Here is a 121,896-nt window from a genome sequence, read left to right as displayed (position 1 = left end):
AGTCAGTGAAGCCTCCAACTCTTCATTTCCGCTCAGGCCAGCACCTCAGGGTCGCGATACTGAGGCACAGTGTCAGTCAGATTCTGTGCTGCGTGCGGAGTCAGCTTGGCCCTCTCCTTGTGCCCCTCCCACTGTTTTCACTCTCTCTATCTGTAAAACAAACAAATAAAATTCTTTTAAAAAATAATAATCAAATAATATCTTTAAAAAAAAAAAAAGACATTGGGGGATTGTCCATTGGGTGGCTAGGGATCTCGGGTGAGGTTACTGTTGGAATGGCAGCTGGGACTATGGTCATCTGAAGATGACAGGGGACAGGATCCACTTACGAGCCGGCTCACTCACATGGCCGGCCAGTCAGTGCTGAGTGTCCTTACAACACACCAACCGATTCCCCCACACCGAGTTGTTCAAGAGAGAGCAAGATGGGGCCTCTACGCCTTCTATGTCCTCCGTCAGCTGTGCCCCACTGTCGTTTCCACAGAATTGCCATTGGTGACCCAGGTCCTCTCTGTCCAGCGTGCGAGGCGATCACCCAGTGCGATGACGGGGAAACCACACACTTGGTGATGGAGATCCCTGGAGGGCTTCCTGCAGGCCGAGTACTCGACCCCGCAAACATTTTTCCTTTGAAAGAGGTATCAAGCCAGAAAGTCCCCAAAGCCTGACACTTGCTGCTTTGTGAACCACTCCAGTGTGCTGAGTAAAGAGCAGAGACTACGCTTTTAGGTTTCCTGTGCGGAACAAGATGATTTCACATTTTTGCAAGAAATCTCATAGCTCTGGGGCTTATCAGCTTATATCTTTTTTGAGATTCCAAAAGTGAAATTACAGTTCACGATTAAAGAGTGCAGAGCAGCGCGGCGGAGAGAAACCCTAGGATCCTGGCAGAGAGCTGTTGTTCAAACGTTCCCAATATTCCTCCTCAGAGCCTTTTGGTTCAGTCATTTCCCACGGAATAATAAGCTTCATTCAGTGAAAAATATTCTTGCCTTCTCCTTCTGACAGTAACTGTCATCATAGAATAATGGTAGACTACACTTTGTTTTGTTCCGTTCTGCTCTCTGGAATGCTTGATATGATAGCACCCACAGAGCTTCTGGAATTTCCTCACAATCTTCTAAGGCAGTAGAAAGCCATAAGTCTAATTATAAAACAAGGTTAGCCTTGTCACTGCTCGGTTAGCAAGCCAGAAAGCTGAGACGCTCCACAAAGCAGTGGCTTGAAGAGATTTATATAAAACTTTGTTTAGCTGCCCACCCCTGGAGAAGAAAGTTCTTCAAGGTGCATCAGCATCACCAAGGAATGTTACCTAAGCTCTCTCCTCCTCCTAAGTAATCAAATTCAAGAGACACTTAGGAAAGAATCTACCACCAGAATATGCCAGTTGTTTTTCTGGACGTCCAGGAGCTATCGAGAAAGCGAAGACTCTGCCCTCCCAGAGCTCACAGATCTCTGGGCGGTGTGGAACCTCTTACGCCCGTTGTGAAACCTCTTACACCCGGTGTGGATTTTCATGACCATTCTCCTCTTTATCAACTTGTGATAAGACACAAAATCCAGTGATACAGGGATTTGGTTTGGAGACGTCTTCTTTACACTTTCTCTTCTACCTCACCTGCAGCCCCCACTTTCCGGGGAACAGCACACCTGGGGGGGGGGGCAAACCCCTGGCTCTAGGAGTGTTTCTCCCTCCAAATCTGATACGTTGGACATCTCATTCGGTCTATCCCAGCCCCCCGTGATTTACACAGAAGGAGTGTGTCCAGGGCTCCCCTGAAGCCTTGAAATCCAAAAATGCCTGTCCTGGTGACAGAGGATGACCGCCTTCCAGGAAAGCTGCATGGCAGTGGGAGAAGCCACGGCTTTTTCCAACAGACTCTCTGAGATTCTATCCAGCCTAGCAACTTTCTTCTTTTTCCCAGAGGAAGAAAAAAGTAATTCTGCTCCATCCAAACTAAAGACTCACTCAATTTTTTTTTCTATTTATGTGTATCAACTTCCTTTCTCCCTCTCTTATCTATCCCTCCAATTACTGAGAATTCTTTGGAAAGGCACGATACAAAAGCAGCTAGGTTTATGAAGTGGAGCCCTTAATCTGTTCTGCCTCGAAATATCTAAATTTCTTAAAGACAGCCTTTTTCTTTTAATTGGGGATAATTAATGTATAACATTATATTCATTTCAGGCTTATAACATAATGATTCATGTGTATATATTATGAAATTGTCACCATAGTAAGTCTAGTTAACATTCATTACCATCCCCAGTTACACATTTTTTCCTGTAATGAAAACTTTTAAGATCTACTCACTTAGCAATGTGCAAGTATGCAAATACAGTATTATTAGCGATGGGTGCCCTGTTGTAGACTCCATCCCCAGGACTGGTTTATTTTATAACTGGAAGTTTGCATTGTCTGACCCTCTTCATCCATCCCGCTCACCCCCAGCTCCTGCCTCTGGCAACCACTCTGTTCTCTGTATCTGTGAGCCCGTATTTTGCCTTGATTTTTTTTCTTTTTCTAAGATGCCACGCATAAGTGAGGTCATGTGGTAGTAGCTAAAGATAGCTTTCTACATTACAGATTAACAACCTTAAAGCCTTCCATTAAAAAGCAATTTCAAAGCACTTATGGATTACATAATACCCAGATTCATACACAATTATTAGCATTCTGCCTTCCTAACAAGGAGGGCACAATTCCTCCTCCACCCTTCCACCTGTCAGTCTCTAGAATCAAAAATGACAGCAGTCCCCTGAAATCCAAAGACAAGCGTCCCCTGTGTACCTTCTCATTTGCGAAATGGGACTGAGTTATCAAAACCTACAATGTTAAAGGGAAAAAGGAAAAAAACTTAGAATAGGGCAATTATCAAAACATGAAGGGGAAAGTATTTTGTGCCATTTGAAAAGAATTAATAAAAATACATCCACCACTGTGGCAACTGTCTCGTAAGTGTGCCCGATGTTTTCTGATTTTCATTTCAGATCTACTCTTCACTCCCCCAAAACTTCCTGGCACCATAACCCCTGCTTTGGGCCACAGGAAGCTGCCCTCTGTGGACCCCTTCATCCACCAGGCTTTCCTGCCCTCTGTCTTCTGGTTGTGTCCTGACAATGGTGGTAGACAGTGACAGAAGGAGAGGAAGGTCAGGACACGTTCTCTTCTCTCTCTCTCTCTCTTCTGCATTGGCAGTGAACTTCTAGGGAAGATCAAGGCTTCCAGTGGGCATCCCTCCCTCTCTCCTCCTGCTGCATTCTCCCTGGGTTCCAGGGACCTCTTCCTCCCCTAATTTGTGGTCCTTCCTGCTGAATATGAGGGGCTTCGCTGTCCCTTAGGAGATCTCTGCATCTGACAACACTTCTGTAAATAACCCATTCAGGAGACTCTCATCAATGACCCCCTTGGAGGGTGCCATCTGTTTCCTGCAGTGACCATGACCAGCACTGTGCATGACTGATCTTTTAGCCTTCATATCAATACATCAAGCATTTCAGTCTTTTCCAAATGAAAAGTAAATTACAAAAGAAAAGAATAAGCCAACCACAGGGTGCCCAACTTTGCATAACTAATAAAATAATTTAGGCGTTGCTGAAAAGAAAATTAAAGAAAGATGTTTTATGGTGTACATTATTTAATTGAGGCAATAGGAAAGGAATGTTAAGGAAAGCAGGAATGTTTGTCGAGTTCAGGGTCCGTGAGAACTGCCGATCTCTCCATGTTGCAGCCACATGAGTCATTCACGATGGGTCTGAACATGCATATGTAACGGTTCTTCTACTTTAGTGAAATGTAAGAAACTGGCCAGCCTTGGAAATTAGAAACATACATGTTCAATTATTTTATTAGGCCTTATTTAAAAAGAAAAATTTTCTATAATCAAATGTATTGTGCATTGTTTGCTGACATCTGAAACAATGGTTTATTAATAAAACTAATCGGACTTAAGAGTTGAATTTTTACAGGAGATTTGATTCTTTTTCTTCCCAAAGTAGGTTTACATTAGCTTTGCAAAAAGAGTCAGCTGATTTCCTGGATGTAAGGAAGAGTAAGGTTCTCAGAATTGAAAAGCAACCTGCTTTTCTCTTTTGTGTAGAAAAACAAACACAGGAACACAGAATTGAATTGTTCATAATTTGATCTGGGATTCTTTATGCTACATCATCAACATCGCCCCCTCTTTGTACTTCTCTTACTTTTTAAATTTCATTCTTAAAATGATAAAATGAATTCCTACGTACCCACTATGCTAACCAGAAACGGGAATATTACTGACCAGCCACAAACCCATGCGCCCCCCGCCCCCCATCCTCTCAGGACCACCCGGGCTCAGGCCCCGCCCACATCTAACCAGTTTGCTGGGGCACAGGGTTCCCCACCTAGGGGTGCTCAGGGCGGGGCATCCCCTTGACCCTCACCAGGACCCTCCCCACAAAGCACACCCAGGTTTCTAGTTCTTCCTTTATGATGAAAGGCCACACAGCGTGGCATGGGCTCTGGCTTCCTGAGCAGCCACTAAACAGGCTGGAGGACACCAGGCGAAAGAAAGTAGAGGGACTTTAACTTCCTCGGGCAGACCCTGACCGATGGGAGACGGGAGCGGGCAGGGAGGCACCGGAAGATAAACCCCTTCTTCATCCTGCCTCCTCACAGCGCTCCAGAGAAGCCGCAATGAGCAGGACACAATCCCGAGTGACCCACGGTGCCTCTTCGTGACTCATCCCGACAGGGAAGGCGATACCTCCGTGCATCACTGTGGTCTAGTCTACTCAGGTGTCCACGACAAAGGACCACAGACGGGGTGTGAACAGCAGAAATGTATTGTCTCATATCCCTGGACGTCAAAAGGCTGCTATCAAGGTGTTAGCAGGGTTGGTTTTTCCCAAGGCCTCTCTCTCTGGCTTGTGGAGGTCAACTTCTCCCTGTGCCTTCCCATGGCCCTTCCTCTGGGCACACATGCGTGTCCAAATTGTGTCCAAATTTCCTCTTAGAAAGACACTGGGCATACTGAATTAGAGTCCATCTTAAAGACCTCATTAATTCGTTCACTTAATTCTTATCTCCAAATATGGTGGCATTGTGAGGGCCAGGGATTTAGGACTTCAACATATGAATGGGAGCGGGGGTGGGGGAAGAGAGGACATTGGGGGCTGTGAGGTGTTGTGGGGGGCACTGTTCAACCCATTACACTTTGCACTCTTTCGCCTCCCTTTTTTCTCACTCTAGTTGCCCTGGGTCTTTACTTCGCATGTAAAGCATCAATCCGTGAATCCCCGACCCCAGCGAGGACTGGGCTTCTACAGCAATCACGCACACCCCCACCTGTGGGTGCTTGCTTTTCCTGAGCTCTTACCACCCCAGCACAGCTAACATCCTGAGCTCGGTGTTTCTCATTCGCTTTCTTTTCACTTTCCACTTAGAGGCTACACCTCCATAGTATCTTCTCCAGTTTTACCTCTTTTGGAAGGTAATGGAGTGTTACCCTGTGGGTTGAATGCTGGCACTTCCTCGTTCCACTCAACATCGTGTTCCTAGATTTCGTCTTGGATATGAAGAGCTGGGATTCATTCGTGTTCTCTCGCTGCAGAGCCTTCCATTGGAAGAATAAAGCACCGCGCAAACGTTGTTGTGCCGAAGCAAAGGACTAAGAGCACCAATAGGGCCCTCGAGACCATGTGCCGGCGACACTCAGAAAAGCACGGAAGGAGTGTGGGTCCCCTATTGCCGATGTCATCTAGGGCAATAAACATGAGTCTAACAGAGCCCACCCTCAGAGCCCAGGACAGAGTGCCTAAACCTTATGGGGATTTTATTTTAACCCACATGACAGAAGATGCCCTAGGCCCTCCCCGGCATGACTGGGGGCTGTGCTGGCCGCTGACATACTACCAGCTAGCCCTAGGATCCGCTTTATGAGCGCTCATGGTGAGAACAACCAGCTCTTCCTTGCCCTTGGAGTACCAGGAAAATAGGATCTAAGCCTTGCATCAGATCAGATTTTATTGCCCTCAATAACAGATTGCAGGCAATTTCCATGGAACTCTGTAGAAGTCCAACTCCTTTTTTTCATAGGGAGGAGATCAGTCTTTGACATGTTAGCATTTACTGCACAGGTAATTACCATGTCGTTCTCCAGAATACATGTCCAGGCTTGAAATTGCTGGGGCACAGGACATATGAATATTAAATGGTAATTTAACTTCTCCCCAGCTACGCACTGGTGCTCCTACTGTATTCTCCTGGTATTTTCTAGTTAGTTCATTTTTGCCAACCAATGAGGTTAAAAGGGTAGCTCCCTGTAGTTTTGACTTAGATTTCCCTGATGACTCCTGAGTATCTTTTCATGTGCATATGGGCCATTTGCATTCCCTTTTGTGAAACACTTTTTGCTCATTTTTATACTGATTTGTCTTTCTCTAATCAACTTGTGAAAAGTATTTACATATTCTTAATTAATTCATAGAATGTATCTTCTCCCAATTTGTGGCTTCTATCTTTCCTTTCTTTTTCTTTTAAGATTTTATTTATTTATTTGACAGAGAGAGAGAGACAGCGAGAGAGGGAACACAAGCAGAGGGAGTGGGAGAGGGAGAAGCAGGCTTCCCACCCCACAGAGCAGGAAGCCCAATGTGGGGCTCAATTCCAGGACCCCAGGATCATGACCTGAGCCAAAGGCAGACACTTAACCGACTGAGCCATCCAGGTGCCCCTTGTGGCTTCTTTGTATTTCATTATAGTGTCTTTTGATAAACAAAAGTTCTGGGGGTGCCTGGGTGGTTCAATCAGTTAAGCCTCTGACTCTTGACTTTGGCTCAGGTCATGATCTCAGGATGGTGAGACTGAGCCCTGCATCAGGCTCCCTGCTGGGCATGGAGCCTGCTTAAGAGTCTCTCTTCTTATCCCTGAGCCCCTCTTCACCCTCATTCTTCACCCTCACTGCGTAGGCATACTTGCATACTCTCTCTCTCTCTAAAAAACAAACAATAACAACAACAAAAACAAACAAACAAAAAACTCACAGCAGTTCTTAACTTCAGTGTAGTTGGATCTATCAACATTTTCTCTTATAGTTTCCCCTTTTGTTGTCTTGTATAAAAGATTCCTCGCCATCCCAAAGCCATGAAAATATATAAACTTCAAAGTAATGCATGGACCAAAAATTAAATCATAATGGCAATTAAAAACTGGTTGGAACCGAATGATAATGAAAATACCACGTACCAAACCTTGTAAAATACAACAAAAGTCATGCTTGAAAGGAAACCTACGGTCTTAAGCGTTCGTATTTTAGAAGTTGTATATGAACGAGCTAAGTATCCAACTCAAGAAACATGGCAGAAACCACAAGTCCTCCCCAAGATCCCTTTCCCATCTGCCCTTGCAGTGAGGGGGGCGTGGTCATCATTTCTAGGCTAAGTTGGTTTATGCACCTTTGCTTCTGTATGTCCCACACCCCCATCTACTGGACAGACAATGCCAGGGTGAGCCCCAAGTTGCAGAAACCATCAAACGGGAATCACCTGAGTCCCTGAGCCGCTGGCTGGAGGAGAGCTGGTATGGAGAGTTGCCCAGCCAGCACACCCGCAGAGGAGTGCGCGTGAAGAACATGTAAACTCTTGTGTGTTGAGTCACTGAGCTATGTCGGTTGTTTCGGCGTGAACCTAAAATAAGAAGTTAAAACACAACACAAGAATAAACCCAAAGGATATAGAATGAAGGAGAAGGTAAAAGAGCAGAAATCGCCGAAATGGAAAACAAAGATGCAGCAGAAAGTCTCAACAGCGGGACAGCTGTTCTTCCCAGAGCTCTGGAAAAGCCATCAGGTAACTGCTCTACTCCGCACTGACTCTCCTCGCCGAAAGTGTTTTCCTCTCCCCACACTGCACAGAAGAAGCACGCACTGACCCCCCCAACACACACACATATTCGAAGCCACATGGGCTGGACTGTTTGTCACCTGCTTCTCCAAGTGCCAAATCAATGGTCTGTATTTCCCCCATGGCAGCTGCAGCAGGAGAACCATGAGAGCGCGGAGCAAGAGACCGAGACTGAGAGGAAAGGTAAAAAGGGCACGAGGAAGAAAGAAAGGCCTGCAGGGCACAGGGTTGGGTTTCCTGGGCCGCTCAGGGCAAGTCCTCCCCCTCCAAGGGAAAAAAGACAAAAGCAGAGTATTGCCATCTGTGTGCCCCAAATATTTTCCGTTGCCCACAATAGAAGTCAATCCTTTTCCCGTGTCCTAACTGTAGTCTACAAGTTCAGTGAATTCTATACGAGTTCTTTGGATAAAAGTTCCCAGGTGGATTCATCCAGAAAAAGCAGCCAAAGGGAGGTCCAGTATTCCTCATCATTAACTGTGATTTGCAAAGAAGGGTTTTTTAATTTAATCATCTGGTATTTCTTCCTTTTAATCTTTTTTGTTCTTGTTGTCGAATGGCGTCATCGCTGAACGTCTCCTGCTACAGGTCATCTTTCCAGCGCGGGTTCCTGGGGAGCAGAATCCCTGCTTGTTTCCATCCATCAGAAAGGAGAACCCCACGGATTCAGGTGAGCCCAGCGTCGCCACAGGCAAAGGACGATGTTATTGTAAAACCAGGCATCTACGACCTCCGCTGGTAGCAACAGAAATAGTCTCCAAAGTGCAGGTCACTCACCCCCCTCGGGATAAAGGCTCTTAGGAATGTAGACTCGACAGCCTTCCTGTTGACACCCTTGGCTTTCTCAGGCCAGAATTACTCGCCTTCAGTGAAACGTCAGAAAACTGGAAAGGTCCTCCATCTTGCCTAAATTTATGGGAATGTTGCTTCACCCCTACACTCCAACTGTTAATTTTTCTCCACTTCATTTGAAACTGCCTATGTGAAGGAGTCTTAAAGGAGTCCCCTGTAGACTCCTTAAAGAGCTTAGGTTCTCAGCAGTTCCTGTAATTCTGTAACCAAAGAAGCTGTTGTTGATGCCTGGGTGTATTCTTCCTATAAATACGAGTGAGTTCTGACACCTGATATCATGTTTTTCTTTAGAACCAGAGCCAATGTAATGAAATTCTCTATGCGGTAGTCTACAAAAAACCTTAATAGAAGTTTGGTTTTTTTTTTACAGAAAACTTTAATAATTTTCTCTAGTCTTTTTTCTGACTGTACAGTCGTTACTTTTTCCATTTAGTTACTTCAATAATATTTGCTCTACTGCCTACCATGGGAGTTACCCAAACTCTGATTTAGAACGGCTCCCAATCCAAGCTAGAGAGCCAAACATCGACCAGGATGAGTCAATGTTATAGAAAAACAGAAGAGACCAGTTAATGATGTCCAGAATAGGATCAAAGAGAGCCCCAGAGGATGACCAGGGGACGCACCCCAGCGACTGCATCTGGAAGGGTGACTCCTTCCTCAGGATTTAAGAATCCAGAACCAAGTGCTAAGTAAGGGTTGTGAGAAGAGCATTAGCTAAAATTAAATAGTTAATTAGTTAAAACTAACATACGAACCAAATCTTACACCCTGGCATTTGTATTTTATCTTCTCCAAAGGGTTTAATTCAATTATCATCATCAAATACCCTCAAAGGGGGCACTATAGTGGCACCCCTTCACTGAAGGAAAATCTGAAAAAGGTACTTCCAAGTAAAACACGCTGCCCTAAACAAGGTTAGCCCAAAAGTTCTTCCATTAATGTAAATGCCCTAAGAGTAAAAGGAGAAGCAAATCCTGAAAGCTCTTAGTTTGATTCTTTTCTTCTCCAAAGATCAGGTTCTAGTTGGTTTTCTTTTTTCTTTTTTTTTTTGGTTTGGTTTTTTTGTTTTGTTTTGTTTTGCTGTTGTTTGCTTTTTTTTTTCTTTTGTTTTTGCTGTTGTTTGTTTCGTTGTTGCTAACTGTTCATCTGATCTGAAAGCCCACGGCCCTCATCTATCCTTAACACTGCCCTGAGCACAAGTAACACAAAATGCCAATTTTGTGAATCCACCACAGTTGTCTTCCATTTTTTCTAGGAATTAGACAGATTATTTCCTAGGAAATAAACAGATGAGTAAAATCACATTTGGGGGTCATTGTTAGGCGTTTGGGGGTAGCGAGAGATACACGGAGGCAGACAATTCGTACAAAATCCGTCTGTGACACAGGGTACAGAACAGAATTGAGTTTTGCTAGAAAGAGAAGGAAGGAAATACGATTACGTTGAATTGTGTGGACTGCTGACTATGTAGGTTTTTAGTGCATAGGGCCAAATTCACACATCCACATGGTTCCCCTCACAGAGGAGGGACACAAACACAAGAGCCCAAGCCCTTTCACAAGGGGCAGGGAAAGTCGCTGTAAAAAGTGTAGCTACAGCCCCACCCCAGTCCCACATCACACACAGATAAACTGAGACTCGTGGGCTGGGCTATCAGATTTCCATTCACAAAAGTTCTTCCAGAAACAATATTCAGGACCAGTATTCACTCTGTATTTGCTAAGCATCTGTCAGTCTGTGTGCTCGGTCTGGCGGGTACGTTGCACATCCCCAGATGGGCAAAACTCAAGCACAGCCCCGTAAAGCAAATGAAAGCCAAGCCCCAAGATCACCGTCCAGCCCCCTTTCCTTCTCAGAGGTTCTTCCCCTAATTACCGCCAGTCGACCACAGCATTAGTTGGAAAAGGCATCCAAGGACGGGCCTTTTCAGCTTCTGCAAAGGCAATACACAATCTATTCTCATGAACATTTTCAAAATGGGTACCATTCTACAAGATTCCTACACTACCAATCCCATGAAACACAGAAATAAGTTTGGGGTGGGGGACATTCCAAAGTGGGTATGGGAGGCAAAAGTCATTCGGCCAAACAGGAGCAAACAGGAGATGGGCAAACGCTCAGATTTTGTTTTCCTCTATCATTTTGCTAAAGCAAGCTGGTGAGCAGTTGGCAGTAAGTCGGTGCTGTGATACTGTGATTCTGGCTGGATGTGTCCGCTCAGGCTTTTATCGCTGGAGCTCTGACTCAGCTAACACTTCAGAGCAACTGAGATTGTCCCAGCAAAAACCACACTTCCGGGTCACACACAGCTCAGCAGCCCTCTGCCAGGGCAACCGAGGCATTATTTTGCTGCTTATGGAAAAAGAATGAGCAATTGTCTGTAGACCAGCTCTGAATGTCTTATTTACTAGAGGTTAAGATTGTGTAAACACCACTACTAGAGTATTTCAACAAAAGTCAGTATCTATTAAGTGCTGTGTGGTAGACTGTCCTAAGGGCCTTACAAACATTATCTCCTTTAATCCCCATAAGCCTATGAAGTCGATTCTATTATTACCCTCATTTTGCAGATAACTAGGGAGCAGAGAGATAAGTGACTTGCTTCAAGTCACAGAGCCTGTAAGTGGTCAAGTGGGACACCCGATTACCTGACTTCAAAAGCTGAGCCCCCCCAGCTGCTTCTAACCACTGCCAATTTCCAAAAGTCAAAGACTTCTAAATTAGTACTAATTCCTGAAATCTCTCCACTCTTATCCTGGCCCAGCCTCAGCTGGAATGACAGAGAGGTGTTCATACGTGGGAAAACAGAACTCGACACCCACAACATTAAAAGACAATTTCTTAACTTCAGAAACAGTATTGCTTTGTATCAAACTTCATTTTTAAAGTTCCGTCATGTTTCTCTAAAATAATTGAAAGGGTCAGACCGAGATACATCAAAATGTTGAAGGAAAGTATTAAAAATCTGGTCTCTGTCACCCTAACATTAAAATTACAAGGTAAGTTCCTTAAAATGAGTCTAGTCTATGGAAGAACAGGAAAAAAAATAGTAATTTGTTTCCTGATTTTTTTTTTGTCTCCTTTTAATCATTCCTTCAAGAACAGCTGAGGGGGAGAGAAAATGATGAGACCATCCCTGGATCCCGGATTTCAGGAGTGATGTAGCTCCTTTGAGGATGTAGCTCCTTTGAGTGATGTAGCTCCTTAAATGCCTTTGAGGTTTATTTTTTTAATTTTCTCCTGCAGCTTCAGTTTCACAACTTCTCAGGGAGACAAGAAACTCTGTAAGGAAGAGCGAGTGTAATAGCTGGTTGCAAGCATGGCATGAGCGCTCAGACTGGGCCCGTCGTCCCAGGAGCAGGGACTGCAGCGCGGTAGGTAGGAGCTGGGAGAGAACGCAGGAGGAAACCCCATGATCGTGGCTTTAGCCTCATCACGTGTTTTAATCCCTGAGGTCTGTCGTAGGTTGGCAGCACGTGAACACTTGACCAATCAGAAGATGAACTTCACAAACGCTGCCATAGAATTTTTGAGTATCTCCAAGGATGGTCGGCATACGCCCAGACTCTTGTCCTTAATAACCCCACACCATGTGCCTTTCTATGTTGAGGGGAGAAGGGGAGGTGTCCAGGGGTTCTCAAAGACTGTGCAACAGGCTCCTGGCTGACTGATGTTATTTTGTTCATTGTGGACAAAATCTCGCCTCTTCTCTTTCCCATCAGTAAGCTACAGGCCATTACTGTAGAAGGACTTTTTGAAGAGGACAAAATTCTCTTCCACATATATACACAGGGTTTGGGACAGATCTCACATGCCTAAAACTGGAGAAAAACATGGCCATCTAGAAAATTTGAATTTGATATAATCTCTTTGTCCTTTACTTACATTAAACCTTACATTTGTCAAAACTTTTGTCAGACCAGCACATGGCTAGCAGTAAGTTTAATGGCCAAAAATAAAACCTCTAGGGCAAAACTTAGCAGTTAAGAAATCTCCAGAAAATTATAAGGTAAATTTTATTAAAAGATCACTGTTTTTTTTTTCTAATCCCATAGGTCATAAAATCTTTTTTTCAATCCCTCGAGGTACCCCTAACCACATTCTATGATCCCACTAGGTTTGATTCATCATGAAGATCTTCCACCCATTTGAAGAAACATCAGAAAAGGTCAGTTTGTGTATACTATTTAAGTCAGCTTTTAATCGACAGATTTTTAAATACTCACTTTCAACTGATTAGCATGAACATGTAAAAAGAAAAAAAAATCCACCTTCCACATAATCTCCAAGGTAGGGAGTTTGTGGTAGTCTCCTCCCAAAGGAAACGATGCAGGGATTCTATCATGAGGGCGGGAGGGAGATGGGAACCCCTTGTCCATAAAAACGAGTCCCAGACACATGGAGACCTTCAAATGAGGCTGTCCCATTTATGCCTTCAGTGGCAAAAAAAAAAAAAAAAAAAAACCTGTCTGCCTTTTATTCTTTGCTAATAATATTCAGATGTCAAACAAGTTTACGTAAGCTCTTTAAAGGGTAAAACTACGTGTAAATACCTTAGTGTTTTCTGAAGGCCAACACTCTGAAACTCAGTAACATTCATGGTCTTTGGGCCAAAAGCAGCAACAACTGCTTGGCTTTGGGGAGAGGAAAAGAAAAAACAAAACAAAAACACAGTAAAACTGATTCTAGAACCTCAGGTTTGGTGGGTAGAGAAGCAAGGAGAAAGAACCAGAGATAGACGATGGACAAGAACACAGCATGAAGACTGACTCACACTCGATGATGATGGTGGTGATGGGGTTTCTTTTAAATCACTTGTTCTCCAAGGATGGTGTCTCCTCCTAGAGCCAGTTTTGGAAATGTGAGGTGCCAGTGATGGGGAGGGCCACTCCTGGTGAACAGATGGGGTCTGGGCGCTACGTGAGCTCCACTGGTTAGATCCCTTACAACCAAAAACTGCCCTCCATCGGTACAGCATCTGACTGCGCCACCAAGTACTCATGTGGATGGAAACCCAGCTCAGCACTGAGTATGCAATCTCATTCTATCCCTAAACACACAGGGCATTTTTAGCCCAGTTTTAAGACGTGTTGGAATTTTCAGGAATGCAATCACTCCCCAAACTGAGAGAAGCCAATACGTAAAGCAATAATGAACAAGGAGGCAGAGTCAAATCACTTCGATCTGTTATCAGCTGTCTACCCTTGGATGACTCCCTCACTTGTAAAATGGGAAGAACCGGGACACTCATCTCACAGTTGTTGGGTAAATATTTAGAACAATGGCAGGCACCCAGTAAGCACTACGTAGGTGTAGCTCTCATAGATTTTTGTTTTATCTACAACCTGATCAACAATTGGCCACATTTTAGAAAATCTTGTTACTGACATCCATCTATTCCTGGCATTGCATTGCCAGAACACACCTGTGCTAGTGTCCGTTTTGTAGCTGTCACACGCGTGGTGATTTTCTCTACAGGTTCAAGTATGTGCCTTGTCTCAATATTTCAATACATCTTGTACTATAACCGTGCTAGAATATTTACATAAGAAAATAATTATTTCACTAGAAAACACTTATACATTTGTTTATATTTCATTTAGGACATTAAGTTAATGCATGTGGTTGTATTTACTATTAATTTCATTTTGGAATCGTAAAAGTATATGCGGGTGATGCTTTTACATGTGAGGATAGGTTTAATCATCCATGGCTTTTAGTTGATTGTAGCTGTATTGTAAAATATTTATGATAAAAAGGGATGGGTGTTGGGGCACCTGGGTGGCTCAGTGGTTTGGGCTGCTGCCTTCGGCTCGGGTCATGATCTCAGGGTCCTGGGATCGAGCCCCGCATCGGGCTCTCTGCTCCGCAGGAAGCCTGCTTCCCTCTCTCTCTCTCTCTGCCTGCCTCTCTGTCTACTTGTGATCTCTGTCTGTCAAATAAATAAATAAAATCTTTAAAAAAAAAAAAAAAGGGATGGGTGTTGAGTTGGTCTGGTAGGGTTAAAGAAAAAATCACTTTTAAAGTTTCAAGTGTCATTCCACACATCCACCATTAAACCTCGACTGTTACGGAGGCAAGTCGCTTCCTTTAATGGCTAAGAAATTAGTATTAAACTATTGTTTATGTATCTCAATGGTAGAGATATACACAAACTTTTTTTTTTTCCCTTAAAGCAGGGATCTATTTCCCAAATGCAATTCAGGAGAAAACCCCAGGTAAAAATACAGATGAAGCTGTGGCATCTGACAGAATAAAGGCAGAGGACCCAGAAGCTTCTCTGGTCTTCTATTAGGGCTTGAGGGAACAAAGTCACAGAAACACCCATGTGGTGCAGGAACTGAAGCTGGGCACCGTCTGTAGTTCAGACAGACTCCTGAAAATGCATTTTTGAGGATGGTCATCCGATCGCAAGTGGCATTTTCTCCACAGAAAAGGGGCCAACTTCCAGCTAAGACCTCCAAAGCTACTTAACTCATTACTCAGCTGAAGAGCACTAAGAATCCTCCTAAATCCAGGGAGTGAGAGGAAGTGTTGCCGCCCCCTTTTCTGGGCATAAAGCCAGCTCAAGCTAACAGTAAAATAGGCCAAGGCTGGTGCCCTTCCTTTTCCATAGCTTCCACACTAGTCTCCAGAGCCTTATTACCAGACCTCCCCACCAAGCTCTGCCCTTACATTGTGTTTAAAGCACCCAATGAATCATGCATTCCAAGCCTCTTCTGTCCTTCAGCGGCAGCTCCCTCGGAGGCTGACAGGAGGAGCCCAACTGCCTTCAATCCCTTCAGCCTCACCAGAGGCACTCAAAAAGGAAGATGTTGACTAACTGCAGGGAAGCTCTAATTCGTTGAATTTCAGGCACTTGAGCAAAAAGTAAACAATTCCAGAGGTGTTGGTGTTGGGGGGGGGGGGTTGTTTTTGAGCAGGGAATACCAGCTCGGCCTAGGAATATACCTCAGAAAATTCCCCGGATGTAACTGTCACTATACGATGCTTCCTCAACACCCCCACTTCTAAACCATAAAAATCCCAAAATGCTTGGGAGGGTTTATTTTGTTTTCTAACAATAGAGCCCACAGAGGCAGCAGCCTGGGGGGTCACTTGTAAATCGGAAAGCACCCTGAACCCTCGTTTTCATTAGCTTCACACAGGATGCAAAGCAGAAATACTTCAATTACACGTGACTAAGAGTAAGAAAAATATACAACTATATTTAAAACACTTAAATTAACAAGATAGGACTTTTCTGTTCTAACAAAATATCATACATTCAGTTTAAACAAGAGTTAATATCTTGACACACTTTTCCAAAATACCTGATGCTAGTTGAAAATTAGTGACCATGAGACTTTCCAAGAGATTTCTATTTTGCAAAATATGTACAATTTTGAAGAACTGCCTGTTTGTTTGTTTTTCCTGGAAGACAGAATTTACACAGTCAAAATGCAAACTGCTGTATCTCTCATAAACCTAAATATTGTTGCTTCATTTTTCTGAAATGATCCTTTGGCTGTCAGCACATCTTATAGCTTCTTTTCCCTTAAAGACAATAATATATAACAACAACGACACCCCTCACGAATAATCATAAACTTCTTTGTGTGTAGTAATCCCTACCTAAATGTGTTCATGTGTTTCTGTGTTAACTGACCTACATACTGAGATTGTTACGAAAAGGGAATAACCAAGTGCAACAGGCCTACACTGACTGAAACCACTTCTTTGAAACAGCAGGAAATGCATGCCACATGTTATTTCAAAGTCAAAGCCGCTACACTTACAAACAGGGTATGTAGCTTGAAAAATCAAAACAAAAATGTTTTCTCCACTGGCTTTTTCAGGTGAAGAAGATGGACCACAAACCAAGGCCTCCGTGTGACAGGGCCACCAACTTCAGCCCCGCCCCCAACACCACCATGGCCCAGTTCCTCATCACGACCAAAACCTTCCGGGCACAGGCCCCAGTGTACAGTGTGTGTCTTCGTGTTCCCGCCCTAAGGAAGCCAAGAGGAGCAGACTCGACTCATTTCTCTCCTTCGGCCTCCACAAGGCAACGACTAAGATCCTCCGTGATCTGTCCCCATCCAATCACTTCCAAAGTCCGAGAAGGGCAGTATACAACTTCCAAAAGAAACAAACAATGAAATCGCGAAAGGTCACGACGTAATACTGTGGATGGAAACCGGAACAGGTTGTCAACGGAAAAAGCAAGGCACTTGGGAGCGGGGGGCCAGGGACGAGTCCGAGGAGGGCGGAGCTCAGTGAGTCAAGAGTTTCAGGCGAGTAAACCAGCTGACCAGCAGCGACGGCTCCGTGGAGGAGGCCTTGGCCGCCGAGGAGACCGGCTTCTTTCGGGTCCCCTCCTCCTGGAACGGGATGGTGGCGCTGCCGTGGAGATCCGAACCGAGGTAGCCCCTGCTCCCCCGGACGTAGTCCGCGCCGCGGACCAGCTGCCTCTCCGCTGGGGGCCTGGAGAAGCGGTACGGGGGCGAGGGGCGCTCTTCGAGGATGGGGGGGATCCGCTCGTTACTGAAATAGCGGCACAGGGCGTCCTCACCTGTTTGCAGACAAAGCCCACGAGTCCGTTAAAATCCACAGCACCGTCCAGCTCAGCCAGGCGGGCAGCGTGCTGAGACCCGGTGCCCTCGGGGTGCGTCCCAGACCCCGCCCTCCCCCCACCCAGCCAGGCGCACCCCACTGGATGTTTAGAAAGTAGAAGTGGAAGGAGTCCATCTAAGTCTGCTGCTACAACCCGAGAGGCAACACAAGGGCAGGGCAGAATCGGAGGGCCCACACTTCTTTACCCGTGTAAGAATTTTCGTAACATTTCACTCGAAATTGAAGGGGGAAAAAAAGCGAAAAGGTTGTCTCAGCCTGCACTCCTTAAGGCCCGATCTATTCTTGTTCAATGCCTGTGCGCACCGGGACAGCGGTTCTGATCCCCAAGTCTCCCCTAACGAGCAATCTGGAAGGTGGCGGTGCCTTGGGCTGACACCCTCAGTACAGGGCAGGCACTGTCATTCACCTTTAACAGACAGGGTTCAGCCATGCTTAAGACAGTTCCAAACAAGGAAGAATGGTCCCAGCCTAAATGCCAGTACACCGCTCTTGGGGGGGGGGGGGGGCGGTTGGGGGTAGGAGTGGGGGTGAGGGGTGCGGGATAGTTAGGAAACTGAAGAGAAACCTAAAATGCGGGGCAGTCTGGCCACGTGTAACATTCTTTTGACCCAGAAATTATGACGATCTAGGGACAAGATGCTTAGTGCAGCGTGGGTGCTCACCGTGGGGGAGGGGGGGGCACACACCGGGCGGAGGTGTCCAGCAGCAGCAGCCTGGGTGAGTACATGCTAGAGCCCTGACAAAGATGTTAGGATGTCATGCAGTTGCTACAGAAAGCATACATGTGTTGAGTAAGTCACTGTCAAAAATCTATTTCTTCCATTTTGCACATTTTTTCTAAGTGTATAACATCAGAAAACATTCAGACTGATTATGTCTAGTTTGGGGAAGCAGAAGCCAGTGGAGTTTTATTTTCTCCTGTCTTCTAGATGTTTCTCAGTGTGCCTGTTTCGCTTTTGTTAACCAAAGGGGTAGTTGCTTTGAAGAAGTGCCCATTGTCAAAGAGCCACATAATGCAGGAGTCTACTCAAGAGTACAAAAATCCAGAGAGACAGAAAGTAGATTAGTGGCTGCCAGGAGCGGAGGGAGGAGGGCATGAGGAGTGACTGCCTCAGGGGCTTCTTTCTGAAGTGATAAAATATGCTGGAATTAGACAGTGCTGATGGACACACGGCTCCATGAATGCATTAAAAACCTCTGAATTGTACACTTTAACAGGGTGAGCAGATTTATGGTATGTGAGTCCTCTCTCAAGAAAGCTGCTTTTTTTTTTTTAAGTGCCCATCACGCGGACAGACATCTTTTCATTCTAAAACGATCCTCCGACAGAACTATGGAAGGTGAAACAGGAGGTCAAGTATGTCTCCACTTTCAGACTTAACACTCCCCACCACCTCTCTCATTTCTAAAAGGAAGTAAAAGGCTAAATCAGGGATTAAAAGCCCAAGAGAACAGCAATGAAGATGTTGACATTTCTAAATCTAAACAAAGGACAGCCCTGCCACCTGCTGACTGCTCCACAGACTTTCATATGCCAGCTAAGGGTATCCTGGACCTTACTCCACAGACATCTTCTCCCTTTCCTGCTTTATTATGCTCCAGGTGATTCAGGTTCGTGAGGGAGGAACTTTACCAAGGCCCGGGGAGCTGTGAGGGGTTGTTCACTGTGGAAGTTGAGCCTCCAGAACTTTTTTCTTCTTCCTTTTATTTATTTATTTTTCTAAGATTTTATTTATTTGTTGGAGGGAGAAAGAGCACAGAAGGAGAGTCAGAGAGAAGCAGACTCCCCACTGAGCAGAAAGCCTGAGGTGGGGCTCGATCCCAGAACCCTGAAATCATGGCCTGAGCTGAACTCAGGAGTCAGAGGCTTAACCCACTGAGCCACCCAGGCGCCCCCACAACCTTTTTAGAGCACACGATGCTAATGAGAAGATTCACAGTCACTAACTAGGGTAATATAATTCTGCCATTCCAGGAACAGGTAGGGCCTCAGAGACGTTTTATATGAAGGGACAGGACTCAGGCTGGGATCCTCTATCTGGTTATTATAGCACAACTAGGAACAGGGCTGAAGTGAGGGCCATGGCCCTTTTGATTCCGGTTTGGTGTATTTCGGGTTTGTTTCAACTTACCCTTCCTCCCATGACCTCGAGGTCTGGCAAAAGGGTCCACGATCCCCATCCAGCTCCCATCCGCGGGCATGGACAAAGGTCGGGGCTTGCCTTCAAAGGGAAGGGAAGGACACGACAAGTTGACAGAGTCTGTGGACCTTAAAGCATCTTTCCTTTTATTTATAACTTAAGACTCCCCCATATCACACTCACTTAAACCTAAGTGATAACATTATTGTAAACTAAGAAAAGTACCGCCAGGCCTCCCATTTCCGTGGCAAGCAGTGAGAACACAGGCCGGCTGAACTCAAGCCTGTGTTGTCTACCGAGCAAAGCCGTTCCACGCTAAAAACCAGGCCCTGCAAGTTAAAACCGTAACATGATCTCACTCCACTGGGCTTTGATGCCAGGCAGCGAGTAATGATTCAACAAGACTTCGCTTTGGAGAGATGAATAAAGGTCTCATACTTAGAATTTCATTGAGGTTTATGTTTTCCTCAGATTACCCTGCAAGTCTGCCAAATCCATCCAACAGTTCCAAATAAGGAAGGGGGGTAGGGGAGGGAGGAAAAACAAACAGCAGAACAAAACAAACAGGCAGAAATGTACCATGAGATGGAGTTTTCTCTCTCATTTTTGTGGGCAGAATATTGGTTTCCACCGAATACCCAGGCAACTGATCAGAATCAGCAATGGTAAATCTCCGTCTTCGGCTCTCCTGGTCCAGGAAGGAATTTGGCGACTCGGAACCCTTAGGACCAGGCAATGGCTGTTTACACTTACTGAAGCCTCCATAAAGAAAACTCCCGTTTTCATCCCTGGAAGACAGTGGGCAATAATTAAGTCACTTACAAAGATCCTCCCCTACAGAAGAATTACAGCACATACTTCCTCCAGCACACACACGTAAGAAAATTTTAATCTTCCTTTCCACTGCAGGAAGCAGCATTCCTTTTTCGTTCTGTTACCCTCCAATACACAGAAATCCTATTACATAAGAGTAAATAGCATGGTCCTACTAAATAAAGGAAAATCACTTTTTTTTTCCCCCAGATATGTGTAAAGAGTATAAATACAGCTTTGAAAAGACAGCTCTGGTTTCCTATACTTCTTATCTGAATCTCCTATTTATTATAGAAATCACAAGTGAAGGTATGATTGAGCCATTTTTCTGATGCCCAAAGTAGTATCTTTGCCAAGATCTAGCAGAGAAGACACTGGATGTATAATGGAGTTGTTAGGTTTGAAAATTATGTCAAAAAATACAAAGGCGCCTTTATCATACCCAGTGGAGAGTGTCTGTTTTCTGAACTCCCTACAGAAACTGGAAAGTGTGGCTTAAGGACTCCAACTTAATTCTTTGTACATGTCAGCTTTCCTAAAACTTAATTCTAGTTGAATCCAAGTTACCAGCTAGTTACATTTTTTTGAACCTAGAAAATTCTCTTAGGTGATCATTGCAAAAACTACGAGACAAATTACAACATCAACTGAGTCCAAAAATAATTTAAAGATCAGCTTTGCCTGCTTGGTATTCCCAGTGAACCTCCTGCCTGTGCACCCCCCTTTCCCTTCTACAAATCCATCTCCTTCTATACTTTTAACCCTGGCCTATAACTGCCCCAGTCACAAAGCTCTCAAGACTCACCTCTCATTCTCCATAGCCATGTGCATGTTTCATTCCTCTGCAGGTATCCTTCATTAACGGTGTGTAAGTGAATGTGTGTATGCACGTGTACCTATGTATCATGTGTGCATGTGGGTCTCCCCTGGGCTTAAAAGCTCCAGTTCGCTTTCCCCTTTACTATGCACGTACCCTTTTCCCTGCCACTGCTCTGTGACCCTTCACGGACACCCAGACAAGGACATTCAGAGTTCAGGGTTAGGGAGTGGCCTCCTGGTTTCTTATAAAACCACCCACACACAGATCATCAGTGAAACTGTGCTCTCCGTGTGCAAAGGCAACTACCTGTCACTTGAAACGCATTGAAGATCCTATGACCACAGGACTCTGGTCTGTGAAGACAGGGAACGGTCCCATCTACCAACTAGGATGCCTCTGATCAGCTAAGGTTCTCTATGCGCTGTACTAAGTTCTGGGTGGCCCAAAGCCAGGGAGAGGAAAACAATGTTCATTTTTCCTTGTGCCCAGGGAAGAAACAGGACAGATTCAAACACTCAGCTTAAAACAAAAACAAAACAACAAAACACTTCCAATATCAAGTAACATATCACTGTAAGATTCAGCCTGAACTTTTTCTTATGAAATATGATACCATAATTATGTATTTCTCCATTTATTCTTGAACAGCTGACTAAGACATTGGCAGTTCTCCGGGGGTAAGAACCGCATCTGTTTTGTGTAAGATGCTGATGCAGGCCTCCCACTCACTACACTTCTGTTGAATAAATGAGTTAAATTCTCCGTAAATAGGTAAACTGATACAAATAAGCCTGTATTTCACACCTAAATAATCCCCCAAGGAACAGCTAATATGGCTAGCCTCGTTATTCCATGTGCCAATTAAGAATGTCTTCTAGGAGAAGTTCGAAGAGACACACAAACACACGCAACCACAAGTACCACATCTCCATCCACATTTCTTAAGTCCTAAGAAGAACACAAATTCACCGCCAACTACAGCTTACCTTTAACTTGCCGCACAAAAACATGTATTATCTTCCTCCCTAGAGATGATCTGACCTTATACCTAATGAAACTTCAGCTTCAGGGACCCCCCAACAGCCCTTTCTGGTGTTCCAGAAGGAGCTAAAACAATGCATTCCCAAGAAGGCTGCTTTCTCTACCTAGAGAGTCTCCTCTCCATCAAACTATACAGTTTCAAAACCCATGAAACCTGGATCCATCCCTATATTTCTCCCTAAACGATCACACATCCCCCTCCCTGTTCTATTGAGAAATAACTAGCATAGAATGTTGGGCTCATGTTCGGTGTATGACATAATGACTTGATTCATGTACCTATTGTGAAATGATCACTACAAAAAGTTAACACCCATCACCTCACACAGTCACAAATGCTTCGATTCTTGTGATGCGAACTTTTAAAATCTCTCTCAGCAACTTGGAGGTATAAAGTACAATACTGTTAACTCTAATCGCCGTGCTGTTCGTGACATCCCACAACTTCCTTATCTTGTAACTGGAAGTCTGGACCTTGTGACCCGCCCCCTTCACCCATTCCTCCCAGCCCTACTCCCAGGACCACACTCTATAGAACAACTGCCATTTCAAGACTTAGCCTTGTCACCCTGGAGTGCATCAGCTTCTGCCCTTGAAATCCTCATGGCCTTCATACCGCCACTCAAATCTCCACACACAGGAGACGGGCATGCACACCGCCAACGGACGCTGACATACCGGGGAGAGTAGGGCACGGCCGGCGGAGGAGGGATATAAAGATCCAAGATGGCTGGCTTCTCCTTCTTCAGCGAGGTATCCATAGTGCTTTCAGGGGACTGGGTTGTCGTGGGTGGAGGAGAGGCCTGAAATAGAGGCCGTGCACAGGGCAGAGGTGAGATTATTCTTGGGTAACTCTCCTTCCCCAAAGCCAACACCGAGGGCCAGCGTCATTCGTGTGTTTACAACTATTAGCAACACTCAATGTGTAGTCTTTGAGACCCTCAGAATCAACTGGGCATTTTGAAAGACGAGATGTGTAGGAAGAAGTAGAGGCTTGGGGGTAGAGGGAAGAGGGTGCCTGGGTGGCTCAGTTAGTTGGGCAACTGACTCTTGGTTTTGGCTCAGGTCACAAAGGCACCGGTCGTGGGATCGAGCCCCTCATCGGGCTCTGTGCTCAGCATGGAGTCTGCTTGAAAGATTCTCTCCCTCTGCCCCTCCTCCCCACTCACCCATCTGCATGCCTGCGCACTCTCTCTCTCTCTCTCTCTCGCAAATAAGTAAATAAATCTTTAAAAAAAAAGTAGAGGCTTGGAAGCCAGGTTACGATTCTATCTCTGAGCAAATCGCTTAAATACCCTTGTCTGTTTCCTCCTCAAAAAACAGCCATCCTGACAGCAGCTCCTGCACTGGGCTGTGGCCCACCCTGGTCGCGTGAGTTCATACAAATTAGGAGCGATGCTACCATGCATAGGAGCCTCCGTTCAGGAGCTATCCTGGCTACAGCTCTCACTAGCTGTGTATCTCTGGGCAAACTGCTCACCTTCTCTGTGCCTCATCTATAAGACGGGAATAAACGAGACAAGAATAGCACCCACAAAAGGCGAATTAAGTGACACGATACACGTCATAGGCTTAGCACACTGCATGTCACACGGTAAGTGCACAACCTTATGCGCTTTTTGTCACACATCCATACAAGTTAATTTTAGAACTTTAAAATCCTTACAGCTTAATTTTAATTATGTTATTAGGCTCAAAAGGACCTATTTTTTAAAATCTTATGTGAGACCTTCAAGTCTTATTTCTTCTATAGACTAACAATGATGACCCACTTTCTGGCGGGTAAAGGAAGGCTTCCAAAATCCCAGAGTCAAGGCATAAAGACCTCTGGTGATGGCCAGTGGGTGGTGATGGCCACACGAGAACTGTGCCTGGCCCCTGGTACCTCAAACCCTATCCAGCCGGGATGGTGACCCAAGACCCCACAGTGAGACCATGAACTATATTTAAGGACTGAAAGGACTGGAATGTACTCACAGTGACAGGCCTGTTTTAGGGGGAGACCCCCAGACTCAAGAGAAATGGGGGCTTAGTCTTTAGTCTCCTGTGACACGATCCCTACAATCTGGATGGTGGCCACCAACACAGTCAACTCTACTTAATATAGAACTGATTAACAGTGTCTGAAAAAAGTGCTGAAAACAGCATCAAGGGCCCCCATGAGTGTCAGCAGTACAGTACAGCACTGGCACAGAGTGGGCGTTCTCCAAGGGCTCCAGCATTGATGATGCTGACTATAAGAAGAACTCTCATTTACCAGGATGATGGCCTAAAACCAAGGAGGACACCTTCTCAGGGACAGGCAACATTAATGATGGTGACAAGAATGAAAGAAACGCACTCCCACAAGAGGTGGGTGCCCAGGCCTGGAGAATGACACACAGCAATGTCAGGGAGTGTCAGTGTTCCAGAATTTATATTCTGCAACTATCCTGGACCCGTCATGAGGACACTTGTAGCTAAGCTATGAAAATGGCCTCTCAGTTGTGATGCTGGTTCTACCCCTGGGTCAGAAGCAAAACGAGGTATCTCTTCCCTCACCATCAACTGGTCCCCAAACTGCACAGTCAGTGGGACTTGGCAGGAAGGTGGACAGAGCCAGAGAGGAGGGAAGCATGCCCTTCTGAAGTGAATTTCCAGACATCAAGGGACTAACTCTAGCCTGTACCTAAAAACAGCTTCCACTTACACTTGAACACAGGCACTTGAACTGTCCACCCCCACTTCCGACTCAGTGATTCTCAGAAGACCCACCATCTCTGCCTTCCCGACTCTAATTTCTGTCACTAGTATCACCAGCCAGGTGCAATGTCACACTGCACACCTGCTTTGCTTGCCTTCCTCATCCCTTAGTCCAAAGCCTTTTAAGATTTTTATTTATTTATTTTTTGAGAGAGAGGGAGAGAAAGAGAATGCACAGACATGTGAGAGAGAGAACACAAGCAGGGGGAGAAGCAGAAGGAGAGAGAGAGAGACGCCAGCTCCCAACTGAGCAGGGAGCCCAATGTGGGGGCTCGATCCCGAGACCCCGGGATCATGACCTGAGCCGAAGGCAGATGCTTAACCAACTGAGCCACTCAGTTGCCCCAGCTTTCTCTCACAGTAAATACCAATAATTAGGGGTAAGGTTTAGAAAGATTAAATACCTTATCAGAGATCCCATAGTTAGAAGTGGCAGAGCTGAGATTCGAACTGGAGAAGTTGAACTCTAAGCCCCCTGTCTAACCACTAGGCTGTGCTGCTTTGTGAGTCTTTTCCATGCTTCTTCCAAATGACCTCTTGGCATGAGTCTTTCACTGGCATTGCCCCATCACAGTTGGGGTGTGATTGATATTGTTATTATTTAAGAGATGATTACTTATAAGAATTGACTTATAAATCATTTATTTATCAGTTATTAATTAAGAAGTGATTTTAATTATGTGTCCCTCCTTACTCCATATCCGACTTATTTTTTTTTAAAGATTTATTTATTTTTTTAAAGATTTATTTATTTATTTGACAGAGAGAGATCACAAGTAGGCAGAGAGGCAGGCATAGAGAGAGAGAGAGAGAGGAGGAAGCAGGCTCCCCACCGAGCAGAGAGCCCAATGCGGGACTCGATCCCAGGACCATGACACCATGACCTGAGCCAAAGGCAGAGGCCCAACCCACTGAGCCACTCAGGTGCCCCTGTTATTTATTCTAAACCCTGCACCGAGGTACACATGTAGGTGTATTTCCAATGTTGTATGTATCACAGAGGGTTCAAACTGAGAGCCTGAGACAACTACCATTCCTCCCATTGAAGATGAACCATAAAATGGCAGATGGTTCCACATAAATTACAATCTCAGTCTTTAAAAAGGGCATTAAGGGTGCCTGGGTGGCTCAGTGGGCTAAGCCGCTGCCTTTGGCTCAGGTCATGATCTCAGGGTTCTGGGATCAAGTCCCACATCGGGCTCTCTGCTCAGCGGGGAGCCTGCTTCCCTCTCTCTCTCTGCCTGCCTCTCTGTCTACTTGTGATCTCTCTCTGTCAAGTAAATAAATAAAATCTTTTAAAAAAATAAAATAAAAAGGGCATTACGATGTCATTGCCTTTATATTTATGATTTAAGAAATAAACACTAAGGACCAATGATATCCGAAGGGGGTCTGGTCCTTGAGCACACTCCACCCAGCTGTGGGGAAAAGGGAGTGCACTGTTCGTACGGAATTACACAACAGTCTCCGACACGAGGCTGTAAGTCAGTCTGCTGCTGCTGATCACTCGAGTCTGCCAGCTCTGAACTAAACAATGCAGTGGTTCCACTCCCCGCTGGATGGCCGAGTCCCACCATCCCTAGCCCTGCCTTGGCAGGACTCCACCCGAGGTGGTCTCTCCAGGGTTCGTGCTCAAAGCGTGTACCGTCAAATATGTTTGAAAGGAGAGGGGAAAAGGACCAGAACGAACTTCTGCAGTGATGATGACAGCCACTAGCCACACGAGGCTACCAGACCTCTGAAGTGTGGCTAATGAGGCCAAGGAAATGGACTTTTCATTTTATTTAATCATTTAAACAGTCACATGTGGCGAGTGCAAAATCTAGAACCTGTGTTCTCACTGAAGTAGGACTAGAGAATGATTCTGCATACACAAACTCCTGAAGCCGATCACCATCAAATGGTAACTGTTCTTTCTGGAGACAAATCTGATCCTCAACACGGTTCATGCACAGAGAACAGAAAAAGGTTTACAGGGCGCCTGGGTGGCTCAGTGGGTTAAGTCTCTGTCTTTGGCTCAGGTCATGATCCCAGGAACCTGGGATCGAGCCCCACATTGGGCTCTCTGCTCAGTGGTAAGCCTGCTTCCCCCTCTCTCTCTGCCTGCCTCTCTGCCTACTTGTGATCTCTGTCTGTCAAATAAATAAATAAAATCTTTAAAAAAAAAAAAGAAAGAAAGAAAAGAAAGAAAAAGGTTTACAACCAATAACGGATACCTGCACGAGGGGCGGTCTCCACCGGAGATTTTTCAGGGGAGCGGGGGTAAAGTTGAAAGAACCCGTGGGGCGCTTCTTAAGCAGTAATACGACTCCTGTAGGATTCTCTCTCAGTTTTCTCACCAGATTTTTTAGCTGCCATCCCACCTTCAAAGAAAGAAAATGAGGAGAAGGGACTCACTTGTGAGTTATGAAAAGTCAAATCTATGAATTTATTCCAAGGAAATCAGTTGTGAGCAAGTAAGCAGACACTAGTGTGTCCATCTGAGCACTACTTAGAACTATGGAAAATTGGATGAAAGTCACACATTTCAAAAGTTCAAGCAAAATGGTTTTGGATTTAGTTAAAAGCGCTAGAGGGGAATATGATAAGTCTTAAGTCTCAATGAACAAACTCACCACGGTCTGCTGATTAACCTGAATGACTTCATCACCAGCGTGAATCTTCTGAGATCTGTCTGCAGGAGACTATTAGGAACAAACACAGAGACCTGTCTTATTTTTTTAAATCTTCTATTTGTTTCTGCTTCTATTTCTTCCTCCTCCTTTCTTCTGCAGACAATGAGGAGTGGAAATACAATTTTCTCCAGAACTATGACATGAAGCACTTATGAGACAATCCCAAGACAATATGGTCTGTCAAGCCTGCCATGGGGGTGGGCACTCATGTTCCCCACGTGATGAATGGCTGGCTGGTCCGGACCATCTGTCCGTTCCAACAGCCTGGGCCACCCACCAGGAAGAGTGGGACATGCTGCCAGGTCCACCTAACCCATCAGGAAGAGTGGGACATCCTGCGACACAGTGAACTAATAAAAAAGGCTTTCTTTGGTTCATCTAACGTATATCCCTATCAAAATTAGTCCTGTAAAAGCTGACCAACTGCTTAACACGTAAAAACCATTGTTATGGTGATGTTCACATCTCCTTTTAAGCAATTATCAAAACGAACTCTTGTCTACTCAACCTTGTTTTACGCATCATCACAATGCTATTATAGCACAGAAAGATGGTGACATTGGAAAATGTACTTCTTTAAAGAAAATGAATTTAATTTAATGTACTTCTTTAGAGAAAACAAACTTAAATTTTTGTCATTTTCTGGTTGAATCCAAAAATGAATGTGTTTTAAGTCCAGATTTTGATTCTGCCCAATAATACTTTGCTACAAATCTGCACATATATATATAAATATATATAAGTATATATATAGCTTTCTCTCCACTTATGTGTGCATATAAATATCTACATATAATCTATTTCTCAAATATTTGTCCACAATATTCTGTTCAATTAATGAAACTAGCACTCTCGGTGTTTAAGGTGTCTCCTATGAGCAAAAGCAAAGAAAAGGATAAAACCTTGATTTCAAATTACAATCTAATGTTCTCGAGGCCGGAGTATTTTATTTGGTAACTTATGTAACCAACTGAATCTTCTGACATATTTATAATTATTTTTCTTTAAAAAAAAGCAGCACCTCTGAACACAGTCAAGAGGATGGGAACCAAACATAAGACATCCTTGGCTGAATCTTCTTGCTCAACTGTTGGGACAGGCTCAACGAGAAATGAGCAAATAGCATTAAACTGTACAAACTATCCCTTCAATGTATCTAGGGCCAACGCAAGGCACAGGGAACTGAGAGTTATTTTTCCTGCCACCATAACAACCAGCAGTGTCTTCCCTGAGAGACCTGCACCGTGGGTACCTCAGGGAGATAGTCTACCTCAATCTCTTTCTCTTGAGGCACTGAAAGAAAAAAACAGAATGTGTCTAGGCTCCCTTTTGCCCCTCCATGGCAGATGCTTAACCCATAGTTAGAGACCAATTTCCATAAGTCCATTCAGAATCAGTCCAGCCTAGATAATCTTCTCGGCTTGGGGTTCACTTAAGGTAAAGCTTCACTTTAAAAGATGGTTCTGAGGCTAGGATGTTCTTGTTTATGGATGTGCAATCTTAAAAACCAATCCTAAATGTCCTGAATTGACTTTCCTTCCTAGTGATCCTCATGCATTCATTTCTCAAATATCCTACCAGGTGATGAAGAGAGGTGTTTGGCAGAACACTGGTAAAGAGAGAGCTTGATACCAAAATTCTCCCTGGGGCAGTGACTCTTGCCTATTCTCACCACGAGCCAGACTACTGAAAAATGATGCTTGTTCTGGTTTTCTGCAAAAGGGCAAGGACCCGGAGAAGAATGCATCCATTCTTCAGAGGCTAATTGAATTCCCACATCATCTCAGAGGTAGGGAACAGAAGTATGGATGAGATCCTGTCAAGGTGTTGGACAACTTCAAAAAAGAAGTCATTGAGAATCACTAGATACTGTTAGGCTGACCTTGGAGTGATCCTGACTTCTCAGGTAACCTCCCCCCAAAATGGACTGGAGGCCTAAGATAACCTACTGGCGTTGCTGCAGCCTGGAGGCCAAGATAAACACGGCAAATGTAATGGGTGATTTCCATCCACTACCAACCACAACACTAGGCTTCCTTTAACACATTCTAATACCGGGAGCGCCTGGGTGGCTTGGTAGGTTGAGCATCGGACTCTTGATTTGGGCTTAGGTCATGATCTGGGGCCCTGCATGCGCTTCCGAGCTCAGTGGGGAGTCTGCTTGAGATGCGATGTCTCTCTTTCCCTCTCCCTCTGCCCCTCCCGCTGCTTGCACTCTCTCATTCATACACACATATATACATACATACAAAACTTAACCAGCATTCTGATTTGAAAGTCACAACAACCGTTAAGTGCTAGCTGGAAGGCTGTCCCAGAGCTGGCAGCTGGCATTTTCTACTGCCATTTAAGTGTAAAACATGCAGCATTTAGGGTCAAATACCTAGATTAAGCCCTGGAGAAGTAGGCTCTTACCTACGGTGCCCACCCCCATCTGTAAGATTTAGCAAGTGTCTCACACATTCCAGGTACTCCGTGAACACAAGCTCAATGACTGAAAAGAATGAGTGACATTCTCAAATGGATTGCCAGAAGGAATAAAACAAGTTTTCCCTTTTTTGATCTTTCACAAGATGGAAACCACCTGTGTCTCTAGGATGACTTCTGTATAATCCTGCATGGGATCAACTACATCCACGTCAACCCTGAACCTCTCATCCAGTCTTACTGAGTCTTGTAGGAACTCCAGGAGACGCACCCTTGCATTTGACATTTCACTGCATTCAAAAGCAGCTTGTTTCGTCTCTCATTCAACTCTCATCCTTAAAGCCAAAGGATGGGGGGCTGGTTTGAAGAGGAGAAATCTGTGTGCCTTCTGGTAACAGGATAGCGAACTACACATCTACCCAAGATGAAAACTGCTTTAAGGAGACCAGGGAGAGTCTGCAACCACACAGGTCTGGAGGTTAATTAAACAAGGCAATCACTAAATCGCTGAATGCAAACTTCCACTCTTTAAAAACTGAAATGACCTTCACCGTCCCCCTCAATCCTTCCAACTCCCAAACAGTGTACCGAGTGGCACACAAGTATGTTCTCATTTTGGTTGACCTGAAATATACCAAGTCTCTGACAAGAATGAGGGATGAACCAAGTAATGAATTACGCATTTCATCTTCTGCACCATCCCTGACCTAAAAGCAGAACCTCCCGTGCTGTTACTGCCTATCAGGTGATATGCCAAAAAAAATCCCTATCGCTTCTCAGTGTGTTTTCACAGCAGCTCGACAAAGAAGGCTTAGACACCACCATCTTCCACTCTTTCCTCTGCCAGAACCACACACCATATTTAAAATTCACTGACTGCCTTCAGCAATGTCACTTCTTTCTTGCTACGAATATCAAGCTTGTGTCACAAACCCTCATCAAAGATCATGCCGTTTTATTTTATCAAAAGACGCTGCAGCTCGAGTTCAAAATTCAACACATTATTTCCAACAGATCAGAGGAGTTACCAAATTTCTTCTATTTTTAGAAATTATTTCCTCTTGTCTTAGTTGATTAAATAGCAGATTAGTTCCACAGACACATGCTTCTTTCATACAGATCCAGGAAGCTATTCTAACATTTCTACCCCCATATCAATGTCATCAAAAACTAGCCATATTGTAGGTTACAAAAAGAAAGCATTCAATTAGCTCTACTTTTCACAAATTCAAAATGTTAGAGGGGCTCAAGAAAACCTTTCATGGAGCAGCATTTCCAAAAGGAAGTGAACAGTGTACAAAGACTCTCACAGGAAAAGCAGCCCTGCTTTTTCTATTCAAAAGATTGGGGGTGGGGGGGGCGGGGGGGTACTAAATTTCAGTATCATGCCAAATATTACAAAACACAACTCTGTAAAAAGTATCTACACTGTGTAAAAGTCCCAAAATAGCTTCTCTGGTGATCCATCTAAATTCCATTAAACAACAACAAAAAACTGTATTTTACACATACGGCTACTAATTTCAGTTCTTATAAGAGTGGTTTTCAACCACAAAGAGATCATTGTTTTTAGACTTACGGGTTAACACTTCCAGGGTGCAAAGGAATAATTAACAAGGGTGGGGGGTAAAAACTGGGCAAGGTATGGGAACAAGAGCCATAAAAGACAATTTAAATAATAAATTCCCAACAGCTGGGGATAAGCAGTATGCTAGCAACAGAAATAAACAAAACAGCACCCACGCTCTCACCGCAGATAATAAAATAGGATGAACACGTTGGAACGAAAAGTATAGGGACCACGCGTCACATTTGTTTAAACACACGACAGCTTTTACATTTAACGGATGTGCGCACTTACGTTCTCGGTGGTTCCAGTAATCACGTGCAATCCATCATAGGTTGATTTGATGTACATGCCCTAGAGGGAGTCACAAACATATTAACTCATTACTCCAACATTCAGAAACACAGCCGCCAGGGAGACTTCATCTTATAAAACATTAAAGGCAATCGCTTCGGGACAACACGCATTTCTAAGCCGCCTGAAACTCTGGGAAACCAGAGCCAAGGAGCAGTGAAGGGAGCTCAGAAAGGAACACTCATGAAAGAAATCAGCAGCCGGATCTCTCTGGTATTATAATTTGTGTACTGGGCACGGAGAATTTTCCCATAACTCTGAGGCACCTTCTCAGACTCGCAGAATGAATGAGGCATTTCAAACACGGACTGTTCTCTCCTGACCTTCTCTTGGGTGACACGATATATTCAGATAAATGGGGGATCAGCAGTCATCATGGGTGACTTGCTTAAGCCACCAGCAACCCAGACTAGGATACATGAGCCAAGATTATTAACCGACACGACACAGGGAGTAAATCCGAAACAGGCACCGCTCCGTTTTAAGGGAAGGGTAAAGCCAAATGCACTCCTGCTGACGGGCCTGGTGAGCAAACTCACAGGCAAATGCCATACCATGGAGGAAACATTTCCACTGTTTGATGTACCAGACATAAAAAAATTTTATTAAATGCTCATAAGATTGGGGGAAAGAACAAAAAAGTCGACCGGGCAAAGAGTAGTATCGAATTTGCAATAACATATCAAAGCTGCAATAACGTAGATCTTCCTCAGATATCATTTGGACCCTGAACGTGTCCTGCTCAGCAACCTACACCACTCTGTAGTAAGAATCTCATCAAACGCTAACACCTTCAAGGGTCTTCCCATTCCTCTCCTTTCCTGTTTCTTTCTCTCACAGAGGAATCCCTTTCTCCTGACCTATGCAACTCCTCCTTCCAAAGCATTTGCTTATAGAACTTTCCATCTGAAAACAACAAGTCTACTTCTGCCCGTCTGGGGTATTTCTCTGCTTCAAGCCAGAGCTATAAACTCACCTCCAGGAAGTCTTCCCTGATTAATCTACTATCATCCATCAGGTGAACCCAAGAAGTCTCAACATGCATGTTGCTATGTACTAAGACTGAACTTGTCGATACTCAGTTGATTTTTGTTTTCCTGAGAGCGGAGTCTGCCTTGGCGTCTCCCCACAGCTACCTACACACTAGGCCTTCCTCCTCGCCGCCTTCCTCCTCATCAGTGCCAGCATCAGAACCTGCACAGCCAACAATGACTACACGGGAACCATGTGTCCGGCAGCTGGTACCCAGCACTCCTCATCTAATTTAATACTTTCAACAACTCTGTGAGGCAGTAATTATTAGTGTTCACTTCTGTCAGATGAGGAAACCAAGCTCTCTCAAACTTACAGCCCTGAAAAGCTTATCAGGGAGCCCTGTAGCCTCCCCACTGGAAGATGTAGGTACCGAGGCACAGATCCAGGGAAGGAATCTGCCCGTGTGTACGCTCAGGGCCTGTTCGTATAGGGCTCCTACAGTGCTCATGAAACATTTCTGAACTTGTTTTTAAGAAATCATTTTGTTCCACCGGCTCTTCTCACATTCATCCTAAGTGCTAATACAGACTTTCAGAGCAGATGTTGTTTTGTACCCAGAAACCATCTTTCCTTTGTGTAAATGTTTTATATCTCCCTGCATGGCCAAGTCCTAAAAATAAAATTGTTAAGACAATTCCTTCAAGATATGAGAATATAGTTTAAAAACGGTATTTATTTTTATACACCGAAGACATAAAACATACCAACAGTTCAAGGTGGCAAATTCCTAACTGCATAATGGAAGACAATCGAATTTAATTCTATTCAGAATCATAGTAAAAGCAGTAAGGAGTCAGGAAAAAAAAAAAAAACTTTAATAAATGATAGTATGTTATTATGTGAAAAGGAAGCAAGTATTTCCGGCACCTGGGAGGCTTAGTGGGTTAAGCCCCTGCCTTCAGTTCACGTCATGATTCTGGGGTCTTGGGATCGAGTCCCCAGTCAGGCTCCTGCTCTGCAGGGGGTCCGCTTCTCCCTCTGCCCCGCCCCTCACTCGTTTTCTCAAGCTCTCAATCTCTCTCCCAAATAAATCAATCTTCAAAATAATTAAAAGAAGAAAAGAAAAGAAAAAGAGGAAAGAGAAGAGAAGAGACAAGAAGAAAGGAAAAAGAAAGCAAGTATTGCTAGAATTCTTACCAGGCCTTCCCCAGGTTTAACGTTGGGCAAGTGAACCTCCTCCAGACATGCACACTGGCTCATAACCGGATCCGTAGTAGATCGTATTGTTTTGTCACAGATGCCATTTAAAACCTTGACCTCAAATTGGGAGAGGCAAATAGGAAAGGTTCAATCATTAACCAAGTTTATCTCAATCTGAATTTTAAAGAAATGCACTTCCCCTACAATCCTGAGCTCCCATCAGCAATTATTTTAATAATGCTACTCCATGAAGCCAAGGCATGTGAACTTAGCATTTGCAATCTGTAGAAATGTGGCCACTACTTGGGTGTTTAAAGCGTACAGTCCTTCCAAGAATTATGGCCACTAAAAAGCAGAGACTGCACAGAAACCCCCATTTGGCGGTGGAGGAGAATCACCTCTTCCCAGCCATCTGCATGATGTCTTAGTGATCACTCACATTCTGTGCCTATCAAATACTCACAAGGCGAGAAGAATTTTTTTTTTTTTTGTCTGCAGCTGCTTTTTTTTTTTAATAGATTTTCTTTTTAAAGCAATTTTATTAGGTTTACAGAAAAACTGAGCACAAAGTACAGCATTTCCCTATACTGCCTTCCCCACCCCAACACAATTTCCAGTAATAGCTATAACATGGCTAATAAGAACAAGATATCAAAACATTCTGCATTAGTATGGTACATCTGTTACAACCAATGACCCAAAACTGGTAGCTTTTTATCAAAAGAGAGTCCAGTTTCCATTAGGGTGCACTCTTTGGGGTGTATAGTTCCATAGCATAATGCTATGTATCTACCACTATATACCATACAGACTAATTTCACTACTTAAAACCCCCCTGCTCCACCTCCGTCACCCTCCTGACAATGAACCCTTGGCAATCACTGACCGGCTTACTGTCTCTGGGGTTTGGCCTCTTCCAGAACGTCAAATAATAAGAATCCTACGATACGTAGCCTTTTCAGCTTGGCTGCTTTCCCTTGGTGATGTGCATTTAAGGCTCTGCCATATCTCTTCATGGCTTTATAGATCATTTCTTTTTATGAGTGACTGGAATATCCTGAGTATTCTAAATGACATTCTACTGTCTACATGTGCCAGTTTATACAGTCACCTACTGGAGGACATCTTGGCTGCTTCCAAGTTTTGGCAATTGTGAATAAACCTGCTATAACATTCTGTGTAGGTTTTCTGTAATTAGGTAAATACCCAGGGGTCTAACTGCTAGGTAAGGGGGTAAGAGTAGGCTTGGTTTTCCAAGAAACTCCTGCAGTATCTTCCAAAGGGGCTGTACCATTCTGCATTCCCACCAGCAATCAACTACTTCTCTAATCCTTGCCAACATTTGTTGTTGTCATGTTTTGGGTTTTAGTCATTCTAACAGGTGTGTAGTGGTGTCTCACTACTGTTTTAATTTGCAATTCCCTAATGAAACTGGATGCTGAACACTGTTCCCTATATTCATTTGTCAAATGCCTATCTTCTTTGGAGGCGTCTGTTCAGATCCTTTGCCCACTTTTTAACTGGGTTTATTTTCTTATTATTGCGTTTCAACAGTTCTTTGTATATTTTGGATACAAGTTATCTGGTATGTGTTTTAAGAATACTTGCTCCCTGTCTTTGGCTTGTCTTTGGATCCTCTTAACACTGCATTTCATGGAGCAAAGCGTTCCATCTCAAGGAGATCTACCTTGCCAGTTTTTCTTTCATGGATTCTATCTTTGGTGTTTTTGTTTTTGTTTTTTTAAAGATTTTATTTATTTATTTGACAGAGAGAAATCACAAGTAGATGGAGAGGCAGGCAGAAAGAGAGAGGGAAGCAGGCTCTCTGCTGAGCAGAGAGCCCAATGCGGGACTCGATCCCAGGACTCTGAGATCATGACCTGAGCCGAAGGCAGCGGCTTAACCCACTGAACCACCCAGGCGCCCCCTATCTTTGGTGTTTTATCTAAACATTCATCAGCAAACATAAGGTTAACCTAGATTTTCTCCTGTTATAATTTAGGCAATAAATAGATTCGTGCTTGGGGCACCTGCTCAGTAGGTTAAAGCCTCTGCCTTCGGCTCAGGTCATGATCCCAAGTCCTAGGATCAAGCCCCGAATCGGGCTCTCTGCTCAGCAGGGAGCCTGTTTCCCCCTCTCTGTTTGCCTCTCTGCCTACTTATGATCTCTGTCTGTCAAATAAATAAATTTTTAAAAATCGAAAAAAAAAATAGATTTGTGTTTTATATTTAGGATGTATGATCTTTTTAGTGATGGCTCACATTCTCCGACCCCAAACGTTGACAAGGTAAAATTTTTGAGCCATGAAGATCCTTGGTAAGTGGTCTCCAGGTAAAAATAACCATGGTTACATGTGGTGGTTTCCTCCAGTCAGATTCATCTAACCTTTCAAAATTAAGCCACCAAAGAAATCAGGAAATTCCAAAGAGGATTTTTTTTTTCCAAGGGGGAGAATCCAAGAAGTGACACTTCTTACATTCCCCCAATTTGTTTAGCTTCCCTATTTATGGAAAATATATTTATAGCTGTTTCATTGCTAAATTCCTCAACATCAGTGGGAGGAAGGCCTTATCAAAAGAGCACAGGCCAGCTTATGTCAAAGGGAGGAAGCAATGATGACTAAGTCACAAAATTTCTTTAAACAATCACAGCACATCCCCCACCTCCATCATAAGGTTTTGGCCAAGGATTTTTTTTTTTTAATCAAAATGTTCCTAAAGTGAAATCTGTGGATCAGTGTACCTTGATTACCAGCCTAGCTAGTAATTTAAGTATAACTGTACCTACTGAAATGTTAGAAGACAAGAGACCTCCATCTACCCAAGCACAGGAATTTTCACAGTAGTCATTTTCTTCTTGTTATTAAATAACTTTCATTCTTCCCTTTTGACCTTAAGTCCCCAAAACCCAGTATTTCAAAGTATATCCTGAAGGAATTAGCCACAGAATTCTTGCTCGAATTGATGTGAGTTCCACTGGTTTGGGGAAAGGAATTTTACAGTAATTTTTAAAAGGTATACTTACTACAGTTAAAACTTTATCCTCCATTTCTGCAACAAGGCAATCCTAATGAAGGAAAGAAGAATAAAACTGTAAGAGCTAGAAACTTCCAAAAACTGTTGGCTTAGCTCTATAGGTACTTCCTGGAGCCCAAGATGTGGCTGGCACGCCCCTGACCCTGCAACCCAAGGAGTCCTGCACTGAATTCAGAGGGCACAGAGCGGGGCATCCAACCCCTCCCAAGGCTCTGCCCTCTCCTGAACAAAGGAGCTTATCATCCAAGGAATGCATTTGACCAATTATTTTATCAGAAAACCTATGAAAAATAACTGAACTGAAACCCACCGACCATCTAGACTGGGCAGAGAGCAGTAAGCCAGAAGTCAAGTCCAAGAAACCTGAACAATGGCTCCTGAACGTGACCCCACACTCAGCCAGCCCCTGGCCAACAAGCCAGGAATCTTTTAGCTCTGGGCCTGCCTATAAGAATAGCTTTCAAATAAGGGCTTGAGTAAACGTAGCCACAGAAGTTTATTTTAAGCACCACCGAGATTAAATCAGATATCTCAGCCCTTAATAAATGAAAAAGGTTCAACAAAACATTCATTAACACACTGCCAAAAAAGTGGTCTTGAGGTATGCTATTGATGACATTAAATAAAGGGCTGGAATGCAAAGCATTATTTACTCAGCTTGAGAACAAAAGACTCAGAACTGTACGAACCTGGTTGGCTGATGATAGGAGTCACCATTGTCCTGTCTAAAAGTGGTCAGAGTGAAGCCGCTGACGTCAAACTCTCACAGTTAACCTTCTAGAACTGGTCTACAGCAGAGGTTTCCCACCCACGGGGCACAGTACACAGGACAAAAGGGGACTAGATTCTTTATAGTTCTTTTGCACCATTAAGTCTAGTCTAATCCCAAACTAGGACATTCTAATTCTTTCATGGACATGAAAGATATTAATCAACTCTGTTGAAATTGTCAAAGATTTTTACTTCAATCAAAAGTCATTTGAGGTCATTTCTCTACTATCATGGGGTGGGGGGGGGCTGGGTTAGAAATGTATGATACTCTACCCTACACAATTCTGTAATCAGATTTTTGGGGTCTTCCTAAAAAAATTCTCTACTAGGGCGCCTGGGTGGCTCAGTGGGTTGGGCCTCTGTCTTCGGCTCAGGTCATGATCTCAGGGTCCTGGGATCAAGTCCCACATTGTGCTCTCTGCTCAGCAGGGAGCCTGCTTCCCCCTCTCTCTCTGCCTGCCTCTCTGCCTACTTGTGATCTCTCTCTGTCAAATAAACAAAATCCTAAAAAAAAAAAAATTCTCTATTAGATTAAAAAATGTGGGAAACAATACTACTCCATTTCTCCCAAAATTTACAGATTCTCAGGAAAAGAGCAGCCAAGTAAGGACACACTTTAAAAAAGAAGTTTAGAAATGTATTTTTACATGTGTAAATCTGATATAAACTCAAACTACAGAAGCAATTTCTGTAAGACAGAATAATCATAGCTCAAAAATGTGCTGTTCCTCCTCCCTCTTGTGCACAGAACTAAGCCATCAACTACCACCACGGTTCAACCCCTATTAAAACCATTGGAAAGAAAGAATTATTAAATAAATACCAATTTTAGCAAACAATACTTATGTTGTCTTGTGCTAGAAATAAAACTAATCATACATGTTTATGATTTTTTTTACTATAAATCCCAAAATGACATGGGCCCTGCCACCCTCCTGAGATAATCACCCACAGGCAAAGGGCTCCTCTGGATATACCAAAGCCCACAACTCAAGGCAGCTATGGGCTCTCGTGGTTCCTGACACTTAATTCCCTGACAGATCCAAGAAGCCACCAAGAAAATGGGCTCCATGCAGCATTAGAACCAAGGTGTGAGAGGGACTCTCCTGCCTCCCAAAACTATTCCAGTCAGCATGCAAAAGAGCTCCCTTTTTACCTTCCGCCACCATGAACATAGGTTCCCACACCCGTTTCTACTGGGAGGAAGCAGCTGCAGGCATGACTTCATGTTGTTTGGCATAAAGGCAATGGAATGGGAAAAAGAAGCTCTGGAACCAAGTCACCCCTCGGGAGCCAGGCAGTGGAGCTGATCTCTGTCATATCCCTTGGGTCACCCAGATCAGCAGACTTAGGCCAGCCTACTGGGCAGACCCCCCGCCAGGGCCACCATCGGGTGCCCCTTCCTTCATGGCTCTTCCTCATTCTACCTTCTTACCAATGGAGGAGACTTCAGCAACCTGTCACCCTCTCTGTGCTGTCTCTTCCTGTAAAGCAGGCATGATAAACCCTAACTCAGAGATCTGCTGAGAAGTAAATGTGGTAACAGATGTCAAAGATGTCACATGCACCTGAGACACAACCAGCACCCAATAAATGCTCTCGTGGCTTCTTTTTCCTCTGCTTCCATGGCCATCTCACTTCCTGTTCAGTCCTTCTGGGCTTTCTAATGCTCATTCCCCCCAATTTTTTTCCACAGTGGAACTCTGGTGCCTGCCATTGTCATTTCATCTCTCACCCCTGTGACTGCAGTTTTCATGTCATTGCCACTTCACGGGGACAGACGGAAGATACAGCCCTTCCCATCCGAGTTTCCCTCGTAGGACGGTAGAGCCTGAAAACTGGACAGGAACTCTATCTGTGGACTTGGTGTGGGATGGCAGCTGAGGCACACTTACAAGAAGGGTGCAGTCTCCTCACAGGGGAAAAAGCAGCAGCTCTTTACCCTTCAGATCAGGAGATGGACACATTATCCTTAAACGGAAAGATGCAGACAACGTGACAAGAAAGAGAAGGGCGGATGACAACACACAGGGAAGAAAAGGAGCAGAAGCATAAGCAAACCGCTCTCCTCACAGATGGAGACAAAAGGAGTAAGACCCAAAGAGAACATGTTCCTTGTCACTGGATGAAGGACACAACTTTCATTCCTTAAATTTCCCAGAGAAAAGGAATAAATGGAAAAGACAGGTTTCTTCCGGAAAAGTCAAGAGACCTTCTGCCAAGAAGTTCTGGAGAAAACTATTCTTCTCCTCATTGGAAGACAGTGTGAAGTCTTCTGGCTCATTCAGTCTTGTTGCTGCTGTCACACGGCATATAGAAAAAGGCATTCAGCTCATTCATCAAGTTTGTTATTTCTAATTTGTGTGCACACAAACATTCCACTTGCCAAGGCACCTGTGTTCTCTAATTGCTAAAGAAAACATATGTTCACAAGAGCTAAACATCTTTCTCAATCTAAGTTCATAAAATGATACTCCCATGTATATTCATATTTTGCCAGTTTCAGACCATCCTTAAAAATTGTTCAAATTTTAAAAACAACCAAAAAAAAAAAAAAAAAACCAAAAACAGAAAAAAAAAGAGCAATATACTTGTTGACTTTCTCTCCTTAAATCATCAACTTTGTTTCCAGAAAACCAGTATAAGGCATGATTTTTTTATATTTCCTACTCTATGCTATTATTTCTTATGGATACTGTACTTTACATATATTATCTCATTTTATCTTTCTACCAATCTTTTGAGGTAAATATTATTATTTTAAAATAAAACATTTTACATTATATCTCTATATCTAATTTTACACAAATACATACATGCGGTTAAGTAATATTCTTTGTAAATGAAAGAAGTGCTTCTTTTCCATCCCAGGGTAGAGGGGGTTTGGCTCTTTTGCTCCATCCCCAATTCTCTCCCTGCCAAAGAAAACCCAACTTTTCTTTTCTTCCAAATTGCCTACTGCACTTATGCCTTTGTATGCAGGTTTCTGGATGTGTGTGTATTACAAATACATATACGCCTACATTTTTATATTTTGGGGGAGGTCACCATTTGCCATTATATTACACTTTTTTTTTCCTTTTTTTTCTTATTGAACAATAACTGCTAGAAATCCTGCCAAATCATCTGGTAAGGTAAATATTAGTATTCCCATGTTACAGACAAAAAAACTGAGGTTCCTAAGTTTTAAGTGACCCATCCAAGGTCTCAGGGTTAATTAGTGTAGAGGTAGGATTTGAACCCATGGTTATCTCTGAAGCACCCGCTCAATGAGCACCAAAGGGAAAACAAAAACCATACCTCTTGTGTCCCCTAAGTTGGGCTGAATTTCTTCCGATAAGTGTCAAAGTCTCATCAGCTGATTTATCAAAAGTATTATATCTCATTTGTTTAAATACACATTTAAAAATCACTAATTCTCATGTGCCAGGCAGTGTGAGGCCTGCAGAAGGGGCAAACGTGACAAGTCGGCAGGGAGCCTTCTCCTGAGGTGAACAGCTCAGGATCTGTAGTTCTCACGGTGACATTTCTTTTCTACCATCAGTCTTTAACAATCAATACTTCTGTGACCATCAGGAAAGCACCCGAAGACGACACAGGAAGCCCTTTTCCTCCAGACAGGCACAGAGTCACACCAGTCCATTTACTCAAGCGTCATCTTCTCAAAGAAGGTCACCCCGCCCCATACCTAAACCTGAATTCCTCCTCAATCTTTCCCGTGCTCCTTCCTTCCTTAGCATTCCTTAACTTCAGGCCATGCAGTTCCTCCAGAGCTTCTATTCAAAAAATTAAGTGCTCATACAGTTTAGAGAAAGTACAGGCCTATTAGCTCCATTATTTTAAAAAAAACAAAAGAAGGCAATCTTTGATGTAAAGTCCACTGGTTATTTTCCAGAAACCATCTGTACAATGCATCTCATTAAAAGCCTTTCATCTCTCCCCAGTTGCGAGAAATGGGGAAAAAAATGGCAAGGGACAGAAAAGCAAAAAGCACGTGGTCCCTGTGAGGAAGAGGACAGGGCAGAGGGAAGAAACAATGTCAGAAAGCAACAGTGATGATGTACTGACCTTCTGCACGGTAGTGGTCAGGTCCAGGCAAAGCTGAATGATTTTGTTCTTGGTTACTGAGAAATCCGTGATCCCCGTAAATGGAGCCCTAGAAAGCAACAAATGTTCTTTTAAAAAGGGGGGCGAGCGGCACCAGGATCCTGCACCGTACACGGAGAAGCACGGCCACAGCACAGGCTGGCTTCAAAGACGGGTCATGCAACTGCTTCCTCTCAAAAACAGGAATCCAAACAGAATAAAGGCAGAGAAGTGCTAGATAAAAACACATCAGAAATGAGCCTTCAGAGGTCAAGCACAGCTTCATATGGTTCCAGGCCTTCCCCAAGGGGAGCTTAATTTGTTCCTACTATTCACCCTTTCAGGAGCTTCCACAGGGACCTAAAAACCCCCCACTGAGCCAGATCTCCTGCATTGGTACAGTGGAAGGGACAGGCAAGGGACCCCAGCTCACTTCCCAGACAATGGACAGGCCTGTGTGCAGCTCGGGCCCTCCCCTGACTGGATGGTCGAGGTCATGCATCACTTACCGGTCCAGCCAAGCCAACAAGGCCTTAGCAGCACCTATTAGCTCCACCACAGAAGTCAGGAACTCATTGGGGGGCTTGTGGGAAGTGTTTCCATCGTAAGCTGGACTTTTCCTCCGGCTACTTATGTAATTTTGTAAGTTGTGAGAAGAGGCTCGCAGTTTCAGAACTAAGTTCTTCATATTGTCAGTTTCTAGGCCATAATTCTGTAGAAAAGAAAATCAAAGAGAAAAATTCAAAACAATCAACAACATCCAAACTCTCATAATTACCTCAAAAGCCCACTGAGCAACTTGAATAACTCCTACGACAGCCACAAAACCCTACACGATTTACCCACAGGGCTGATCTTTCCCACTCCAGCCTTTTCTGTCCTTCCTCCAGTGTACTCTGGTCCCAGTGACTTTGTTCTTGCTAGTTCCTCTTTTCAAATGCTCCTGCCACAAATATTTGCATGAACAGCTCTTTTTTATACTTACCTAGTAGCCCAAAGGTTCCCTCCTCTTTGAGGGTTCCTTGACTATCTAGAACAGTTTCTTCACCTGAGGCTTACTGACATTGAAAGCCCACTGTCTGTGTTTTGGTTGGGTGAGGAGGAAAGGGAGGATTCCTGTACACCGCAAGACGTTTAGCAGCACCCCCGGCCAACTGTACCCTCTCCCTAGTTGTGACAACCAAAGATGTCTCCAGATGTTGCCAAATGCCCCTTCAGGTAACTGTCACCTCTCTGAACTGTCCTGTTTGGCACCATCTTTCTTCACAGAGATGCAAAGTCTGAGAGAGCCAAGTTCCGTGTCTGGCAAACGACCATACTGGCAGCACAGAAGACAACAGAGTAGCCCCTGAGTAGATGCATTTCCACCAGGTGAGACTCACCTGCCCAGAAACAGCATCACTGACCAAATGTCAACTCCCCTGAAATACAATTTCCACCTCTTGAGTTTCTCACCTGTGTTCTTTCTGGATAACGTTCAACTGACTCAGGTGCTTTGAAAAAATGAGTTTTGTGTGATAGATAGAGAACAAATCCCAGAGGACAACACCTACATCTCAGATAACTTTGGTGGGAGGTGGGATGGATTTCTGGGTTCAACCGCATGTACATATCCCAAGTTGGTGTTTCTTTGTTTTAACCAAAAAATGAAGATATTTCTGGATTCTATTATACTGTTGAAACAGCATCCCAAAGTCAGAATGCGGTGCCATTTAAATTCTGGGATAACAGAATGACCAATAAAATGGAACATTTACTCTCTGCCATCTCGAGGCTGGGCTAAGTCCTCAACAAGTATTATCTCAGGGAAAGAGCACATGAAAATGGGAATGATAGGATATCTATTTTCTAGGTAAGGAAACTAAAGCACAGAGCCATTAAATAAATTCTCCAAAGTCACACAGCTCATCTGTGGAGAGGAAGGCCATCGGCACCAAGGGCACAACGCTTCGATCGCCATGCTGCACAACCCCCATCCGTGCTCCCTGCCCAAGAGAGGACAGAAGAAGACAGAAAGCAGGACAGATAGTAAATGAGGAAAAGAAGAGTGGCCAGTGGCCTTGGATCTACACAAACTAACAAGCTGCTTACCTCCCCCCCAAGTTCTGTCTTGACCTATTCCATGCCCTGATGTTCAAGAAGTCAATGTTTGCATAGTAATAAAAGTTCCAAGTAATTTCTGGGGACATTGGCTACAGACACTATAGCTGGGTTTTCACTGCAGTGAAATGTTCGTGAAGCTTAAATGTATGTTGCTGCCTATAATAAAATTAAAAGTGCTTTTTTAAAAAAGATTTTATTTATTTATTTGATAGACAGAGATCACAAGTAGGCAGAGAGGCAGACAGAGAGACGGGGGGAAGCAGGCTCCCTGCCGAGCAGAGAGCCGGACACAGGGCTCAATCCCAGGACGCTGAGATCATGACCTGAGTGGAAGGCAGAGGCTTTAATCCACTGAGCCACCTAGGCACCCCTAAAAAGTGCTTTTTAGGGGCGCCTGGGTGGCTCAGTGGGTTAAGCCGCTGCCTTCGGCTCAGGTCATGATCTCAGGGTCCTGGGATCGAGTCCCACATCGGGCTCTCTGCTCAGCAGGGAGCCTGCTTCCTCCTCTCTCTCTCTGCCTGCCTCTCTGCCTACTTGTGATCTCTCCCTGTCAAATAAATAAATAAAATCTTTAAAAAAAAAAAAAAGTGCTTTTTAAAAATTTTAGGTACACACACAAAACAGACAATCATATAAAAAAATGTGCAGAAGATATGAACAGATACTTCTCCAATGAAGACATACAAATGGCTATCAGACACATGAAAAAATGTTCATCATCACTAGCCATCAGGGAGATTCAAATTAAAACCACATTGAGATACACCATTTAGAATGGCCAAAATTAGCAAGACAGGAAACAACACGTGTTGGAGGGGATGTGGAGAAAGGGGAACCCTCTTCCACTGTTGGTGGGAATGCAAGTTGGTGTAACCACTTTGGAGAACAGTGTGGAGATTCCTCAAGAAATTAAAAATAGAGCTTCCCTATGACCCTGCAATTGCACTACTGGGTATTTACCCCCAAAATACAGATGGAGTGAAAAGAAGGGCCATCTCTACCCCAATGTTTATAGCAGCAATGGCCACGGTCGCCAAACTGTAGAAAGAACCAAGATGCCCTTCAACAGACGAATGGATAATGAAGATGTGGTCCATATACACTATGGAGTATTATGCCTCTGTCAGAAAGGATGAATACCCAACTTTTGTAGCAACATGGACGGGACTGGAAGAGATTATGCTGAGTGAAATAAGTCAAGCAAAGAGAGTCAATTATCATATGGTTTCACTTATTTGTGGAGCATAACAAATAACATGGAGGACAAGTGGAGATGGAGAGGAGAAGGGAGTTGAGGGAAATTGGAAGGGGAGGTGAACCATGAGAGACTATGGACTCTGAAAAACAATCTGAGGGGTGTGAAGGGGTGGGGGGTGGGAGGTTGGAGGAACCAAGTGGTGGGTATTATAGAGGGCACGGATTGCATGGAGCACTGGGTGTGGTGCAAAAACTATGAATACTGTTAGGCCGAAAATAAATTTAAAAAATTAAAAAAAAATTTAGGTAGACATTTTGAAAAGAATAGAGTACAACTAAAAAAAAAAAAAAAAAGAAAGAAAAATAACTCCTCAGAACCATTAACCAGAAGCTGTCTTTTGCAAGCTTTAAAATTTTCACAAAGATTCATCATTTCATAATTTTACAAAGTAAAATTTCATAATACATAGGAGTGTTTTGTATTGACAGTAATGTTCTATCCAAATCTTATATTCCTTCATTTTTTCCTGTCATTTTCTGCAGACAAAAATATGACTTTGTCCTTCAACAAAGAAGACAAAAATATGAAGATGGAGTTTCAGTGTGCTTTTTAAATCCAGAGAATCAAAGACTCACAAGTGAATGGATAAAGAGCCACATGACAAGCTTGTTTTGAAGGACTTGTGACTGATTAAAGGAACTGTCCCCTCATTCAGTCAATTACTCAGCCTGCCAACTTCTACCAAGAGTTCTGAACTAAAAGCAGAAAAGTCAGCTTTCTAGACTAAATGTCACCAGAAATGACTTGGAACTCTTATGACTACACACAAACATTTACTTCTTGAACTCAAAGAGGTTTAAATGCATTTTAGTACAGCAAGAAGTGTTAAACGTCCATCTCCTACAAACCTGCCACTTTTAATATAAAATAAAGGGGGAGCATAGCTTCTCGTTAACCGGTTCTTTTCATTTCCACTCAATGTGCTCTGTTTCTGGTTTCCCACCCAAAACAAACCACAGGACTGGAAGGAGGGATAGATGCAGCTTTAACAAGATAGAAAAGAGGAGCAAAGGAAGGATAATGCCTTCCCTTTCCACCCCATTCCACACAAGAAGAGAACAAGACACTAATTATATTCCCGCAAGAGAACCTCTAACGCAGAAACATAGCCAGGAAAGGATGACTGACTTAAGTGCCCCACAGTGAAAGACAGAAAATGAATAATTTCCCAGACCAGATCCAATTATCTTCCCTCAAAGTTGTCCCCTTCAGAAATTATGCTAAGATAAAAGGATAAAGAAGATACAAACCACGTAAGAAATGAAACGAGTCTCTGAAAATCTATACACACACAGACTCCCTTGGGCTGGGGGTCTCGCTTCATTAGAGCTCAGCCATCCGGGGGTTATCTTCCGGTCTGGCTGGGGAAATCACACAGGAGGCAGAAGAGAAGGAAAAAGGCCGATTCTCACTCTACTGGTGCCTTAAGTACACACATTTTAGCTAAGATGAAACTTCTCCTTCTCTTTTACTTTCTTTCTCTATTCCTCCGATCTAACATGTGTGATGACGGAGGGCCAGAGACACAGTCTACACCATCTCACTAACTTGGCACAACTGAGTCACAACCTAAGAGAAATATTCCACATTCTTTTCTTAAAGGCATTTAATACACTCATCAGCAAGATCCAGTTAAATTCAGAATTTTAGCAAAGATTACTTTCCCGGCATGATTTCTCCCCATAAAGAAGGTAACATTTTTCATGATTTGCCATAGATGGGTAAAAGATGAAATGAGTAATCTCAGGGATATACGAGTGCACAGAAGTGCCCTGGGCAGGTAAATACATTACAGGTATTTCATTTAATCATACATTTAGGGGCATCACTTGACATGTGCTACCGATCCCCACTTTATTCTCCTTCTCAACCTACTTCAACCTTAAACAATACGGGGTGTCTGGGTGGCTCAGTCGGTTAAGCATCTGACTCGGGTCCTGATCTCATCAGGATTGCGAGATGGAGTCCTTGCAACTGGTTCTGAGCTGGGCGTGGAGTCCTGCTTGAGATTCTTTCTACCTCCCTCTCTGCCCCTCCCCCCTTGCGTATGTTCTCTCTCTCTCTCCAAACTAAAATCTTTAAGACATATATAATGCTTTATAGTTAACTAATTATAAAATATTTAATGTGTGTGTGTGTGTGCCTTCCTTAGTAACTAGGGTCTGGTTGATTTGGCAACAAAAATGGGTTACCATTTTACCTTCTTACCCTCAATCACACCCTCCAGACCAGTGCTAGTAAGCAGAACTTGTTGCAGTTAGGGAAATGTTCCCTATCTGCACTGTCCAAATATGGTAGACACCGACCCCCAGTAGCTATGACCTAAAATATAGCTTAGTGCGACCGAGGAAGTGAATTTTAGTTCGTTTTAACTTATTTTAATTTAGATAGCTGCATGTGGCAAATAGCTGTCCTGCTGAAAGAGCAGCTCGAGTGTCTGCCCCGGACAGGGGGAGAAAACCTGGGCTCCGACTCATTCAGTCCTGAGAAGTGGTCTTGGTTCTGCCTCACAATCAAGTCCCCAGTCAGTATTTGCAAAAGGCAGTGGTGTTGTCTCCTGGCTCTCTTCTCTACCCATGACTGGCTGTCTCTGGGGCCATCTGCTCACTGGTTTTGGAATCTTTACCCATAGCTATTCCCTAGTGTAGGCTTTTATCCATTCTATCCGCCCTGTTCTCTCCAGAACTTTCCAGTGGTTTTGTTGCCTCCTCTTTCTTCTACATTCTATTCATTTCCTGTCCATCACAAAACCAACATCCACCAAACTAAGTTTCCATTATAGCCTCTTTTATAACCCTAGGGCCAACTGCAAATATACATTAACTGTCCAAGGGATGGGTTGTTCAAGGTGAAAAATTATCACCAATTTATATATACAAAGGTCTACATAGTGGAAATGCATTAAATAGATAGCATAATAACAAACATATGCATTTCAACAGGAACATTCTATAAGGATATTATATCAAGATGAAAAAACATTTCACTCCAATGCTCTAAAACCTTCCCCAACCCAGAAAAGGCACAGACACATGGAGGAGAACCCCCCCGTGCCCCTTCTGTCCAATGCATTCGCTGGCACTCTACTGCACAAAGCATGTCCAGAATGAGTCTGAGGTCAAACTTTGTCTACAAAGGAAATTAGAAGGAAATTGTAGGAGATAAAATGCAGCTTTAAGTTCTGGCATTTGTCCAGTTTTGTTCCTTTCGGTCCAATATTTTAAGAGGCAAAGAAGGGGTGAGAGCAGAGAGGCAGTTGCTACGTTGATCACCTGGCTTGCTACACACTACGTGCCTCCAAAGGCCCTTCCTCCTCACTTCTCACACTGGCGACTGCAAAGTCATTTAGCTCAAAGCCCTTCCTTGAAGCTGAAAGAGACAAATCAAATGAGCAGAAAACATGGAAAAGTGATCTTCCCAGAAAGTATAATAAAAGTAAACTCAAACATGTTTCACTGTATTTAAATAATAATAAAAAAAAAAAACACCATACAGCTTTAATAATAAACAGGGCTCTAAGACATCTTCTGGGCAATGCAACACACACATTCGAGCACTGCCACATCCAGAAAGTGTTACCGTACAGATGGGGAAAACAGACACCCCTGTTTCCCTGGAGGTCACAGACTGAGGAGTGTGGCGCAGAGCCAGGACGAGAATGCAGAGAGCCTGCCTCCCAGGCCAACACTCACACCACTTGGCCACAGCGTCTCCCCTGTGGCAGCTCATTTATCAACCACAAATAATTTCCCCATTACTTCTGTAAACAAGAGCAGCGCATCTCAGAGCCGGAGACAAAGCTCTGTCCATTTTAAGAAGAAGAACTTGCACAATGCGGAGAGTGTTATACAATCGACGGAACGCAGAGCAGCCGTGGCACCGTAATCGGGAGCACATTCTTTCCCACCATTCTCAGTGATGTAATTGTATATACCCCTGGCTCAGGTTCGCGGCATTCCTTAACCCAGCCTGAATGCCACGGAGTGGGTCCAAATCCTGACAGTTGGGGAAAGTGCATCCTGGACACGGCACGGAGACAGACAGATGCAGATCCCACCGTGTGGCATTCAGTGAGCAGACCCGAGGCCCTCACGGGTGTTTTGAGCCCACGCAGCCACGGATGTCGGGCCAGAGTCAGAACCTGGCAGCACTGAGCTCACTGATGTTCCACCCGAAGCTCAATCATCTGCAGAGTGGAACTACGCTCTCACACTGCTTCCCATCTAGCTTCCATTTCATAGGCCGACTGCAGCCCGCCCAAGCGTCGGCTATTTAAATATCACAAAGACCTGTGAAATATAAAAAAGCTTTTCATGGTGACAAAAACAGGCACGGAAATCAGAACCTATTTCTCATTTCAGCTTAGAAGACGCACTGTCGTTCAGGACGGTCTCCTTCTTCGCACTCTCCACAGAAGATAAGAAAATGAGACTAACACAGACTTTTTTCTGTAGAAGGCAAGCTGCTTCTTCAAGGGCAAGACAGTCAACACGCTGGACTCTGGGGGACCCCCAGGTCCCTGCTACAACTACACCACTCTGCCTCTGTAGCAATGAGGGCAGCCACAGACAACACAGAAATGAATAAAACTTTATTCATTAAAACTGCATGCCAATAAAACTTTATTGACAATGCCAATAAAACTTTATTGACAATGATAAAGGGCCAGGCTTAACCCGCAGGCCACAGTTTGCCACCTCTTCGTCTAGATAATGATTTCTTTTTATGTTGTTCCTTTTTTATGCTGTGTTCAGCTCATGCCTCAGTTCAATGGATCATTAATAGAAAATAACGCTAGGCTCAACCACGAATGTTGAGGATTTTGAGAGAGTTACGGTTCTAAAGAACATCATCATGGCACAAATCATCTTTTCCTGAACTAACCAGTGCACAGAGAAGGTCGACAGCCTCCAACACAAGTTCTTGGTGTCCAATGCGCGTGACCCCCAGCTCCTCAAGATCCTGATGGGAAATCTGCAGCAGCTGCTCTCCATTTATCTTCTCCCGTTCAAACTTGTGGACATACTGCTGCAGGCAATCATCTAACCCTACCAAAAAAAGCAGAAGTCCATTATTGTCATTTTGTTACCTTGACTCAAAACACTGCCCACATTTAAATCAACCTCCCGGGTATCTCCACTCATGGTCCAACTATTTCACTGTTGATATACAATGTATATCCCACCTGATGGACCCTTTTCAGATGTGTCTTCAGATCTGCGCAGCTTAAGATAATGGATTTAGCAGTTTCATGACAGTTAACCTTTCCATCCCCTTTCAACTAAAAGAATAAACACTAAACCCTTGCCAACTTGGGAATGCTGGTTATATATACTAGACATGTCTGTTTGCCAGGCAGGGATGTGACACCAGCCCTGTCCCAGCACCTGTGATCCCAGTGGACTTGCCAATCTAGAGCCCTGCCACAGTCGCTGGCCACAATACTCTACCCGCTGGCCAGTTAGAGGTTCAAGGATGACCAAGCAGAACCCATCAAAATCTTCCCTGATATTTGATATATGGACACAGGAAGACAGAGGCTCTTGCTTTCCAGCTGGAAGTCATAAGGATACGACTTTCAGAATACTGACAGTCCCTTTCCTGATCAGTTTTCTGAAAACAAATCCACATGAGAGAAAGAAAATGCTCCACTATGCTCCTGGATCTACTCCTGCTTAAGGATCATTCTAGATCTATAATTTTTCACTTGAATTAAAATAAATTCCCTTTCCAGCTTCAGCTTGTTTGTGTTGGGTTTCCATCCCTCGTGACTGAAAAAGTTCTGATGAATACAGAACCCAAAGGAGAAGATACCAGCAGTGGTACCAGAGAACGGCATGGTCCGTGGGTTCACTCATGGGACTTCTTCCAGGTCAGTAATACTGCTGACAGTGTTGTATTTTAATGCTCTTCTATAATGACTAAAATAATTATACAGGTAAGCCTCTCAGAACTTGGAGTTCTTTATGCTATACAGAGAACCCTCTGGTCGACTTGTTTCAATGGTTTTACTGCAATAAAATTTTACACTGAATCAACTGGTCAGTTCAAGCCTAATAATAAATGCCACCTTAGTGTTTCCAACACTGAGGCTTATAAAAATTTAATCCTAACACAGAGAATGAAAATTCAACTTAACCAGCCTAAAGTAGGTGGAAGGCATGCAGCTGTCCTCTCTCTCTCTCTCTCACACACACACACACACACACACACACACACACTGACCCCTCACCAAAGCTCTGCCAGGTGGGTACTCTGGACTAGGAAAAGTAGACACAAGGTCTGGTACTGGCTTTTGGCTACACTAACGTCCATGGATCTTAAAAGCCGATGTGCTAGGCTAAATGACACCTCTGCCCCACACACTGTCATCATTTGCCTCCTGAGAAGATATAAAAAGAACAATGTCCTTATCAATATTTGGGGACTCCTTCAAATACAGGAAGAGGAGGTTAAAAAAAATATATATAAGATGATCCGTCAGAAACTACCCATCTTCCCTCATGTGACGCCTCTCTCACTGAGAGGTTCCATCACACTGCAGGCCAGATTAGAGACACTGACATAAGCCCAGCTCCACTCTGACAGCCGAGAGCCACAAGTGGCCATCAGGGCACATGAGTCAGACGGGCCCCGGAGACTACCCAAGGCAGCAGGTATGAAGACGGAGCCTCAGCCCCAAGGCTGCAGGGGCTGCAGGGGCTGTGCTCCAAAACCCACCACCCAGAGTCGTCTACAGAGCAACGGCATTGATGTACATGAGCAGTAGTAACAAGTGCCCAGAGGCAAGGAAAGCCTCCTGACAGCTCCCTTCCCAATCTCTAGATACCTAAATTAGGGTGCATGGGGAACACATAACCTGTCCACAGCCACATGGCTGGTAAGATGCCAAGAGAAGGATTTTTATAGCCATCTTCTTCAGCTCGCTCCAAGAAGAAAAGGCCTCAAATTCAGATCAAGGCCTAATGGACACAAGCTCTGTTCCTTCTACCCATGAAACACAAGATTATAAAAATTCCCCTCCAAGCATCTTCCCAGATAAGCAGTAAGGTCTAATTACAAACACTTATTAAGAGAGAATCACGAAACCTTAGAGGTACTTAAAAAGTACTGTCACTGAATCTGAACAAAAAGTCTTCATTACTATGAATTTCAGGGTAAATCACTTAGCCAGTTCTAAGCCAGATCACAAGCAATAGCCTGCAGTCCTCTCTCTATCCGGATGTCCTCCTCCCTCGCCCATTTTTCAGCTTTAAAAGGAATTTTTGTTTTAATTATCATAAAAGTTTAGGACAACCGTGTTATACATTTAAATTTGTTATGGCCAAATTGTGTCTCCCCAAAATTATATGTTGAACCTAAGCCCTAGCTCGTAGAAAGTAACTGTACTTGGAGATAAAGCTTTAAAGATGTGATTAGGTTAAAATGAGATCATCAGGATGGGCCCTAATCCAAGATAACTGGTGTGTCCTTATAAGAAGAGGAGACACACACGGAGGCAAGACTGTGTGAAGACCCAGGGAGAAGAAAGAGATTTACAAGCCAAGGAGAGAGGCCACAGAAGCAGCCAGCCCCACCAACACCGGGATCTCAGACTTCCAGGCTCTGGAGTGGGGAGGAAACTAATCTCTGTTGTCTCATGACCTGGTCCGTGATGCGTTTTCACAGCAGCCCCGTTAAGCCAACACAAATGTAACAGGGTTTCAGTTCCTCTTCATCCACATGTCATAAACTCTTTCTTAGACAAAATGCACAGGGACCAGGGACCGGCAGAATTGAAATCCATGTTTACTGGGCCAAGCAAGTTCACTGTGCAAAGTAAAGCTTAAAACAGAGATTCCTATCAGTTTTCATGGGCACAATAACTAAGTCCATTAAAATTAAAGGGAAGAAACCATGCACCACGAAAGTTCATTAAACTTCTTCCCTGAGTAATAAGTAGAAATGAAGATGAGGCCGGATTCCTCTTTTAATTAACTGAAGAATTTCACTGAGGGAAAAGGATATCAGGAGTAGCTTGAGAGCATGAGGAGGTATTTTGGACACAGAGAAAGCTGTGGGGCAGGTGCAATGCGGGTTCTTGATAGGATGAAAGCTGTCCACGTGATCAGAGATTGAGAACTTGAAGAAGACAGAAGAAGAACATTTCCCTGAAAGGAGGGACAGAATGTCCTTGAAGATTCTGAGGAAATACCAATGACCTAACCTCAAATAATCAAAAATCTCTAACATGTAGGAGAATTATCAAGTAAGAATGCCATAAAGACCTACAGTGGCATAAAGACTTCTTCCCAAGGAATACACACGCTGAAGACACTAGGTTTTCAATAATATTGCTCCAGTCTTGGCACCTGGGTGGCTCAGTGGGTTAAGCCTCTGCCTTCAGCTCGGGTCATGATCCCAGGGTCCTGGGATCGAGCCCCGCATCGGGCTCTCTGCTCAGCGGGGAGCCTGCTTCCCCCCACCCCCTCTCTGTCTGTCTCTCTGCCTACTTGTGATCTCTCTCTCTGTCAAATAAATAAATAAAATCTTTAAAAAAATATATATTGCCCCAGTTTCATTATTCTAACATGTTATGGCCTATCATACACATCCCACTGATCAGAATAAAGTGAAACATTTGTCAACAGCTAAATTAAACTATTATGCGGTCCCACAAAGGACAGAAAAATCCCCAATTTCAAGTAAACTGGTCTAATCATTTTAGAATTTGCAATACACGCTTTGACCCATTTGTCACATGTACCTATTTGCCAGATCCTTGCTTCGAGGAATTTACAGAACATCTAGCGGAACGGAGAGAAACACACATCATTAAATAAAATTAAACACATACCATTCAGACAAATTAAACACATAATTCAATGTGAAAGAATCAGGAAGGAAGGAAAGGAAAGGGAGCTCCCAAAGAATGCAAACCACAGGGAGAGAGGCCCAGACGCCCTCCACTGCCCCCAAATCTGGCACGGAATACTCTCAAACTTTCAAAGAAATCCCAAACGGGAGAAGGAAAACAAGCAATCTCTCACCCAGAGGTAGAAGCAGACAGGGCCATGGTGAAGAGCCTGAGTACCAATTCGAGTCTTACTTCTTGCTTAGGGGAACAAGTGACTTAGTTCCCTGGTTTGTAAGACAGGGTACCAGCACTGCCTACTGCACAGACCCGTAACAAAACTGAAATGTCAGTTACTGGTAATGGGCTGAGAACACCATGAAGCACATGGTAATTACTCTAATGTGATTTGTTCAACTCCTCAATTTGCTCAGTGTTCAGAATAAAAGTTGCTAGGGAGACACAGAAACCCCCAAATGCTTAGATGGCCCCTCCTCGGGAACACAGTTAACTACAGATTCTTAAGTCCTCCCCAGGAGGTGTTCCCAAACACGGAACCTGCCCCCATCAGCGATTCCACCCAAATATGTTTTCTGATTCAGACAAGAATAGAAGCACCAGGAAAGCAGAGACGTCCCTTTGCTCCCTGTTTATCCGCCAGCATCTCCAACAACGTCGGTGCTTAACAGTATCTGTGGAGTCAATAAATGAATGCATGCAGACAGACAAGGAACTTCACAAAAATATGGAAGCCACTCCGGTGTACAAGCCCCCTGATTTCATTTTCCCATGCCAGCGAGTAACTAGAGAGAAGGAAACTACAGTCGCTGATACCATCAACAGGTCTGCCCTGCCAGTCTCATTGTGGCAAGATTAAAGAAGGTCCTTTCTATATTAAGGAAAGGACCATACACAGAACAAAACTCCAAAGTAAAACTCCAGACTTTGACAAGATACTTGTCCCACACAAAAAGTTCTTTATTAATTAATTAGTCTCTAATGTAATACAATAAAAATTTTAAAAAAATAAAAACAATAAAAACCAAACAAATGAAAACAAAACAAAACAAACAAAAATTAACTACTCTCTCTAAAATGTGGGAAGGGGGCGCCTGGGTGGCTCAGTGGGTTAAGCCTCTGCCTTCGGCTCAGGTCATGATCTCAGGGTCCTGGGATCGAGTCCCGCATCGGGCTCTCTGCTCAGCAGAGAGCCTGCTTCCCTCCCTCTCTCTCTGCCTGCCTCTCTGCCTACTTGTGATCTTTCTCTGTTAAATAAATAAATAAAATCTTTAAAATGTGGGAAGGCTGAGTCCATGAAGGTGAAAAAGTTAGAGTAAATGCTCCACTAGAGAAAATATAGGAATAGTCTCTTCTTCTTTTCTGTGGGAGACTAAAATCAGGTCACTGCCTAGATCACCCTCTGTTCTGCAGGTGAGGCCCCCTGGAAAGACCTCTTAGTGGCTATGCCTTTGGTCTATACAACTCAAGGCAGCAAAAACTATAATTCTGCAAATACAGTGAGTGAGCCCAGAGTGGTCTTATAGCATTTTACACCTGGTACTTTTGATCACTGAAGCATGTTTTAACCATAGGGTTTTGTTCTGTTTGATTCAGAAATTGGTTCAGTTAAGACTTATGAACTCATGTCTTACTCAGGACTCTTAAGAGCAAACGGGATCAAGGATACGGTGTTCTTCAACCACGGGGATCAATTTCAGATCTCACATATTCAACTTAATTCAACATAATTTATGGAGCAATTAACTACCAAGTGTACGGCCTTCCACCACGAAGCAGATAAGGACTCGGGGACGGGTCAGTTCTGGATGATCTGAATTGGAGGAAAGGAAACAAGACTTGGGTCATATGTTTATACCTAACCAAAATATTCTTGGAATTCCCAATACTTTTTTTTTTTTTTAATTTTATGTGTGTGTGTGTGTGTGTGTGTGTGTGTGTTCCAAAATTCATTGTTTATGCACCACACCCAGTGCTCCATGCAATACATGCCCTCCTTAATATCCACCACCAGGCTCACTCAATCCCTTACTCCCTCCCCTCCAAAACCCTCAGTTTGTTTCTCAGAGTCCACAGTCTTTCATGGTTTGTCTCCCCCTCTGATTTCCCCCAACTCCCTTCTCCTCTCCATCTCTCCATGTCCCCCATGTTATTCCTTATGCTCCACAAGTAAGTGAAACCATATGATAACTGACTTTCTCTGCTTAACTTATTTTATTTCACTCAGCATCATCCCTAGTCCCGTCCATGTTAATACAAAAATTGGGTATTCATCCTTTCTGATGGAGGCATAATATTCCATTGTATTTATGGACCAAATCTTCATTATCCATTTGTCTATTGAAGAACATCTTGGTTCTTTCCTCAGTTTGGTGATTGTGGCCATTGATGCTATGAACACTGGAGTACAGATGGCCCTTCTTTTCACTACATCTGTATCTTCTGGGTAAATACCCAGTAGTGCAATGGCAGGGTCATAGGGTAGCTCGATTTTTAATTTCTTAAGGAATCTCCACCTATTTTCCAAAGTGGCTGCACCAACTTGCATTCCCACCAATAGTGGAAGACTGTTCCCCTTTCTCCACATCCTTCCAACACTTGTTTGCTGTCTTGTTGACTTTGGCCATTCTAACTGGTGTAAGGTGGTATCTCAATGTGGTTTTGATTTGAATCTCCCTGATAGCTAATGATGAACATTTTCTCATGTGTCTGTTAATGATTTGTATGTCTTCTTTGGAGAAGTATCTGTTCATGTCTTCTGCCCATTTTTTGGTGTGATTATCTGTTCTGTGTGTGTTGAGTCTGAGGAGTTCTTTATAGATTTTGAATATCAGCCCTTTGTCTGAGGTGTCATTTGCTAATATCTTCTCCCATTCCAAAGGTTGCCTCTTTGTTTTGTTGACTGTTTCCAATACTTTTAAAACCTCACAGCAAAGTTCTTCTGCCTTCCCAACTGGCTGACACTCCTGATCCACAATGTTATAGTATCTCCCAAACATGGTATCAAACCAAAGCTCGGTGTGGTTTAATTAACCAAGCAAAACCAATTTCAATATCATGGTATACTGGTAGGACCTCCAAGTGCCCTTTTAATGAAGTGAGCCACCCAACTATATCCGTTTGGAATGACTTTCTTTTGTCACCCTTGTTTCGTTGAAGTCTCTAGGACTTAATTTTAAAACCAGCTGATAAAACTGGTTTAAATATAGCAATCTGAGTTTTGGCAATAACATTCTGTTTGAGGCACAGGGTGTGTAATTTTGAAGGACTGAGGAATTCTTTTTACCTGGTTGGACATGCCCTTGACTAACTGACCTTTCCTGAAGAAGTCAAAACTGCACCCAGTGTCTCTAGGTAACAGGTGAAAGAGAGAGGGTCCAAGGGCCACCTCTCGGGGGCAGCCTGAGACAGCAGGCACACACCTTGAGGCCTCTGACAGAAGCAGTTCTACCCTTTAGTTTAGAGGGACCCAATTTGGGGCACCTGGGTGGCTCAGTCAGTTAAACATCTGCCTTTGGCTCAGGTCATGATCCCAGAGTCCCAAGACTGAGTTGGGCTCCGGAGTCTGCTTCTCTTTCTACCCTCTCCCTGCTCATGCACACTCTCTGAAATACACAAGTAAAATATTTTAAAAAAGAAGAATAAGGAGAATCCAGTTTCCTCACAACCCCACCCTCTTTGTCCCCTGTTAGCCTACCCTATATCCACTTGGAGGGAAGAAACTGCAGCCACACATCGCCTACTTTGGCTCAGGATGCGCGGTCCCCCCTCACAGATCTCAAGAGGACAAGGAGAAGCATGGGAAGCAAAGAAGATAATACAAGTACAGCAAATTATCAAAATGGTAGAACTGATGTTTCTAAGCAATGATGATCAGATCTAACAAGAATCAACTGAAATGTGGCATCGCCATCCCGTTAATGAGAAATCACACCCTAAATATATATTTGCTCTGTGATTTAAAAAAAAAAAAAAAAAAAAAGTTTCAATCTTTAGCTTTTCCTTTGGAAATGTCTATTTCTTATGTTAGGTTTTAGAGTAGCCCTTCCCTAGGAACTCTCCATCCCAAGCTACCGTCCTGGCTAAATCCTCTTACCTAGGTTTCTACAATAATCTAGAAACCAGCTGCCACACTCAGTCCCCTCTTCCTCTTAATTCATCGTCCATAATTCGGTGTCAGCAAAACCACCCTACCCTTTACAGATCCAAGTCTGTGAGCTCAGCCGTGGAGGGCCTGTTCTCTTCCCGACTTCCCTGTACTCCCCCCTTTTCTAAGACATTCATCCTCCCAGTGAGAATGGAGAAAATGCCCGCTTTGCTGAGTTTTTCCAAAAGGAACATAACTCCCAGGTTCGCAAACACAGCTCAAAGGCCCAATTCGGCCCACTGCCGTGTTTTGTAAGTCAAGTTTTACAGGAACACAGCCTCATTCTTTGGCATACCTACTGCCTCTGACTGCCGTCACGCTACAGTGACAGAACTGAGTGCTGTGACAGAGACTGAACGGCCCACGAGGCCTAAACTATTTACTATCTGGCCCTCTACCAACCCCTGGTAGAACTCACAGCAGTGAGTGATGATCAATCTGCCAAGTGGAAAAACAGACGAGACTGGGATTGAAGTGAATCTGGGTTTTTTTTCTTTTCTTTTTCTATTTTTGAAAGAATCGTTTTCTACAACTACACTGAATTTAAAAAGCTGAGAAAATGTTATCTCCCCTCCCCCACAAAAATCTTAAACATGTTTTACGATGCCCCTTACAACTTCTTATCCAGTGTATTATTTCCTTTGGGTCGGTTTTTTGTTGTTTTTTGTGGGTTTTTTTGAGGCACGATAAAATTCACCAATTTTCAACTCAACAATGAGGTTTTTTTGACAAATACATACAGTCATGTAACCACACCTCGATCGTGAGATAATCATTTCTACCATCCCCCAAACAGTTCCTGCTGCCAGTCAGTTCCCTCCCTACAGTCCCTGGTAGTCACTGATCTGCCTTCTATTAAAAGGAAATGGTATCGGGCGCCTGGGTGGCTCAGTGGGTTAAGCCTCTGCCTTCGGTTCAGGTCATGATCTCAGGGTCCTGGGATCGAGTCCCGCATCGGGCTCTCTGCTAGGTGGGGAACCTCCTTCCTCCTCTCTCTCTGCCTGCTTCTCTGTCTACTTGTGATCTCCGTCTGTCAAATAAATAAATAAAATCTTTAAAAAAAAAAAGAAAAGGAAAAAGGAAATGGTATCTTATTCTGCCCTTTACCGCGCGGCATACCTGCCTTACTCTGGTTAAACTGCTTTGACTCCCAGTTCTTGAGTTCCTCCCACACAGATGAGCTGACTTGGATTAGAACTGGGCCCCACACCTATCACTACTCACACTGATTTTCTCCTTCGTCCTGTCACACGTCCAGTAGAACGTAACTTGAGGAAAGGGGTCCACAACACAATGTCTGCAAAGCTGGGTTGGAGGACCTCTCGGTTCCTTCCAGGTCTGCAAGTGTATGTTCCTGTAACATGTCTGAGCGAGCACGAGTTACCTTCATTATGACAGCCAAGTGCGAAGAAGGGAAATAACTGGCCCAGAAACTTAAATCTCAAACAGCCTCAGAGCCAAAAATAATTAGCAAGTGAATGAACTTGGTCTTGGTTGGAAAACTCTGTTGGGTTTTCTGCCCTGATTAGAGTCCGACCACAGGCAGCCATCCCTAAGGACTCCTCTGCCTTAAAGCACAAGCAGTATGAAACCCAAACACATGGAAAGATCCAGCAATGGGAGCCTTGGAAGCCCAGTTAGGAACCAAGTTCCTTCACCGTATCGATGGAATGGAGTAACTGCTTGGAGGAGGAAGGATAAGCTACTGGACATTTTTTCAGGGCACCGAGCTGAGAGCACAGTAATGCTGAAGACAAAGTAAAAGCTCGTATTCTTAACCACCTGGGAATAGCTGGTCCACACATCCCTGAAAAGCTACCTACTATGTAGCAACAAACCCAGGCTTCCATTTCTCTCAAGAAGTAACAACAAGGAGAGCAGAGGGCAGTCGGTATTTTGTTTCTAAAGCAAACTCTGCTTTCTTGCTAGGCACTCATGTCTTCTAAGACTTCTGTCGCTCCCAAGACGTCAGAAAATGGAACCAAGAAAAAACCGCTTTCTGGGTTTCACTACCAAAGCAGACGATCCGTTACTGAAACAAAACTTGGAAATAGCCAATCTATCCATGCCAGGATAATTTAAGGAAGTAAAAATAGAAAAACTACCTTAGTTCAAGGATTCAAGTTACCCAGAGAACAGTCAGTCAAACGGCCTACCCTCGTTTGAGGTTTCTGCCCTGCTAAGTAATGCCTTCCAGCGGGCAATGTTCACCAGGAAAGTCTGCGTCAGAGTCGTAGGCCCTGCAATCTGACCCTGCCTCCTCCCATCCCTTCAACAGATCCAGCACAACACTGTGAAAGGGACCCGTCCTGCCGAAACTTCAGAGTCCTGAGCCCACCGGCCCTGTAGGGAGAAGTGCCCAGAGAGAAGCGTCCACTCTGGGGACAAGGGAGATGAAAGCAGTATTGTCTGAAGTCATCTTTTTCAGGAGATGCTTATCCTGATCTAAATCACTAGAAAAGAACGGACAAATGCAAACTCTGATGCAAATCAGAATCAACCAAAGAACCAATGGTCTAAAAAGATGATCAGAATTCAGAAGATAATGGCAGCCCTCACTGTTTAGCTCTGAGTCCTCCCGCCTTGCCTGCGGCCCTCAAAAAAGATATCCGGAACATGAAAGGTAACACTGAAGGCAAGGAAGAAACTTGACGTTGACTTCAGTGTCTGAGGATGTCTACACGCGTCTGCGCGTATGCACGCTTACACAAATGTATCCTACTAGATGTTCAACACAAAATGCCAAACGATTTTTTGGACTCTAAAAACAAAAACAAAGTCGTGGAGAGGAACATAAAGGATTCCACAGGCTCTGGGGAAAATAAACATGTACTTCCCAAGGCTGGCTGCTGTAATTCAGTAACCAAACCACCGTATCCAATTCTGCAATACTTGGACCCAAGGGCGGGGGCTAGGAGCAAGATGTAGAAGAGGAGAAAAGAACTTACTTCGCTCAGAGTTAAGCTGTGCTCTCCCCCCACCCCAACACAACTTATTTTGCCAGAACTCTCGATTAGATTTGCTCTAAAACCAAACAATGGCTCCAACTCTTGTCATGGGCATGCTTATGCTGAATGGAGGGAAGAATGAACTAGTTCCCTGCACGCAGCAAGCCTAAGTTTAGAGCACGGCGGAGAGCAACTCCACAGGTGGACCATGTGGTGGTCATGTCTGCCAGCCTGGAAACTGGTCTTCAGCTCTGCCCACCAGCTGGGTGTCCATACCACCCGGGGAAAAGCACCCTGGTGCACGTAATCCATCCGTCACTTCTGTTCCGCTGATTTCCTGGGAAAAACTGCCACGGGTCCGTCTAGCCCTCTACCAACACTGCCATCACTGCTTCCAAGGGAAGCGTCCCAACAGCTGGGCTGCACATTAAATGAAGCCACTGGGTCAAGAGGAGGCTGAAAGGTTTACAGAGCACCTGCACGTACAGTATCTCACTGCTCCGTGCGATGACCCTCGGGAGGATGCTGGCCAGCTTAGAAGGACCTCCACTCCACTGACGAGGAAGCCAAAATGAGAGAGGGCTTCCCCAAGACACTGGGCCAGTCGAAGGATGGGACTAAGACAGAACCCAGACCTTAACCCGGCACCCAAATCCTTGTAGGGTCTGAACTGGTCAAAGAAGAAATGAAAGGATGCGAAAGTGACTTAATTAAGTACATTAATTCACAGACTATGTTTTAGTTACCATGCTGAGTGCCGCAGAAATGCTGCAACATTACAACTTATGTTCAAGTAATTGGATTAAAGGACTGTAAGCAAAGCAAGGACAGGGCTATTATTAAACTATTTTACAGGCCAGGATCAGCGGCAAGGCAGAGTAATTAAGAAACAGGGCCTCTGCGGCCAGACTGCCTGGATTCAGCTCTGCTCCTTCCCAGCTGTGTGATCTTGGGCAAGTTAGTTAACCACTCGGTGCCTCGGTTTTTTTAATCTACAAAATGGAAAGATAGCAGTACCTATCTTGTGGAGTTATCTGGATGATTAAATGTGTTAAATATTCTTAAAGCATAAGTGCTAGTAAATGTGAAAATAAAAATTTTAAGTTGTTTGTTTGTTTGTTTGTTTTCTCAAAGACAAGAAACTGGGCCTCAGAGAGTTTTTAAGGAGCTGACCTGCAGTCACATAACCAATAAGCAGGAGGGTCAGGATTTAAACCACTGGCGAGCACTGTGAACGGGAGCCCAGGAACCCATGTGCGACCAGGAAGCTGGAAGTCTGAGGGCAAGAAGCTGACATCATCATCAGCTGATGTGTTCTGGGGGCGGGGGGCGGGGGGGCAGGGGGGGGGGTGTAGTGCAGCAGGGATGCTCCGACACAAGGAGGGTAGAGAAAAGCCAAAAACAGCTGCTAATCTGAGGACAGCTGCCTGGGGCAACGGCGCTGGGTGAGGCACCATCAGTCTTTTCTGAAATTTTTTTTAAGATTTTATTTATTTGTTGAAGGAAGGAGTGTGTGAGCAAGAGAGACAAAGAGAAAGAAGGAGCAGGGGGAGAGGAAGAAGCAGACTCCCAGCCAAGCAGGGAGCCCGTCCTGCCCCATGGGGCTCGATCTAGGGACCCCAGGATCACAACCTGAGCTGAAGGCAGACGCTGAACCCACCAAGACCCCAGGCGGCTCTTCTCTGATTTTTTAAATGACAGCTTGACGGAGACATAATGCACATACCATCCAGTCCACCTACTGCATTCACCAGTCTATGAGTCTGGTATATCCAGAGTCTTGCAACACAATCGCAACTGACGTTAGCACACGTTCAACCCCCCCAACACACGCACACACACAACCCGCTTTACACCCCCACCCCTAGGAACACCCCCACCCACTGATCTATTTTCTAAATCTGTGGATCTGCCTGGTTATTTCACATAACAGATTCTAGACATTTCCCCAAAATAGAATCCTACAATATATGGTTTTTTATGACTGGCCTCTTTCACATAATAGAATGTTGTCAAGGTTCATGAAAGCCTTCCCAACACAGTTTCAACACCACGCCCTTGCTCCAAGCCCTACTAGCTTCCCACTGCACTAGGGAAAAATCCAAGCCTGGGAAGCCCAATCTGGTGTGTGAGCCTCCTACCTGCCTCTCCAACTTCTCTCGTGCCCCACACTCCCCCAACCACTATGCTGGACACTGGTTTAATCCGCTTCATCTACATCTCAAGCTCCTTTCTACCTCAAAGCATGTTCCTTCTCCCTAGAATGATCTTGCCTCCTCGTCCCTCAGGCTTCCCTTCAGATAGTGCATGGCGGGAGGCCCCAGCTCATCCGGATATAGGAACTAGCCCTATATCCTTCCTTTAGACTTAGGAAACTTGTGAGCTGTTTTTTGTTTTTGTTTTTTTTTTAAGATTTTATTTATTTATTTGACAGAGATCACAAGAAGGCAGAGAGGCAGGCAGAGAGAGAGGGGAAAGCAGGCTCCCCGCCGAGCAGAGAGCCTGATACGGGGCTCGATCCCCCTGAGATCATGACCCAAGCTGAAGGCAGAGGCTTAACCCACTGAGCCACCCAAGTGCCAAGACTGGGGCAATATTATCGAAAACCTAGGGTCTTCAGCATGTGTATTCCTAGGGAAGAAGTCTTTATGCCACTGTAGGTGCACCACACACACTCTCTGGTATAAAGAAGGCACCCAAATCCTGGTTGGATGGAAGAGATGAAAACAAGGAAAATCCTGGTTGAGGATGAAGACCACCGCTTAGGGGTATAAACCGATGGGGTTGTGCTCTTCTTGGCCAACCTGTCCAACCCTCCCCTCCTCTGGGTCTTTCGTTAACCCCTGTCACAAGAGCTGTGGATAGTGGCAACCAGAAAAGAGAAACAGAAGGTCTCAACCCTTGCAGCCCACAGTGGGGCAGGGGGAGAATCTTTTAGCAGCTTCCACACAAAATTCCCACAAGTCGGCCACAATTACGGCTTGACAGATGTCGGCTCTGGTTTCCCCAAGTGATGAAAGGAAAGCCTTCTCCTGGTTCTCCAGAAAACCCAGTGTTTACGACACTCTGGGCCAACACAAAATGTCCATGTCCTGTGCTACCTGCACGATGTTCGTTCCAAAGACCCTTTTATTTTCTGTACCGTGTGGGGGACAGAGCGTGTAGCCCTGTGGCTCCAATCTTACCCGCTACGTGACCTCGAGCCCCTCAGTCCACCCATTCACCAAGGTGTATAAGGCAGTGGCCAGAAGGTTGATCCCATGGTCCCAGCAGCACCGTGTTTCTAGGATTCTATGATCTCAGAGCACTAACTCCCTCCTCCCATCTTCAAATCGGTAAGACACCAGCATCCTCCAACCTCCTACTGACAGAGAGGCCAAGGGCTCAAATATCACAGCCTGCTCCCATCAACAGGACATGTAATTAGTACTATCTGTATACAGTTACTGATGTGAATAAGTACTACTTTCAAGGCTAAAAGAAGATCACACAAGCCCAGAAAATGGAGCAGAATTAAACAAAAAAGCAGGTCCTGTGCTGGCTCAGCTAGGCCTAACTGGAGATGTGGCACTACTGACTCCCCCCCACGCACCGGGGATCCCTCCTCATCGTGAAGCAGGGACAGCAGGGCCCACTCCCTCCCTCCCCTCACAGACGAGCGCTTGGAGCCATTCAGAAGAAAAAAAAAAAAATCCCCCACGTGGGAACATTCATACGGACCTGCTGTACAAATCAGATTTTTAAAGTGCGCTAAAGAACGTCAAAGGCGTGAATGAGCCATGACGCCTAAGCTACCGGCCTCCCCCAGAGAGAAACACCCTCGAACGGGGGCAAATGCGGGCCAGACCCTCAGAGGACTGTGTCCGCTCTGGAGACCCGCAGAACCGATGGCTTCAAACAAATTCTCAAGTCTTTAATGAGACATACAACAGGACTGACGTCTTACCAAATACTATGGATAACAAGAAACCGGGTTTCCTACGATACAAAATTAAGAAAAATAGAATTGGGAAAAATAAATATACAAAATTACACATATAAATTGGCAAAATGATTCAATGTCACCTACTACAGGGCAGGCCCCTTCTCGAGACCTCTATATCTAAAAACTTCCATCCTGCCCCTGTCCCCGGGAGTGTGCACCCCAGCCTCCCACTTCAGAGATGAAGAGCCAGGGCCCAGAGAAGCAAAGTGACCTACCCAAGGCGACCCAGAGGCAGGGCTCACACCCTGGGGGCTGGAGCCAGGGTCTCTCCCCTTCACCTCCATATACTGCCTCTCTGTGCGCCAATGCAGAATGTTCCTCCACAGTCCTTTAGCTGATCTAAGGAAAATACGGTTTTGTGCAACAGTACAAGTCCTTGCAGCTTAGTTTCCGATCTGTGATGACCATGGGACATTGCAATGGCAATGAAAGGACAAACGGCCCTCCCATCATAGGTCAGATGAGAAAACCAACAGCCCCTGCAGCCGTGTGCTTGCTAATACCTGACAGTATCAACTCGTGTCCCAGTCGTCCCGGACAAGCTCTAAAAGACAGGCGAGACGAACTCTGTTTTCTAAGAAATCGAGACCATTCTTTTCTAGCCCTTTCACTGTTGAATGCAGCTGCAGAAACAGGCCTGTTAGTTAGGTCAGTGGTGACTGTAAGACATGATGATACACCAATAAAACTGACTGCCTTTAAAGGATTAAAAACCAAGGCACTGGGGTGGCCCAGTCAGTTAAGCATCCGGCTCTTGGTTTTGGTTAAGGTTAGCATCTCAATGTCCATGAGACAGCCCCGTGCTAGGCTCCGCACTCCGCATGGAGCCCGTGTGAGAGTCTCTCTCCCTCTCTCTCTCCATCTGCCCTTCTCCCACCTCCTCCATTCCAGCACATTCTCTCTCTTTCTCTCTCTCTCTCGCTTATAAATAAATAAATCAAGGACTGAATATCTGTGGAAGTCACAAGACTTTCTCCTTCTATTTCCCAAACTTACTTTATTAAAACTTTAATACAGAAAAAGGCGAGTTTTCTTTTTCTGGGACCAAATACAAACATGGGCCATTAGGCCACTTGAGGTCTTCTGTAGACATGAGCATTCCAAGAACAAAGGCAGGAAGAGACACCACCACGAAGAAGACAAAATGCAGCCATCAGTACAAGTCAAACCTACCTGCGAATCCCGAAGGCTATAGAAAAAGAAGAGAAAAGTGAAAAAAAAAAATCTAACTCTGTCTGCAGTGTGCTCCTCTGTGGGGAACAGGCCAGTTCACTGGGCTCAGGGACGGACCTGCATTTCACCACACACCCAGACACAAAAGTAGCACCTGCCTACAGAAGCACACGCGAGCGTGAGCAGCCACGCTGCAAAAACTGGGAAACGCCATAAAACTGGAGGGTTCACTGCACCACACTCCATGGAACCTCCCACCCCTTCCTCCCCAAATACCACCACCATGCCCTGAAACGTGCAGGTGTTCGCCTGGTTCTTGTTTTGGACAGATATGACACTAACGACAAAAGTTTCCTGCTTCAGAGTTCCAGAAGAATGACACGTTCCCTAGAATAGAGTTCACTGCATCTGAGCCAATTCACCTAGAAGCTGCTCTCGATCGCTCCGGGGAGGGGCCAGAGAAATGCGGTCAGGGGGGCGCCTGGGTGGCTCAGTGGGTTAAGCTGCTGCCTTTGGCTCAGGTCATGATCTCAGGGTCCTGGGATCGAGTCCCGCATCGGGCTCTCTGCTCAGCAGGGAGCCTGCTTCCTCCTCTCTCTCTCTCTGCCTGCCTCTCTGCCTACTTGTGATCTCTGCCTGTCAAATAAATAAATAAAATCTTTAAAAAAAAAAAAAAAGAAAAAGAAATGCGGTCAGGGGTTCTAGTCACCCAAGCAAAACCCATGGGTCATACTCCATTTTTAGACCATATATAATACAGTAAACACATACTCACACACGCGCTCTGTCAAAAAGTACAAAATGACAGATGTGAACACGGAAAAGAACCAGACCAATGGTTTAAACTCAAGTCTCAGAATGTGATCCCATAAGAAACATAGGAAATGTTGAGGGTATGGAATACACGAGACGTTCCTCTTCCTAACAACTCTTCTGCCAGATCTCTGCCCAGCTTTCTCAGGTCCCCCAATCTCAACTCAAATGTCACCTCACGGGGAGACACGCCCTGATCATCCAATCTAAAAAGCCCATCTGTGTGTCGCAGCCAGTCTCTCATGCTGGCCTCTGATTTTCTTCTCAAGACATCACTCTGAAATTACCCTGCTTGTTAGACTAATGGCTTCCTGTCTGTCTCCTCCCTCTGGACCGTCTGCACCACTGAGTCAGGGTTCTCATTTTCTTATTACCTGCCTATCTCCAGCACTGAGAACAGGTTCTTGCACACAGGCAGCTCTCAGTAAGTAACCGTTGACTGAATACAGGATGAATGGACCCACACATTCCAGAACAACAGGAAAGCATGTGGGGCAAGCATGAAAATACAGCGGCCATTCGGTCAGACAACCTGGGCTTGAGATCCGGCTTGACATCTTGTTTTCCTATGGGTCTAGGAACAGTTACTTAACCTTCAGAAGCCTGTTTTCTTAGCAGTAAACTAAGATAACAGGAAGTACAGTTTTCCTAAGTAGTTTGCAAGTCATGAAGTACCTTATGATCATTATTATTATTATTATTAAGACATCTCGGGTCAGTATTTATAGCAGCATCAATGAAAAGGTTCATTAGAATAAATCCTTAAATAGGTGTGCCCATCTGGCAAGAGTGAACTTTCTCAGCCTCAACCCCATTTGGCAACTCTGGTCTTTGGCCGGGTCCCTCTCAAGTGTGTGACAACTTGTGTACACATTGTAGTACCAAGCACAGAATGAAGCCCAGGGCTCCTGTCCCTACTCTAACTACCATTCAGCATCTTTAACTCCCATCCTCCCTCCCTTACACATGCAGAATATATATGAATAACCCACAAATCTTAGAGTAGTACTGTTGATAGAAAAATGCAACCTTATGCTTTGCACAGCAGGTTCCCACTGACCCATGGTAGTCTATGTTAGCATTCTGGCTCCAGAGACCACATGGATGTGTGGGGAAAAGCACAGTCCTAGTAGCAGAGGGGCAAGGACAGGAAGCCCATCCCATAAGCAGTGGCAGTCACTCACACCTTTAGAATAAACCTTCTATGACCACGCATACATTTTCATGCTGCCAGATTTTTTTTAAGCTGTAATTCACAGACCATAAAGTTTACCCTTTTCAGGTATACAATTTGGCGATGTTTAGTATTTTCACAACGTTTTATGACCACTATCTAAATTGAGAACATTTCTATCACCCCAGAAAGAAAGCCCATACCCATCAGCAATGAGTCTGTGTCCCCAACACCCAGTCCTTACTACCTGTCTCTGTGGATTTGCCTATTCTGGACATTTTCTATAAATGGACTCACACAATATGTGGCCTTTTGTGTCTGGCTCATTTCACTCACTATCATATTTTTAAGCCTTATCCATATCATAGCATGTGACAATACTTCATTCCTTTTTCTGGTTGACTAATATCCCACTGCATTGGTACCATATTCCTTAATCCATTCGTTGGCTAATAGACATATGGACTGTTTCTACTTCTGTGGCTATGATGAACAATGTTGCTATGAGTACCTCTGTGTAAGTTTTTATGTAAACATACTTTTTTTTTTTTTTTAGTTCTCTTGGGTATATACCTCCTATTCTAAAAGAATTTTCTGAGTCTTCCGGGAACTCTATGTTTAATGTTCTGAGGAAGTGCCCAACTATTTCCCAAAGGGATTGCACCATTTTTCCTTCTTTTTTTTTTTTTCTCCAAAGGTTTTATATTTGTCAGAGAAAGAGAGAGCACACAGAAGCAGAGAGAGTGGGAGGCTGAGGGAGAAGCAGGCTCCCCACTGATCAAGGAGCCAGAAGTGGAGCATGATCCCAGGACCCTGAAATCATGACCTGAGTCAAAGGCAGAAGCCCAACAGACTGAGCCACCCATCGCTCCCCATTCTTCATTCCTACCAGCAATTTTATGAGGGTTCTAATGTCTCTGTTATCTTCACCAATAGCCATACTACCCACTTTTTTAATCCGAGCCATACTGATGGGTGTAAAGCAATATTTTATTGTGTTATCACAGTATTTATTGTGTTTTAACATCCAAATCTTCAGTAAGTCCCTGAAACCAAATGGCAGATGGCAGGGGGAAAATTCGGGTTACACCAAGACAGTACTCCCAAACTTCACTTGTTTAAGAACCACCTTCAGGATTTTGCCACACTACGTGCCATTTCTAAATTTTTAAAAACCAATTCATTTTTAAAAGAGCCTTTAAATCACTGTTATAAATTAGTATCACTTACCATAAACAAAGTATCAGAAACATAAATATAAGGAAAACTAAGTTAGCTGGATATAACTGTCTCCCAGGCCCTGCCTCCTGTAAGAGGGAAATTGCAAGTGACAGGTGTTGAAGACGTGCTGGCCACAAACACGGCCTTCCCTTGCCTTAGTGAGACCATCTAAAATCACTTCTCCTACATCATAAGTTCTGCGCTTTGGAAGACCCTGCTAAAATGCCTTTCCTGAAAGAGATGGTCAGAAAATGAGTTCCACGGTGAGGATTATACTTGGGCGGGGATTAAAAAAATCATGCCATAAACAGCATCATATTCTGGTAGCCGGTTACACCGGGCTGACAGGTGTCCCTTCTCTGCGTTAACCAACTTTATTCAGCAAATTTCCAATAAGTCGGTCCATACTCTAGCTGCAAGCCTCTGTCTCTTCAAGTTTCAACAAAAACAGCTTTCAGAACAAATACAGGTAATACGAATTAAAGGTAAGAGCACCTGCCTTTGGGTAGGCAAGCCCAGGCAAGGCGACGGTAACGTGACAAAGTGCCTGACGGACTTGACTGACAGCCCTGGCCTCGAGTGTAATAAAAAACACAATGCCTTGTTTGTGCTCCAATACATTCAGCCTCCCTCACCCAGCCTAACACACGTACTATACACAAGTCAGATAAAAACAGTCAGTGACAGCATATTTGGGCATCCAGATTTGAAGACTAATTATCATCTGTCATCGTCTGAGCTTAATAAAATACTAAACAGCATATTACATTTACAGAAAAAGAGTGAGTATAGAATCTGAAGATATCCCATGGCCTCTTTACTTGGGCACTCCTACTCAGCCCTCAGATCTCAGCTCAAACACCCCTTCTGGAGGGAAGAGTTCCCTTGTCCTCAATACAAAACCCCTTGATTCTGTATCTCATGGCACTTTTCTTTCTAATTCATTATTTGCATGGTTGGTTTCTGTCTCCGAAACACAAGCTCCATGAAAACAAGAACAGGCTGCTTTTTGCCCATCATCATACCCTCAACAGCCAAGCCAGTTCTTGACACAGGGGAGGTAATCCAGAATTACATGTTGAATGAATGAGCTCAAAAGAGGTCAACATTGTATTATACATTCTAAGTCTTGGCCATGTTTAGAATGACCACTAAGAACACATTTCAGAAAGGCAAAAGAGCACAAGGCAGGGGCTCTCAAACTTCCTAAGGTTTCCCACTAGTGGACCTCAATCCAGTCCATCCCTACAATGGAAGCCTCTCTTCTCTTCCATGTAACTTCCCAACAACTAAGCGAGGTACTCAAGTCCATCAATGAGCCTTTATGGAGGGCTTGAGTAGTAGAAGACGGTTAATGACAAGGCAAGAAAACTCAAGTTTACTGAGTGGATACAGTATGTGGCATAGTCCTTCTTAATCCACAAAAAACCCTTTTGTTATCACCCTGATACAACTGAGACTTGTAAATTTCAGGAACTTGCCCAAAGTCATACAAGCTAGCAAATGGCCAAAGGGAACAATGATCCGGTTCTTTGTGAGGGGAAGGAGTTACACAAGTGCTATGGAGAATATACAAGCTGAAATAGTCCTAAAAACACAGACAAAGGTTTGGTGCAAGAGGCAGGGAGAGCATTAGAATACAACTCCTTACAAGACCTAATGTGTACTGACCCTTTTCCATGGGCTAGGCATAGGACTGAAGCAAGGACCCCACATTATTTAATTTACTCTGCATCTAAACCGTATGAGATGAGCATACGTATCGTCCCCCTTTTGTAGAGTAACACTGTGGCTTGAGAGAAGGGATCCAACTAAGGGGAGGCAGCTGGTAAGTGTCTCTGGCCTGAACTCCATGCTCTGGGAGCTCCAATGAGAAAACTTATCCCTTCCTCCACCTCCTGCCATGACCCAGGGCTCACAGGAGGGATGGGAAAGCTGGCAGGGCATGGATTTAGGAAGTGTCTATCGTATGTCAAGACTAGGCATGGAGTGTGGTGGGCTGAGAAGAATGACACAGCCCTTGTTCTCTAGCACCTTATCTATGGACGGAAACCATGAAGACAGAGCTGGTCTGAGAAGGCAAGGTCCAGAGCCAGGCTGCCTAGGTTCAAGCACTGATGACTTAGGCAATTTCAGGCAATTGCTTAATTTCCCTGCGTCTCAGCTTACTCCACTCCAAACTGGCACCAGTAGTAGTACCTACTTCGCGGTGCTCCTATTTCTTACAGTGGGCTGATATAAATAAAGCCATCAGCACAAAATTAGCACAAATACATGTTAGCTATTACTACGTTTGGACCGAATGAAAATCAAGGTTAGAGAGGAAATGCAGGGCCAGATCCAAGGACTATGGAAGGAGAAAGGAGTTCAGCAGCATCTGAAGAATGTGCAAGGTTGACAGGGGCAAATGAAAGTAAGAGAATCCCCCCAAAACTGTGGGCAATCCACTTGTGCAGGGATGCAAGCACTGCACAGATGGGGACCGTGGCCTCACAAGAGAAAGAAATGGACAAGATCAGATGGTGGGGTAGAAACGTCCCACGGAAGGCAAGAATTCATCAAGGACCACACCAAGGGCTGAGTCAGGCTGACTGGAAAAATTCAAATTCTAACCGAACATTAACGGCAACATGAAAGGGCCAACAGATCTGAAAAGGGAGAGGAGACGTGTAGGAAGAAGATGAGGTAATGCATTTCCTCCTGCACCTGCTGCGCTGCCTGCGCCCATCAGTGAGTCAGTGAGTGGGCCCGGCCTGTGGGCATCAGGAGGCTCCAGACTGGGTGCTGCGGAAGGGCTGAGCCAAGGAAATTACCACTCGCTGAGCACATGCTAGGTTTACGTAATACATGGCCCAATGGAGTCGCCATTATCCTGAAGAATCTACAAGATCAGTCTTACCATCTCTTTCCCTTTCAGGAGGAAGCTGATGCTGGAGGAGCTAAGAAAGCTGCTGAAGACAGCGCAACTAGAAAGTGGCAGAACTAGTCTTGAGACTCAAGTTCATCCAACTCCATACGCCACGGTCTCCCCACGGGGAGGTTCAGACAGTGTGACTGGGAGGATGAGCCGGCTCTCCAAACAGAAGAGATCAGACCTACAACACACACCTGGCCCTCATCTCCTTCCCCCCATCCCGGCCATCCTGGGCATCACCTGGCCAGCCCTCCCTTGCCTTCTCTAACCCAGTCGCTGTACTCATGCGTCAGGATCCGACAATGATCCTACCAACTCCGAGGAGTCGTCACAAGCCACCCTCCTCCCCAAGTGGAAGCGATCACCTCCCCCAAACTCCCGCAGGCCTTGCTGTCCACCCTACCTGTCTGGCGTGTACAGACAAGCTTCAACCCAGCTATGCGGATCTGGCCACCGCACTGACGGCCAAAGCTGTTTCTACTGCTGTGCTTTTCCTGGGGCCCCTTCCCACCGCTCAGTGCCATCTGAGTTATCGCGGCAGCTGTGCCCTCAATCAGAGGTCAACCTTCCAGAGAGAAGAGGAGGACTCCTATTCAGCCACGGGCCTTCCAGGGGCTGAACCACCCTGCTGGACCTTCTGACAAATTCTAAATGCTGCAGTTTTCTCCTCCACTACTTCCTCTGCCAAGTCAGAATTTAACTCCCTACGAAGTCATTCCGTGTTGTTCACAGTTGTCTTCCATGTAGAAGCTCCACAAGTCATCATGGCCAAAGACAATGAAAAACCACCTTTACACAGGGATCTCCAGCAACCTCAGAACCCAAAGGGAAGCCAAGAGCCTTCTAGACAAACAGGATAAGAGGCCAGGGGACTGCTTTCCTTCACTCTGCAAACGTGGCAGCACTGCCCGCAGAAGTCATGATGCTCTGGTTTTTCAGATGTGAACGCTGGGAAGTCTTGTAAAACAGAAAATGAGTCCTCTCTTTGAAATGTTAACAAGATAAAGCCTCCACAATAGAGTCCATGCCCTTGGTGTCACAGGACTCCTCCAACAGACCCTCACCCACAGCATCAATCCATTATCATCACGGTAATCACTGGCTTCGACGATTCTGCAAAATTCAATCTTTCATAATGAAAGAATATTGAATACACTCTGGTTTATCAGCACAAGAAGGTCAGTGATTTGTTCCAGAAAGATTCCCATCCAAAATGGCAGGGAAAAATAATAAATATCCAGGTGTTAAAAGGAGGGAGTTCAGTTATCAGGAAAACCTACATAGTGGAACAGTTCATTCCCTCATCAAGCCCAGAAACCAGGAAGATACATCAGAAGGATTCTCTCGGGAATTACAGAATGAACACTTCTTATCTTCTCTCACTTTGCAAACAATCTAACTGCAAGACTCAAACGGCTATGAGGTCAGCTGTTTGAAGCCTATGAAAACCTGCTTTACATAAAGAACTCATTTATATCAAAGCATTCAATGCATTTCAAAGCAAGCTAATTCATTAAGATTTCTTGAATCCATCACTGAACTACCAGCAAATGAAGAAAATGATTATAATATTATGACATCACAACTTTTATTAGAATCCCCAGGGCAGCTATGGGCTTTGCAGAGTGGGGGGAAAAAAAGTTCTCCAAGCTTCTCTGTAATTTTTAGTACAGTTTCAAAACATCTCTAATAGAAAGAGATTGATATTAGCTATTGATAATGAACAGGTCAGCAAAGCCTGGGTCGATCCAAGGCAGCCGGAAGACAGGATCACCTTACACACTCCTTCGCTTGCCGTGTACACCAATGAGCTCCCTTCCTAAACACTTTCCATCATTCACACTGCTCTCTTCACACCCAAATGCACTCTTGTGAACCCCACTCCCTGATTTAGCCCCTCCAATGGTTCCCCAACACTCACAGGATAAAATCAAACTCCCTAACATCATTCAACGCCGGACACTGTCCAAGGCACTGGGAATACAGTCAAAGCGGAGGACAAGTCCCTGCTCTCGTGGGCCTTCCATCCTAACAGGACATGGGCAATGAATACACTAGGCTGTGAACAGGGCAGGTGGTAAGTGCCAGGAAGCAGGCTAAAGCAGGAAAAGGAAATAAAGAAAGATACTAGTCAAAGAAGGCCTCTAAAATGAAGGGAGCAAAATCCTAAAGGAAATGGTTCGACCATAGACATGCAAAAGCCTCCCACAGTTGGCCCTGGCTTCCAGGCCAAGCTCCTCCCCTACATTGGGGAGGCCACCGGAGCCTCCCTGAGTTAGGATTCCCTCTCCTAACACACCTTGCTGCTTTGCACTTTCATGCCTTTGCCTTTCCTCTTCTGCCTGTGATGCCTCTCAAATTCCTCCTGAGCCGCCAAGATTCATCTGAGGCTTCTCCTCCTTTATGAGGCCGTCCCTTGCACACCAGCCACACACCACAGCCCAGCTCAGCAAGGTCATCGCCCCTCCTTTCTGCCACACGGACCATGTCTTTTTATTCATGTCTCTGATTCCTCCCTAAAATGGAGCTCCTTAAAGCCCAGAGCACAACACCAATCCCGGTGTCCCCAGTACCTCGTCCTTCAAGACAGCTGCACCTTTAGGAACTCAATGAACGAATGAATGAAATGCCTGCCCTCTTTTTATAACACCATCTTTGAAAAGATCTGCCCATGAGGAAAGCATAAACCTAAGAATGTCCTTTAATTTAAAACCCTTTTTGTAAAACCGACTTTTTGTTTTGTTCCTGAAAGCTGCATGATTTAAAAGTCTTTTTGGGCTTTTCCCCCAGAAAATGATCTTGACACCTAGCCATGTATCACGGTACACGATGCAGCTGTAACTCTACAGTTGGAAAAACATTTTGCTGTGAAAAAAGAAACCGTATCTGCCAAGACACCAAAAGGGCTGCTGAAGATACAATGAAAATGTAACTTTGGACACAATGAAAGCAGCTTATACTCTTTTATAGCCTGGGATCATTTTCACAAAACCTTCTTTTTCAGGAGGATAAACTGTTTCAAAGCAGGGGGGAGGAACACATACTCTCTTTTGGCCCTTCTTGTTCTAAAGCTACACTCTGGACCTTTAACACTCAGCCTCTACCTTCCCCATCATCCATCATCATGGTACCCAAACAGAAGGGCCTATGAAGGAGAAGAAGAAGAAAAAAAAAAAAAAAAAAAAAAAACGGGGGGCGGGGGAAGCAGAACACAACACATATGGCACCGGATAAAGGAGATAGATTCAGGGGAAGAAATGCCTCCTTCGGTGCAGATTTCTCCACCATTATTTTAGGTTCTACTTTGTTTTCAATGCTGGGCAAATCGAAGGTTTAGAAGGGAGGGCCTCCCATGTCAGTGTGTGGATGCTGGATTCAGAGTGGGGTTTTCGCTGCAGAACATCAGCTGCATCTCGGGACGACCGGCCGGGGGCCACGCTGCCAGCTGTCCCTCCTCAAGCCCAAACCTATAGTTCTGAAACTGAAGACCCTTGAAAAATAACAAAAGGAAAACCTCAGCTGCTCCATCCCAACTTAAGCACCAAAGAAAAAGGGGGAGGGGGTGAATCGTTTCCATATTTCACATAAACACAGATCTTACTTCGGCAGCCAGGAATGCGTGAGAGGCACGGGGGCCAAGGACAAGCACTGCGCAAATGGAGCCCCGGATAAAGATTAATACAAGAACGTGCAGCCTTATTCGATCGCAGACACCCCGACTGGGAAATATTGGGTGTTTACGGATTTCCAAACAGGCTTTTTTTTTTTTTTAATAAAAGATTTTATTTATTTATTCAACAGACAGAGACCACAAGCAGGAAGAAAGGCAGGCAGAGAGAGGAGGAAGCAGGCTCCCTGCTGAGCAGAGAGCCCGATGCGGGACTCGATCCCAGGACCCTGAGATCATGACCTGAGCCGAAGGCAAAGGTTTAACCCACTGAGCCACCCAGGTGCCCCCCAAACAGCCTTTTTAAAAATAAAGTGTCCTTTTCCATGGGATTCTAAGTCGTTCAAGAGAAAGCACCCGGAAGATACATTCAAATGTAAATGTCGTGCAAAGTAATTTTGACATTTTGTACTGAGAACTTACTGTAAGTGTATATCGTTCCTCCCCCCAGACTCCTTCCTGGGCTGGCTGAGGTCAGGATCTTCGGGTTACTGCCCCAGCACTGGTCACCGTCGGGGAGGCAGGGAAGCAAATAAATCACAGAACGGTGGCAACTCCAGAAGGGTAGTCTCGGGAGAGGAGAACTTTCTCCATGTTGACTAGTGAACAGTGTGGGGAGAACCAAGAACCAGACGCCTGGTGCTGGGGCCAGCTCATTTCACAATAAAAGAACACAGGGGAAAAAAAGAAATAAATCCATCACAAGGACCATTTCCTGAGCTCTTCCGTATTCGTAACATGAGCTGGGCATTCACTCCCAGTGTCCCATTAATCCTCATAATAACCAGAAGATGTACTGCGGTCCCCATTTTCCAGGTGGGGAAGCACGCTGTGAATGGCTTTGTGCTCAAGGTCACACCACCCCTAAGCACTGCAGTGAGAATCCCACACAGGAATGCCCCGGGCTGGCTCTGCCTTCCCCCTGCAGCAGGTGACGTCCTAGAGTGACTTCCCCAGACAAGTCTCATGAACAGGATAGAAGTGCGGAAACAGCGTTTCCCCTGATTTGTTCTCTTTGTGCTCAAACTGACTGATGCTTCATAAAGGAACGAAGGCAGGAGGCAAATCCAGGGCCTAAAGAACCCTTACAAGCTGTTGTGTGAGCAGGTCCCTGCTCACTGTCAAAGACGTGACACTGCTGAGCTCTAACTACCAATTCCATATCCAACAGAAGATAAACCACGTTCTTAACCTCACTATGGCCCACAAAACCCCAGGTTCCTTGAAAGCCAGATGAAAATAGCTGACTGAGTATGTGCCATCGCATCTAGAGATTAGGATTTCTTTATAAAGCCATGACTTGGACTCACATCTTCCTTCCTGGGCATATTTGATAACAAGTTCCCATAAAAGTGACCCAGAAAGACTCAAGGAGTTCCTTCTTTAAGGCAGCAACTGACAGTGTAAAATACAGAAGACCTGGTGCCTTCAAGAATAGAGAAGATTAGGGGGCACCTGGGTGGCTCAGTGGGTGAAGCCTCTGCCTTCAGCTCAGGTCATGATCCCAGGGGCTTGGGATCGAGTCCCAAATCAGGTTCTCTGCTCAGCGGGGAGCCTGCTTCCCCCTCTCTCTCTGTCTGTCTCTCTGCCCACTTGTGATCTCTCTCTCTGTCAAATAAATAAATAAAACCTTTAAAAAAAAAAAAAGAATAGAGAAGATTAGGAAAATAGGCACACACAGCCATGTAGCCTTTATAATGACACCATCTCCTCAGATTTTACAATTTTATGCATGCCTATGGGTTGTTTTGTTTTTGTTTTGTTTTTTTTAGATTTATTTTACTTATTTTAGAGAGAAAGGATGCAGGGGGGAGAGCAAAAAAGGGAGAGAGAAACACAAGCAGACTCCGTGCTGCACGCTGAGCCCGACACACGGCTCCATCTCACAACCCTGAGATCACATCCTGAGCTGAAGCCAAGTCATTCACTCCACCGACCGCGTCATCCATTGTGTTATTTTTAAAGAAGAGACCTGGCTACCAGGTTCTGGTCACTTTCACGGCATTGAAGAAAAAGCACGACAGCAGGTGGCCGGCAAACTGGCAAGTCAATAAGGCATCTTCCCCCCTTTGTCTGAACAACATGCACTGAGGTCATCCATCCTGACAGCATTCCGGCAGCAACTGTGGCTCCTGCGACAGGTGCTGTTGTGCTTCGGGGAACAGCCACAAACGCCCCTGGTCTGTCGGGGTTTGGCAAGCTCAAATGCCCAACACAATTTTGGTGAGTTTATTATCGAATGCTTCCCGTGATGTCAGCAACCCACGAGTGTATCAAAACAATGACCTTCCCCAAGCCCCCTTCCAAAGGGTTCCCCTTATCGATTCTAGGTCCTACTTCCCAGCGCTGAAATTCAAAGCAGTCACCTTGCCCTTTGGGTCAAAAACTGACCAATCTCTCTTAAACAGGCTTTGCAAAATGATGAAGCAAGCTTGGAAGGAAGATACAAGTTCTACATGCTTTGTATGTCTTGGAGATCTCAGAGACTATCAGGCCACCTCTCACTTTAATACCCTGATATTAAAAAAAGACCAAATGTTTGTTTGAAGCAGAGCTGGTGGCACAGTAAGAAAAGCAAGAGATCAGTTCTCTCTTGTCAAGCTGACCCAAGATGTTTTCCCAGGTGCCCGTCAGCCTACCATAAAACATCCTGAATCCACCGGTCAACACCAGTGTGGGTGGCCATGATACCCTTTTCCTAAGAGGCACCCAATTTTTGTCCAGCCATTCCTAAATTACAAATGATTTGAATTTAGTTTGATTGTATAAAAATTACCACTAAAATGTTTGAGGCTTATTTCAATAAAGTGATATGGAAAGATCTTTAAGAAGAGAATTAAATGTAAAAAATATACATATCAATCAGATTTCAAACTACCCATGACTCCATAGAAAAGAAAATCATTAGCTGTGGATATGTATAAAAATATATGTGACTGTCTCAGAAGGATTCTGGAGGTGCTCATACACAACTCTGGAAAAGGGGAGGGTTTAGCAGAGAGAGCGTGTCTCCTGAACTAGAGTTATATTGTTTAATTTTTTTTTTTTTAACAAGAAAGTATTTCTGTACTATAGGACAAACAAAAATAAAATCTTCAGGGACCAGAAGGACAATGGGGGGAGGGGGGAATGTACGAAAACAAATCACAATCCCTAACGTCCAAAGGTCTTACCGGAGAGGACTCTGCATTAATAATCCTGCACTGACCACGTTGCTCCACGAGGCTGCATTTCTGCCTGCGTCGTTAGCAGCAGCTGTTTCCTATCATCCCTTATCTGCTTCCTCCAAGGCCGTGAAAACTGCAAGGCAGTTCTGTCTGGTTCCAGAAGCCGAAACCTGCAAGCACGCCTTCACCCGAATGGCATCTTAGAGGAAGGGCAGGAAGGCTCCACACTGAACCAGCTGCCTTTATTATTTCTGAGACTAAGGCAAAGCATTATTCCGGAACCTTCTTCCCTGAGTCACCGAAGCCACCATCACGGGCCTCTAGGCACTCGTCAGCCCACAGACAGTCACAGCGGCCATCATATTCAGAGACATTTAACGTTCGTTGGCTTAAAAGAAAACAGAGGGTTACCGATAAAACTTCAACCACTTGTTTCCATTCTGAAACAGCCTGGAGAAGGTGAACCACGTGAACAACCTGATTCCCACAACCTGCTGCGAGCCTGCTACCAACTCCACCCTCCAGCACTGTCCACGGACGGTTTTTAGTTTTCTAAATTCCACTGCTGGCTGGCCAACTCCCCTCTATCCCTTCAAACCATCTTCAAACAACTGGCCCCTGACTTCACACACACACTGCGTTCTGCGCTCCTCTGAACGCCTCCCAGACCTGTACCCGCATCCATCACTGAAGGCATCAGACCATTTGTGTAATAATTAGGGCTGACACTAATTAGCAAAGCTAGAATGGAAACGCTGCATCACTAGATGCCCAAAGCTGACCCGGAGTCTGGCATATCACAGGTGATGAATACAGGCTTATTGATCTGGTTTCCAGCCCAGACAGGAAAAGAACCGTAGTGCCCCACACTGCTGCCGGGGCGCGGGGAACCTACAGGTTATTATAAACGTCCGGGACTGTGAGCCGGGATGTGATGCAGGCGAAGTTAGCAGAAGAGGATGATCAGAAACAGTCTGGGGCTGGAAGTACGGAGAACTCGGTTCTGGCCTAGGTCCTGCCACTACCTCTCAGCTCTCTGGGCCACCCGTTCTTTCACTGGGAAATGAAACAATTCATTCACTCAAAAGACCATGTATCTGGACCACATGATCTAAAGTCACCACCATCCCCCAATATTCCAGGTAGTGATGGGGAAAACGCCTAGAAATTGGAGTGCTGGAGCCACAGTCCGAGGAAAAACTCACTGCCTTGTTAGATGCCCAGCAGAAGTCAAGAACAAGCCCACTCTTCCCAATAACCAGGCCGACCTCCGGTTCACAAACCAAAAGGGTTACCAGTCCCGTACCGCTTAACCCCTCTTATTTCTTCACTACAAGGGAGCCTTCTGGTCTCCCGGATCTCAAACCTAACAGGATTTTTCCCTTATCCCTTCCCCCAAATAAAATGAGTAAAATTTGAAAATAAAAATAAACTGCTATGAATATGAGGCGAAGACATCTGTTGCAAATTCAAGCGGCAAAGGACTATGACAGCAAACCCTGCATCTTTAAGGCTTATAAATAGACGGGAAATTAGCCACACGGGCCTCCTGGCTCGCCTGGGCTGATGGCTCCAGGCCTCTGGATGGGATTTTCAGCGTGGCTCGCCACCCCTGCTTTCTTGGAGAGCAACACTGCCAGTTGCACTGAAGACAGTGTTGCAAATCAGCACGTATTTTAAATATCTCCTCACGGTGCTTTCTGTGTATTTTTTTCATCTTTGACGTTTGGTATACAAGTTCGAAAGCTGACAGCCTCTAAAATGTGTTCTGCATTAATCCAGGAACACTGAGTGGACGGCATCTCCCTACACAGAATCTAAAGCTGTGTCACGGGAGGTCAGGGAGTGGTACAGAGAGCTTACACATGTATTTTTTGAAGTAATATGTTCATGTATCACAATCAAATACAGTAAGAAGAAAATTGACCCAGAAGAAATTACGTGTCAGTTTCTCAAGCAAGAAAGGGACATCCATGGCTAATATAGGTTTATCTAGTTTTCTCTTTTTTAAAGGTTTTATTTATTTCTTTGAGAGGCCGAGAAAGAGTGTAAAGCAGGGCAGGTAGGAGCAGAGCTAGAGGGACTCCCCACTGAGCGGCGAACCTAACTTGGGACTCCATCCCAGGGCACTGAGATCATGACCTGAGCCCAAGGCAGGTGCTTAAGGACTGAGCCACCCAGGAGCTCCCAGTTTTAAGACAACTTTCCTACATTAATCCCTGCTGAAATCCTGTTTCAGAAGCAGGTACACAAGGATTACATCCCAAAAAAATCGCCGCTTCCCTCGCTTCAAAGATGCCTTACAAAAGCCGACTTGCTCTACTGATAAGCAAATCAGGCCAACTTTTCAGCTTTGCACTTAACACCCCAAGCCTCCCAAAACTAACATCAGGTCTGAGTCTGCTCAGAAGCCCACTGACAGGCTGCTCCAAGTCACTCCCGCCGCCTCTTCGAGACCTGTGGGATCCTTCTCTCTCCCTCCGCACATGTAACCTCAGAGTGCTTTGAGAAGTGCATGACTTTCTACGATTTTGAAGTTGAGTGGAGCAACTATGGTAAGTAAAGGACAGAAGTAAATCACCATCCCCATAGCTATTCCCACAGTGCTTACAGGAGCAGATCTTACGAAATAACTTCTTGGCTCCCAAGAAGAAACCCGGCTGGTTTTCTTAATTGGGTTTGGTGAGACAGAGTGCCTTCCACCGGGGCTGCTGGGCCAAATGATGACAGAAGACTATTACTCAGTGGAATACATATTATACCAAGGACACACCCTAGGGTTGCCTAGGGTTGCCATCACCCCACCTGTTATCAAAAGCCCTACTAAAGCAGGAAATGTAGTAAGTTGTGGATATTACCTTTGATACCAGAAGAAACAGAAACTCAAGGGCCCGGCCTCTGGTGACAGCCTTCCCTCTGACTCCTCATGGCTACACTCTACAGATCACTGTTCACAGCTGTCAAGTCTCGGAAAACACCAGTTGGGGGAGAGATTTAAGAAATCACCCACATCTTAAAGGTCAAGGGGTGTAACTGGCATCTCCTCTTTTGGGTATTATTTTTTATCAATACTGTCCCCTAAGAATATGTGACTCAATCTCGTCTTTGCCTTCCTTCTGAGTTGTAATTCGCCACTTGCATGAGGCAGGTTTAATCTCTGGGTTTAATCTCAAGCTGTTCTGTTGGAAATGTGAAATTCTGACCCAAGATGTCCTTTTATGTAGTCCACACAACAGAACAATAGCTAGCGTTTTATTAAGCACTTACTATGTGCCACATAGTTTATCTGATCCCTTATCGTGGTAAATGCTTCACCTGCATGATCTCACTTAACCCTGAACATAAATCCTCAAAGTTTAGTAACAGCATGATCCCAAATGTGAAAATAAGCTAGTTGACTCCAGTAACTTAGCCAACATCACACATCTAGGGATAATGGGTCCAAAGTTAAGTCGTCATCCCTGCTCTTAACCACTCATTATTCAACACTCAAAACAGTCACAAATGTTTCAGAATGAGGAACGGCTCACACACAAACATGCGAATGTATTCAATTGTAAGAGAAAGAGAGGGAAAGAGAGAGAGAAAGGAGGAGACTATGAATGGATGCCCCACTACGTTTTCTCTCCAGGCAGAATCTTTGAGAGAGGAACAACTGCTCCTCCACCAGACGTCAATTAACTAAAAGCATGAGCTCCTACCCTCACCCAAAGCGGACACATTCCATTCAGCTCCAGGATTTTTAAGTTAATTCCAACTTTGCTAGAGACACTTTCAAGTTCTACCTTCCTCTCTGTCTAGTGTTTACCAAAGACCATTATTGTTTAGCCCTAACTTGAGAAGATAAACAGACACCATCCCTGACCATCTCAAGTGCAGATGTTAATCCTATCATTTGGCTTTAAGATGAAAGGATCCTCTTAAAAGAGAAAAAGAATGTTAACTGCATGGAACCAAATCAAACCAAAGCAAACAAAAACCAAAAAAAAAAAAGAAAAAAAAAAGCAACTGTATTCTTTATAGCGCATCACAATGTCACTTTCATTAGAACTTTATACAGAAAAAGTAAACAAAACCAACAATTACAATAATAAGATCTATAGTATGCAGTCTGCTTTTGTAAGAACAGTCTTAAAATGTTTTTATAATAATATACAGTTATCACCAAGGATGATAATTACCTACTTTACCCCACAAAATTGTTTTCAGATCTCCTGATAACAAGTCATTATAAAAGACTGATTTCACCTCACTGATCACTTCCAGGAAATCTACCACAACTGCATTTAATAAAATAGATTATCTTAGATCCTGAGATTCTACCCTGAATTCCTAAAGTTGCTTATAAGCATTTATACTTTCTCTTCTTTTGTTGTTAGTCTTAGGAAATGTTCCTTTTCTCTTTCATTCATTAGAGCATGGTTTTAGGAGATGGAATGTCTGTGCCAGAGTTGAAACATGGTATTAGTTCAAGTTAAGGTTAATTTTAAAATTGGAAATAGGAAAAAGGTACCAATACGCATGCTACCTTAGTAAAATATTTCTGTAATATGCATTCTAGGGCTTTAAAAAAAATAGGTGAAGGAGAAACAAAAAACAAACCTCGAGATGGGAAACAAGACCAATGATGTAAAAAAGAAGTTACAAAACAGAGTTCCAGGTTGCTGAAACATACAGAGAAGGTAAAGTAATAGAGACAGATGTCTTCCCAGGCATCACATACTCAAAAATCATTGTGGGGAAGAAAAGGGAACAGAAGAAAAAAAAAAAAAAAAACCTGACTGGTTTTTTAAATGGTAACTATTAAGAACTAAAATTTTACCTTGTTAAATTATTTTTAAAACCACATTCCACTGAATTGTAATTGCAGACCGTTGAAGATGGAAGCTTTCCCAGAACTGAGTATATGTTTAACCCTGGGAATGATGTGGCAATGTCAACCACCCACAACAATCTGGGAAACAATGCAAAGCAAGAGCAAGGGCAGCCACACCCTTCAGAGGTGGGTTCTTTCTTTGGTTTTTTCATTCAACCATAATCAAGCCCCATTAGTTTTAAGTACAGTCTCGATGTTCTTCCAGAGTTCAGGACCTCAGACACGAACACCCATGTGGCAGCTTCCGGATCTGGCACAGCAAGTGTGATTCACCCGGGCCTGGGTCTGAAATGTTCAGAGCGAATGTTTTCAAGATACAGGTTATCAACTGCACCAGGCTAAGAGTGAAAGGGCAGAAGGACAGCATGCCTCGCCTTAAAGAACATCCTTCTGGGGTGGGGAACGGGAGTTTTCCTAACCTTTGGCTGATAGTTCTGACTCCTTCTGGGTAATAAATTCCTCCAAATGCTATGCTATGCTTTGGCTCACCATAGAAAGACAACATTATATGCTGAGCTAGAAACAATCATTAATCATTAATCAGCCATGGGCAGCAGATTGGAGGTGATAACACACTGCACACCCACAGCTCCAGGTGTGACCTCCAGCACTCCTACAAGCACTTCGCTTCCTCTCTGCGCCCAACTGCCCCTCCCAACCCGCAGGCGCTGCTCCTCTCCCTTCCTCGCTGCCTTCTGTTTTCTCTCCCACCACCACACTTCAGCTTCTCTAACTCCGATCACTGTTTTAGCAGCGCCTTCTTATTCTAATGAAGAGTTTTTCTGTTTCCTTGTGCTACGTCAGTTTCACATTTCATAGATCGCGGGAAATAAACACCCAGGAAGTCAGGTAAATTTTCACACAGAGCCTTTAACCGATACTTCTTGAGATTCAGGTTCAGTCTGGGTCGTAACCCCAGTACCCTGCTATGTTCCATTAGAATCAATCAAGTTAGTGCCTCCCTAACAGAATCCCAAATCAAGTAATATACAGGAGCCTTAAAAAATCTAAACACATACATGTATAGTGTATATGTATATGTGTGTGAGTACACATATGTGTGCGTATTCCGTATGTATACAGGCACACACACTTCATTCCCCAGAAAAGAGCTCAAATATATAAAACTCCCTTCATTGCAGGGCGCCTGGGTGGCTCAGTTGTTGGGTGTCTGCCTGGATCATGATCCCAGGGTCCTGGGATCGGCCTGGCGTCAGGCTCCCTGCTCAATGGGGGCCTGCTTCTCCCTCTCCCACTCCCCTTGCTTGCGTTCCCTCTCTTGCTGTGCCTCTGTCAAATAAATAAATAAAATATTAAAAAAAAAACCTCCTTCATTGGGTTCCACGTGATCATAGGCCTAAGTAGGGCCCTGGTGATCTGCCCTGTTCCCCCAACACCACCTCTCCAGCCTCGTTTCTCTCCACTCAACCTCCTCAGAGAGTAGCACAATCTAGTTCTTTCAGTAGCTAGTACTTAAACGCCTGGCTCTCCCTTGCCTTTTAGTTCTCTGCCAAATATTTCCTTTCCCCTCCCTAATCTAGGCCAGCTCATACTACAGGTCTCGATTTGAAAATGGCTTCTTCCAAGAAGCCATTCATGCACAACCCATTCAACTCTGATGAAATATTCCTCCTCTGCACTCTTAGGATGTCCTGTAGCTGAAATGCCTATGGACCTGTCGCTCTCTTCTACTCAATAGACAGTGCCAAAGACACCAGGGACTCCGTGCTGTTCACGGCCCCTGAAGGAGACATTACATACGACAGGTACTCGATAAATAGTTGATGACTTATATGTAAAGCTGATGGCTTTATCTGTTTGCACTAATACTCTTGCTAACGAATGGCCTCCATGTACAGGCTGTAACCAACCCTACTTATATATTGTTTTATGGCATTCGGAGTATTTCAGATAAATCTTACAATATATGAAGGTAAATCATCACCAATAAGGAATTCTCCCAAGGTTTTAGATCCACCTATAATGAACATTTCCAACCTAAATGGGTTAACAACAGAATAGCACAGAAGTCAGGCAGAGAGCTATTGACTTGAACCCAAATTTTCATTTCCAAAAAATGTGGGAACAAATGGGATAGAGAGGTTGGCTCCCGAGTAACTCTTCTCTATGGAAGCCACAGTCCACAGTCATTCACTAAATGAATGGCTTTGTTAGTATGAAAATAAGAGATTGCATCATCTACAGTGTACTGTTACCCCACTGGCGTAACAGGAATTGATCCAAGAGCCGCTTACCAAACAGTTACCTATTTCAAAGCTTGGATACAGATTTTAAAGAATTAAAACAACATACATCCAGTATTCTCGGTCATACTGGGAATAAACCGATGCTTTAACACCAGGTGGTCTCACAAAACATCAAGTCCTCTTCTCCCGTTTGCCCTTGGATTTCCTTAGACATACGCGGCCATCAACCCACTGAAACGAATTTGTCCAGTCTTCCACACAGCTCAATATGCTGGCCAGCTCTGCGTCCTCCCCTTATCTGCCCAACTGTGATACATGCTCCAGCAGACTGTGTATCCTCCCTCCTTCTGGGGGATGCCCCCTCCTGGGCATCCTCTCTGGCACCGGCCTCCAGAACCCCCCTCTCTTCTAGCCTCCATTCTGCTACAGGCAGCAGATTCACAACCATCTTTCTGGTTGCTCATCTTCCAGACTTCCGAAGATTGGGTTCCCCAGGCTTCCCTTCCTGTTCACTCATTTGTCTTCTTTTGGTGATGGGTCTATGACCCAACTGGTCTTGAACCATTCCCCACCTGCCCCATTAATCCAGACACATCCATCCAACTATCTGCCTCACCTGGGAACAACACACTGTAATTTTAAAATCTGACGACTCCCTAAACCATCTCATCCCAACTCCTCTAGACCAAACACTTACTTGATAGGTATGCCTTCCGCCAATATCCAATCTTCCAACAAATACTACTGGCCTTTCAGAACACTCAGGACATGGCCACCTCTCACAGTGGCCACAGCTACCACTGGCTGCGAGTATCATCTTCCACAAGATTGCTGTCCTAGCTTCTGGACTATTCCCTGACTCCACCCCTGCTCACTTCAGTCTTCTCGATGCAGCAAACACTGTAACCTTAAAATGTAAATCAAGTAGCACTCCTCGGCTCCCAATCTTCCAACAGCACCCCAAACACCAAATTAAAGCCAAATATGTATAATGATGTCTGGCTGGTCTGAAGGTAGTGAGTTATCTCAACTGATTGTATAATGACCTCTAAGGCTCTGCACCACCTAGTCTCCAATCACATGTGGCAGCCCTTGCTTCTCCAATATGTCAGGCACTCTGCTGTCTCGGGACTTTTGCACTTGCTGTTCCCTTTGCTAAAACATTCCTTCACCTGTTAGCCTCATTGCTCACTGAAATCTTTCCCTGGTCACCATGGTTAAAACTGCTTACTCCCTGCGCCCTTCCTACATCCACCTAAGCATCCCTTCCCCACAGTATATAACCAAATTTTACTCATATTCTAAGTCTACCCCCACTAGAAGAGCAGCTCCAGGAAGATAGGAACTATCATCTATTTTATTGACTCTTGTATCTTCAGCTCTTAGAACACTGCCTGGCACAATGTAGGCATTCAGTAAGTATTTGCTGGATGAACACATGGAACTATGAACCCTTATCAGATGGGAGTACCAGTTAACAGGGCACTGTAGTTAACAGACTAAAAGTTAGCTAAAGGCAAAGAGTTAAAGTTCTATCTCTCCTGATATGGCCTAGTGGCACAGTACTTCATCAAAAACTTTGCTTCTGGGGCACCTGGGTGGCTCAGCAGGTTAAGCCCCTGCCTTCAGCTCAGGTCATGATCCCAGGGTCCTGGGATCGAGTCCCACATCCAGCTCTCTGCTCAGCGGGGAGCCTGCTTCCTCCTCTCTCTCTGCCTGCTTGTGATCTCCATCTGGCAAATAAATAAATAAATAATCTTAAAAAAAAAAAACTTTGCTTCTAGAACTAAAATGAATGTGAAAGACAAGTGGCTTCACTTCAGAGTATCAGGTAAACGGAGTCAGTATGAATATAAAAATCATACATGGGAAATTAGCAAGTTTTAATAGAAATGTTAGCCATTCAGAACACTGGGAAAGATGTTCTAAAATAAATAATCTATGATTTTATACCTGATCCTATTAAGTAAAGAACCTATTAACTTTACCTGAGGGATATCGCAGAAAAAATCACACCTACATCTAAGGGTTGGCTGGGATGAATAAGAAAATGGGCCATATCGAACTACTGCAGGAGGACCTGTCATCCCTTCCTTTTTGGAGATTCCTCTACACCCCTGGCTCTCTCCAGGTTGGTTCTTCCACTCACTCACTTGCTTTTGGCAGCCCAAAGAAGGCACTAATCTCAGGAAATGAGCTTCCCCACCCACACAGCAATTATGACCAAGCATGTTAACCAAAACTGCTTACCTCACTAAGCACTGGACAAAACTTCAGGGACAACTCCAGGATGAATTCTGCATTTATCAGCATTGTTTTTGTATCTACATTTATATGCTGTCCTACAGGACTTGAATCCTCTGTTTTATTTTGCATCCCATACCCTGTAATGTGCCGTACAGAAATAATTCTAGGTGTCATATTCATGTATATTGCATCATTTCACACTCAAGTATGAGGACCTAAATTTCAGCTAACACTATCCTATTTTAACATGTTTCGTGTGCCAAGCGGCATATTTACACCTCATTAAACCATGAGACAATCAGAGTGCTGTAGTAAGAGAGGGCACTGTGTCTTCTTAAGAGTTTGAATCATGTAAGACACTGGCACATCATGCAAGATGCATCTTCTACAAATAGGAAGAGCTTTAGAGGTTGGTATCTATAGGTTTGTCCACCCTTGAACCTACAAAACAGCTCTGCCCAGAATTCAACACACATTATTGGTGCTGCCACATGAAGTCATGGAGCCACCAATCCTGGATATGTAAGTCCCTTCTGCCACCACTCACTGTTCAGACCCTGCTGGGGCTTCCAGTCCACTCCTGGGCAGGACCTCTCTCACTGTTCTCTCCCCACTGCTTTTGTTCCCAAGGCTTCTCAGGCCTCTTCAGCACTGAGGACCCCAAAATGCCCTGTAGAGTAGGTCTCTTGACCTCTAATCACTCCTCCTCAAAGTCCTTCCCATTTCCCACAATTCTAGGGGCAACATACCTCCATTCAAACTTTTCTATCGTTTCCCCAGTGAATTACGAACAAAGTTCCTAAAGGTCAGTGGCTCTCAAACTGTGGTTCACAGACCACCAGCTAAAGACATATGGGGCTGCCTTCTAAACACGTGGCCCCCCCACCTATAACATTAGCAGACCCTGGCAGTTAGGGCCACGAACCATTTGGTCTGTACTAGTGACTCTTTTGCCCACTAAAATCTAAGTGCTCCTGAAGTTTTGCCTTCATACAGCACAACTGCACACACCTGGCTGTGTTGGACAAACCAGCCTACACAAGACAAAAACAAAACAAAAACAAAACAAGGACATGCTAGCTGTTTGAAGGTAACAGAGAGCTGCTAAGGCAGCCAAAACTTGGGGCATCAAGGTCCTGAAAAGACAAGAAAATGCATCCAACATTCTTTCCCATGTTGTTCTTCGCATCTTTTCTGATTCCCAAGCATCCTGAAGATAAAAGGCCAAGTAGAAAGTAGCCATGGCTCTCAGTACAAGACAAAAAACATTTCTCTTCATTGATACAAGAGAATAAAAGCCACCTTTAATCCTATCATCCAGAGATAACCCAGGCTGGCACTATGATGTATTTCCTCCCAGTCCCTCTCCATTTTTTAATGTATATTCACACAATCTCAGAATTGTAACTTACAAGAAAACTAGAACCTAATATCATCAAGTGATATCTAAAGGTTACATCATCGCTATTAAATATATTTGAAAAATCCACCTTTTCCCCCTTTTACAACAGCCCAATCAATCAAAAAAATTTTTTTTAACTAGATTTATTTTCAGCATAACAGTATTCATTATTTTTGCACCACACCCAGTGCTCCATGCAATCTGTGCCCTCTATAATACCCACCACCTGGTACCCCAATCTCCCACCCTCCCACCACTTCAAACCCCTCATATTGTTTTTCAGAGTCCATAGTCTCTCATGGTTCACCTCCCCTTCCAATTTCCCTCAACTCCCTTCTCCTCTCCATCTTCCCTTGTCCTCCATGCTATTTGTTATGCTCCACAAATAAATGAAACCATATGATAATTGACTCTCTCTGCTTGACTTATTTCACTCAGCATAATCTCTTCCAGTCCCGTCCATGTTACTACAAAAGTTGGGTATTCATCCTTTCTGATGGAGGCATAATACTCCATAGTGTATATGGACCACATCTTCCTTATCCATTCGTCCGTTAAAGGGCATCTTGGTTCTTTCCATAATTTGGCGACTGTGGCCATTGCTGCTATAAACATTGGGGTACAGATGGCCCTTCTTTTCACTCTATCTGTATCTTTGGGGTAAAAACCCAGGAGTGCAATTGCAGGGTCATAGGGAAGCTCTATTTTTAATTTCTTGAGGAATCTCCACACTGTTCTCCAAAGAGGCTGCACCAACTTGCATTCCCACCAACAGTGTAAGAGGGTTCCCCTTTCTCCACATCCCCTCCAACACGTGTTGTTTCCTGTCTTGCTAATTTTGGCCATTCTAACTGGTGTAAGGTAATATCTCAATGTGAATTTTTTAAAAAGAAATGAAATAGTTGGTGCCTGGGTGGCTCAGTTGATTAAGCGACCAATTCTTGATTTCAGCTCAGGTCATGATCTCGGAATCATAAGGTCAAACCCTGCCCTGGGCTCTGTGCTTGGCATGGAGCCTGCTTAGGATCCTCTCTCTCTGTGCCTCTCCCTCCACCCCCATGCACCTGCACGCACATACACACACACTCTCTCTCTCTCAAAAAAAAAAAAAAAAAAACCACACACACACACACACACAAATAATAAAGAAAAAGAGTTTTCTCTATACATTTTTTTATTGGGTGGTAAAATTACAGATTAAATTTACACAGTTCAATTCAAATCATACCATTAATAACATGAATGTTTTCCCCTTGCCCTCAAAACTTATTACCGGCCAACTTACGTCGGTCCTGCCAAAGGGCAGCTAGGCGACAGGTCAGGTTCAGGAATCAAATGTGTCTGGATTCAAACCCCATTTACTTATCACGCAACCTCAGAGAGGTCAGGGCCTGGTTTCTTTAACTCTAAAATGAAGACAATTACAGTGGCCCTGTCAAAAAAGCATTTTGAGGATTAACGAGATTAATTCACAAAATGTCCTAGCAAAGGCCTAGCACATACAGAAACTCAACGTCACCTGCTAACTGCTCCCTCCTTACTAAGCCATGAGCTTCTTGACAACAGGCTTCCTCTGTAACTGACTCATCTTTTTGTCCCTAGCGTAAAGCAGATTAACTAACTGGTATCAAAAAGGAGAGAGGGCACCTGGGTGGCTCAGTGGGTTGAGCCTCTGCCTTCAACTCAGGTCATAATCTCAGAGGCCTGGGATCGAGTCCCACATCGGGCTCTCTGCTCAGCGGGGAGCCTGCTTCCCCTCTGTCTCTGCCTACCTTTCTGCCTTCTTGTGACCTCTCTCTCTATCAAATAAATAAAATCTTCAAAAAAAAGAGAAGTAAAAAGGAGAGAAATTTTCTCTATGCCTTTTAAAGGAAATTAATGGTTGAAATAAAAACTTTATTAATAAAGATTTAACTGAAGACTATCTATAATGAATATGTGTGTGTGTGTGTGTGTGTGTGTGTGGTCTATATACTTATATTATGTGTATGTCATACGGACTATACAGACTATGTACTTACAAAGCAAATGAAAAGATTAAAATTCTCCGTAATTACAGTTGAAAAGTTTACAGATTGCATTTTGGGGTGAGTGCTACCCCGCTGAAAATACTCACACTAGCACTTTTCTTGTTTTTCAAGAAATGGCCCTGAAGTCAACTGTCAACTTACTAAATCAAACAGCACCCCACAATTAGCACAAAAATCTGGAACTTATACCCTACTTTAAAATGAACGAATTTATGTATGAATGCAATCTTCCCGTACAAACAGAAACAGCTTCTGTCAGGGGCTAATCCCACAGAGCCAATGGCAAAACAAACGCAATCAAGAGAAGCCAAATTCCTGTTTTCTTACTGAAGAGTAACTACCTAATAGTCGGCTACATACATCCGTTAAAGCATTGGTATTTTTGGCCTAACAATACCTGTATGGAATTACATATTGCAATGTTAGGAATAATGGAACTAGTTAAGGAGCAAAATGAAGTTATACATAAGAAACAGGTTTGCTAAGTAATTGATGGATTACTGTAGAGCTCATTGTATTGACCTCTTATAGGTATGTTTCTCACTTAGGCAATTAACACCCAACCATGGCTGTCCACAGAGAGAAATACAAACAGGCCCACAGACATATTTTGTTTGTCCAATTAAAAAAAAAAAAAGTAAATGGTTTTCTAAAAACTGGGAGATGTCACATACAATGCCAGATTTCCAGCTTCGTTGTGATGACGACAACAACAACAACAACAAAAAAAAAACCAACAAAAATTAGAAGATCTGGAAACTGTAGGTCTAGTCAGCAGAAACTGAGCCAACGACTGTGTCTTTGGGTTTGCCACACTCTTGGCCACTTCCTCCTGACTCACATACTCCTGCGTTTCCATTTTAGACACTGTCTGCCTGGCCCCCAAAGGCCTCTGAGTTTGCAACTCTTGTTGCAAGTTCCAGTGCCAATCCTGGTCTTCGTGTCCATTTCTGTAGTACCTTTTGTATTTTGGACTCTCCTGGCCTTGGACAACTGTGGGAGGCAGGCTCCCCAAATTCTAGTGTCCATGCACTCAGACAAAAGAGCTTTTCACCTTGAGCTGCTCTGAGGAATTCTCTTCCCTGATTCTTCTTTCCCTCACTTCTCTCTGCATCTGCTTGCCCAGTTCAAAGCCAAAACCTGAGTGCTAAATGAGACACCCACCATCCACCCTCTCTCAAAATGGAATGGGGGACGGGGGTGTTACATTCTGCTCCTCAATTAGAGCAAGGTCTGGAAATTCCATCCAAAACCTAAATGGGTCCCTTCTGACCATGAAACATTCCTCTTCTTCTGTGTTTTTCTGGGGCTGAGGGCTCAGAGGTACACAACAAAAGGATCCCCTGGGTCCCGCGTGGAGCAGCTGGCTAGGAGCCCACAGGTTAACAGCTTTGACCCTTCCCTGCCCGCTCTGTGGAAAGGACACTCAAAAGTCAGCGGTATGTTAACTCATCCACTGAAATATGTAACAACCATTTCTACTGGAAAAGCTCTGCTTCCTAAGTGATCATTATGTATTACTTAAAAATGAACTGTGGAAGGAATTATGGGGGACAGTCTGCCTTAAATCATTGATTTTTGAATGTTCTACATGAGTGGTATAAACCAATGGTCCTCAAATTTTAGCTAGCACCATACTCTCCAGAGGGACTTGATACAACACAGATAGATTCCTGGGTCTCACCCCCAGAGCCTCTGATTCTGTGGGTCTGGGGTGGGGCCTGGGAATTTACACGTTTAAGCTCCCAGCCCATGTTGATGCTGAAAAAGTAAGTTCAAGAACAACAACGATGAGATGTTGGGGTTGGGGGTGCCCAGTATGAGACTGGGAAAGGGTCTCAAGAAAATCTCAGCTTTAAAACGTCAGGAGTCAGGCCCAATATTCATATATTGATAGGTGGTCACTGCATGTGCAGATTAGAACCAACAGTACCAGATAAGAACCAAGAATCCATCCACATCCAAAATGGTCTTTCTTCACCAATCTTCTCTAAGATTCTCCAACTTCGCTCAACTAGACCACTTTGCACTACATGTCTCCAGACATACTCTAACAAGAAATGTTTGTGGGTTTTTTCCATACCGTTACTAACACTTTTTGCTTTAGCATAGACAGTCACTTCTCACAGCCATGTTATCTGCACGTGGTTCTTGCAGGACTCCGGCTGGAATCCATGTTAACAATGTGCTCACCATTTCAACAGACATTATAAGAAGTCTGGTCCACTCTGCATAAAAAGCTAGTTTTCCTATCTCAACGATCATATTCCAGGTAGTTTGACTTGACTCTCTTTAAAACACTGTAATATAAAATTACTCTGGGAACATGAAAGACCATTCAATTAACATAGGTTCAACTTGGACACACGCACACACACACACACACACACAACTACTACTACTACTAAACCCAAAAGCATTGAATTTCCCCTCTGCCGCAAATCTCTGAAAATAGGAAATAGAATGTTTCCTTTCACTAAAAGGTTTTCCTCAGGAAAGCATGATTCAGATTATCAGAATCACCGCCTTTTCTGATAGATAACACGTGGGGGTTTCTCCTCTCAAAGGGCTGGCAGATTTTCTTCTTGGGGGGAAGGGAGTAGTAAGCTTCCAGGTTATTATTCTCCCATAAACCTACCTACCTCCCACTCTACCCTGTTGATAAGTAATAGATTAAGTGTTTAAAAATGTGTTCAACTCTAACCTGCTGAAAATTCCTCAGTACACCATCTATTCAACCAAAAGTATGGTGGCTCTCTTTTCTAAAGCACAAGTAGGATAGTCTTGCAATGGAGCAAAACTATTTTAAATGAGATCTGTCTGTGGGTTCCTTGGACCCAAACACTTTTTTAAGTGTTCCTACAGAAAGCTTTCTAGCTTTTACAACCTACTGGTCTGCATTCTAAGGAACTGTTTTGCTCTAATAAACACAACTGCATTTGCCCTTCTGATCCCAGGTTAAAAACTGTTCAATCAGCCATTTGATGTCAAAGAAAACAAAGTAGGCTATGTCCACTTTCACAAAACCCCTATTCATAGATGAATAAACAGCTTCAGAAACTGTAGCTCCCAGCAAAATGTGCCAGGAAAGAACAATACCGGGAACAAAGCATGTGAACACAGAAAGACAGATTACACCCTCTATTTAAATGACAAGAGAGTAATCAGGATGAGGGGAGGGTGGGAGCTCTCCTAACCCTAGGAAGGAAAACAGACACACACAAAAATATAGACATCACAATTTCAAATACAATTTCAAAATGATCTATCAAGGAACCAACTCTATCCAGAACTTGGCTTCTCAAATGCCGGAGCCACCAAAACCTTAGTCCAAAATGCCATCATCTCCAGAAAAGTGTACTACATGCCAACTGGATGCCCTAAATTCACTTCTGCCCCAGAATCCAAATCAAATTTGTCACTCCCCTGCTTTCTACAATAACCAGAAAAAACTGCAAACACCTGATCAAGATTTGTAAGACCCTAGAGGTTCTGGCCTCTGTGTATCTTCTCACCCCATCTCTAACCGGCCACCGCCCCCCCCCCCCCGCTTACCCCCCCCACCATCATCCCTGCTCTTCAGGACCCCACATTTCCAATTTTCTCAAACACACCAATTTAATTTGTACCTCAGGGCCTTAGCACTGGCTGTTGGTCTCTTTTGTTGTGGTTGTTGTTACTGTTGTCTGCCAACCCTGTAGTAAAGCATGGACCCAGCTAGATGCTTGCACCTAGACCAGTATGTGGAACTTAGTAGGTCCTAAGTAATTAAGAAACTCTTTTTACTGCCGGGTAGAATTGTCACAACATGAGTCTTCCTCCTAAACTCTTGCTCCTAAGCTCTTTCCAAGAACGCTACTACACAACTGTTCTATGATAACACCTCCCTCCCTCTAAGGTCCTCAAAGGAAATAAAGAAAAGTGTCCAAGGGAACATGAGGTAAAAACAGAAAATAAAGATGATTTAACACACGACCCATATACCAATAACAGGGAGGATGGAATTGTTCTACGTTATTAGTAAACGTGTGAAAGGTGACTATCAGCCAGATAGTCTGAAACACAACACTGTTTAACACAACACTGTTAAATATTCAAACAAAAATAAAATCCAATTATAGTACATATTAACTTGGAGTTATTACAAATTAATCACCAATAAGTGTATGAACATTTATATGCTATATATTCCCTATATGGCCTATTTTAATTGTAACTAAAACCCTGTGTATTGGTTATTATCAGTCCCATTTTACAGATGAGAAATCTCAGGAAGGCTTGAAGACCATAAGATACTTACCCAACCTTTCAAACCAGTTAGTATTAAACACAGACCCTGAATCCAGTTTTATTTTATTCCAACGCCTATGTATTGTTCACTGTAACTCCCTGACCTTCTCTCTGAAAGCACTTGAAATGAGGGGCGCCTGAGTGGCTCAGTCCGTTAAGCATCTGCCTTCAGCTCAGATCTTCATCCCAGGTCCTGGGATTAAGTCCTGCATCCAGATCCTTGATCAGTGAGGAGCCTGTTTATCCCTCTGCCTGCCACTCCCCCTGCTTCTGCGCACTCTCTCTTTCTCTCTGACAAATAAATAAATAAAATCTTTTTTTAAAAAGCACTTAAAATGAAGTCACTGTGAATAATCAAAGGTAAGCAGGAAATGTGTTTATATGTGTGTGTGTTATGATTCCACCAAATAGAACTACTGATTACATCATAGACAAAACATTATAACATTGCACTCAAAAATTAGGAGTGTCAAAAAAAGGAATGATGTATTCCATTACTGAGCTGCAATACAATACAACACAATCAACAAACCACAATGAGATAAATAACTAGCAGTAAGCATCTAGAATGCTAAAGGATCAGGTTCAAAACGGGCAGGGGCCTGCTTAGGCTATATAGCTGAAAAAAGAAAGGAAAAAAAGAAAGAAAAGGCCTGTGTCCCATGAGTATAAATCCTAAGGAGATAATCAGGAAACAAAAAAGTCAGAAGTTCTTTGCAGCTGCCCCTTTCCACATCTGCCCATTAGGAAACAAAAAATACCCACCTTGGCCAGAGGAGGAACCAGGTTTGGAGTGGACAGAACAAGAGAACAGAAGCCTGGGGAGTCTGGTCCCAATTCCTGGCCTTTGATCTTGGCCAATTCATTTAACACCAAAAACCAAAATTTCTTCATCTGCAACAGAGAGATGCCTTTACCGCACATCTCTCGGGCTTGTGAGGGCTCAGAAAGGAATGAACATGGAAGAGCTCTGCAGAGCTCATGTCAATAAAACTTGGCTTTATTTATTAGAAGCTGAAAGATGAAAACTCTACGAACACCACAGAAGGAGAGTAAAATGGGACATCAAGGTGAGAACACGAATGTCCCAGAGCGAGAACCCAACAGGCTACCAATGATCAGAACTAGAAGTGATGACCCAGAGTGCAAGACGGAGAAGAGAGGTCCCCACAGCTCCATGCAATGGTGTGAACACAGAAAGGGCTTACAGGGGAGCCTGGAGCATGAAGAGGTCACTCCCAACCCTTATGGACACAGAACCCAGACACCTGGCCTTGGCACGGCACACACTTTTCAATTTTGAGAGCTGCTCTGCTTACTCCCAAAATAACATTCTGTGTCATTTTTACCAACAGTAAAATCGTCTTACAAATCTGCTAACCATGGTAAACCCTGTGCAGTCAATCACCAAAGCCCTCCTCACCATCACCCTCCCACGTTCACCGGACAATCCGGACAACACACTAAATCACGGTGCCCATGAACCACCCCACAACTCCCTTCTGACCACCTGTTTTAAAAACAAAACAAAACAACACACACACACACAAAGATTGTTAAGAGAACTAGTCAAGTCCCCAGTCATATGTAAGAAACCTCATGGGAAAGGTCTCCTTCAGGCGTGCAGAGAATTACCTGATGCCGTTGCTAGGTGGTGCTTATAAATACAAGCACACACCCTAAGATGGTCTTTTTGCTTTAATTAGTGGCCAAGTCAAGCATCCTCAAAATAAGTGCCATCATGTAAGGGCTTAAATAAAACACACTGAGCCCGTGCCAGATCAGACTGCAGAACCTACCAGCAGAGTAGAAAAATGGGTTTGCAGCTCCGTGCTCCAGCAGTGCTTCTCAAACTGTGAAGATCCCACGAATCACCAGGGGCTCTTGTGAAAATGCAGACTCTGACTCAGTAGGCATGAGCTTCTGCATCTCCAACAAGCTCCCAGGTGACGTGGACCACTGGTCAGGACCGGGGACCAGACAGCAGCTACCCTATGACAGCAGAAGCCAGCCCTAATGCTGTGCCCACTGGAAGTCCAGTTATTAGTAAAATTTAAAAAGGTTGAGATAATACAAATTGGATTTCTTTACCCAAAGAAAGTTCACGATATTGGCAAGAGACATCTGTCACTCAGCTAACCAAGAACCTTCCTGATCGGCTGAAAATCCTGCCCTGGGTCCTCTGAGTGGTTGTCAGGTGGCAGGGAAATTTCCTGGCAACAAACTGGGGCCCCTGCATGGAGGAGGCAGCCTTATGACAGACCTGATGGCTCAGAGAAGAAAACATGTGACCTGGAGCTACAGAATAAAAGAGAGGAAGCAATAAAAACAAGGAGTAGCAATTTACTCGTATAAACGAGACCACACAATTCAGGGTAGAATGGGGGTACAGCTCCCGAGTTTGACTGCAGAGCCCACCCTCACCGTGGAGCTCCCCTGACCTCCTGCAGACTGTGGAATTAATGACGTCATGGGGGGGGGGCATGTTTACGAGCGCCACAGCTTATAAATACAGGACCCTGAGTAAGTTCTCTCTCTCTCTCTCCCTCTGCTTCGGTTTCTCCATCTTTAACATGCATTAGTAATGGTCTGTACACGTCACTGGGTTTTCTAAGAACCATATGAGTCCAAATAAAGCACTTTGCACAGTGGCTGACACACAATAAATGCTTCAAAAACTGTTTTTCTATCCTTATGATTAAGATAACTTTATGGCAAGACCCAACACACTTACTAACACCAGGAACAGTGGAATAAAAAGAAGAGCTTCTCACCCACGAGGGAGATGTACCAATGTCAAAAGAAAAGGACCTTCCTTTTTCACGGGCCACAGAGGCTAATGGAAAAAGTCTAACCTAACTGCAGTCAGGTCTGTGGGAAGCACTGGCCTCTGCATGGACAGCAGCAGGAGGGGCCTAAGAGTCTGACCCTGGAGTTGACCTACAGTGTACCAGATCTCTACAGATAACATGGAAATTCCAGCCCCTCCAGGACCAAACAGGGAGGCGCTTTAAGACTGCTGATGTCCCACATACTAACAGACACACTGTTACACTGTACACACTGTACAGGCAAGAGCAGTGCTGATGGCCAGAGAACAGAGAATTAGCAAATGCCCTGAACCCCACAGGCTCACACCTGAAGCAAGAAACCCTTCACTGGAGGTTCATGATGGGGAAATGGTACCCATGCTAGGTACAAGAAGCTGGCCAGAGGGTCTTCTTCTCTGCCACTAAAGCAGGGTATTAGCGATGTGCTCACTTCACAACACACTTACTGAGAACCTACCCATGCCAAGCCAATCAAAGACCAACAGAGCTTCTGGGGACAAATCAGCGGCCCACCTTGTCAAAGACAATCCCCAGTGGTCTGGAAACAGAAACACAACTTGGGTAGCTGTGCTTTACAATGCAGCTTCTAATATTTAAATCAAACTCAGAGAAAAAGACTTCATATAACGTATGGTTTTTGACCTGAGAAAGCTGAACAGGAATAAAAACAAAACGCCAGTTCTAAAAACAGGGTGGACCCACGGGCTTGAGGTACGTGGGACATTATGACAGGTCTCCTACTCCGAGGACTAATCCATAAAGATCAGTACATATAAATTACTGTGTGTCAGACACTACCGGCTGCTTACCAGTATCTATTGTCCAACCACCCCCCTTTCTTCCTCACTGAACAAAGTCCAAATTTTCTCAGGTCAACAATGGACCCAAGTAAACTCCTCCCCCACTCCCACCCCCACCACCCCCCTACCTCCCCCACTCACCCACCCCCCTCCAACAGGGAGGTGCTAGCCTCCCTTGCAGCATGGGGCTATGTAGGAGCGCTGGCGAGTGAGATGTAAGCCACCTCCTTTGATGAAACTTCCAGGAAAAGACCTGGCTATCACCCGTCTTTCGTCTTTGCTGGGTCTCCTTTCACCCGCCTGGAATAAAGGCAAGATCCTGGAGGCGAACAGCCACCCTGCGCTGTGGCATTAAGTTTGAAGATAAACATGACTTGCTTACCACATGCCAAGAACGGCTGAACGGGATGGCAGAAGGAGCCTGGGCCCCTGGTGGAACCATGGAAGCCCCCGTCTACTTCTGAATTCCCCATTTCCAGACTTCTTTTACAAGAGAGAATCAGCAGTCCCATGGGTTTACTCCTGTAAACTGGATTTTCAGTTATGGGCACCACACCCTATTCTCACCTGATAGACATTATAAAAGATCATTTGCTTCGCAAAAGCCTTTAGAATTATTTAAAGACAGGGTGCCCTGAACTATGAAATAATTTGATTTACAAATAATCCTACCAAACAGGCAGGAGAAGACACGTATATACCAGACAACTCTCTTCCACTAACAGGGTATTAGTAACTCCCATCATGGGAACCCTGACGGTCTGCTCATCAATGTGGTAAAGATTCTAGAGTCCTCTAAGAATGAGAACCTCCTGAGAAGACAGAGTTAAAACCAAGGCACAAATGCTGCTGTCCCTTCCCCATTGTGTGACACTGATCAGGGTACTGGACCTTTCCATGCTCAGAACAGAACTACAAAATGGAAATAATGGAAATATCTGTTCCTACCTCAAAACGTGTTTACCCACATTAAAAGAGTGAATATTCGTACCATGCGGAGATCTGAGCCTAACACGCTGCTAAGATTTACTGAGGATCTCCTAATGTTATGATGAAAATGGTGACAGTATAGCTAAAGATTCATACAAACAAAAATTTTAACAATAATAAAATAAGAATAAGGGGCGCCTGGGTGGCTCAGTGGGTTAAGCCGCTGCCTTCAGCTCAGGTCATGATCTCAGGGTGCTGGGATCGAGTCCCGCATCGTGCTCTCTGCTCAGCGGGGAGCCTGCTTCCTCCTCTCTCTCTCTCTGTCTGCCTCTCTGCCTACTTGTGATCTCTCTCTGTCAAATAAATAAATAAAATCTTTAAAAAAAATAAAATAAAAAAATAAAATAAAATAAGAATAAAACCCACACGAATTCATTCATTCTGTAGACACAGACCCTTTTTCCTAATGCACGCTCCTGCCTCCCAACATCAACACGAGAGAGAGCACACTGTAAACCGTGGTCAGGTTTAGACAGTTTTAAATCCAAGGCTTTCTACGGGGCTCACAATCACCCCCACCATACTCGTGCAGCACCACCAAGGCAAAGTCTACATGAAGAACTTCTTATCAGTAGGATGTATTTATAAAGTGGGGGTTGTGCAGAGAGGTTAGCAAAGACAACTAAAAATAGTCATATAAGCAAACAAGTTTGCATAAGTCAACAGTTGACTTTTGACTTTTGAGTCAATACTTTCACATCATTACTATGAGAAATATTCAAGTAATGTGTCATGCAATTTAGGAGAGTGTTGCCTCTTGCCTAAGAGTTTGCCACACTTACTCCTGTTATCTTTTCTAGGTTCTAAGACAGAAAGTATCCAGGTCATTCTATGAGGCTGTATTTAAGGGTCCAAAAGGGCACAACCATTCCGTATCGAGTTGCCACCCACTAACCACAGGTATGTAACCTAATCAGTGTCCAGTGCTCCTGATACTGAGATATTGAACCACTCATATCTGCTCTTTCACATCAGTAGGAAACTTTTCCTAAATGAAAGCAATCCCAAGTCCTAACGTTAAGGGAACTGGATGCCAAAAACCTTTGAATCTGCTCTTCCTTTTAGATGCTAAACAAACATAACAGGATATGAATTTACACTTCTCTTGTCCCAATCCCAAGAGGGACCCAAAAAAAAAAAAAAAAAAAAAAAGACACGAATCTTGAGGGTGTGAAGATCTCACTCCATAATCTTCCTGTGTGCCTGTTACCATTTTTCTAGTTGTACGTTATCAAGTAGGCTGGCAGGGACTCGGGAAACCCAGAGTGATAAACTGTAACCCTTTCTTGACTCCGGAGCAGTACAGCTCCAAGAAAAATATATTGCATGCCACAAATGTGACTCATGTGTGTAATTTCTCACTTTTTAGAGGCCACAATTAAGATAAAAATAAGCAAGTGAAGTTAATTTTAATCATAAATTTTATTTAACCCAATATATCCAAAAATAGTCACCTCAACACGTAGTAAAAAATGAAAAATTGAGATAATATACATTCATTTCCTTGTACTAAGACTTCATTTATGTTTATCTTACACTTACAACACCTTACAATTTTGACCAGCCCACCGCCAGGGCTGAAGAGCCACATGTGGCTATGCTATCGGACAGAACAGCTCTGGAGGTCAAACACTGCTGAAAATCATCTTTTACTTGAGCTGCTTCTATGATAGACACATAGGTAAAGCAGATCAACCAACTCAGTCTTGGCAAGTCCCTGGTTGGGGAATCCAGCAGTATCTTGAACAGGGAAAACGTATCCAGTTGCAAAACAGGGCCTAGGAACTTACAAGCTTTTAAGTTAATGTCTTGTGGCAAGCACTGGCAATGCTATTTACTCTTTACCTGGGCAAACCAATCACCAATGTACACATCTGTGTTGTTTTCATCCTCATTTTAAATAAGAACCCAGGAAATTCTGGTCCCTGGACAAAGCTCTTCTCAGAACTACATCCCTTTCCTGCTCCCAATGTAAATGATCAAGCATTCCCCACTGACACATCCCATAATGTCCCATAGATCTAGAATATCCCATTCCACATGGTCTCTCTGTACTACGCAGGCATGAGAAATGAGATGCAGAGGTGACCGGTTTCCATGACGCCCCAGCCATGGGTGAGACAGTTGGAAAGATGACCTGATCTTACCAGTATTACCTACCTCACAGGCTTACTGGGATGACCAAAGGCAATAACAGAGAGTTCTTAGCAAACTGTAAAGCGCTATACAATTCTAGTTATTATTACTGAGAAAGGACACCATTCCTCACCTGGAAGAGTAGATAGAAGAAAGAAAATAGTAAAAAGAAAAACTAGTAACTTGAAACAAAAGAGATGATAAGCTGGGGGGGGAAGGAATCCATGAAAACAGTGGTTGTTTCTGTGCGCTTCGTTTCTTTGGAAGAGTACGAAGAGGCTTGAGGAAACTCATCACTCCTCCTTGGAAATACTGGGAGGCATAAAAAAGCAAGCCAGACCACTGGACCTAGGAGCTTCTATCCCTGCTCAATCACCCATTACCTCCCCACCCCACTGTTTGTCCTCATCCCCAATACTGTACAACCCGGGACAGTTATTCTAACAGATCTCTTCTTCCCGAGGTCTAAATGTGGCCTAAAAAATATAATAATAAAATAAATAATAATAATAATAATAATAATAATAATAATAATAATGCAGTGCACAGGCGGTACTGGCACCTTCTCGAGCAAGTCACCGAGTCCGGGGAGTCTGGCTCAAGGCTTCTCCCCGGCGCGAACGCCTCAATGCTGGCTCCTGGGCTGCCCTCTCGCCGCCTCCAACAAAAACAGAGGCTCGGCGAGCCGCTGGAGTCTCTACCTGTCCAACCGCCCCGTCACGCCTGCGAACTCTCTGGGCAGGCGGCATTTACGAGGTCCGAGGGGAGCCGCCCACACAAAGGCGCCTTGTGCCTCCCAGCCCCGGGACCGGCAGCCTAGGAGCGCGGCAGCGCACGCAGGCAGGGAAGGCGCCCGGGTCCAGCGCTCCCCCGCGAGCCCCGAGATCCGCACCCCCAGCCCTCGCTGTCCACGGAGCGGCCATCTCCCCTCGGCTTGCCACATCCGCACCCCCAAAGCAGGCACAAGAGTTAGGGATGCACACACCACTCGGAAGAAGTTTGTATTGTCACCGCGCTGCGCTCTCAACGCGTCTCGCCCGAAGAGCGGCTGAGCACCCCCCCCCCCAGCCCAGCTCCCCGCCCGCCCCATCCCTGGACTGGACGCGCCGGGCAACCCCCCCAGACCCGCTCACCTCTAGTCCAGTCCACCACTTGCTTGGGGCTCCACTTGGTCACGGGTTCCATGGTGCACGGCTTTGCTCCCAGCTGGGCGAGAGTCGGCGGTTCAAGTCTTACTACCCCGGCCCGCTGTCCTCCCCGAGAGGGCGCGCCCCGCGGCTGGTCCCCGTGCGCCGGAGCGCCCCGTCAAGGCTGCATGGCCGCGGTCAGCGGGTCATCCCAGAGCGGCTAAGCCAGGACAGCGCGGCCCCCTCCCGGGCACACGGGACAGTCGCGCGGCTCCTCCTCCAGCTGCCACCGTCCAGCTGCAGCTCCTCCTCCTCCCCGTCGCCGCCGGGAGCCCGGGCACAGCTGCAGCTCCTGGGCGAGCAGCTGCGGGGACGCGGGACGGTGACCCCAGGGCCCCTGGCCTCGGCTCGGCACGGGACCCTTTGGGCCCAGCTGCTCCCCGCCTCTCGACTGCGCGGATGGTCCGGGCCACTTCCTCCGGCTCGTCGGCCGCGGGCTCCGCTCCCGCTCCAGCTCCTTCCCTTCGCGGCGTGCTCTCCCGGGGTCTCCGCTCCGCGTGCGCCGGCGTCCCCGAGCCTTCCCGGCCGCAGGTCCCACCTCCAGCGCCTCCCTTCGGGGCTGGACTCGGGCTGGGAGGAGCGCGGGCGAGCGCGCTCGGATTACAAAGTTTCAGCTCTCGGCGCTGCTCTCCGAATAAAAGAGGGGCGGGGCCGAGGACCCAGCGAAACTCGTAGGAGGGGGTGGTTCCGCCCGAAAAGGCCGACTCGGGTTACTTTCTCTAAGCCCTGCGCACACACGGTCTGAGTGTCCCGGGCCCTACCTTCCTTTTCAAGAGGCGGGTTGTAGATCGTGCGTGCATCCTGGACAGCCCTTTGGCTCGGGTGAGCCCGGGTCCTATTGGTAGCAGAACAGTCTGTCTCAGTGTGAGCAACAATACGCTGAAAAAAAAAAAAAAAAAAAGTAGGATCTGCACGTTCTGTTCATTTTCAGTGCTTTGCATCAGCATTGCTCGGCGATTAAGCCTTCCTCCTTTTAAATATTTCAGGGCAAAATTATTTTGCTTCACATTTTAGATACCATTGTGACAAGGTAACTCACTTTTTTTGTAAATGCCCCAAACACCAGCCCGGTGCTATTTCGTTCTCCAAAGACAGCAAGCTTACCAGGAAACTGCTAGTCGCTTCACTCTCGGCTTCACGCACTCTCATCTGCGGTGAAAAACTGGCTCTCCACGCATGTATGTTCATCCTTTTACTCATTTTCAAACTAAGCCTTCTCTGTTGAATCTTCAAGGCCAGTGTGTAAGAGCAATTCTCTCTCATTTTAACTCTGGATATGGGCCAAGTTCTCTTGACTCTGGGATGGTCTGGGCCACAGAGTCCCACGAATCTTGCCTTTGAGATGGACCTTGGCAACAAAAGGCCCGAAGCATCTGAAGGTGCAGAATGTTGGCAGGTAGGCAAAGCCAGAGGAGTTGGGGAGGAAAGAGCCTGACTTCTGGGGCAAGGGGAAATGGAGCCAGTCACTTCATTCTCAGCTTTATCCCACTCTCCTCTTACATGAAAAACTTTGGCCCCCTGCGTATCTACTCCTATCCCCTTCTGTTTCCCACTTAGGTCTTGGGTGGCAGACAGGGGCAAGAAGGCTGTTATAGCAAGCACCCAGGGGTTGAAGACAGGCTCACACTCCATCCCTGCACTGATGGAAAGGGATCACTTTCTGACATGCCCTGGGAAAGGCTGTCCTCCGCTTACTGAGTAGGAGGTGCTTGGCAGGCTGGAGTTAGTATGGTAATAGTTACCCGCAGGACTCAGCTCTCCTTTTAGTCATGCTACTGCAATGATATTTCAACTTGGTAGCTAAAGTGAATCACAATAAATTGGTAGCTTTTAGCATTATTTATTGCTGTATTGTAATAGTCGTATTTGCGAAGTGAGCTGATGCTCATTTGCATTAGCCATCAATCTTGAAGGGAAAGTTGCTCGCCAGCCAACACAAAAAAACAGCAAACAACAAAAATCAAGTACGTAATTGCAGAAACCGAGGGCAGGAGGGCCCTTCCACATTTCATGGGACTCAATCTGGGGCCCAACTGAACCCTGAACAGAGGAAAAAATCCTAAATTTGAATACCTCTCCACCTTCAAAGCCTCCGCTGAACACCCGCCCCAGCCAGAGTGAGCTCTAACACCCACTCACAGATTCTTCTGGCACTGAGCGATTCTTACCTTCAATTATGGTTACTGAAAACACCTTCCCCTTGGAGACTTGAAGGCAGTGCCTACCTGAGATTATGCGGAGCTTTCTCTCCCTTCCGTCTTCCTCCCTCCTTGCTGGTAGCGCCTCACACCAAGCCAAAGGTGTGGTAGTATTTATTCATTCAATTAATACCTGTGAATGCCTCCTGTGTGCCAGCCATTGCAGTCACTAAGTATTTGTTGAATTCGTGTGATAGGTACTATTTATACAAGTCTGGTGGGATGTTTATGCTGAGAAGATGGCTAGCGGCAGGCCTAAGCATCTGTTGTACACTCCGATGAGCTGAAGAAAGAAGAAAAAACACTTTAAAAAGTGAAACAACATCAGACCCACCTTCCATGCAACTTATCTCTAGGACTGAGCAAACACATCACAGATATGCAGTTATCAAATACCTTTTTTTTTTTTCCTTTTGGAGCAAGAGTTGTTGGTAGACTAGCAAACTTGGCAAAGGCAATGACAAACTTCCTGGTAGAGTAAATGACCTTCAAAAAAGATGACCTTTTAACCTTAATAATATCACTTACTAGCCATCTTTATAGCAGAGAGTAGGGAAAGGGACTCTGACATGTGTCATTGGGTTCACTAGAAAATATAACCACACCTTTTGTTACAGCAATCACTGTATGTTGTCACTTTTAATTATGATGAGGATGACCATACAATTTTTCTCTAAACCAAGATATTCCTGAATATCTAATGCTAAGGCATGGGAATCACATGAATAAATGGGGCCATATGGTCCCTGTGATTATGAAGAAAAATGAAGTGTTAACAATTTTGCCACAGAATTTTGCTTGAAGTTTTTCACAACACCTTAAAATTCACTGGCATTAGTCATTCCTGGGGAGTTAAAAGCTAAAATTCTGAGAGTCAAGCAAGATTTTGCAAAATTTCATCCCACTGAGTCAACACACTGTCTACTCAGTACATAAATACATCATAGCTAAAGAGGAAGGCCATGCTAAGATCTCTAACCCAGAAGACCAATTAACTATCTAAATGAATTAGCGTTCTGTTTACACTTCAAGTCCTGAAGGCTAATTACTATTTAAATAAGGCCTTCTACTTTAATTACAGTTGTTAGCATGTGAAAGTTTTAGGGAGGCCTCCCTTCCTGTCTGAAAGGCAAACCTGAAGACATCGGAGTCACATAATAAAGGTACATAAAAAAGGCAAAATCTTAGGTAAATAGCTTTGGAAATGAAAGTGTATATACAAAAAGATCGTTTGTAAATTTGCTAAGTTTTCTTCTCTGCTAGCTGTAATCTGTAGCTCTATTACACGGTACTGGTGTGCATGTACAGACCCAACCGCAGCGGTGCCGTCTTCTTCAGATGCAGAATTACTCATTTGGACCTTGATGTCTACCACAATTCATGATCCACAGCAAGAAGCTTCTAAACGGAACTAAATTTGTAGAACTGATACTAGAAGTCACATCTAGATTTCTCCTCCAGCTCCTTCATTTTCCTGACTTTGGGTCTCCTTGAATATAGAGGTCATTTATTCAACCAATGAGATAATTCATTCAGTACTTGTAAGGCATTTAATGAGGCCCAAGGAAGATTCAGAAACAAATGCCAGTATATGTGAGAGTTATATAGAAATATATATACATATATACAGTCATATATATATATATACATATATATGTGTATATATATATATATAAAATGTAGTAGCTTGAACTTGAACTCATGGGCTTGAACTCATGACCCTGAGATCAAGACCTGAGCTGAGATCAGGAGTAGGACACTTAACCGACTGAGTCACCCAGGTGCCCCTAATGCCAGTAATATTTATAGGTCAAAGGTATTATGTGATTTTCTGAGGGGTGGATTTTATCCGTAGTCCTTATCAGAGAACAGTACCCTGGTAGGCCCAGTAAGTTTTAAGGGTCAATGTGATATTAACATTTTGAACCAGTCCATACTTTATTAATTTTTTAATGGGAGAACTAAGGATGGAACATTTTGGATTAGTGGTTATTAGCATAATTTATTTGACAAACACGGGAGTAGCAAAATAAGGAAACTTTTAAGCAGATTATTAATCTGTAAAGACCCAGTCTCCTTCCCCACTCCAAAGCACTGTTTCATGGCTTTTTTCTGGAATGAAAGAAAAAAATAAATAAGGCAAGCTACTCCAAAAATTCAGCTCTATCTTACAATCTGAGTTCCTCTTAATTATCCTATTCTTCTCATCACGTTGCCTTTCCTATTTTCAGAACATTCCAGACTATTTAATGTTTTCTTCACATATAATTGTCTCGTGTATGTCTCTTGAGTTATCTTTTATCTTGAGCAGTCCCACACAATTCTGCAAAATGCTGCCTGTGAGGCTTCCTGCAGTTAGAGCGACGCATTCTTATCTACGACATTACCTCACTGCAAAACCAGCGGTTAACTAAATTATCCAGGCTGCTGCTGATTTTGTCTTTCACTCAATTCCATTTGGTCTGAATTCTTCACACCATGGGAATAGTTATCTTCCTAAATACCAGGTTCCCCATCAGAAAATTCAGGTAGTCAAGTCCTGAAACTTTTTTTACTGTGCTGTTTTTTATTGTTGTTGTTGTTGTTCTTAAGTCTCACAAGTGCTGCCCTACTTATTGGAATTCTTTTGATCATTCAGTTACATTAATTAAGTCATCCTGCAGTAGGAAAGCCGATAGTTGGCTTTCTTTTCCTGAGCCCCATCTGTAACTCTGAGATCAACATAAATTGGATAAATGTTCAAAAACCTCACCTATTTTAAACCAGACTTGGAGATGCTGATTAGACTTCTCTAACAAAAAAGAGAAACAGTGGCACTGTTAAAATTCTATTTTCCGGGATTTATAGCTGTAGTTTTGAAGAGTTGTTATATGAAGAAATACCCACAGAAGAGCTGAGCTTCCTGACCCACAAGGGCTAACGCGGCTAAGGAAGCAGGATGCTATACACAAAGAAGGAGCCATCAATCCTGCATTTTCCCCGTGGATTTATGCTCCTTTCATTCCAGCTATCAAGTTGCAGAGTGTCCAGAAAGAACAGAACGCCATTTGCCCCAGTGGTTCTTCTAGTTTTGTTTTAACTTGTAAGACTCATAATCTCCAAGACAGTACATACTCGACCAAGAGTTTCAGACTCGATGATTTTTGTTTTAGAGTCCAGAGTACTAACCATTGCACGATGAAACCTGATTTTTGTTTCAAATAGAAACTCCATGTTGATAATGACAGACAAAAATGGGGAGTGTAAAAAAAAGACTAACTTTTTAAAGTCTCCTAAACCTAAAAATAAAACTATAACTTAAATGGGCCAACTGAGTATTTAACATTAGAAATAAAACACAGGTCTGAGTTTCATAAGCGCAACGCAACATTCTAACCCCACATTTTACCAAATTCCTTAAGAGGTCAATAAGAATGTAAAAATAATTGTTTATTTAGTATTTTTTATTTTTCTGATGTGAGTTTTGTCTAACAAAAATACTCATAATGACATTTCAAATCAAATTGAAATACATATCCAAATGCTCCAGACTCTAATTAGGCAACTTTAATGAACTTAGAGTTCAGTCTACAGGATGTTTGCTTTTATTACGGAGTCACAGTTGTGTTCAGAGGAGGGCCATTTCTTCATGGTTTTGACCCACCAAAGGTATGTAAATTCTGTAGCCACCACTAAAGAACAGAACCAGATTTTCACTAACAGCACCTTTATTCCTCCCACTTGGATCCTTAGCCATTCGAGCCTGGAACAGGACCCTATTCCTTAATTTTCTACCACTAGCCCCTTGTATTTGGAAATACTATAATCATTTGGGATGGGAGAAAGGTAGGAAGAGAAAGAACACAGCAGAAAAGCAGGAAGTGCTTCAGTCTACTTCAAAATCAAAAAGAAAAGGATGAAAATTAATACCAATCAGTGTTTTCCTGTAGAGAGTCAAATGATTCCATAGGATTTTAAGAACACTCCCAAAGGTCTAATTGAACACGAAAACTCACACCTGCTGCCAAAAAGTCAGCAAAATGGTTCCTGAAACCCACAACCAGCTCACAAGTGATAGCAACAGTAACTGTTTTAAAATATGCACTGCCCCCAGAAAAAAAAAACAAACAAAAAAACTCCCAGATCAAATCTCTTTTTTCCATCTGAGCTCCCCCTGAAGTTTTGCTTTTAGTTACAGAGGAATGGAGTTAAATTCATTCTTTTCCCGCTTTTTCCTCCTTCTCCTGAGCTTTCTCCCAGAGAAACAGCTGTGGGGGGGGGGAGGGTAGAAGAGATTCCAAGAACTGGAGGAACCCCTGTTTAGAGGCGGACAGAAAGCCCTTTGGTGCTTAAACTCCAGGTACTCGAGTCCTCCGAAATCCCCTGTTGCTGGGTAGAACCAAACAGAGGGAGGTACCTGCATAATCCCACAGATGTAACCAGCAGGCCTCACTTCTGTCCTGCTCATTAGAATGACCCCAGCGGATGCTACACAGTGGCCAGCCAGGGCAAGCAGGGTATCAGAATAATTCCGATGCTGGCCTCACTGGCGGGGCCCCAGACAACACCAAGAGGCTGGGCTGCAACACTGGCCTAAAATGAATGTCCTTTCTCTGATAATTCACCTCTCTTAATGAGTCTACAGCCAGCCGTATAATCTTAAGCAAGCCTGCCTCTTTGGGACTATAGATGGAGGATTTAGGTCTACAGGGACTTTAAGAACCTCCTAACTTCAAATTTCTCTTTTTCAAATAACAAAGTGTCAGTTGTTGGGGACGAATGAGAGGAAGGCAGTTTTGCCTCGAGACCTGACCAATTCCTTCCTGTCTGCTGTGAGTCCACAGGGCTGTGTAAAATCAGTTGGTGACACTGCCTTTGAAAATAGGAAATAGAATAGTGATAGGGGGAGAAAAAGGAGGCGGCTCAGGCTTCTGTATATTATTTATAGCTTTTAACCATAGAATGAACATGAGCAATTTGTCAAAATGAAGTTATACAGTTTGCCAAAAGCTGTCAATACTGTAATCATAGCAGATCATACTTGGGGTGTCAAGCCAAGGGTTTCGGTTCTGCCAGTAGTAAAATAAAATAAGTAAAAATACTAAATGCACAGAAAAACACTTATTACTACAACTAGGCACTGGTACCAACTCTGGCTCCTCCTTGATAGTCTGGCTGCCCAGGAAAGAAATGTTACCTGGTGTGAAGTGAGGTGCCCCAATTTCATTTAGGACCCAAACGGCTTTTGCATTTCCAGCCCCCTCCACTTTGGGTTCCCCCCATTCAGGAGATCTTAAGGGCACACACTGTTTAATTTCACTAGTTTATTTGTTTGTTTTAACAATTTAAATTTTATTTAGTTCTGTGGCTTTTTCCTTTCTCCCCCTTCAGATGAAAACATATCCATAAAAAGATCTCTAATTAAATTACTATTTTATAGAGTGAAAACCTAAATTCAGCCATTTTGTTTTTCTAGAAAACAAAACAAAACCATGTGCCAGAATGTTCTAATACGAGCGGTGCCCATATCCTTTCACCAAGTCAAGGTTCACTAAATCATTTCATCTCTCTGATCTCTCTGGAGTCAGAAGCCAGAGAGAATCAACCCATCTATAAAGTCTCCCTCAGCTCTATAGATTTATAGATTTATAGATAGAGCTATAGATACATCATCATATTTTTAACCACCGCTGCACTCCCTACCATTGTTTAAAAATCCACCTAAATACATCTGAGTTTTGCCCTCTCCTACCCAAAGGAATTCCCAGATACAAGTATGGCTTTAATCAGCACTTGATTTTTTTTTCATTCCACATTCATTGTGTAAAATATTATGTCTTTCTGACACAATGAGCTTCCGTCTTCCTCAGTCCGTGTCTCTGTACAACAAGAAATGTCTGAGATATTCAAGACACTAAACTCCTCCACCAATGCAAAGAGAAAAAATGTCTCTCCTACTTCCCCTTTTCTCTTTAACATCTGACTCCATCACCAGCTTCTTCTATTTAGGGCAGCATCTAGGAATAGAAATGAAATGTTCACATAACTGACAAGGTCTGAAGTCTGACTGATTATCTTTTATACAATTTTTTTTTCATATTTCTTCTGATAGCACTTGTTTCTGTGGTTACTTATTGTAAAAAATGGGAACAATTCAAAGAATGGTGTTATCTTCAGTTACTAATTAATCCACTAAGAAACTTAAAAGCATTCCCTTCTGGGAAAAGGGGGTCTTATAAAGTTGACAAGAGTCCTTTATGCCCAAAAGTGCAGAGGCTAAATCACTGTCGACCTCCAGGAGAGCTGCCATACTTTTAAGGACTCCCTAAAGGCTTCCCATGGAAGACTGCCCAAAGGGGAAGTCTGGTCATGGAGAAAAGTTGAGCCTGATGAATTCCAAATTTGACATTTCAGTCCTTAAGAGGAACCATCATCAGACACGGGCCACAAAGGGGAGCCTCTCATCTGTTCCAACCAAACATGCAGATATTATAGACAAATGGCCCAAGATTTATTCTTTTGCCTTCATTTCTCTATATGCTGTTTATAGCCTCTGAGTAAGGATACACAGTCTCTCACCAGGCTTCTGAACTAAAGGGTAGCTGACCACGATTTTAAATGTTCATCCCCTGGTACAGCATTTATGTACAGACAAGCCTAAGGCTTCCACACAGGAGCTTTGTTCCTATAGACAAAAGAAGTTCCATCAGAAGTAACTTACTTGAGAACCAGAGGCGCTTTTATTTGAACCCTGGGCCATGAAAGTCCAGTCTCCAGTCATTTAGATAATCCTGTTCCATACAAACGTGAAGTGATGATAAGTGACCTTAAATCCATCAGCTAATCCCATAGTTGAAAAAAGAAATATCAAATGTTTGCAATAATGAGCCCCTAAACACCACTGACATATAGTGGCAAAACGACCCAAAATAGTAAGAAAAGAATGACGCTCAAGCCAAATGATGCTTTGTCCAAAATTAATAATAAACAATTTTTAAAAAGCTGTAAAATAAGGTATAATATACTAACATACTTTATACCATATATAAAATAAAGCAAAATTAATTTTGAAATAGTTTCCAACTAATTCTGCAGGTTTTAAAATACATTTGCAAATTCTTTGACATCTCCATTCAAGAGGAAGAGGTTAATTCCCTTCCTTTTGAGTGAGTGACTTGCTTCCCATAGAACATGGCAGAAGTGAAGACAGTGAGTTGGAGACTATGTCTTAAAGAACATGTGGCTTCTGCCTATCAGTGTGTTGGATCAGTCCCAGTGGGAGAAGCCAGCTTCCATGCTGTGAGGAACCCTAAGAGGCCCTGCAGAGAGTTCCGTGTGGCCCAGAACTGGGGCTTCCTGCCACGACCATGACTAACCTGCCAGCCATGGAAGTCAGCTGCCTCGGAAGTAATCCTTCAATCCTAGTTGAGCCTTCAAATATCTGCAGCCTTGGTCAAGATCTTGATTGAGAGGCCCTAAGCGGAACCCCTAGCGAAGCCAACTCCAGATGACTGACTCATGGAAAGTAAGTGAGACAGTGAAAATTTCTTGCTTTATGCTGCTAAGTTTTTTTATTATTAATATATAATATATTGTTTGTTTCAGGGGTACAGGTCCACAAATCATCTGTCTTACACATTTCACAGCACTCACCATAGCACGTAACCTCCCCAATGTCCATCACCCATCAGCCCCATCCCTGTCACCCTCCTCCACCTAGCAACCCTCAGTTTGTTTCCTGAGATTAAGAGTTTCTTATGGTTTGTCTCCCTATCTGGTTTCATCTTATTTCATTTTTTTCCTCCCTTCCCCTATGATCCTCTGTCTTGTTTCTCAAATTCCTCATATCAGTGAGATCATATGATACTTGTCTTTCTCTGATTGACTTATTTCGTTTAGTATAACAGCTAGTTCCACCCACGTCATTGCAAATGGCAAGATTTCTTTTTCTTTTGATGGCTGCATAGTATTCCATTGCATATATGTACCTCATCTTCTTTATCCATTCATCTGTTGATGGACATCTGGGCTCTTCCCATAGTTTGGCTATTGTGGACACTGCTACTATAAACATTCGGGTACACATGCCCCTTGGGATCACTACGTTTTTATCTTTAGGGTAAATATCCAGTAGTGCAACTGGGTAGCAACTGGGTAGGGTAGCTCTATTTTCAACTTTTTGAGGAACCTCCATGCTGTTTTCCAGAGTGGCTGCACCAGCCTGCATTCCCACCGACAGTGTAGGAGGGCTCCCCTATCTCCGCATCCTCGCCAGCATCTGTCGTTTCCTAACTTACTAATTTTAACCATTCTGACTGGTGTGAGGTGGTATTTCATTGTGGTTTTTATTTGTATTTATCTGATGCCAACTGATGTTGACCACTTTTTCATGTGTCATTGGCCATTTAGATATCTTCTTTACATACATGTCTCTTCATGTCTTCTGTCCAGTTCTTGTTTGGACTATTTGTTCTTTGGGTGGTGAGTTTGAGTATTTAAGTTCTCTATAGATTTTGGATACTAGTCCTTTACCCGATATGTCATTTGCGAATATCTTCTCCCATTCTGTCCATTGTCTTTTGGTTTTGTTGACTGTTTCCTTTCCTGTGCAAAAGGTTTTGATCTTGATGAAGTCCCAACAGTTCATTTTTGCTCCTGCTTCCCTTGCCTTTGGCGATATTTCTAGGAAGAAATTGTTGCAACTGAGGTCGAAGAGGTTGCTGCCTGTGTTCTCCTCAAGGATTTTGATGGATTCCTGCCTCGTGTTTATGCTGTTAAGTTTTGTGGTAAGTTATGCAACAATAGATAACTAATATAGAATATATCTGAACCATTTCTACCATAAGATTTCAATCATATAGATAAATGGTATGTTACTATCTCAAATTATTGATGTCTCCACTGTTGGTCCCATCCCTTTAGAATGTATACTGCATGAAGCAAAACACTTCGTTTTTTTGTTTAGTGTTGTGCACTTACAGTGAAAAACAATGCATGGCACTGAGTAGGTGCACAATAAATATTTCTTGAGTGTATAAATCATGTGAGGAATTCATCATAATCTCTATCAGATAAAGAGTGGAGGATTAAAAAAACTGAAGTATTTCATCAGTAGTAAGCTAAACTGCAGCAAAGTGGTTAAATGATAATAACATTTATAGTAAAGGTGGGATGACTTTTCTAATGTTAAGATAATTTTATTACATAAAGTATCTGTGAAACTATTTGTTGACAAAAGGAAAAGAATGAACTGGAGATAAAATTCTATAATCTCTCCACATAGTGCTAACTAATGAACAATATGAGAAAAAGGGTTCTATAGAAAAACAAGCAAAAGGAAGAAAGAGAGAAAAACAAAAATCAAAACAATAACCAAACACCACACATACACACACACACACACACACACACACACACCCCACCCCTGAATTGAGTGTGGGAGAATGGATATGATGAACTCGATTGATAACTTGAAAATGCTGAGAGACAGTAACATGAGTACAATGTGGTCAGTTCTAAGAGCCAAAATAAATAATACAGTGTTCATTTTCAACACTTGCTAAGCTGTTGCTTTCCTGTGTATACTACGGAGCCAGATAGGACTGTTGGTTTTGTTTACAGCAGCTTTCCTATTTGCATCTAAAGACCCATCGACTCAAGTAATTATTTTTCCCCTGTGTCCCACTAAATCCTTCTCTACTAAGTGACTATTCATTCAAGTTATACAATTCCTCTGTGCTCTTCCCTGGTAGTCATTGTGTCATTTTCCTTTCTTTGTACTCACTGGACATAAGAGAAATGGTAACTATCCTGCATTTTAACCAGTCAGATCTAAGACAACTTTAAAAAGTCTATAAGTATCTTGTTATCAGTTCAAAGGAGCTGAGTATCTACCATCAACTCCTACTGTTCTAGGCTTATAAATAAAATAATATTTTAAAAAATTAGATAATTTTTTCTAAAAGATAATATAATCCACACCCAAAAAAACGTTACAGCAGTAGACAATATCACCACACCACTCTTGTGTTAGGCAACTGGAGGAATAACAGAATAATTCAGTCTCCTGGCTGAGTTGTGTCACAGAGATGGAAGCTATACAAGGTCAGTGAAATCAGAAATAGGTAAACATTTCAGAAGGAGAAAAGTTCTTGTATGGGTTGTGTGAGCTACAAGAAAAGTTCTTGTATGGTTATGTGGCTTACATCTGTCCTGAAGCAAACAACCCTAGAAAATAAACAGAGAGAAAGAATGAACAGAAAAAAGTGATAGTGCGTAAATAAACCAGACACAAAACCTGACTTAATAATGGAGTTCTGCCTTCCATAGAGAAATAACAATTGATTTTTTATGAGTCATTGATGCTTTGGGAAATAATCAAAATTGCTGAAAGATCATCAAAGCAATCAGAAGAGAAAAGAACCAAGCTAGAGGCATCAGGCTTCCAGATTTCAAACTACACTATAAAGCTATAGCAATCAAAACAGTATGTATGGTATTGGCATTAAAAAAAATGCATCAATCAATAGAACAGAATAAAGAGCCAGAAATAAACAAGTGCATATAGGTCACGTGACAAAGGAACCAACAATACATGGTGAGGAAAGGACAGCCTCTTCAATAAAGGATGTCGGGAAAACTGCAGCCCACATGCAAAAAAACGAAGCTGGGCCACTACTTTACACCATACACAAAAATTAATTCAAAATGGATTAAAGACTTGGATATAAGACCTGAAATGGTAGAACTCCTAGAAGAAAACATAGGAAGTAAACTCCTTGGTAGTGGTCTTAACAATGATACAAGGATCTGACTTAAAAAGCAAAGGCCACAAAAACACAATGAGTAAGTGGAACTACATTAAACTGTAACACTTCTGCAAAGCAAAGGAAACTGTCAGCAAATTGAGAACAGCCTACTGAATGGGAAAAAAAGAAACATTGCAAATCACGTATCTGATAAGGGGTAAATACCCAAAAGACATAAAGAACTCATACAACTCAATAGCAAAAAACAATCTGATTTTAAAATGGGCAGAAGAACTAAATAGACATTTTTGCAAAGAAAACAGACAGATGGCCAATAGGTACATGAAAAGATGCTTAACATCCCTAGTCATCAGAGAAATGCAAATCAAAACCACAATGAAATATCTTCTCACACCTGTTAAAATGGCCATTATCAAAAAGACAACAAATAATAAGATTTGAAAAGGATATAGAGAAAAAGAAACCCTTGTGCACTATTGTTAGGAATGTAAATTGATGCAGCCACAATGGGAAACAGGATGGAGGGTCCTCAAAAAATTAAAAATAGAACTACCATATGATCCAGCAATTCCACTTCTCAGCATTTATCCAAAAAAATTTAAACACTAACTCAAAAAGATATATGCATTGTCATGGTCATTGTAGTATTATTTGTAACAGCCAAGATATGGAAACACAACCTAAGTGTCCATCAGTGGGTGAATAGATAAAGAAAATCACACACACACACACACACACACACACACACACATACACACACAGAGGAATATTATTCAGCCATTAAAAATAATGAAATCTGGGCGCCTGGGTGGCTCAGTGGGTTAAGCCGCTGCCTTCGGCTCAGGTCATGATCTCAGGGTCCTGGGATCGAGTCCCGCATCGGGCTCTCTGCTCAGCGGGGAGCCTGCTTCCCTCTATCTCTCTCTCTGCCTGCCTCTCCGACTACTTGTGATTTCTCTCTGTCAAATAAATAAATAAAATCTTTAAAAAAAAACAAAAATAATGAAATCTGGGGCACCTGGGTGGCTCAGTGGGTTGGGCCTCTGCCTTCAGCTTCGGTCATGGTCTCAGAGTACTGGAATCGAGCCCCACATCAGGCTCTCTGCTCGGCGGGGAGCCTGCTTCCCCCTCTCTCTCTGCCTGCTTCTCTGCCTACTTGTGATCTCTGTCTGTCAAATAAATAAATTAAAAAAAAAAAAAAAAAAAGAATGAAATCTTAGGGCACTTGGGTGGCTCAGTCAGTTAAACATCTTCCTTCAGCTCAGGCTGTGTGTGATCTCAGGGTCCTGGGATCAGCCTGCATCTGTCTCCCTACTCAGGAGAGAGTCTGCTTCTCTCTCTCCCACTCTACCTGTCCAACCTCCTCCCCACACATGTGCTCACTCTCCCTCTCTCAAATAAATAAAATCTTAAAAAAAAAAAAAAAGAATGACATCTTAGGGTGCTTGAGTGGCTCAGTCAGACAAGCAACTATCTCTTGGTTTCAGCTCAGGTCACAATCTCAGGGTTGTGGGATTGAGCCTGGTGTTAGGCTCTGTGTGCAGCGGTTCATCTAACTGGGATCCTCCCTCTCTCTCCCTCTGCCCCTTTCCCTCTTTCTCACAAATAAATCAATCTTTTTTTAAAAAGAATGAAATCTTGCCATTTGCAGGAACATGAATGGACCCTGAGGGCATTATGCTAAGCTAAGTAAGTTAAACAGAGAAAGACAAATACTATGTGATCTCACTTATATGTGGAATTTTAAAAAACAACAATAACAAGCTCACTGATACAAAGAACAAACCGGTGATTGCCAGTAGGGGGGAGGGGTGGGCAAAATGGAAGAAGAGGGTCAGAAGATACACAAAAAGTATGAATTTCCAGTTATAAAAGAAATAAGGATTAGGGATAGAACCTCCAGCAGGGTGGCCAGAGCTAGGAATACTGTGTTACATACTTGAAAGTTGCTGAGAGTAAATTTTAAAAGTGCTCATCACAAGAAAAAAGAAGTTTTCTAATTATGTATGGTGACGGGTGTTCACTAGACATTGTGGTGATCACTTTGCAATATATACAAATATTGAATCATTATTTTGTAGAGCTGAAGCTAACTCTATCTCCATTAAAAAAAAAATATATATATATATATATATATATGAAAGAAATGTTTGGAAGAGGAAATATCAGGGAGGAGACTGAGGGGTGTTTTTCTAGCCAGACTGGGTTACTGTGATGCCCCAGTCAGGCACCAACCACATTTCTCCTTTGATCGATTATTTTGAAAATTTAAATACAGATAAACATCATGAGCCCAGTACAAACAGCTCTCAAAGAATCATAATATTGGGGAAGAGGGAAGAAAATCATGGTAAAAATAAAACAAGATGACAAAAAGCAGTATCCTAAGGGCTCTGAACATTGCCTCCTGATCTCTCTTCCCCGCTCCACGAGTGCCACCATTCTCCACTCTCCCAGGATCCACATCCCCAAGGGCATTGCCCACATGCGCATGCACCAGACCCTGTGCTGGCTTGGGCATACAGCAGCCAACCAAACAGATAAAGACCCCCATCTTCTTGGAGTTTGCCCTTTAATGTGGAGGATTCAAACAATAAATAAAATACACAAGGGAAAATATACATATAGATGACAATTAGATGTTAATATCTTTTCACAAAATTTTTTAATGATGGGGAAAGTCTTTGACATTGATATTTACCCTTTCCTCAGATTTATCCTTCCCAAGGAGCCAGGGAGGTGAACCATGTCCCAGCTCTTTTCAGTCATGGGTTAAGGTCTGCTTCCAGGGCAGTGCTAATTTCTTGGCACAGAGCAGGCTCCCTGAGCCAGAGAAAACCTTCAGGCAAAGGGATGCAGATGCTGGTAGTAGGTCATAGGTCCAGCTTGCTCTGCAATGGTAAGGCTGAAAGAAAAGGGTGGAGCAGAGTTTGCTACAGTTTATAATTATATATGCTACATTATAGGACACACTCCTAACAGGTACACTACCAGCTGGATCCCTTTGGCTCTCCTCTGCCTATGGACCTCCCTACAGAGGAAGGTGTCCATGGAGCTAAGAGGACATGGCCATTTGGAACCCATGGAACCCCTTCTAGACCATGCTCCATGGTATCCCAGAATTCCTCATAAGAGTAGACCTGTGTCCCCTAACTACAAAAACATTGTAGTCCTAACCTTCAGTACCTCAGAATGGGACCTTATTTAGAAACTAGGTCTTTACATAGATACCCAGTTGAAATGATGTCATTAGAGTTGGCTCTATTCTGCTACGACTAGTATCCTTATAAAAAGGAAAATCTAGACACAAGGCAGGTGGAAGGAAGATGATGTGAAGAGATACAAGGAGGAGATAGATAGCTAGAAGCCAAAAGGAGAGGCCTCAGTTTCCTCAGAAGGAATGACCCCGTTGACATCCTGAGTTGGACTTCTAGCTGCCAGAACTATGAGACAATAAATTTGTTTAAGCCGCACGGTTGTGATACTTTGTTACGGAAACCCTTAGTCTGAGAAACGAGTACTCTGCCCACATAGCCCCAAACCTTGGTCAGCGTCTGTGCAGGGCTCTCTCTCAAGTCCATCTACTCATGTCTTTATGGGCCACCAGAGTGCCCTCCCTGGTTTTAAGGTGTAGCCATTGGTAGGGAGGTGTAGATGAAGCTTGCATGCACACGTCTGCATGAAATCTCTCCAAGTAGGGCATGGGACTAGAAGTGGGAGAGGAGTGAGCTCGGTCGGAAGCTAGGGCAAACCCTCCAAGACCCCTTTGTACCAGGGTGGAACTCTGGCGAGTCAAGGACTTCTCCATCCAAACCTGGTCTCCCAGGTTGTTAGAATGATATTTCAGTGCTGGAGAGGTATTTAACTTTTTACAATAAAACAGCAACCGGAAAGGACTTTAAACAAGTGTGAAGGACAGTCAATTTTTATAAGACAAAAACTTTGAAACTACCCAAGAAAAAGAGCTTTGCTAGTGGTCCCAGAAGCCCTGCTTTGTGCCCTACCCTAATCATGCCCACCCCCCAAAGCAAGCACTATCTTGACTTATAGAATAATGATTTCCTTTGTTGGTTTTTTTTTTTTTTAAGATTTTATTTATTTATTTGACAGACAGAGATCAGAAGCAGGCAGAGAGGCAGGCAGAGACAGAGAGAAAAGGAAGCAGGCTCCCCGACGACCAGAGAGCCCGATGCAGGCCCCGATCCCAGGACCCTGGGATCATGACCCGAGCGAAAGGCAGAGGCCTTAACCCACTGAGCCACGCAGGCGCCCCCCCTTTGTTGGTTTTATCACCCAAGCATTCATCGCTAGATACTCTATGTTTTGAACCTGATAAATCTTTAAATCTTTTAATCTCCAATCTAGTTTTCTCTTCTTTCTATTCCTTTTCTTTACAATGTATCTGTTCAACTTTCCAGCTTATTAGACATGGAGTTTCCCACAGTCTCAATGTTGGTGGTTGCGTTTTCATGGTACACTTTAATACATTTCTCTGTCCTCCGCATTTCCTACACGTGGGCAGCTGGATGCAGAAAC

At 44.0% G+C, this 121,896-nt stretch overlaps 1 protein-coding gene and 1 long non-coding RNA gene across 5 annotated transcripts; both read right to left on the bottom strand.

Annotated features, from left to right (window-relative positions):
• Positions 1 to 3,620: 3,620 nt before the first annotated feature.
• Positions 3,621 to 8,924, bottom strand: LOC309864264. Its single transcript, XR_014311421.1, has 4 exons — positions 8,656 to 8,924; positions 7,525 to 7,665; positions 5,460 to 5,648; positions 3,621 to 3,813 (listed from the first exon to the last, which is right to left on the bottom strand). It is a non-coding gene; the product is annotated as an uncharacterized lncRNA (long non-coding RNA).
• A 6,991-nt stretch (positions 8,925 to 15,915) lies between these two features.
• On the bottom strand, positions 15,916 to 105,310 carry CNKSR3 (CNKSR family member 3). Of its 4 annotated transcripts, XM_082731380.1 has the most exons (14): positions 104,361 to 105,310; positions 103,252 to 103,360; positions 50,243 to 50,406; positions 42,507 to 42,709; positions 41,980 to 42,067; positions 37,130 to 37,171; positions 34,102 to 34,221; positions 31,870 to 31,929; positions 27,522 to 27,590; positions 27,123 to 27,269; positions 22,843 to 22,967; positions 20,070 to 20,278; positions 19,482 to 19,571; positions 15,916 to 17,287 (listed from the first exon to the last, which is right to left on the bottom strand). In XM_082731380.1, exons 4-14 carry the CDS (start codon positions 42,683 to 42,685, stop codon positions 16,989 to 16,991), a joined length of 1,428 nt encoding a protein of 475 aa, XP_082587506.1. In that variant the 5' UTR covers positions 42,686 to 42,709; positions 50,243 to 50,406; positions 103,252 to 103,360; positions 104,361 to 105,310; the 3' UTR covers positions 15,916 to 16,988. The 4 variants fall into 4 exon arrangements, with proteins under 4 accessions (XP_082587506.1, XP_082587505.1, XP_082587508.1 ...); XM_082731379.1 differs by lacking the exon at positions 103,252 to 103,360; XM_082731382.1 differs by lacking the exon at positions 103,252 to 103,360 and having other exon boundaries at positions 15,916 to 17,199; positions 104,361 to 105,214.
• Between the last annotated feature and the right edge of the window lie 16,586 nt (positions 105,311 to 121,896).

Source organism: Mustela nivalis (assembly GCF_964662115.1).
Source record: "Mustela nivalis genome assembly, chromosome: 5".
Lineage (NCBI taxonomy): Eukaryota > Metazoa > Chordata > Mammalia > Carnivora > Mustelidae > Mustela > Mustela nivalis.
This window is presented reverse-complemented; position numbering and strand designations above follow the sequence as displayed.

Excerpts from the sequence above, each read along its gene's own strand:
- CNKSR3 (XM_082731379.1), bottom strand. The coding sequence starts at position 104,412 with ATGGAACCCGTGACCAAGTGGAGCCCCAAGCAAGTGGTGGACTGGACT. Across the intron at positions 42,710-50,242 it reads TCGACCTTCTCTGTGCACTG|AATTATGGCCTAGAAACTGA; the intron begins GTTAGTTCAGGA and ends TCTTTTCTACAG. Across the intron at positions 19,572-20,069 it reads AGAGAAAACTCCATCTCATG|GCAAGCCCCGACCTTTGTCC; the intron begins GTACATTTCTGC and ends TTCCCTTTGAAG.